The sequence below is a fragment of the Leuresthes tenuis genome, unplaced genomic scaffold, assembly GCF_036924035.1.
Source record: "Leuresthes tenuis unplaced genomic scaffold, fLeuTen1.0.hap1 SCAF_4, whole genome shotgun sequence".
NCBI lineage: Eukaryota > Metazoa > Chordata > Actinopteri > Atheriniformes > Atherinopsidae > Leuresthes > Leuresthes tenuis.
In genome coordinates, this window is record NW_027325358.1 from 26,063,735 (window position 1) to 26,207,913 (window position 144,179).

The 144,179-nt window shown below is 39.3% G+C and overlaps 3 protein-coding genes across 7 annotated transcripts in view; all 3 read right to left on the reverse strand.

Moving 5' to 3' along the window:
- Positions 1-17,852: 17,852 nt before the first annotated feature.
- Positions 17,853-83,559, reverse strand: septin9b (septin 9b). 5 transcript variants are annotated; one of them, XM_072383445.1, is made up of 11 exons: positions 83,470-83,559; positions 61,400-62,083; positions 34,512-34,697; positions 29,632-29,760; positions 29,389-29,470; positions 28,881-29,018; positions 26,207-26,324; positions 23,076-23,171; positions 22,650-22,746; positions 20,036-20,087; positions 17,853-19,671 (listed from the first exon to the last, which is right to left on the reverse strand). In XM_072383445.1, exons 1-11 carry the CDS (start codon positions 83,489-83,491, stop codon positions 19,455-19,457), a joined length of 1,821 nt encoding a protein of 606 aa, XP_072239546.1. In that variant the 5' UTR covers positions 83,492-83,559; the 3' UTR covers positions 17,853-19,454. The 5 variants fall into 5 exon arrangements, with proteins under 5 accessions (XP_072239546.1, XP_072239547.1, XP_072239548.1 ...); XM_072383446.1 differs by lacking the exon at positions 83,470-83,559 and adding an exon at positions 73,568-73,639; XM_072383447.1 differs by lacking the exons at positions 61,400-62,083; positions 83,470-83,559 and adding an exon at positions 48,871-49,025.
- A 44,804-nt stretch (positions 83,560-128,363) lies between these two features.
- On the reverse strand, positions 128,364-133,763 carry LOC140305159 (uncharacterized). The gene is made up of 7 exons (XM_072383917.1): positions 133,659-133,763; positions 133,215-133,556; positions 132,625-132,950; positions 131,744-131,891; positions 131,119-131,151; positions 130,406-130,453; positions 128,364-129,729 (listed from the first exon to the last, which is right to left on the reverse strand). Exons 1-7 carry the CDS (start codon positions 133,759-133,761, stop codon positions 129,713-129,715), a joined length of 1,017 nt encoding a protein of 338 aa, XP_072240018.1. The 5' UTR covers positions 133,762-133,763; the 3' UTR covers positions 128,364-129,712.
- A 3,832-nt stretch (positions 133,764-137,595) lies between these two features.
- jpt1a (Jupiter microtubule associated homolog 1a) overlaps positions 137,596-144,179 on the reverse strand; it is a 12,119-nt gene continuing 5,535 nt past the window's right edge. Inside the window, exons 3-5 of the mRNA XM_072383450.1 lie at positions 142,429-142,526; positions 140,984-141,011; positions 137,596-139,038 (exon numbers count right to left, since the gene is read on the reverse strand). Coding sequence (XP_072239551.1) covers positions 138,890-139,038; positions 140,984-141,011; positions 142,429-142,526 — 275 coding nt within the window. The 3' untranslated portion in view covers positions 137,596-138,889. The remainder of the gene's footprint in view (positions 139,039-140,983; positions 141,012-142,428; positions 142,527-144,179) is intronic.

Genomic DNA, 144,179 nt, shown 5'->3' on the forward strand with positions numbered 1-144,179 from the left:
GACAAGAATAAGACAGCAGTTCTTTCCTAAATGTCAAGCAACTGGTCGCATCGGTTCTCAGATCTTCATGAAAAGAGGAGGGGATGCTATACTATGGTGAATGGGGCCCTGTCCCAACTTTATTGAGATGTTTTCCTGCTATCAAATTTAATATGAGCTAATGTCTATTCATTCATTTTCTATACCCTTGCCATTCTACTCAGCATTGCAGGGGGTGGAGCATATCCTTGCTGCAATCAGCAGTTCCTTTTTGAATATCATGAGATTTGCTAATCATTGGGGTCGTTTTTTTTATCACAATTTAAACAGCGTCCCAACTCTTTTGAAATGGGATAAAAGGCATGGTGGATATACTTTTACAACAGCTATCAGTGACAGCGATAAACCCTCTCTGCACTGCTGTCAGATGGATGACTGGTGAGAAGACTGCAAATAAAATTAAAGAGAAAACAAACCTATATTTTCTGCACCTTGCCCTGTGAGGTCCCCATCTGGATAACCAGATAAATTCAGGAGGGCTGCCTGACACTCCCTCACCCTGCTGTCACTTACTCTTGCCATACTGCACAGAGTGAAGAAGTAATATCTTCCCGAGGCTACGTGACCCCCACATATGAATAGGGCTGCCCCTCAGAGCCAGGAGAGAGCGGCCAGAAGGAGATGGAATGAATAAGGTTGAGGTATAAAAAGGAAGGTGGGAGTGAAAGATTGAGAGAGGAAAAGCAGAAAATGATTATAAGGAAAGCATGGGGAAAAAAACCAGGGACCCAGCCATGTGTGAAAGACATAATTGAAAATGTCAAAAGAAGTAAGGAATGACAGCAATGAACTGGCTGAGCATGGCAGTGCAGTCTGTCAGTGAGCTACTACCTCCTTCCTGAATAGATCTAGCCTTTTTCTCGCCACATATATTCCATAGCACACGCAAACACACATGCATGAGCACACATTTAAATAATTTGCATTATTCTCCTTTATTCATTTGATTTCACCCATGAGCTTCTGTGTGACTTAATGTTTCTCAAGCAGTTTTCCTGGCAGAGCATGTGGGTTTGCAGCCACACTCGTGTAACTAAAGACTATAATGTGTGTATGCGAGCATATGCATATAGATAAGACTTGAAAGCGAAATGGGATGCCAGTTAAGCACTTGACCCCTAAAGTCAGCTTTATCGTTTATCCCCCTCCTCTCTACTCTTTCTTATGAGTTGCCCCCATCTTCTTTTTCATCTCTCAAGATGAAAACGAGATTCGTTGCCCACATTGGCCACAGATGATGAGCTGACTTCACGACTTGTAATTCTTCCGATCTGTCTGCTGTCAGGTGTTATTATCTCATAATAGTACAGACTGGGGGGAAGGTCGTTGCAGGCTTTGGATGTAGCTGACTGAAAAACTCTATTTAAGTATATAAGATTAATTACAAAATAATTGAAGTGTGTGCCAGAAAAAGCTCTCTTCATTTAGATACTATGTATATTTCAGTATGTGAGTCGCCACTGTAACATCTAATTACTACTGTAATATATATTATAGGAATGGACACTGGTGAAATGGCAGATTTCATCCTTATCAGCCCAGTCGCAAAAGAAAACGTGAAATGGGTGTGCTTGTCCACATGTCCAAACTAAAATATTTAAAATTCAGATTTGAAAATATGTGAGATGGCAACACATGTTTTGGCTGTTGCTTTGTGTAGGGACCATATATACAAGTAAATAGCGAGAAAATGTAAGCCCTAACCATATTTACTTTTCAAACCATGTTTCATGTAATATATAGCCAAGCACATTAACTCTAACTCTAAATGTGTTTTTTAAACGCTTAACCCAAACAATTTGGGACTGAAAGCAAACAGTGAGAGGATTGTGGAATGTTGTTCCGAATGGCTGTGGAGCCTGTGGTCTCTTGGATAGAAGAAGCTATCATCACCCTCATCTGTTCTCCTTCCTATAAGAGAGCAAATAAGCAGTGAGAAATATGCATACATTGTTAGGCAGTGATACGTAGAAGATGAACGTCATGAAGCATAACATTTTTGGAGATGTTTAATGTCTGCATCATCACACAGTATTAACAAATGAGTCTGGAAGTCTCATTTTATTTTGTGTAACTGAAACATTTTGGCAGTGGACTTAATATACGTTCTGCCATGAGAAAGAATTAAGACCATTTGATGGGAGATGTGTCTTTCCTTAAGTCATCAAGTTCAAACAATTTAAGAATTACCACTTACCATTAATATGCCCATCTCCTTGTGAGAGAAAACAGTCTCTAAGCACCATTAATTAAAAAGAAAGAGGGGGCTGTATGAATGTTTAGAGATGTGAGGATGTAATTTGCATAGCTTGATGACATGGCTGGAAATCATGATGATACATACAGGCTTTCTGCACATACAGGCTTTCATGAATATTCATTTATTCCATATCCCTCCAACACAGCACATTAAAAATAGACACGAAGGATGGAAAACGATCTTATCAGAAAATCAGTGGGTGATGCAGTCCTCCACCATGGAGAATTTTCTTGGTGATTTTAAGTTCACCGAGTTCAGAGTGTTGATGTAAGCCAAACAGAGCTCAACAGAAATGTCATCCAAGTCCTATGAGAGAGATAGAAAGACCCCCTGCTGTAGAAATCATGAAACTTTGAGTGACTTACTGCAGAATATACTCTTACTCTCCCATTGAGTGATGAAGGAAATGCCAGCATGGCTCTATGAGATAATAACAGACCATATCCTGCAGCGATGTTGAAGGTGAACAAGGTAACTCATCCTTTAACTCTAATAAGCGTTTCCTTTTGTTGCCTACGGAAATAGGAAATGTGCCACACTTACAATGTAATGCTGCCCTCTACAAAAGGGAGAGAGGGAGAAGGAGAATGGGGAAAGGAGGGAGGGATGTAGTGAGGGAGCAAGAGAAGGATGGAGAAGAGGAAATGGAGGCAGAAATGACTGCAGGGTCATGGGAGATTATTTAAGACTCAAATTAAACATCCAGAGCAAAGGCGCCAACTAGAATTAAACCCTAAACCTTCACAAGAAATGTTGGCCTCCTTACACGGAGTGAGGAAGATGTGATGCATGCTTGCATGTGTACATGTATGCATAAGTGTGTATGCTAAGAGAATATCTTTCCACTTGACACACAAATGAACATTACTTACTCCATGAGTACCAAATAAAAAACTATTATAATTAAACATTTACATAACCCAACATGGTAGAATAAGCATAGATTATACAGTACAAACACTTTGAAATAATTTTTTATTCTAAAGATGAATTGGAAATTGCTCATTATAAAGTTCAGTGTACTTCTGTTGATATCCTTATTTTATCATATTATTATAATGCCAACTATATCTATCAACATGTCTTAAGTGGAATGCACTAAAGAATGTTGCACAGTTTAGGTGTATTTCTGTGCAGATTGTGCGCTGGCATGTGCTTCTCAACATGTGACCGCGTGCCCGGTTGTGTCCAGTTGTGCTGTATCCAAACAACCTGTGAACAACCTGACAAGCGACACAATCGGAAATGAGCTGGCAGCAAGAAAGAGTGCAGACACAGCAAACAATGCTGTGACCAGCGACAGCCAGTAATAGGATAAGTGGCGGGTTGCAAATGTGTCAACTGGAGTGTGAACGCCATGTTAGCCATGCAAATGAGGAGGAGGACCTATTGGCTTGGTATGCATGGCCCATCTATTCCACAGCACCCTGCTATAGTGATATTTATCAGAGACATGCTGTGGCTTTCAGCAGTTTACACTGTAAATGATAGTCTATGAGTAATTAATTCCAACCTAGGGAAACAGATTTAGCGTCTCTCAGTGTTAGCCCTCTTTTTAAATTACTGCTTCACAACTAATACAAGGAGATTTTTACCAAGTTTTGCTGAATTAACATGGGTAAAATGAAGGGAGGCAATCCAGCTGCTAGTTTGAGCTCATTTGCAGGGGAAAGATCTGCACCATAAACAGCTTCTATCTTCACACTTCCAGCACTTAATTCTTGTACCCATATCAATCACTTTGTGCCTTGAACTGACTTAGAGGATACTTCATCCCTGTTCAGATCAAATAGATCAAATTCAGTCTTTTTAAACAGCAACAATTGAAATCATTTAAAGCAGGAAAATTAAGTAAGACAGTAATGTTTGGGTATTCGTCAAACCTATGTGCACAATGAACGCTATATATGGAGAAGAGCTGTCACAGTATCTGATTTATCATTCATAGTAACAATATCATTGTGATATTATTTGAAATATTGGAAAAATAACAACAATAGAGAAATTCAGCCTTATGTTTTAGTTATCACTATATCCCAACTCCCCCTAATATGGAAATGTTGAAGCTACTGTACAGTTTGTCTCTCTGACTGCTCTAAAGTGTGTTTTGTGTGATCAAATCACAAATCAATGTTTTCTGTGTTGCCACCCCTGTTTTCAGAGCTGCCCACTCATTAAAACACCTGTCCTTTGGATTACATCTCAGCACGAGATGAATAATAAGTAGGTCTTTAGTATGACCTTGTGGATTACAGGAAAAAATTCTCACTTTTTAATATTGGCACACAATGTTTTAGGTTGTGTGAAGCCAATTTGCCACTTGAGACCCATAGACTCAGGCTATCCATTACAAAAATGTTTCTCTCCTCTACCCCATCGCCTGTATCCCAACCCCAGCCCAAGTCTTCCAGTTCCAGAAGCCTTATTCATCTTACAAGCAGAATGTTTATTTTTCCTCTTTGAACATAAAAGATGAAGTAGGGGTGGCATTGACGGGAAGTGTGCAGAGACAGGGCAGTGTTTGTCATTAATGCAAAAGCAATAACAAAAATACAAGACAGTGACCTACAGCAGAACCCAAACAGCACACCAGCGTGCCTTCAGAAAAACCTGATTTCTGTTCCTCTGCATATTTCTTTGTCCCTCCAGCCCTCCCTCCCTTCCTCAACACCCCCCTCCCCCCTTTTTTTCTAATTTTCCTGAGGACGGAGGTGCCTGCCAGCCTGGCACATGACATTGATTTCCATCAGCGCTTGGAAATAACCTCAGAGCTGTTACCAGGGCAACCCGCATCTACCTTTTCACAATTTTGCATATTGCCACTGAGTCCCCCCCAGTCTGTCTTTTTTCATTGCGTCGACCGAGGCTCACATAGCGACGGGAAGACAAATGCTCTCAGGTAAAGGGGTGATAGGAGGGTACTGGGTTGCGGGGTGGGGAGTGGAGAAAGAGAGTGCAGTGGTTAGGTTGGGTGAGGAGAAGGAGCTGGAGTGCATGGAGAGATGGATAGCCATGCCAGGCAAGAACAGGCAGGGCTGTAGAAACTCTGGCGTGAAGTGTGTGTATCTGTATGGCGTGGGGGAGGGTTAATGATGTCTCCACATTGGGATCCGGGCCGGGGGGTAAAAGGGAGGAACAATAAAACACAAGAGCACTGACACCAATGGACTCTGTCTTCTAATTAACTACATAAAAAACAAGCACAGACACTGAATGCAGAAGAAAGGAAAGATGCATGTTTAAAGATAAAAGGACAGACTTGGAAGACTGAAAAAAAGACCACACTTGTCATGAGTCTACAGATTCAGGTGTTTGTCCTTCTGTGTCACTTGCCCTTTTCCCTTATGTGTGGTGTTTGTATTGTCTTCCCTCCTTGTGTGGGTGTCGGTGTGGGCGTGGCTGCCAGGTTCCCCTGATGCAGCTGTCTCCCATCAGTTCATCAGCCCTGCAGTACATCTACCCTGGCCTTACCTCCACTCAGCGCCAGATTGCTGGCGATTTATCACCTGCTGAGCCACACATGCACCTCCAGCCTTGTGACAACATTGCATTCAGTGTGTCACAGGACCTGCAAGATACCTCCTTCTAACATAAGCCAAAGTAAACCTATAAGGGACGTCAAGGTTCTTCATTGACTGTGTTTGAGTGACTTTTTTTCTTATTTACAGTTCAGTGGTGTGGAGAGGGTTGTGTAGATTAGCTATTGTGTGGCTTTCTGCAAAATTTGTATGTGCACAGGAGCATAGGGTGTGTGAATGGGTGTGTGGGAGGTGCCATCAAATCACAAGAGTGTGTCATGAAAAATGGTGATGCACATGGAAGGAAAGAGAGAAGGGAAGGAGAGGCCAGGCTAACTAGACCAACACTTGCCTCTTGATTTCTTTTACCCTTCTCTGTATCAACACCCCAGCCAAAGTGCAGCCAGGGAGAAAATTAATTTCTTATTGCCTGATTATATTATTGGGTTTCACTTGGAGTGTCAGTTGAATATTCCACATCAGCATTTCATCAAGCTGGGTACAGCAAGGTATTGAGAAGTGTATGGCAAAGCAGGGCTACAAGCTGAGTGGGGCAGGCCAGCAGTATGAGCCTGAATTTGGAGGCTGTAATCACAGGAGACGCGTCTCCTTGTCCTGAAGAATAAAGACTGGCCCTGGCAATATACTGGCAAAAAAAAGCAATTTTCTCGAGTGCTCTTCGCTACTTTGGACACACATGCGCTCTTGTGTGTGCACACACATCAAAGAGGTGCAATGCATGGCCATTCATTTTGCAACGAGTTCAGGAGTTTCACTCAGGTAGAGCAGTCATCTTCATACACTTTTTCTGTGTGTCACAGGCACACACACACACACACACACACACACACACACATAAACAAATCATGTTTTTTTCCATTCTTTTTTTCTTATGTCCAGCCAGCACTAGATTTGCCTTTCATTCCCCCTCTGCTCCCTCTGTACAGAGGACGACGTGACCAATCACTGAGTGCACGCTGCCACCACCTCCCCCCACGTCTCACAAAAACACCAACTGATGGTGGAATTTAGAGTCTATCAGATGAAGAAAATGAGGGATGTTATTCCGAACTCACAGGGGCAGCAACCAAGGGTATATGCAGTTAAAAAAGGAAAGAAAGATGGACATTTTGAGTCTACATCAATCTCATGTTATATATCCCCACAGCTCAAATATCTCGATAAGTCATGGGGAAGGTACGGTAAACAAGATTGATAATTACAAAATTCATGAGGTCCAGAAATCCGAACTTGGGTGTCTTTCTTCCTGGAGGGCAATGTTATTATTTTTCCCTTCCTGTCGTAACAAATCTACACACTCAGTGGCTCCAAGACTCAAGAAAAGGGCAAATTTGCATACTTTCCATAAGAGAGAAAATCTGATCATATAAATGTAAATAAGGTGTGCTTAACTTATATTTTCCTTGAGAAAACCATGAACTGATAACACGAGTGAGGCGAGGGCAGAGGAGGCGAGATGGGTAGAGAGGAAAGGGCAGCAAGATGTTTGTGGATCAGTATATCCATTATTGTCAGGGACTGACAGTGATACAGGGTTTTTCCCCCTGACTTTGGCTTGAATGCTATACCACTGGACAAACAGCAGGAGGCAGTGCTATAATATCAGCAGCACAAATGCAATCACATGCTGCTTTTGCAAAGTACTACACTTAATTTACAAAATGAGAATTTATTAATGAGAATGTATTTTCTTTGCATTATGGTTTCATATAGAACCTATTTTTGCACCTGACAGTTCTGCTATGCAGGGTGCTATACGTTCTACCTGGAGACAGAAAGGAGAACATTTGATGACAGAGATGAGTGGAGATATTCGCGTTCTCATAATAGAGAGAAATGCTGCTGGCCAAAACACTCTCTTTGTTGCCTTTTGTTATTATGATATTTTTTTGTGAGCTTGAATAATTTGTCACATGTCCTTTTGTGGTTAATATGCTTCAATTGTTGTAATCGTTGAAATGTCGAATGGCTGTTGGAAGAACAAAACTCAAGAGGAAAGTAGGCTTCAGACAGAATGCATTGTGATGAGCAGGGTGCGATTTGACCATCTATTTATCAGGCTTGATACCGATTTGTTACATTGCTGAAGTCAATCAGTATATGTCCTCAAAGAAACACATTTTGTCCAATCAGCTTTCAAGTATTAATGTCAATGTCCTGCCTCTTATACAAACATTGTCCACGTTGGCCCTGGAAAGGCTAACATAACGTTCCAGTTCACAAATCAAAGTGTGACAAATCTGAAGGTTCATTTAGATAAAGTCTGCGTTTTGAATCCAGCATTGTTTTTGTTTTCCATGAATTAATGAGTGTAAACAAATAGAAAACCCTATACTTTCTTCAGGGAAGCTCATGTGATGGAATATCAATGAAAATCCTGTTTAAGATCAACATGAGCTAATTGGCTTGAATCTTAGCTAATAGACTGTGTTTGGCTTCAAGGCACATGCTTCCAGACTGAATGCAATTGAGATGAAGAAAAGTTCATGGCTGAGAAGATACAAGACAAGCATTCTATTAGCCTGCTTGGGGACACGGCGTTCTACCTACGGGAAAATGAAAGGACTATCTCTTGGGCTGTATGCACACTGCAGGCTCAAATGTGATTTTCCTATTGTGAACCTGAATTTGATCTTCTCATTTCAGTCCAAACAAACACTAAATCTGATTTCCCCTGGTTTTGACAAACAATGAAAACATCAGATGGAATCCACAAACTGTAAGAGGAGAAAAAAAACTAGCTTAGGGGTATGGTTTCATTCTTCCTCGAAGCAGTACAAGGCACGGAGGAATGAAATGTAATCTATATTATCATGACCTCGAAGGGGGGTTTCATCTCAGTATGACTATGAGGATGCCAACTTGGTCAATGGTGCATGAAACTGCCTCCTTTTATTGGCATGGCATTCAATCAGTTCCTCTTGGGTATATGTCCTTGGCTTTGCAGTAGGGGCCACTGATTACAGTGTTCCCTGCACCTGCCAACATCTTACAACCAATCCCTTTTAATCCCCCCACCCCCTTATTTCCATCCTTGCATAAATACAATCACCCCTGTCAAGAAAACAGGAATGCCAGCTATCTTCTTCTTTTCTCTGATTTATTATGCAGAGCAGCCCTCGCTTTATCCTTCCAGACTTGCAGCTTCTTGAATTTCTCTGGGGTTGGCTCAGTGCCAGCACATCCTCCCCCATTCTTCTAACTCCTGCCCTTTTTACCTTCTTGCATGTCTACCCACCAACACTTCATACTCGTCTGGTCATCGCCAACCAATAGAATAAAATCAGGAGGCAAAGGGATAGATCATCTTTAGCAGTTTATGAATTGGTAGTGTTATGATATGATTAATTCACTTGTTCATGCAAAACCCCCATGACTGTGTCTGCTTCCAGATTACCCAAATTTAACAAATTAGTAAACACAAGAGGAGCAAATCTTGAAAATCTAAAAAAGAAATGAAGATAGAAAATTAAACTGAATAAAAACAGAAAACTCTTAAATGTGGGTTTGCTGAATATTAGATATCTCCTGTCGAAGTCTCTGTTAATAAATTACTTGAGTGGTGATCATGAAATTGGTATGTTTTGCCTTACAGAAACCTGGCTGGTCTGCACGGTGGTGTGGTGGTTAGCACCATCGCCTCAGGTTCCAGGTTCCAGGTTCAACTCCCGACTGGGGCCTTTCTGTGTGGAGTTTGCATGTTCTCCCTGTGTATGTGTGGGTTCTCTCTGGGTACCTTGGTTTCCTCCCACCATCCAAAAACATGCATGTTAGGTTAATTGGTGTGTCTAAAATTGTCCCTAGGAGTGAGTGTGAGCACATGTGGCTGTTTGTCTCTGCGTGGTCCTGTGATGGACTGGTGACCTGCCCAGGGTGTACCCCGCCTTTCACCCCATGACTCCTGGGAAAGGCTCCAGGCCCCCCGCGACCTGACCGATGGACTAAGTGGGTATAGAAAATGGATGGATGGGTGGAAATCTGGCTGCAGCAGGAGGACCATACTCACATTAAAGAATCAACTCCTTCAAGGCATTCAATGTTTCATATTCCTTGAACAACATGCAAATGAGAAGAAGTGGCAGCTACCTTCAAATCAGGGTTGCTAATCAGTCATAGGCCCAAGATTAATTTTAGCTCCTTTGAATCTCTGACACTCAGTTTTTCTCACCCAAAGTGGAAATCTCAAAAAAACCTCTTCTATTTGTTGCTGTGTATCGTCCACCTAGTCCTTATTCTGAGATTCTGTCTGAATTCTCACACTTATTTGTCACAGTGCTGAGAACAGGTAAAGTCATTGTAGTGGGTAACTTTAACATCCACGTCGATGTTGAAAATGACAGCCTAAACATAAACTTTATTTCTATATTAGATTCAACTGAATTTTCTCACAGTGTACACAGACCTGCTCACTCTCTTAATCATATCCTAGATCTTGTGCTGATTTATGACATTGAGACTGAGGAATTGACTGTATATCCTCATCACCCTATCTTATCTGACCTTTTTTTTTTTTTTAAAGCTGAGTTTACATTACTATACTAGAATTTATTTGTAGTAAGTGTCTATGAGGGAATGGTGTAAATAAATGTATTGAGTCAATTCAATTATAATGTTCTTCACTGCCATGAGCAATTACAGCACAGGGCAGCTACTTAAACTTTACTCCAACACAAATTGATTCTCTTGTTGACAGACACACAAGTGCACAATGCGCACAATATTGAACAATGTTAACCCATCTGAAAAAGAAGTTAGCCTCAGAAGAGGCTAGCTCCTTGGTATAATTCACAGCTGCATGCATTAAAGCAGAAGTTGGAAAGAAAGGGTTAATTTTGTAATTTAGAAGAATCTCAATTAGTCTGGAAAGATAACATGTAAGAAAACCCTTCGTAACAGCTGCTTACTATTCTTTATTGATAGAAGAGAATAAGAATAATTCCAGGTTTCTTTTCAGCACTGTAGCCAGGCTGACTAAGAGTCTGAGCTCTTTTGAGTCTCAGTAGTAATAACTGCACAAGCTTCATAACCAATAAAATTGTTTCCATCAGGGAGAAAATTATTGAAATTCTTCACAGTATTGTCACTGATGAATCATCAAGTATAGCAGCTTTAAAAGTGTCCTTAGAACCTGATTTGTATTCAGACTGTTTTAGTCCAGTCAAGCTCCTCGACCTAACAACAATAGCTTCATTTACACCATCAACTTGTATTTTAGACCAAATTCCAACCAAGCTGTTCAAGGAGGTTTCCCACTTAATCAACACTTCGATGATAGATTTGATCAATCTATTTTTGTTGACAGGCTATGTAACACAGACTTTTAAAGTTGCTGTAATTAAACCTTTATGTATAAAAACTACTATTGATCCAGTACTGTTAGTTAATTATCGAACTATATCCAATCTCCCTTTTATGCCAAAGATTCTTGAAAAATTGTTGCTGCTCAACTATGTGATCATTTACACAGAAATAATCTATTTATAGACTGTCAGACATGTTTAAGATCTCATCATAGCACAGAAACAGCACTGGTGAAAGTTACCAATGATTTCCTCTTGGCCTCTTATGGTGGACTTGTGTCTGTGCTTGTCCTGTCGGATCTCAGTGCTGCATTTGATACGATCGATCATAACATTCTATTACAGAGGCTTACAGAGGAACTGCATTAGGCCGGTTTAAGTCATATTTACCCGACAGATTCCAGTCTGTTTATGTAAACGAAGAATCTTCCTCGCACACAGGAGTTAAGTCATGGAGCTCCACAGGGTTCTGTGCTTGGACTGATTTTTTTCACCTTGTACATACTTCCAATAGGCAATATTATCAGACAGTATGGCATACATTTCCGTTGCTATGCTGATGATACTCAGCTTTACTTATCGATGAAATCAGATTAAACCAATCAGTTGGTCAGACTCCAAACATGTCTCCAAGACATAAAGACCTGGATGACTGAATTTTCTGCTTCTAAACTCATACAAAACAGAAGTTGTTCTCTTTGGACCTGAGCGCTTCAAAAATAAACTATCCCACTATTGTCACTAATTCCTTGGCTTCTCGTGCTACAATGAGGAACCTTGGAGTCACTTTCAACTTTCTTGGACTGGCTTCTTTCACCTTTCGTAATATTGCCAAAATTAGGAACATTCTGTCTCAGAGTGATGCAAAAAAACTAATCCATGCATTTGTTATTTCAAGATTGGAGAACTGTAATGCTTTATTACTGGGCTGTTCTAAAACTTCACAGAAAAGTCTCCAGCTGATTTAAAATGCTGCAGCCAGAGTTCCGATGAGAACAAGCAGGGAATATCAGTTTTAGCTTATCTTCATTGGCTCCCTGTTGAATTCAGAATAGAATTTAAAATTCTACTCCTCATATATAAAGCTCCTAATGACCGAGATCATAGTGCAATATTTTCCCAACAGAGCAATTCGTTCTCAGTCTGCAGGTTTACTTGTGGTTCCCAAGTAGAATAGGAGGCATAACCTTCAGTTATTAATCCCTCTCTTGTGTAATTAGCTGCCAGTTTGGGTTCAGGAAGCAGACACCACCTCTACCTTTAGGATTAGGCTTAAAACTTGGCTCAAGTGACCCTGAGACATTCCATAGTTATGCTGCTATAAGCCTAGACTGCTGGGGGACCTTCCATTATGCACCTTTCAGGGTTTCACTTTACTCTCCATGTACATATAACATTATTGTTGTACTTAATTTGTGTTTCTCTTTCTCGGCAGATATCGCTTGCCTAGCGTTATGGTGCTTGTTTTACCCCTCTTTCCTTTCCTCTCAACCCCCAGCTGGTCTTGACAGATGGCTTTCCTTCCTGAGTCTGATTCTGCCAGAGGTTCCTTCTCGTTAAAAGGGAGTTTTTTTCTTTCCACTGTCCCCACCTGCATGTTCAGAATGGGAGACTGGATTCAAGAGAATGTTCAATCTGTTGGTTTCTTAGCTAACAACTAATTTCTCTGATTTCTCAGAGAACATGGGAAGGTATTTTTCATGTTTTACCTAACAGTAAATAAGATAATTGCCACCTGAGTAGTGGTGGTTAGAAATACAACTATCTTGACATGCCAAAGTACCTTGAAGGTGATAGTCTACATTTCATTGTCAGTTGCTCCAGTTATCATGCCGCTCACATTCACCACCTACCTGGATAAGTATGAGCTTTAACGCATGAGCCAATCACTCAGCCCCATTAAGCCCCAAATCAGTCCCTAGGTAGCCCTTACATCTTCTCTGTTTGTTCTCCTCAGCAACACTAAACAGCAGCTTCCACAATATTCACCATGGCTAAATAACCTTCACGTGCCTTTTCCTCTGCAAAACCTCCACTGCTGACTTTACCAAAATCTGAGGCTGTATTTTAATCAAAACAAGTATAATTTGCATACAGACAAGATGGGGTGGTATACGCACCCGCCCTCACCGCAAACGTAAGCGCCCTGATATTGGAGAGGGTGGGAGACAGATAACAGGCGGAGAAAGGAGGTGTGGATGGGGTCAAGGGGAGTAATGTTCGTGGTGGCGGAAGGGCAGGAACATGGCTAGAAACAAGCAAAATTCAAACAAACATGTCTGCCTTTGCATGCCTAAACAACAAGCATGAGTGCCGTGCTTCATGTTCAGCAGCACTCAAGGGTAAATAAGGCACAGAATTAAAGATTAGTTGAGTTAATACGTCGGTTGTTTTAAATGTTCTGATTAGTAGAAAGTGAACAGGAGGACATAAAAGACAATTACCAATATGCTCTGTCTTCATAAATGTAAACCTGTTAATGAACATCTATTAACAACCAATAAATTACCTGGCGTGGATTCCTTTGTGCTGAGTAGCAACGCAGAATGTGTGAGCTCAGCAATGGGAAACAGCCTCATGTTTTGGGTTATTTTTGCAGGTGAGAAAAGGTTATTGATATCTAAGTCGCTCCAAAAGAGAAGAAGGCTGACAAAAGATGCGCTTGTGTGAAGTCGTGAGTGTGTGAATGTTCATGACTGAGAGGTAAAAAACAAGTACAAGTAGCAATTAGTGCAGACAGGTGTTGGCTTGCTCACTGATAGGCTCATCAGCCAGATGGTAAACTAGCACACTGCAAATATGTTAGGTTGGCTAGATGACTGACTCATTGCAAGAACTAGAATTCATGATGGGATAAAATTTTTTTAAAAAGCTATGTGTTTCGAGATTGTTTCTTTTTGCTCTCTCATTTCTTAAGATCTGGCTCGATATAAAACACTGTCATACAACAGTGGTAGAAAAGGCTGAATAGGTGTAGGTTACGTTCATGCATGAGTTTGCTTCGAACCACTTGCTGCCAGACCCTGCTGTCATAAACAAATAAGGTGTTAGTTGAAGTTCAGTGGTATACTGGGTGATTTGATCCAGCTGAGACCATAATGTAACTGCTGTTTGATCTGCCACAAATTCCTACATTTCTAAAGCACTTCTGGAGAGAGGGCCTGGCTGCCATTTGCTTCCTGAAAATAATTCAGTACGGAGTTACAGTTGAGTGTGTGGGATCAGCCTGCCGTATCCCCTCCTTATTCTATCGCCCTAATTTTTTGCATTGAGAAATGATTGATTTTTAAGTTGAAACCATTCTTCTCACTACAAGTGAAATATTAAGTGTTCCACTGGCTATAAGAAAAGCTGCTACCAGGATCATTGCACCCCTGTACCCAATAAATGGAGAGGCAGTAAAACTTTAAATAAAACAATAAAAAACTCTTTTCTCATTTTTCTCCATGCTGTACTTTTCCAAACTGCAGCAAATTCAGCTGATTTCATCTGTGCTTCAGGGTAGATTAGGTGTTCATTTTCAAACATCTGAATCAGAATTTTGTAAAGAAGACGCAGTATTTTCTTCCATTCGGGTCATATTTATGCACATGTGGCTGTATTGTAGAATGGTGTACCACCATTTAGTCTGCTAAATCAAAGGAAACTCTAAACATTTCTTAATTTTCTTGATTTGCAATTCTACGAGTCATTTTCTCTGAAAAGTTTCTTCGTCTTTCACCTAAACTTGACCTCCACAGTTCTGGTTAATTGGCATTTCTTAATTACGTTATGGGCTGAGGAAATGACTATCTAAAACACTTCTGTCTCCCTATAGCATTCCTTTGCTTTAGAGGCATCTGTTCTTTCAATCTTCAGAGTGTTAGGCAGCTTCTTAGACGAGCCTGTAGCTGCTCGTTATGAAGAAAAGATTAAAAGATTTAGTTATCTTATAGCTTTGAAATTTAAACAATACATTAATGATTTTTTAATGATGAATGTGAAGAATTATCCTAACTAGTTAACGTCTAAGAGAAATTTCCCAACAGGATGTGTCTTTCCCTTTTTCACACTGTGATTGGAGATTACAGCAGTAATACACTGATCGTATTAAAAAAATAATTAAAAGACTACTCAGTATTTAAATGAATGCATCTTCTACTCCATCAGCTCTTTACAAGTACAAGACAACAAGAAAAAATATATGTTATTACCTTGTCAGTCATCAACTGCTATTCTTTGTGTCCTGCCAACACATCACTGAGCACCAAACCCAGGTATCTACAGACAAGCTAGATGAAGTCAGTTTATGTATACTGCTAATTGTACAAACTTGTCAGAAACTGTCAAGCTCAAGCTAGTCTTATTTAATAGTTGATTAATTTAGTCTTCCCTCAGGTTCATGTTGGCTTATTGTCTGAGCTGAGCATGTTGTCTGCGAGAGCAAAGTGTAGCTCAACACATGCTGTATCTGCTAACTTTAATGCCCCTTTAGCTAATGTTACTGGAAAACGAGGACTTTGATGATTTCTAATAATGACAAGTCAAAATGCTTAGTTTGTCAGAGTTTTACAGGCTGACGAACTGGCAAATTGTCATTATTTGTACATTGTAACAACGAAACCAGGCTTCTTAGGCTGGGGGAATTTCCTATTATATACACATTGTGGTTTCCAGGAACTCAAAATGGCTAACATAGTTCATAAAAGCCTGTGAATCCTACTTTTTCTGATCATTTTAACCATAGCAACCAACTCTTTGTTAGCCTTAAGCTTTACAATTAAAGCTTCCTTGTGCTATAAAATAAATACAGATTGAAAACTTTGGAACTTTTCTGAATTCTTCACTTGAATTGAATTAAGCAAGTATAGGAAATGGATGAATGGAACGATGTCTTCATTAGCATTGGTATCATTACCAATCATTACTTGGTATCATTAGCATTTGACAATGTTTTTATCTGCACCTTTAACGTCGCTAAAGATGCTGCAATTTTGCAGACTAATCAACACAACCAAACATTTTTGTCTACATTAGCTAGTAAGGTACCTAATTTGCTAGTAGCAGAGATTAGCTGGTGGCACATGGCAGCTAGTAACATATATTAGCCAATAACAAAGATTAAATACAGTACCCCCAAAAGAATGCTAGCATTAGAGTGCAGGTGTCATCAAAAGCTGTCGAGCTTTCACACACTTTAATAATAAAACTAATGAAGGTCGTGTGCTGAAATACACTGGCTCAATAAAGAGCAGATGCTTTTGGTAAAGCACTTGCTAAGTTATCCATAAAATGCATATGTTTGGATTTGACAGTTTCTGCCTTTGCACATGGTAATTTCTCAAATAAATCAGTTCTGGTTTCATGCATTGTAAAATTCAGTCTAGACTCTTACAGTAGACTAAATGCAGCTCTCTAACGTGTTTAATTTTCAGCATTAAAATCTTTTAAATGTAAATATAAGAATTTAAACTCAGACCCTATCCACCTCTGTCATAGTGGTTCCAGCAATGTCATTATCACTCACTGTCATGCTTTTGTGTTGCTGCTTGAGAAACTGTTTTTGTAAAGGTGGAAGTGTCAGGGTGTGCGCTTAGGTAGATACACTGATATTTCTGCATGTGTCTTGTCTCTCACCCTCATGTTTGTTATTTGTCACCATGGCAGTGTCGTCCTCAGCACAGAGAATGAATCCAATGCAAAGACAGCAGCAAAAGCCACAGCAGTGGGTCTGCTGTGTGAAAGGATGACAGTGACCTTCGATAAGCAACACTGTCAGCGCATTATGGTCAGCAGGGTTGTTGAGAAAGAGTGTGACAGGTGTAAATGAGAGGCCCCGTTAAAGCATTGTGAAATGGGCATGGTGAGATGCTTTCCTCCTAAAAAGGAAGGCTATTATGGAATTTGCTCAAACAAAAAATACCTGTGCATAATACTGATAGTTTCTCTTGAAATTCATGGCTGCCAATTAATACATACAACTATATTTCTATGCACCTATTAGCCATATTAATGCTGCCCCGGTAAAGGAACCCATTGAGATTGATGGCCAGCATTAACTGCTTCTCTGAGATGATGGCTGATGTCTTTCCTCCTGAATGCTCCAGATCAGCAAACTGCCAAAACTTCTGCTTTCATAGAGGTGTACACACCTGTTAATGATTATTTTATCAAGTGCATTTCATTAGCAGAACCTGGCTGTCACTTGCCTTTTAAGAAGGCATAGAATATACTTGCTTTAAAGGTGACATATTATGGAAAAATAACTTTTTTGTTCTTAGGCATATTAGGCTGTTGGGAGTCACCAGCAAGAAACAGCAAGTACAAAACTACCCCCCCAAAAAACAACCCAAGCATTTTTTTTAGTGCCCATTTGGTTGAAAATTCTTCATTTTCTGAGCCATTCTGATTATCATTTAAAAATGGAAATCAATGTGAATAAGAGCGTATTCTTTGATTAATGTGATGATATCTAAATAAACATGACCATGAATATATAACGTTTTTGTGAAAAAGATTCAAGTTCATCAGATATGAGGTGTGAGCTGAAAAATTGTGGCGTTTTTAAATATACAAATGAAATTCAAGCTCAACTGATGAAACGCTGGTATGTTTCTATGAGTTTGAGATTATTCAAATTGGTCTGAATAGTTACACATAAAAGCATCAGAGAGTAACTTCACTTGTGCACTTTTTCTATACCTCTTTACACATTTCACATTGAAGACAACCAACTTCAAACAATAAAAATATCAATCTTTATTCTTTGAGTTAGCATATCAGAGATTAAAACCTTAATCCATTATAGCATGACAAATTACACAAGAACTATACAACAGTTAAAAGTTTAACCCAATAGCCTTTTCTGGATAAGAGAAAATAGTTATTTTGAATTTATTATCTCCGTTTGATGGAAAATAGTTGTCCTTTCACTTAAGACCATGCTGCCTTTCATTTAGAAATTAGAATGCTCTATTTAGATATATGCGTTAGAAAATATCCCTCAAGCTTGTTTGTGAAATCCAACATTTTTCCAAAAACATTTCTGCTAAAATGCTTTTACATGAGTTCATTTTATGGGAGTTACTTCATTTTTTCAGGCACAAATCCCTCCTCACAACTGAAGAAATTCTGCATCAGACAAAATGACAAAAATCAGCTTAGTAATGTAAATGTCATGTATTTGGTTCTACTCACCAGCACGTAAAGTCATTTTATTTCCTAGATACAGTGCAGTCTCGCATATAGGGTACAACATGCTGTAAGAAAAACAAAAAACAAAAACATAGTCTAAACCTAAACTTATCGCAGCTGTTAATAATGTACAACAAAATTCAGGAAGCCAACAGCTGGAATGAAAGTTGAATCAAATGGACTACATTAAACAAACATATAAATACATAGTCATAAATCAACTCTATACTGTGTGTGCTTCTTTTTAGAGCCAAAAAAATTTACTTTTATTTGGTTTACAGTCAGAAAAATGAACCAAAAAAAAAACAAACAAAAAAAACTGCATGAGACAACACGTGCACCCCCAAAGTATACAATAACATTAGAACATCAATATAAGCAATAAAATACGACAATAAATGAGCAATGTAAAACACATCATGGCTGTATTACACAACACTACTGGCATTATATAGAAAGGGACTGTATGGTTTGGCAAAAAGAGGTTTTAAAACACAACGGAAAAATGACAATGGGACTCCTTTTCCCGCGGCTACTCCGCACTGCTGACGCATTCTTTTCCATTTTACAGTGCGGAGGTGTCAATAATATCTTTAGTTTCTCCATAAACACTTTAAACCTAATCTAAGCATCCCTACATAACCCTAGTACTTGACAAATACTATACACCACAACACAAAGCAGACCAAGCAAGTGGCACTAAGTTATTTTTAGGTTAGAGCTCATCTATAATCATCTCATGTTGTACTTCAATTGAAATCATGCCTATTATGCTCATCTGGGCAGCCCTGGATGGATAAGATTTCTGTCAACTAAGATTTTGCAAAGGTAATTTGGGGCATTAAAAACCTTTTTCTTTCTTTTGAGGGATGTGGTGAGACATAATTCTACTCTCGTCTGTAATAATGGCAAGAACCGCCAAACAAAAAACAGAGAAGAGAACAGCCCATGGGAGGAAAATGTTCAGATCGAGTCTTCATTTTGTGTCTTGCAGCTGGAGATTCACAGCATGAGTGGGCGTGTGTTTACGTGTTGGGTGTTTTGTGTGCATGTGGGCTTGTTCATGTAAACAGAACATGTCTGAGTGTGTGTTTTGTGCCCGATTGTGTCCCGACATCATAAGCTGGCTCAGCACCAGACCTTCTACATCTCATGGGTCAAGGCTTCGTGCTGAGCAGCCACTCCGTTAGCCTGCAGGGCGCCGAGCTGCTCCTTGGGCTGACCGTTGGCCTTCGGCTCAACAGGGGGATGGTCAGATGGGTCAGAGTTGAGGTTGGCGTTTGATTCATTTAACCGACGGACACGATACGTCTCGTAGTGGATGCTGCCTGCGATGTCCTTGATGTTCTCCATGTGTGTCCTGCAAATATGAGGAAAGTATTTCAATGCCAGATCTTTGTTTCCGTTTCCATTGCAATAACTTGTGCTCTCCACTCAAACTTTTCTGCTTTATGTGCTTCCCATGAAAAGATTCACTGGAAAAGCTTGCAATGGTCGATGTAACAATATCTTAAAAAGTGCTCAAAATATTTTAAGGAATTTAATTTCTATTAATTTTTGTAGGGAAGTGAAATTTCATTGATTCATCCCTGCTTATAGTTCATTTTAATATACAATGAGTGATTTCCGATACGGCAGCTAGCTCTGTCCAAAACTCAATTTGGTATTCAAACTATACTGTGCTTTTTCTTATCTGATGAAATAAGGCCAAGATGGATTTTCACCTGATGAGGAGGTCTCGCAGGTAAGCAAACTCGCAATGTGCGATGTTTTCAACTGCAAACAAAGAAGAAACAGATAAATATCACAACTTGGAAGAGACCAAAACAATCCTGAATGCCTTTCCTTTTCATCCTCATAATGCCATACCCTAAAATGCCACAAGATGACAGTGTCGCTCTCAGATCTACTGAGGATAATCCTCTAACATGACATCTCCTGCAATTTTCTTAAACCAAGATAACACACGCCTCCTCTTTGGAGTAATTGAACACGACTCAGCTCTCTTCTATATGGGAGAAGTCTAAGTGAGATGTTTTAACAAACTCCCCATGACAAGTCACTGGTGCCTGTAGTGGAGTTTAACACATGTTTGAATTATAGATTATGCCAAGGGTTGAAAATTAAATAAAGGAGGGTGCCATTTATGGAACGCTTTAAAATCCAGGGCAGGAAATTAAATTCACTTTGAAAGAAGGAGAGGGGAATAACTGCTGGGTCTGTGAGTGCTGATTAGTGGCATCAAGGGAAAGAGCGATGCTAACTTGTAATGAGCTGGATTGCTGGTATCTGAACACTTGCGGTGGCATTGAGAAGTCCCTATATAGATTTAAATGCATGCATACTTTTCTAATTTTTACCCTCAATCCCTGAAAATAAATAGCTTCTCCTCCCCTTATGGTATATTGCGACTTCATTTCTGGTTTCTCCTCTTAAGCCAAATTTGTCACATCTGTGTCCCTCTGCCACTTAGTTTCACCACAATGGAGTTACTGTGCTGTCAGCCAGAAAAGACTGTATTTTTCCCAAAGTTCATGCACATTCAAAGAGTTTCTATGTATAACTGAGGAAGAGATAGTGTAAAGAAGTTAATCCTTTGTAAGCACTGTAATAAATGCAGTGGCAAACACGAAGGTATAATTTCTAATCTCCGAGAATAATTCACTGATCTAACAAGGGCCTTCTTCTAAAAGCAGCAAACAGAGTCTTGCATTCTAATATGGTGTTTTAATGACTCCTAAGAGCTGAATAATTCCTCTTCATGTAGATATCCATTTCACACGTTTCCCTCAATAGCTTTAAAGGGGACAAAGAAAATCCTTAATTCAGAGAGCCGCTGAGATTTGCAGAGAATTTCTGTCACGATCCGTGCTCAGAGTAGAAATATCCAACATCTGCAACTTTATCACATACAGTAAAAATAGTACGCTTTGAACTTGAGGGTAGTATATGGAAAGTTTAAACTCTTGCTTTGTTATCAGCACATTCAAATGTATATAGTTCATTTAAGAAAGAAAGAAGCTAATAAGGATAACAATGCTCTTTGTCAAATTTTTCAGATCCCCTTTAGGTAATCTGTCTTCTAATCTGAAGTTCTGATTTCCTATTAGTCATTAAATACAACATCAGTAACTCCATCATTACCTAAAATAAACTTGTTAACATTTGAGAAAAGTAGTGTATAAAAGGTAGCAGTTCTTAATGTCAGCCTCAGGGTTTTTGATTTGTGCAGAGGAATTACTACACGAGTTTATACATCCAGTACGTCAGTTACATTCTCTGGTGGCTTTAATACAACCTTTGGTTGGGTGTAGTGGAGTTAGTGAGCCACGCCATGTTGTAAAAAAATAGATAAATTCATATTGAAAAAGGAACTGTTGCACTGTCTCTCTGTGGCATTTTGACCAGAACATGTCACAGACATTAATAAATGAGTAGATAGAGGTTAATAAATCATAGGTCAAATGTACTTTTATTCATTAGTCTGAAGAATTAAGATGTTTTTTCTTCTTCTTAAATGGAACAAAATGCGTCAGAATGCATTTATAGGACAGGTAATAATCTTGAGCGCAGCTGTAGAGCAGTGCTGAGGGTGTCCTGTGAAGGACGTAGTGTTTGTTAAGCACTAACAGTCCTCTGTCCAGGTCTCCTTCAGCTGTCTTTCACAGAAGCCTTTTTATTGCCGGCCCAGTAAGACATCCTGCCTTTCTCTCTGTTCTCACATGCATACACTCGTGGGTGACGTGAGGACATGCACTCGCTAAGAACTTCTTTGGCAGTGTGAGCGTGCAGCGCGGGCCAACAAAAGTAAACTGCATCAAAGTTGTTTTGTGCAAGTGCGTCTGTGAGGCGGTATGTGTGTGTTTTATATTTCTGCCTGTTATACCGAAGGACACAAAGTGTCTATAAATCTTCCCCCCCTGTCTCATACATCTCCCTGGTTACAGATGCAGAGGAACTTATGTAAATAGGAACATGGCAGCCGCTTAAACCAGCCAGCCACATGTTTGAAATACACCAAAAATGAGGAGACCATGTTAATTTTTCATGTTGCAGTAACTGATCTCGTAGAATGTATGTGACTGCTTTATTTGTTTGAATAAAATGGCCTTGGTGCTGTTGTTTGGACAGGCTAGTTATGAGTGTTGGAAATAAGCCTATTTGGAGTTTTTAACCAAACCATCAAGGTACTTACTACAAAATCTATCACTGGGTCAGTCCGTACTGATATATACACATTTTTAATTGAGTTCTGCTTTAATCGACGCTGGTAGTGGCAGCTATATGTGAACATGCTGTTCCATTTCATGTGTTCGTTTGATGATTTATGTGCATTACCCTCTATGGTGCCCCATTTAGTTTTCCTTCCCAGAATCCGCTTCCCGTTCACCTGGTACTCCTGGTCACTGCCCACCACAGCAAAGGGAATCATCTCCTGATGGGAGCCAGAACAATATGCTGTGAAGCCTTTCAGATCTTTTATATGAGAGTTGAAACATCTTCAAGAACTAAGAAAAAGAAGCCCAACTGCCTTTACTAAAGCTCTTAGAATGACCGTGACCTGGATTACTGAGAAACTACATTAATGTGATGCATCAAGGGTTTTGAGATTTCCCAAAGAAAACCAGAAAGGGAGACAAAATGACATCTAACAGAGTCTTACATTAAAAGCAAAATTAACTTTGTCACGAAACTGCGAGGTGCCGCCCTCTACTGCCTCTGCTCCCACAATCGAAGTGACTGAACTCACCAGCGTGAACTTACCCTGATTTTGTCATTGATCATTCTGTCCTCTGCATCCTCATCAAACTCTTTCTGGGGGTAAACGTCAATCCCATTGGAACGCAGCTCTTCCCTAATCTGCACACCGCCATGCAAAATGAGACAAAAACACAGAGTTATAATTTGCCAAAAATATGTTGTGAAATCACATACATCAGAGATGTCCGTGTCTGACATCAGGAAGGCTGCACAAAGGGGAATCAGACGGGCAAATACGACAAAGATATGCAGAATAAAATGGTCATGCTGATCTTTCCAATGAATGCAGCTCAGGTATGAATGCAGAGAAATATGAAATATTCTTAATGAATGACTGTTTGCTCCAAAAATTACTGCTCTGACAACATTTTGTTGTTTATTCTGAAAGGTTTCTCAGGGTGACATTATAAGACGCAGACCAGAAACTCTGGTTCTTTTATTTTAAAAAACGAAAATAAATTCTATTTCCATGGTAAGTTGTTACAGGGCAAATTGGAGGAACGGAACAAAAAACAGCATTTGGCACAAGAAGCTTTTAGTCAATAATCTTCAGGGTCATATTGAACATGTGTGGCCAACCAAAACAATCCAGCTACAAGCCCCGTAGCTTTTGTCCTCTGTCAGGGCCAGGGCACACCACTGTTTTGTTCTTGTTGGATGGTGCGACGAGCATTCGAGGAAAAAGAAACAGCAGCCAAAACACCCACTGTGTTGCTTCCACCTATCTAAAATGAGAAGAGTCTTTTCTTAAAAGGAGGGATGGAGAGATATAGAGAATGGCAGGTGACTGACCGCCTCCTGTGGACTGAGAATTATCCAACAGAAACTTACAAAGCGGGGGATTTAGCAGACCGTTTAAGACTCAAGCCAAGAGGAGCAAGAATCTGTTGTAGTATGGAAAGCCAAGATAAGAAGGTGAGAGCTGTGAGGGTGCACTATCAGAATGAGAAGTTTCAGTTCTCGTTTGATGAGAAGGCAGTTATATATATATACACCAAGTAAAAGCCTAATATACCCTCAAAAGGAACAAAATGTTCCAGTGAGGTAAAAAGAAGAAGAAGTCTATGATTAATTTAGTTTACTGCAGCAGTTAAGGATAAAAGAATAGGGATTACAGCCTTGGCAACTTTGCTAGCATGTGCTTATAGCAGAGACCATTAGCAAAAGCTAAAGATTGTATTAGGATGGAAATATCCAAAGTAAAACCACAGCAATGTACATGTCCCTGTAAATTTTGACTCAACATAATATTTTAACCTAAGCAGAGGTGGAAGTACTGCTCGGAGTGCTTACTTAAGAAAAAAAAACAAAAACACGGCGTTACGAAGATACTCGTCTCGTCAGGTGGAATTTTGCTTTCAAAGGTGGATGGAATCAAATTTAACAGACTCAAATCAGCTTCATGAAATTGAGATTCTTTTCCTTAAGTTTTCAATTGAAAGAGTCTAATATCATCTTTAGCAAGAGGGACATGTCTCATGTGTCCCACTGTCACTGTTGTGCATGAAAGCATTAAAATTAGTGAGCTTTTATGAATTTTGAATGAGGAAGTTTTTAAATTGACGAGTTGCGCCTGCAAGCACCCCGTAGGTGTGTGGTCCAGGGAAAGCCACAGACTTTGGAACGATTTCGCCACCAGTCACAGGTGTAGAGTATATGCAGTCAACACAACTTCCTTAAAACAGCTACTGACATGTATTTGTCATAGAAAAGCTTCCAAAAGTCTAGTTATAGCTGTGTAAAACTACGCAGCATTGTTCCAACAACAGACGTCATGACAGAAACTGGGAAACGTAAGGTTTCAGAGGAGAGCTTCCTGTATAACAGAGTGAATAAATTGGTGAGGATTAGATGACTTCGCACAGCAGAAAGTCAAAGGAGAGCACATGTTTTGTAGCTTGAACTTTTGTTTTGGCCTTGACGCAGACAGGCGCGCTTTGCACTCTCACCTGTGTCATGTGCTGTCACCAAGTATGATTTTATGAGCTGCCGTGCTCCCACAACAGATTTGGTCTTGCAGCTGCCTGTCTGTTTTCTTATTTTCTTTTAGTTGAATGACATGTTGTTGTTACTGGTTCTTTTTGAAACTGCATTTTTATTTTCACCTGTTGCTGAGGTCACTGCTGATGATCAAATAAAGTAGGCCCATACACTCCACAAAAAGTAAAGTTCAGTATTAACAGGCTTACTTAAGTAAAAGCATGTCATAGTAGTAATAAAAGTAGTCATTGCGCATTTAAGTTGCGCATCAGTATTTTTGGATTTGTATCACTGCTGCATTAATATGCAGGTTTCATTTTAGTGTTCTGTGAACATTCTTTTAAATAACATTCAACATAACATTGTAGAAGATTTAATCCGAAACAACTTGCAAGTGAAGAAAACAACTAATTCTTAATATATCATTAGTTATTGAATAATGCAATAATGCATTATGTTTTATGAGATCAGCTTAAAATTTTAGCATCGCTGTCCTGCAAAAACCATGCATCTCTAGAATGCATGTATTTCCATTTCTGGACTGAAGTAATAAAAAGGGATTCAAAATTGAGCAGAATGTTATGATGAAAAACTCTAACAGAGTTTTGTTTGTCACTGATATAAAAGATAACTGACTGGTAAAACATATTTCCACCACAAAATGGGGTGACCGTACAGTCATGAAGGCTCTGTCTGCTCAGCTGGCGGATGAGAAAAGGTTTCATATCTAAAAGAAGAACTAGACTTAAAAATTGAAGGCTGGAGCTCAGAAAATAAATGCTTCAAATAAATAGTACTTAAATGCCTCCATGTGGAATGAGCCTGACTTTCAAAGAGTCACAGTTATGGAGATAATGGAGTATTTCCAAGGGTGGTTACAATGTGGGTTTGACCAGATGTCTTTTGTTTGTGGGACCTGGCAGCTCTTCATATATTACCAACCAGCAGGTACTGATGTACATACAACTGGGCTTGTGATTTTAAAATGCCAAATGATCTAAATAAAAAGATATATATGTATCTGCATTCAAACATAGTTTAAAGAACATTTACGCAAGTGAGATGGCAGGAAGGAAAATGTAATGTGTTTTTTTTGTCAAAATACCACAAGTCATCCAAACATCCATGAATAAACTCAAACACACTCCTCTTACCGTCTGTTTGAAGTAATCCCTCTCTTCAAGGGTGAGTGTGTCAGCCTTGGCAATGACGGGTACGATGTTGACCACTTTGCTGAGACGCCTCATGAACTCCAAATCCAGAGGCCTAAGGCTGCAATACAAAGAGACATCATGTTTTTCTCATACATACGTGTATATATCTATAAAACTGTAGTTGCCACTTTTATTTTTCACACATACTCCAAGATGTAAATCCTTTTTTCTGTACTGTGAGGTGCCACAGTACTGAAAAAGACCAGAGAAAGAGCATTCCCACTGCAGGATACAGCTGTAATGGAACAGAATAACCACTAGAGGGCAATCTTGGTCTTTTCTTCTGCTGTCAGTGCTTCTCAATTAAAGATGTTGGCAGTGTCCTGCTAAAAATCTCCTCAATACTCATGAAATCATTTTACAGTAGCTCTCTCCTCAGTGTAATGAAAAAAAAAAAATCACTCTTCTCTTCTAACAGTTTATGAATATGCTGGGGTAGCAAGTATTAGGGCATTTCTATTCTACACTGTCATTTTTTTCAGTTTTCTTTATTCATTTATTTATTTTTTGTCTCCGTGCTGTGTCCAAGTTGTTCCCCCACAGGCTGCTCTGCCCTCCAATTAGCCTCAGCCAAGCCAAGCCAAGCCAAGCCTCTGAGGTCCGCTGGAGGAGAGCACCAGCTAGTTCCCCACAGAAAATGTCCAGCATAACACCACAAAAATAGGATGTAACACTTGTGAGCACGTGTTATAGAAAGCATAGAAGGGGAGGGGGGCAACATAGATGTAAATAGAGATGAGTGACACAGAGAAAGTAGGACATCAAATGCTCAGGGGACAAATGTCATGTGGAATATAAGTGCACAGAGGACCGCCATAAGCAAATAAGACCATAGGTTGGTGAGTAACAATCTTCCAGGGTCAGTGATTACTGAATCGAAAAGTGGAACAGCATGAATTGAATTGAACATGTGCAGAGACACGAATGCACAAACAGACATGTGTGCTGCATGATGTGCATGACTGAGCATTCGTGTTGACTTCCAATTGTACATTGTCTCTCTTAAAATAGACATATCCTGCATACACATTAATATGCATGCATGCATACTCTCAGAGATGTACACTTTTAGGTTTACATGCTTGTACAAATTCTGCTGTTTGAGTGCTTGGAAAAGAATGACAGTCTCTTGTTTTAAGCTCAGTGTACAAATGAAATGTGGAGGAAACAACCTCAGAGTAAATCACAGTCTGTTCCCTTTTTTCTCAGTAATGATCAGAAGCAAGTTCTGAGCTGGTGAAAGGCTGAGGTGCAGCTTTCTGTTTTCTCAGGAAGACATGTTAAATGAGGTAACGGCAAGACTGCCTGCAGGGACGACAGTGTGGCTGCTGATGCCAAGACTGCGCTCTGCTTATGAGCCCACGGACGCAACTTCACTGCAAATTACTTGCAAACTATACCCGAGTGTCAACAAAGGCAAAGTGTTGTTTAAGATGCTTCAAACAAAATCATGCAAAACAAAGTGAATATCTCCAGTGATATGGGAGACCACCCTGTCTTCATTTTCATCTCCGTCATTCTTGATCACATGACAGAAGCATCCAGAAGCTTCTGGCATCGTTTCTGCCTAATTGCTAACAGGCTTCAATTTAAAACCTCAGCTAACTTTATTGTGTGAATTGTGAGAAAGAAATTCAGGAAGAAAGAATAACACCATCTATCACGGCGACTGAATGCTGATACTCAGTGTTATTTTTTCTGAAACAAAACTGCAACGTCTCCCACTCAGAATATGTAAACTTATATGGATGAATACCACTTCAAAATAAAAATAAAAATGCGTCATGTCAGGTCGAAACAGCAGCCCGACAGATGTTTGCTTTATTCTCCTAACCACAACTCTCAGGGTCGGTGCGAGAAAGGCATTTGCATCTCTGATTTAAAAATAATAACAACTAATAAGAACACATATTCACAAAGAGTGGTTCAAGGGCTGAACTGGCTGAACTCTGCAGCTGCATGCAATGTGATACATAGATGCACTAACAGGGCACCCACATAAGTGTAGTTGTACAAGTGTCAGCATGCCAACTGCCCTCTCCAGTCCACTACCTGCACCCGGCTTTGCAGGAAAAAGTACACACACACACACACATTCTCTGAAGCAGCGCAGCAGCTGTGGCACCATGAGCAGATGATGGAGGGGGGGGGCACACACAGACACACGACATGTCAACAGCTGCTGAGTTACTGCTGCACAGAGATATGAAGCAGCAGTGGATGGAGCTGCCATTGAGTGGGTGCATGTTTGCAGTTGGTGCACAAGTGTTTTTATCTACATATGCACAAATGAGTTTGGTGTTCTGCTGGCACATACGTTGGATTTTATTAGAACAGAGTCTGTAAAATCCTTTGTCTTCCGTCTCACCTTTTAATCAGAGAGATGATCAAGATAGAGAGAGAGATCCACGAGGGAAAGCATTGAGGTGAGAATTAGTTCAACGTGTGGTCGTTAGTGAGGAAGGAAATACTGGAAAAGGGCAAGTCAAACAGCTGAGGACAAACGGTGTGCCAGAGCACATTCCCAAAGGGCTTGATACATTTCACAGACTGTGGGAGGAAAAATGGGGCACTTGGTCAAAAGGACACATCTCTTTTTAATATGGGAACTTACCAGTGGCCAGTGGGAGGAATGAAGTATATGCAGCAGTGCACCCTGGAGTCTGGGATCCTCTTCTTTCTGTTGATGTTGATTTCCTCCTGCAAGTAGGCTTCATACTGGTCATTGATGAACCTCATAATGGGTTGCCAGCTGAGAAAGGAAAGTTTAGGAATATTACTCCATCTATGGCAGTAAGTGAAGAATTGTTGTAATAAACTACTATGATGATAAGCTCTCATCTCTATGTTGTATACATTCTCACAAAAGGGTGATGAAACATGGGCCAGTTAAGCACTTTTGCCATTTTGCCAATGTAGTGATTCAATTTTCCATCTACTGCAGTCTCGTTCATCCAAATGATTACATGTTTCATTGCATGCTTTATCCAAACACGTAATCACTACCAAGCCTATAGAAATCATTTTATCACAGTCATCAGTATCACACTTTTCTTTTTTTTCCTTTGCTAAATTACACATGCTTTAATAAACACATGAGATCAGTACAACAATTTATTCACCAATTTTCATTATTGATTTGATCCCCGAAGCCAGGAGTGTCGATGACTGTCAGCTTCATCCTCACTCCTTTCTCCTCAATATCTACATTAAGTATTAAAAAAAGAACAACAAAAACAGGAAATATATACTGGGAAAAAAAATCCTTATAATAGAGAAACAAGAAAACACATATGCTGCATTATTAATAGCAGCATGTGTACAGTGTATAGGCTGCAGGCTACTGAACATGAATATAGGCCAACCGTGACTGATGGACTTGATCTCGATGGTCTTGGGGATCCTCTCCTCTGGGTCAGGCTGCACCGACTTACGGCTCACCTTGGATTTAAACAGTGTGTTCATCAGAGTGGACTTCCCCAGGCCGCTTTGCCCTGATTAGGACAAAACAAACAAAAACACACACAAGCGACATTTAGAGAGAGCGGGGACACATCTATGTGCGTTTTAAACTGCTGACAATTAAACGTGTAAACTCTCTGAAGACATCGACCAAAATTCAACTTTTGACTGAGGAAGACTTAAGCCATATGCGCATCGCATTAGCTGTATGGGATTTATAATGAGTACATATGTGCATATTTGAGGCCACAAGGATGGCAGGGAATCCAGCCTGGGGGGGCTAAGGAACAGATGTACTGCCTAGACCTAGACCCCACACACACACACACACACACACACACACACACACACACACACACACACACACACACACACACACACACACACACACACACACACACACACACACACACACACACACACACACACGGACTTACATGTAAGAAGCATCATCCAATTCCCTGTGTCTACAGTGATATATAATGTGATATATAATTCTTCTGAACATGGTTGTCTTTGTGATATATTGTAAAACAAACATGGTGGAGGGGAGCAGTAAGGTATCTCAGAATGATTTATTACATTACTATAGTTCCACTTTTTCTTACTGAATTTAAAACTGTCCACTGTTGTTAAAATGATTTCATTTTAATTTACTGCACATGTAAAACCAAATGACAACATGGGCGCTACTATCATATGTTCTTTAATAGATCAATATGATACTGACTGTACTACAACACAAAGTAAAAAAAAAATCTGGGTGTCATAAACCAATATTTCATTCATAGAGAGCGTAAAATGTAGAAAGTGTTACATTTCCCATTTCATGCAAATATTAGTAAGTCTTGAATTTGATGGCAGCAACGTGTCTCAAAAAGGTTGGAACTGGGGCAGCTAAAGGCTGGTAAAAGTAAGTAGCACTAAAAAAATAATTAAATAAATCAGCTGAAGGAACATGTTGCAACTAATTAGGTCAATTGGCTACAGTCAGTAACATGACTGGGTATAAAAAGAGCACCTTAAGGATGCAGAGTCTCTCAGAGGTCAGCAGTCTGCATTTCAAAATAATGTTCCATCGTCTACAGCACATGACATCATCAGAAGATGGAAAAAATAACTCTCTGTGAACTCAGTTCAACATCTACAAAGTCAGGCTGAAGCTCTATCTTGCAAAGAAGAAGCCATATGTGAACATGATTCAGACACGCCGCCGTCTTTCTCCGGACCAAACAAATAGTCTTCCACAGTGCTCACGTACTGGCAGACTAAGATCCACAGCAATGTGTTTTTAGAAGAGCAAGCTAACAAGTCCACAAAAAAGTGGCTTTGATTTTATAGTGTTACTGTGTACACCGATTGCATCTTTTGTTCACTTAGTCCATGAAAAAAACTCATCCTCTGGTTAACAACAAGCATACAGGGTCCTGTAAAGTCATCAAGAACAATATCACTTGGAACTTGTCATTTCAAGCATGCTTTTGAATTTTAATTAACTTTTACACCATCACTGCACCTATTTTCCATATTTCCCACTCTCTGTTTGCAGGCCCTGTGGGTGTCCACTGTGTGGAGCAGAGCATCGCCAAGCCCTGTCACACCAGGGGACACACTTGCTCTTTCACACAAAATTCACATGCGGTCTTGTTCATTGTATTTACCCATGAGCACCCGCTCACATTTTCTTTACCTCAGCCACTGACTCACACAGACTCACACTCAAAAACCTAAGCTGAGGACAGCCAGCGTTCGGGAGACATTAGGAAAAGGATTTGTCTGAATGCTACAAGACCGAGACCACAGCAGGTCTTACCTTTCACGCCCCGACTCTGACTCCAGAAGTCTACAAAAACTTCAGGAGAACTACACAAAAAACAATATTCATTTATTCATATCCTCACATTTCTCTCTATTCTTTGTTTGTAAGAAGCTGGAATTAGAGCAATGAAATATCAAGCATCTACATGTAAAGATTAAAAAAGATTAAGTAATGATCTCAGAATTTGATAAGAGCAAGTCAATACAAGCCTTAGAGTGAGAAAGTGGACCCAACAACAATCACTTCTGTCAGGTTTTAACTCATCTCAGTTCTTTTCTATCATCAACTTCAGCAGTGTTGCATGAACTTTCATTACACAACACAAGTTTAAATTTTCTACAAGGTGTCGCAGCCCTGCAAGTGGGCACATGTCAGATTTAAGTAGAAATGTGCAGTTGGCCTGCAACATAACTGAAAACTGAGATCTGTGACAGATTATAAACTGTTTGGATCACACGTTTGACTTTGTTTAGCACGAATAGTAAACATTTGCAATTTTCTCAGTTAAAAATCAGTTTTACTCCTTAACTTCACTCTTTTGCATTGAGAAATCAATATGCCCCCTTTGGATTAGCACTCATCTATGCAGCAAGTCCTTGTTTTTCCATGTCTTGCAGGGCATCAGTATCAAAATAATGAAACGCTACAGACAAATCCAATGTGAACAAAATAAATATATAAAAAGTAAAAAAAAAGGATGTAGGTGTCACAGTGTGCTACCCACACCATTACATCCCTTCCTATAACTGTGCATAGTCATGTGAAAAACAAAGTATCTTCATTCAGTTCTAAGGTTTTAAGTATCAAAGCGTTATAGAAAAATCACCTGGTCCTTACCAGATCTCAAAATAAAGTATGCACAACCGCAGATAAACAATAACACACGACATATAATACCATGTCATTATCTATTAAACAAAGCCTAAGTACACCCTGCTTTTATAGGAGAGAGGGAGGGTAAGTAGCAGCCAGCTGCTGCTTATCCAATGCATTTGTTTAATTTGTAATCAGCAGGTGTGAGCGCCTCTAAAGAAAGTGGGAGTTTTGTCACTTTGCTGGTCTGGAGCATTCAGGTGTGGGTTAACACAATGCGGAGGAGGAAAGACATAAACAGTGATTTTAGAGACGCAATTGTTGCTGCCCATCATTCTGGGAAGGGTTATAAGGTCATCTCCAAACAGTTTGGTGTCCATCACTCTGCAGTCGTCCAAGCAAGTTCAAGCCAACATCAGACAATGCTCAGAGAAACTGCAAAAGTCCAAAAGCTACATCTCAGACTCTACAGGCCACAGTTAGTCTGTGAAATGTTAAAGTTCATGACAGTAGAATTAGAAAAAGATTGAACAAGTATGTTTTTCTTTGAGTTTCCAGGAGAAAGCTTCTTCTCTCTCAAAAAAACATGGCAGCACAGCTTTGCAAAGCTGCATCTGTACAAACCTCTGTAACAATGTCCTTTGCACAGATAAGACAGTTCAGATATAAGTCATAATGCACGGCATTGCATTTGGAGAAAAAAAAACAAACATCATACCAGCATAAACACTTCATACCAACAGGGAAGCACGGTGGTGGAAGGCTGATGATTTGGTCTTGTTTTGCAGGCACAGGACCTGGGCACTTCTCTGTATACTAAAGTATTCTAGAGTCAGATGTGGGGCTAAAGCTTGGCTGAATCAGAGTCATGTAACCGGACATGGATCCCAAACACAGCAGCAAATCTATAACAGAATAGCTGATAAAGTAAAGAATTAAAGTGTAGCAACAGCTCAAAGTCTAGACTTCAACCTGATTAAAATGCTGCGAACGTGAAGGACCTGAAGAGAGCTCTGAATAAACAAAGGCTTGTAAACCTCAATTAATTCCTCCACAACGACGCAAGAGACTGTAGATATTACGCGGAAACAGTTCAGTTCAGGACATTGTTGCTAAAAGCTGCAGAATGCTTATCTCTGCAGTTTGTTTTTCTGCATCCGTGCAATAGAGTGGAAATACCGTTGTCTGATGACTTACAGCCTCCAGGGGCAACAGCCAGTGTTTCTTACCTAGATAACAGATATCTGGTCAAATACCGCTCATGAATACAGGGGAATAAAAAATATACTAAAAGAGATAATTCAGTATCAGATGGTGGCTGACGGTTCTGAGACTGTATTTGGGCGAATGTGATCCACCGTTTTATCTCACATCATGAAATGTTAGTCTGCGAGCCTGCGAAATAACCTAAGCCTGATTCATATGCAGATTTTTGTTAGTCAATATTAACACGAGAACACTCAGATTATTGTGCATGCTTTTAACTGTATGCAGTCCTAATGGAGGGGCTCAATTGGTGGTGTGTCACTGCTGTCAAAAGAAGTGTGAAAGTTCTCACGGATGTGTGTGCTTCAGCTTGTCAGAGCAATCGCCATCATTATGCCACTCTCTCAGCCTGACAGCCTCCTTTCCCCCACTAAAGTGGGTGTGTTTGTGTGTTAGTTAATGGACGCACACACACAAAACGAAGAACGACACTTAGCAGCTTCAAAGAACAGCTGATAAGAATTATTTTTCAAGTCGAGAATGTGCAAACTAAGCATGCTGTGAGTTTCACATGACACTGAAGATCGGTGGTGGTGCGTGTGAGTGCAGTCATGGTGTATGGCGTACATTCAGCAAAAGTTTTGACTCAGTCCAGAGATGATGTAAACACAACACATTTAGGAGTGAGAACAGGTGCAAGCTTACTTGTATACATCTGTGTCAGTTTAGATTTTAGGATGAATTTACCCAAATCCAACACGAGCGCATAAGCGCTCTCAGTATCCAGCTTAACAGGAAGCAAAACCATGAGCGTCATCACTCTACAAGATCTGCACCCACCACCTTCGCATTAACTTAGCATTATCCCTGATGTTTATCTAAATTCTGAGATACAGTGTTTGCACAATCACTGGCGTTTATCAAATGATTATTTGTAAAACTCACCCACAACCATAATGTTGAGCTCAAAACCTTGCTTCATGGCCTTCCTCCTCATCTGCTCCAGGATGGCATCGATGCCCACATAGCTGAAGTCGACTTCATTGCCCTTCTCCCCTTTGCCTGGAGGGTTGGGGTGGTGGGGCTTGGCGGACTCAGACATGGTGCTATGGCTCAGACTGACCTCTGACCCTGAGGGATGCCAAGAAAGAAGAAAATATATATTAAAATATTTACTTATGGACTAGGTAAGATATCTGAGCAATCAGGTTAAACTGGAAATGAGCCAAAGAGTTGACACCAACTGAAGTGAACAGCAAGTATGAAATATGAAGTATGAAGACCATAGAGGGTACCGATCTGATCAGTTCATTTCCTGTGCGAAAACAGGATATGAGACTTGAAATTGCATAAATGTGCACCTGCCTTCTATAGAAGTTAACATGACAATAATCTGAACTGTCGAAATCCCAGAGGGGATGGGACTAAATGTGCCCCATAATGCTGCATAAAACTGCCAACTGCAAAACACAGCTTACCTCACTTTAAGGAGGATCAGTTGTAAGAAAAACAAAGGCTGCGTGCCAAGGTAACCCTGCAACAAGGAAACTAAAACGTGGCTCAGCTCTGCCAAATGTGCTAGTGTGTGCTTGCAGCAGGCAAGTCACGCCTCTCGGTGGAGGAGGAGACGGCGTTTCCTGTGCTGTGACAGAAACTAACAGTCGTGTCTGTGCGAGGTTAGACAGTCACAGACACGACAAACCACAGACACTTCCCTGAAGCTAAATGAAGAGAGGCTGCATGGATGCAACCAAGTGGTTCAGGTTCTATTCTAATATGTTGCTTAAAACACAAATACAGTCTTTTGTAACAAGAGATGAGAAATCCTCCTTTATCAACATGTATTTTTCTTGGGATAAGTCAATGATAAACTCTATGTGCAGCTTCTGGTACTGTGGGTGTTTTTCTGATGGTTCCAACTGAAAACTGATGGCACATTTCAAAGGATTAAGCTCAACTACTTTGTAGTCAGAGTGCACAAAACTGCAGCTGTTCCTAAATCAGACTTCTCTACCTCACACATTACATCAATATGCATTGACATCACAATCCCAAACTCCTCCACACTTTCACGTCCCAAAAAATCCAAAGCTGAATGCCTGTGAACTCAACACCCTTTTTCTTCGAATCCAAACAAGACAAAAGAGCTCCACATTTGGACCATAAAGAATTGTACCACACCTTCAGCAGTCTCAGCAGTATCCATCAGTCCTTCTACATTTCAGTTCTCTGACAGACTAATGGTTAATTGATTAACTGCGCTGTGGTACCACATGTGGCTCACCTAAAACAGACCAAATTCCCTGTCATCAATCAGAAAATGATCACTATAAAAGGTTTATTTTTCATACAATATTTTCTTGAAGTCAAGATGCAATTTTCCTTGTAGGACATTCATTTTGTCAGAGAAAAAAAAAGCCAACATGACATTTCAGGAGTTGCGTTCGGCTTGTGCTGTAATGTAAACCTTCTGTTAGCACTGCATTATGGTGAGCACAAGTTGATTTAATGCGGCACCGCTGTCCTCAAAGAAACCCAACACAAGACTGCTGTGTCTTGGATGAGACACAATAATCCTAAGGTATTTGGTTGGATCAATTCATCTTCATCTAGCGTGTGTTTGCAAATGTTTCCAATGTCATGGGGTATCATTTGGCTAAACCTGCACATGAACTGCATAACCCTGAATCCAAAAGGTAATGATAAGCTCTAGTGACATTCTACAGGTCTGCAGCCTAGATGAACTGTGCCAACCCTAAACATCATCCCCATAAAGCTTCTCTCTTTCAGATGCAAACACACAGGCGTGGTGACACCTACCCTTCTGCTTTAATCTTCACTTCTCCTCACATGGTCAAACTAAGGTGCTCTCAGTTCCAGTAGCACAGTTTCCTGAAGATGGCAACCCAAAGCATTTTCTTTCCTCCCTTCCCTTATTTTTTCTAAAAAAAATTATTAATGAGCTTTACGAGAGACAGTTCTGACAGATGTGCTTTGAGCACAACCTTTGTCACAGCAAACTAGATTTTACAGAGAACCTCAAAATAAATCAACTGAAAACATGAGTCATATGGCGACTTAGCAGCCTCGACAGTCGAATTGGAACTCTTCTCGACTGAGAATGATTCAACAGATGCACCAAGACGAAGCAATGTATCAGACATGTGAAACTCCAAGATGCATGGGAAACTGACCTGGCTACAGGATCAAACGGGTGCATCAGTGGACGTATGCTGCCCCGAAAGCCTTTAATCTTCCTGCCATGACTCTCTTAAAAAGCACAGTTTCATAAAATGCAAACAGGTGTTATTAATGAAGGTTTTTCTTCTCTTTGCCTCGTCATGCTCAAAAGTATGTTTAATGAATGAACGAATGGACATGAGGTTAGACGTTTTCTTTGCATGAATGAACTGATCCCTTCAAAGAGTTTACGTAAGTCACAAGTCGTGCATTTTCAAACGAGGGCAGTTTCGAGGAGTTTTACCCCTGATATTTACACGCGTGACCACATATTTTCCAAGACGCCATCTTGTTGTTTGTACATGGTCTGCACAGTTTTCCCCCCAAATTTATTTTACTGCTGTTTTGTGGTGACAAGAGTTTTCATTTAAAGTGAATTGCATGAGGAACATATAAGAATGAGTTTAAGCTAGTTGTATCTGGTAGATGCATGGTTTCCTGTTTGTCACAGAGGGTTTCACAGCAACAAACCACAGCATTCACATCTGCACTAAAACAGTTTTCATAACTTAAAGGCATACGTTGCCTAATCTACACTTTAGGATCAAGTTATTCTCTGCATAAAGCACTACTTATGGCATAAGATGCATAACGTTTTTTTTCAGAGAAAAGACCCTGATGATATCACGGTCATGTCATATTTGTTAGTTCTATTTGAAGCTTAAAAGAGACATATTATGTTAAAAAAAAAGCTTATTTGGAGCTTATATTGGGGTGTCTGGAGTCACCAGCAAGAGACAGAAAGTATAAAACTCCCCCCCAAAAAACAACCCTAGTATTTTTTTTGTGCCCCTTTGGTTGAAAGTTGTACTGAGGAGCATGCATCTTACAACGACCTCCAGCCTCAGAGGATATAAGAGTCTACTATATAACTATATTTTAGAGAACTGTTCCAGCAAGAGCTAGCTAAAGACTGTATGTGCTGCAACTACTTTGCACTGTTTCTCAGAGAGGTGTTAAAATAGGTGTCAGAGAGGGACCACTGTGCTTGATATGACTTCTGGCAGCAGCTAAAATCAAAGATTGGTCAGACCAGGCCAGAATTTGCCTTCGTTTTGGTGATGTTACCCAACCATTGGGATGTTAATTAGAAACAAAGGACTCATTCGGTGAAAGGAGTTGGAGTAGCAGGTGACACCAGTTCGAGACCCTGATAAGATCAGATTTTCTCAATTTCCTTTTCCAAATTAATTTATTCCATTCTTTCAACCTAACTTGTTGTTCACACTTCACAGTCACTGTGTTAGGGTTGGGTTACACGATTTCCTGGTGAGGTTTGAGCACTAAAAGCAATTACTTAGGTTTGGGAAGGCATACTATTTTGGGCTAAAACACTTTAGTTTTTTATTTATTTATTCTTTTTTTTTTTCCAATTTCTGGTTTTCCAGGGGAAGTGTCAATGTGAAAATCAATGATATGAATACTCCCATTCAGTTACACAGTTTCCACTGGCCCAGAACGTACCGTGTGGCAAAAATGTGCCCCAACAACACATGGGTTGGTACAACAACAACCAAATCGGCTTGGATCTGAGCTAAAAGCTGTCAAATTTGACCACATTCTGACTAATTATGGACCGTTTGTGGTGGCAAAATACCCACTTGGCCTAGTTTCAGAATCTGGACCTGAGCCAGTGTACTTGGGCCAACTCACGGGAATGACTCGTATTATATCTGGGCTGAATTATTTCTTCTGGCATGACTGATTTTGGTATGTATTGGGCCAAACCATTTTTGCTGCATGGGCTTAATTCATTTTTAGTAATTTTCTTAATGTTATTTTCATCACTGTCACGATTATACGAGTACACAGTAAAATAAAAAGAATAGATAAGCTAAATTAAGCTAGGCCAAGTTAAGCTAAGGTAAGGTAAACTAAATTAAGCTAAGAGAAGCCAAACAAAGTAAAGCCAAGCTAAGCTAAGCAAAATTAAGATAAGATGGGATAAAGATAAGAAAAGATTAATAATCAATGTGACAGTGGAGGACTTTGGAAAGACAATATCCTGTGAAAATAAATCATTTTAGGCTAAAGAAAAGTGACAGTGTACAAGATCCAACTTCTACAGTGTTGCCTCAACCATCATAGGTCATGCCAAGATTACAGAAAGATTTCAGACTATTTAGCTGACAGACATTAACTGCTATTCTGAAGCATTAAACCAACTACCATTCAAAGACCTGTAATCTAACCCCTCTGCACAGCTGACATACAGGTCTCTCCTCCGATCAGATATAATTGTCTGTTTTCTGTTATATAGAATCCCCTTCCCATTCCACATTCACACACAACTCAACACTCCCCTCTCAAGTCCTTCATTAAAGTCCCATCAGGCACATCACGTCTGACCCTGCATTTAATAATAACAGAGTGAAACCTGACCGTGCCACCGCCAGAAACAAAGCCAGGATTGTTTTCCTGAGAAGGGTCGTGAAACCAAAGACACTCGGTTTTCATTGATCCACGAAAACCACGTCACCACTTTTCAGCTCTGCTTTAAATTATATAAGAACTTTTTTATGTGTTATTGTTAAACTCCAGCCAGACCCCGATGACGTCAGTACAGGAAGGGAAAGAAGACAGACGAAGGACAAGAAGATCGACGCAAAGACAGAAGTAAAAGGAAATTAATGATGTGACATAGGGAACTGCTTAATGTAGTAGGATTCTATATTCGACCATAATCAGTTTTCAGCTCCATATTCAGAAATGACCCAAATTTCCCCACCATAAAAGTCCCCCATTAACGTGCATTAGTCTCAAGATTAATTGTTTGGAAAAGCCTGTTTTTGTCATGAGGATACTGCAAATAAATGAGAGCTCAACAATAAACCATATGCTTCCATTTCCTGCGGAAGGGTTCACAGAGTAGAACTTTGTTGCACGGAGGTACATCAGAATGCCCAAGTCTAACAAATTAACAAATCATAACTTGATTTCTGGGGAACTCTATAAAACCTCACCAAACGTCCAGGTCTTGCCCACTAAATGGATCGACGAGGACAACACTTTCCTGGATATTTTCAGTCACAAAGCTCATTGGCTGGGTCGTTCCGATTTCAAGCAATTAGAGTTTTTCATTGTGAAGTCAGTTTGTTTGTTTTTTATGTTATTACTCAAATAATATGTTCTCGTCGATTGAGGTCTGGTGTTTGTAGACAAGGCTCATGGGTTGTTTTTTTCTCGTTGTGTTAAAGGGTTGAGCTTTGGGAAAAGAAGACGTCTGTTTTTTCACTCGTACAGTGTTACTAGCAGTTCTTGAACATTTTCTGCTATTTGACTGCTTTGTTATTCTTTTAAAATGATGGTGTCCATGAGTTGAAGCAAATTCATTTTCCTCTCCTTTCCACTCCTTTCCCTCTTCACTAAACTGGAGATGGCATTTCAACCGGCCGTTTGGTGGCTCTCTCTGAAGAGGAAGAGCTCATTAAGTTTTATGTCTGGTGCTGTCTGGATGGTTGGTCCAGCAAGAGGAAAGCAGCACAGGAGCTGACTGACAGTCATAAGCGTGTCACATGAATAAAGGATGAATACTTACGATTTAGTATCCTCTTTTATTTTATGGAATAGTTTTATGAGCAATGTCAGTAAGGAATTAAAGGAGAAGCAGTCTCATCCTGCTACACATGTGCATGTGAAACAGAACACCATTCATCCGAGTGATTTATTCAATACCAACTGCATTCCTATGTTAGCTGTTTTTCCCACCTGGCAATAACAAATGACCCCAAAACTGTCTAGTTTGGGAAGCACGGTATAGTATACTGTACATAGGCAACATTTGCAAGAATGTCAACCACAATAGATTTAGACCGATAAGATAGATGTGACTAAACTAATTGGAATGAAGCCTAATATTGCTTTAAAATATGATCGTATGATAGGATTTATTATCCTAGCTTTGCAGATCTGATTCCATTAAAAGCCTTTTGCCATGTGGTTTGGCTACACTATCTCACAGTTTTCGCATAATGACTTCACTGTAAGGGCCTTTGCATGCTTTTAGGAGAATGTGTATGTTAAATTTGATGGAGATAACATGATGCAAAGGCTCAAGTAGGCAGTGACAAAGAACAGTTGAAATCCCTTTCATTGAATCCCCCATTCAAATCAATTCTAAAACCAAAGGAATAATATCATCAATAATCCCTTTGCGTTTTTTGTAACAGCTCCTTGTAAGACGATCAGCCTGTGTGAAGTCAGTGCTGGCACAAACAGAAAGTGGCACTTGGGGAAAAAGTCTGAAGAATGCAACTGGCCAACTTCATCTTTCAGTGTTGTCTCTTGTGACGGCCCCTTGAGAATGCAACCCCTGGCCTAATGTAGAGCAAAGCAGATGGTGCTGCTCAGTGTCGAAGTGCAGCTCTCCACTTAAAAACTTCTGGCAGAGTAAATAATGACCAGTCTTAAAAACACCTCTGAAAGACAGAGAAGAGACAAAGAGGGGGAGCTCCATGTGGAGGGTCATTGAGGTTAAGGGCACTGCAAGAGAGCAGTGTTAAAATGAAGAGAGACGAGCTGAAAAACTCAACAAGACTGAGCACGGTTTGGAATAATATTTGTAAGTAGACACTGAGAAAATGAAACGCCGAAGCTCAAATCAGCGTGGAAGATACTGTGGTGCTGAGTACCATTGTGAGAGCCAGCTGACCACACTCGTAACTCAAAACTTAAACCGTTCTGAGAAACATGGAAGGGAAACTAGGAGGGTCCCGCCGCAGGACCAGCGAACAGCTGCAGCAGGGGGAACTGGTATAGGGTAGAGGACAAACACAGCCCATGGTGCAGTAAATCAAGAAACCCCCACTTATGAAGTGGGAAAGCAGGCGACTTTTTCAAATACTTTAATTCTGAATGGTCCACAGTGACGTATCAGTGAGGCATCGCACTGTTCAGACATGACCTCTGTAGCCTACTTTGGGATAGTACTTTTTCTCCACACCATACACTCCACATCATAGCCTTAAGATGCCCGAGAGAGGGTGAAAATAAAACATTTACCTTTTTGGTTTACATTTCAATATAATTCTAATGAAGGTGGTCACTGTTCAGCAAAACGTTTCTTTACTAGTTCGCCCATTCTTAAGCAAGTCTGTCACTTTGATTGCAGGCATAAACTCAGAAAGTGACACACAAGGGTGAGAGAACTATCATTTAGCGTGTGTTGCACTCAAATGGTCGTTTTACAAATGCCAGTATGTGTATCATCATTGCAATAAGGGTTAGAACATATTCAGGTTCATTACTGGTTGAGTAACTAACGCTACCTCTCAGGGGACAAGCCTGTAACCACAACAACACGAGGAGATGATATCACACTGTATCCTATAGGCTGTTTCGTTGGATCACAGTTTCTTACAATGCCGACTTTCTGAAATGAACTGGTCTGGTTCATTCATTTTTGCAGACGTCAGCCACACACAGCAGGACACAGAATGAGCTGCCACATGTCTGGCATTCAGGTAGGAATAATGATCTTGTCTCTTTTGATGCTCGACTCTGTGTGATGTTACAGTTAAAGTAAAAGTGAGTAATTCCCACATTACAGCACGCTGATTAAAATTTTGTACACTCACCCAAATGTTGTGTTCCCATCAGTGCTGAAACCAGAAAAGCCTGATGTGGAATTGAATGCTGAATAAACACGTTTTTGACCAGTGTAAAAAGGGTTAAAGATGCCCATAACTAAACTTATTTATAGCTATGTGAGTATTTGTTTGATAAAGTAACCGCTGGCATTTAAAACTGCTTAGTTTGTAACATTTTTTCAAAAGTACAACAGGAAAACCAATCCTGATTTAAATAACCACAAAGCATTTGTCTACATGCCAAAGAGCAGATGCTGTTATTTCCAGTCACAGAATCAAAAACTGACAGATGACCCATAATTAGTTAATTATACTGTCAGAGTGCAGTAGAAGAGACCACCACAAAGTGGCATGTTCTGCCTCGTCCCCTCTGGTGTTGGCAAGCCAACGAGCTGTCACCTCTGAAAGGACGAGACTTGTCGGACTTCCTCCCAGCTTTGACATACATGTAAAGCAGTAGAAGATTTGTCAACAGAAATGTGTCCTCTGACTACAAAAACTGCACGTAAACCAACAGAAGAGAAAGGAAAAGAAACTACAAGTCTACTGAGAACTTTAAACAAACTTAGCTAAAGGTCTACAAACACTGACTGTAATATAGGAAAGAACATTCTCGGTCAGTCAAGTTGTTACTGTAAAACATGTTCACGCCTCTCCTTTGCCTGCAGGCAAATTCTTTGGTCAGTAACACCTAAATTGATTAATGTCCAACATGACGGCTACAGGACGTTAAGCATATACTCAGCTGAATTTCCCTTTAAAGACTCAAGTTTGAAATGAATGTCTGTACCAGCAATAATAGGTTTAAATTATTAGACTTCTGATTTCAGGGGGCAAAAAAAAAAAAAAAAAAAAATCAGTATTCATTTAATGCTGCTGGCCCTGAACAATCATCATGAAGTGTTTATCAGTGGTGATTAAAATAGTTAATTAATCAAGAAGCTAATTGAATTAATCTAATCTAATTGCAAAAGCACACATGTGAATACATTTTCTTACAAAATATGCTCTGTTAATGTTGTGCCACTGCTAATGTGACTTAAGGGCAGCATGCAGTTTAGTTTTGCACATGTGAGGTTAAAAGCACCTCTGGAATATGATTTGCTTTTAAAGGAAGAGAAAGATTGTAGCTAAGGCTTGACTGGGGGTTCTTAGTGTAGCATCCAACAGCACAACTTAAAAAAAAATCCAAACTGGATAAAAAGTAGACCGTGTGATGCACTGAACACATGGGAGATTTCAAAAGTCAGGTTGGCCTCCAGGGCTTGAATCTAAGTGATTGACCACAACCTAATTTTCCTCCCATCAGATACAACTGACAGGAATTAGAAGAAGATAGGTGATCTTTCTGCGGGGGAGCAACTCTAAAATTCAAAATATCACCTGATCCACTCTTTAACTCCCTTTTTACTAAGCAACAAACCTTTCACAGAACAGACACAATGGATTTTGAAAATTAAATCACATCAAAACAGCTTGGGTCCGCTGGTGTGTGGCTAATCCAGCGTAGAGCCTGAAACTCTGGCTGTTGTGATGAGAGGTGAAGCTAAAGAAGAGAACCGTACTGCAGACAACCATGGAGAGAAAAAATTTAAAGAGTACGAGGGGCTATTGTGATTGGTCAACACTCTGCCTCATTTTGGGAGATTGACTATCCACGCATGCTTCAGAGCTGAGGGCACAATGGGTGGGAAAGGAAGAAAGAAAAGGAGAGGGGAGGAGGATACTGAGGTAGGGGGTGCTTCTCCACCCCCCCCCCCCCCCCCAACGATCCTCAGTGGTTGAACAATAAGATAGAAAAGGAGCAGATATTTTAGTAAGTATAAAGCTGTCAAACTAAATGGGGGACTCTCTACAGATCTGCCAAAACATGCTAAATCTCCACTTCTCAGGCGAAAAAACTTCGAGACACCTGGCAAACTAACTCTGACAAGTAAAAGCCTCAACACAGCAATTCCAGTACTCCTCAGCATTTCTCTTTCTTCCTTTTCAAACCTTACTTTTCCTCCTTTCTTTAAAATTTTCGCAACTCTTACTACAAGACAGAAAGTACACAGCAAACATAAGAATTGACAACTCACCCAACCCTTTCCTCTCCTTCTCTTTCTTCCTCTCTCACTCTTTTCCTCTCTCAATTACAGCTCCAGCTGGTGAGGCTGGGCCAAGCTGCTGCTGCTTCTCTGGCCACACCCACATGTAGTCATGTGACTGCCATCCCAAGTGGCTTGGAAGACATTCTGCAGTCACACCCCTCATTCAGAGAAAGTGAATGGAGAACATTGTGGATATGACCCACACCACGTGTGCTTAAGTAACCCCACTTGAGAAAAAGCTGTGTGTGTGTTTATGGTCACATAGAAAATACAAACAAAATACAATATGAGTGTGTGTTTGTGTGTTTGTACAAGACAAGATGGTAATATCCTTCTTCCTTGCTCTCGAATGTGTCCATCTGTTCCCTCCCTCTCACTGCTTTGTTTCACAGAGGAGGGCTTTAAATCATATGTTTGTGAGTGTATGTCTGCACAAACTACAAAGATTTGTTTGTCTTTCTCCTTCAGTCCTCAACAGTCGCTTACTCTTTCTGTCTAAGACACACAAAAGCACACGTCACCATCCCTCAAGTTGTGCCTGACACATGATCAAACTCATGACTCAACACGAATCATTTCTAAATAGAGAAGTAACGCAACATAAAAGAATAATTTCTAAATGCACTTATCTGTTGTCAATGCTACTAAACATGTTGGACTAAAATGGGGTGTATTTATATAGCACTTTTCTAGTCTATCTGAGCTGTCAAAGCTCTTCTACACTACAAGCCACATTCACTTATTTACATATACACTCATATAGCACTTCTTAGTCTACACAGTGCTTTTTCTCTATCCCTCAATCACTTCTATTCACACACTGATGTACCCCTTGGAAGTGGCTGTAGCTCAGGAAGATTGGAACGTTGATGGTTGACTAAACCCAGACCACATGTCAAAGTGTCCGTGGGCAGAACACTGAACCCCACGTTGTCTACCGATGGGTCCATCAGTGAGTGAATGTGTGTGATAGAGAAAAAAAAAGCACTATATAGCCTGTAACACCGTATAAAAAGGCCTGCAGTATGAGTATTGGTGGCTGGGTTAATGTGGCTTGTACTGTAAAAGTGCTTTGAGTGGTCAACTTGACTAGAAAAACGCAATATAAGTACAGTCCATTTACCATTTATCAGAGACAATGTAGGGATCTGTGAAGCCAAGAATCGCCCCATGGACCTTCCAGTTGGCAGACAACCACAATCTTGTCTGCACAATTAATGTGCAAGTAAGCCGACTTGATAATTCAATTTCTTTCCTCACTAGTATGCACCATATTCTTGAGAATTAAACTCATCGATAAAATCTAATTGAAATATGAAGCTGGTTTAATATTGAGCCTGTGACTTTGTATAAATGATTACATAAAATTGGAACGTGAAACCAATGCATAAGTTGTAGTCTCAGTTGCTACCTTTATCTCTTCAGCACTATAAAAAAAATCGATTGTGTAATTTATTTACAGGATATGAGATATTATGGCAAACAATGCTTTAGGCTATGATACTTTGTGATTATCGAGTCACTACTGTCATGGCTTGGATGAAGTCCATGGATTCTCTGTTTGAATCAGATCGAGATTCAAAAACCAAGAGGACAAAAACGCAAAACTTCTAAATTAAAGTTCACAAACTGAATACAGTACATTAGTCACTTGCATATTTTGGAAGCTATTTACCAGGAGCATCAAGTCAATTAATTTACATTTTAGTGTAGCCAAAAATAGCTTCCAGCTTTTATGCTAACTAAGCTAACTAGTCTCAGCTTACACTTAAGGGACAAGCACAACAGTGGTATCAATCAAGAGTGGCTTTCAATCTAACTCTCAAGAAGCTACTATTCCTTTAAGAGAGGAGTTCCTAAAAGCCTAACATAGCCAACTTGATTTAGTAAAGCTGCACTAAATTCAATATTGGCAGCAACACAAATTAAATTGTTTCCAAATCCCAAATGTTCCTTGGAAATCTGCATCACTCCTGCTTCCCGTCCCCCAGCTATCCACACAGAATGGGACTCAAATCCAAATACAAGATACAACAGTCGACATGTGAAGAGATATCTTCTAGTAATAAATTTTATGATCAAAGAACAAGAAAAGATTTTGATTCACAAAGGATTTGAGTGACAGGAAGAAGTGAGTGATTTATTTGTTCCTGTGCTGATACTGCTTAACGTTTTTTTTCCATCAGTGCACAAGCCTAAGGTCTGAGAGAGGTTTTCATAGCATTCAGCAGAAACGCTTCCTTCCTCTCATTACTAGAACTGAATCATTTCACTTGGCTGTGGTTTTGTTATGAGAGTGTCTGTATAAAAGTCGGTGTGCAGCAGGTAATCTGTGCTTCACACTATTTGAACATTGCTGTTAAAAGTTTCCATTTCCATCAACTGTTTCTTCCTTTTTTCTTTGTCTGTTTTTTCCAATGATATCCTTGTTAAGGCATCCCAAGTAAATGTTACCATGAACTTTATGTAACCCAAATTTGCATTAAACTGATCGGGAATTCATTGTTTGAGAGTATCAAACAAAGTAAAAGCCAGCTGAGCAGACAACCTTTAATATAAACTTCTGGACTGTGTCTGAGTAGAAACTCATAATTTGCACCCTGATGGTTTCCCCTGTAATTTGTCAGTGTTTCATCAGTGAATGGGGTCTTTCTCTCAAAATGAGTTTTTCTTTAAATAAGCATGTTAAATTTCTCAAATTTTCCAAGCCCAACTCTAAATGTGGATACATGACAACGTTAAATGGTTTCACTGTCACACAAGCATGAAATATACTCTTTTTGGAGTGGTAACTTTTGACAAATTTCTGTCATATGTCTCAGTACATCAAAGAAAAACGATTTCCATAAAGTTGTCACACAACAAGAAGCAATGTTCTCAGAACCTTATGACACAACAGTGTCTGAAGCTGCTCTTTCTGGTGGGAACAGAAGATCAAATAAGAAATCTGCCGTATGTTAAGATAGGCCTGCAAAAAACTTAAAAGGCATGTTTGAGCAGAGGGTGTGCAAAATACATTTGAATACAATGTAGGTGATCTTAATCTAAATCTTGAAATACTGAAATATATGTGCATGTTCTTATATTTTGGGCACAAACACTGAAACCATTTCAGGGAGAATGTTCAAATTAAGGAATTTTAGTTTCTTTTGTTTGTTTTTTTTCCAATTAGACATAGTAGCTAATTTAGTTCACATCATCAAATCCTGTCAGCTAAAGACGAAACCCCAGACTACTATGTGGTGATAAAAGGCATACTATAAGGCCAATAGGCAGAATCCGTAATTGGCCCAAAGGTCAGGGCTGATTGCTGTGGGCCACACAATCAGTGCCGAGCTCATATGGAGCTGATTAAAAGAGTCACCTCCGTGACTCAGCAGCTCAAGTGACTCAGGGACACATTTTCGCTGAGAGTGGGAGAGAACACGGGGGAAGGCAGTGAGCAGAGAGAAGGAAGGATGTAGAGGAAAGAGGAGACAGGAAGAAAGAGATAAAACAGGAGGCGGAGACAAGGATGGGGGTGGCTGGAAAAGAGAGGCACAAGAGGGAGAAGCGGGAAAGAGGAAGAACATCTGGCTTGGCCTGGATATCTGCAGAGAAGATAGCTGGGTCTCTTAGAGACTTCCTGTTGTGTTTTTCTGCTGCGGTTTCTCTGCTCCCTGTGGTGCAAATGGAGACAGCATGTGTGGTGAGTGAGGACACCCCGTAGTGGCCCCCAAGACTCAGCTTCATCCTCTTTGGCTGAAATCACTCACACGTATATCCGGAGCTACTTCACTCTGCAGTAAAATACTTCACTCCTCCCGGTTTATTCTTGAAGTACCTTTTTGAAAATTTTATCACAATGTTTCAACAACTTTGGCCTGTGTTTGCTTTTTCCATCAGCTTTTTGCTGTTTTTATATGATGACCCCAGAGAAGATAGATAAGCTGAGCAGATTTGGTGGTCTGAGTATTTATTTATGGGGAAGAGTCTGGCTTTGGTGTAAGCCACCAACGTTTTCTCAGCTGGACTACCTTGTACTAAGAGCTAGTATCAAGGACTTAGAAAGACCTGCAGCCTTTACCTTTCACTTTCAGCTGTCATAAGTTTAAAAAAAGTTCTCTTTACAACTCAATCACAGAGACTGTGCGGTGAAAACCTGTTTCTATGGTACAAGTCACCAAAACAAGAATGTTAAGATGATGTGCAGAACAGTGTCTCAAGAGCAGGTTTAATACTAAAATATGTTTAAATAGAGATTTTAAAAAAGTGTAATATACATCTGTCAGTGAATTTATTATTACTCATATCTGCTTTGATTTGTTCCGCCTCATTGGGAACAGTTGTCCTCTGTTTTCCTACTCTACCTCAACAAACAAGAACGACCAAACAGATACTCACAAAGGATGTCAGTCCCGTGGTTGCTGTATATCTCACTGCAAGTAGAAGTCATCTCTCTTCTTAGTCCCTTTCTGTTACGTCTCTCTTGCTTAAAAATCCAGCTTTACTGTTTTTTTCACTGCAGCAGCTGCTAGTAAATTCTCCACAGATCTAGTTGAACAAGAGCTATTCGAACTAACTACCCTTTCCAGTGCATGCACACACACACACTCACGCACACACGCTCAAGGATGTTTCTCATGATGTTTTGGAGTCAATGCCTTCCCCACTGAACAATAAACAGTGACTCCATGGGATCAGTCTTCTGGGGAATCCCTGGCCACCTCGCTGGATCTGCGGGGGCTGAGGATGACTCAAGTCCCAAAAAAAGAAGAGAAAACTGAAGCAGCTCTGTGATTAAACTATCTGTGCAGTTGCTGCATGTCTTCCAGAAACATTTAACCAAGTTTTGGCGCTAATTATCTCTGATACAAACCCCAAAAATACAGAGAGCAGGAGGCGGATAATAACAGAGGAAGAACTTAGGCTTTTACAGATCATCAACCATGATTTTTTAACTGAGATTTTGTCAGGGTGAACAACAACCACATCACCCAGTAGTGAATTTAATTTTGTGTATCAAGACATCAGACACAAGTTACCCCTGCCCCATCCAGTTGTGAATTCTTCATCCATTCATCTGCCTCCCCTTTTCCCAGGTGATGTTGATATGGGCAGTCTGCTGTGCAAGATCACCAAACTGTTTCACGCCATCCAGGCAAGAGGGGAGGGGTTCACCAGGAGTTCCTCCAAACTCCACTGACAGGTCTTTTGTCAAAGAGATGATGGCATTTCTCTTTACATAAAGATCATTGCTGGATTACTACAAAGCTGCTGGCAAATGATCTAAATCCCTAAATTGCGGATGCAAACATAAGATTGAGATAAGATAAGATGAATTAATGGCAATGACTTTAATGCAGGGAAATGTATTTGACTAAAATCAAGCCAGCTGCAGTATCTAAACAAACTAGTTAGTTAACCTTGATCTTTGTTATTGGTGCATCAACATTCTTGTCACACAAACCTGTTCTGTTGCACTGGTCTGTTTGACCACAGAGACAGGCAAAGTTTATACAATTCTAATGAGCTTGAAAGTCAGTATTTGGTATGAGCACCTTCATTCTTCAACACAGCCTGAACTCACTTAGACAAGCTTTGTGTCATTTCTTTAAATAGCCCTCAGGAATAGTTCTCCAGGTTCCTTGAAGCTTCTCTTTGGATGTTGCCTCCCTTTTGCTCTGTTCTCTGTTAAGATGATGCTTATTGAAGACTGCTTCAATAATGCTGCGATCTGGGCTCTGGGGAGGATTCATGATTCAAGACCTGTTGCCACTGATTTTCAGTCCAGTTCTTGAGACATTTGGCATGTATCAGCCTCCCTGTTTCCCTTCCCAAAGAAGACAGTCACCCTTCCATGACCAGACTATTTCTGATGAGGCTTCAGTGAATAGAAGATCAACTGAAATTGAATTGGATTGAATGTTTGCCCTTTCTGAAGAACATCACATTCAGAAGCTGTTCACCTGCTGTAGATAGTTTTTTAGACCTGCTCCTTCTTTTGTCCTCCAGTTGTCCAGTTTCTTCAAATATCTTGAAAATACGCAACATACAATGCAAGGCTATGCCAAGCTGTCAGCTAATAGCTAAAAACTGCCTTGGTTAAACAAAAAAGAAAAAACTCTATGCCTCTTAAACTGTGTCATCTTTGGCATTTTGCATGGATGTGGCTAACAAATTGGGAACACAATTTGTCAGTAACTTGCCTGTAATAAATTGTCAAAAGATACAAGTTGCCTGTGATGGGTAGACACGACACTGGTTCATCCTTTAAGTTTAGATGCCTTTTCCTTGAATCATTCATAGATCAATGTTTATGTGGCTTAATAATTGTATTGTATAAGGCGGCTGTAACTCAGGAGGAAGAGCAGTCGCCCACCAATCGGAAGGTCGGTGGTTTGACTCTGGCTTCCCCAGGATACTTGTCGAAGCGTCCTTGGGCAAGACACTGAACCCCACGTTGCCCCCCTAGTGTATCATTGGGGGTATGAATGTGTGTGAATGATTAGAAAGCACGTAGTTATGTGTATCTTAAGACGTGCTGTATGAGTGGGGTGAATGTGGCATGTAATGAAGTGCTTTGAGTGGTCAGTTAGACTAGAAAAGCGCTATACAAGTACAAGTCCATTTACCAAGTCCAATAAACAAAAACACATTCCTCTGAAAAGGGTCAGCTGGGACTGGACTGAGAACAAATGAAAAAGCAGCCATTGTCCAAAGAAAAACTTTTAAAATCCCTCACAACCTGGACAATTGTTGATCATGACCACTTTAAAGGATTAAAAGAAAGTCTTTGGAAGCAAAATACAAAGACATGAGGGATGACTAAATACTTTTGCTCGGTACTATATCTGGTGCAATGTAAAGTTCAAGCCTGCACCCTTTTATTTCTTTCATTTTTAGACAGACATACACCCTCACATAAGTCCCTCTCCTCCCTCGTCTACTGGTTTCTGCAGATGGCAGAAATGTGACACAGAAGACCATATGTCTGTCTGCACAAATACTCACACACACACACGCACGCACACACACACACACACACACTGGTACAACACAATTCTAGTATATTTTTCTGCCAGCCAGTGGGGGCAAATCCATCAGCTGAGAACACTAAGAAAAAAATGACTTCATATGTATTTTTCTTGATGGAAACTTCCCGAGATGTAAATCTCCACTCATCTAAATCTTCAATCAGTTCAAATGTCCTAATATGTTCAAACTTGGTGATCACTAAGGAGTCAAGATGTTTGTTTTTTTTTTCAACTCATTTTCACAGTGACAATAAGAAACATAATTCCCCGCCTGTTTCTTGGACAAGGAAAACAGCACAGTCTCATATCTGGATAAACAACAAAGATCACATGGAGATAAATTACGTTAATGACCAAAATTATCTTGCTTTGCCCCATCAGGCACAGATGGCCCTCGTCCTACTGTCTGTCTTTCATCTCAAGATGAGATTGACGGTTGTGTGTTGTGTGAATGTGCATTCATGCATGGGTTCATGTCAAAGTTAAGGTCTTATCTAAAATCTGCTAAAGGAGGAGAAGGTGTGAAAATGTTGTCAAAAGTCAGGAAAATTTGTGTGCGCTTGAATGTGCACAAATTTTTTCAAATACTTTTAAAAGGTGAAATTTGTGTGTTGAGGACCACTTTATGCTCGAAAAACTGAATGAAGGGGTGTCTGCCATAGTTATGGGATTTGGCAGAATGACTGAAAGGGACAAAGGTCTTTCTGCAGTGGTGGGAAACTTCTTTAACCCTTGACTTCCCCCAGATGCTCAAAGTAAACTCAAACTTCCGAAAGCCTTATCTGGGACAAAGTGGAACTCTGTATGTGTATACGTGTCTATTTATCTGGGTTAGAAGGGCTGTCCCTTTCCCATTAGTGAGTTCCACCCCCGTCCTTCAGAGTAAGATATTCATTGCAAACAAGAAAAGCATTTCATCCTAAGTCTTGGTAGTGTCTGCAGACTTCAAAGAGCTGCAAAGCAGTGTCTTAAATATATCTGTCCTACTGATATAGAGGAGTGTTAAAAACTTTCATCGGATATATACAGAAAAAAAGCGATTTCCGTTCCAATGCTTTTCTTCTCTGACTACACTTCTGTGGTCCAAGTTTCTGTTCCTGGAGCTGTTTTCTTCATCAGGCTCCAGCCATGAAGGAAAATACTGCGATACTGAGGGTAACATGTTTAATTTTCACTGTGTATGAAGTTGAATATAAAAAGGAAGAAATGCAGCTTTATTTTGCTTGACAACCACACAGTCAAATAAAACAGCTTTTCTCTGTCATACACTGCCTCCTGGTGGCTTGTGAGGGAAGTACAGGAACAGTGGAAATCCTAATCAATACAATCAATACAGTGAGAAGTGACTTTCACTTTTATCACTGCAGGGCATTTTTTAACTGAAATAACAGATGTTACAAACTGGAGGCTCACTGACTTCAAGTGACCGCTAAGTCAAAAATACAGGGTCTTTTTTTTTGCTTAAGATGGTGTGTAACTGTGTGAAATGATCCAGATGTATCTAAGGAGCAACCATGATAAAAGCTGATCAAATTCTCTAAATAATAAGGAGAGGAGCTTCAGTGTTTTCTGTGTTATGTCTTGGAATCATTGGACCATCCTTTATGAAGGATGGGAGACAATTCGTTCCATCGTGAATAAAGGAGGGTGAGTGTAAGCAGCCTGTGAAATGCTTTCTTTTTTCCACTTTTCTTTCCTATTTTAAACATTGATAATAGATATTCTGTATATCTTCATACAATTTTGATATATATGATATAGCTTCTGTATAACAAAGTAATAACATTAAAACAAAGTATCTAAAGAACTTTTTGTGAAATATCTATTGAACATCCATAATTTCAGTGTAGACCCACACCACATCTTAAAGTAAGTGTGGTCAGATTATTGCAGTGAGGCTGCCTTTTCCTAAATCCTAATGAATTTCTCCTATCATCTTTCCTTAACCACAAGATGTTTTCCAGTGAGGTCGAGGAAAGAGCTTCATAAAAGTTGATAGGAGGTCGTTTTATTTGAGAATCTGTGCTTCAGTAAAAGGCCATCATCTGAGGAGATTTTTTATTATTTTTCTTAGCGTCCAATTGATATTCAATAGTACTACTTCATCCCCTGTGACTTCTTCAAATGCTGAGCAGGATGAGAAGGAGTTGGCACAAGTTAGGTGTATGTGAAAGAGATTTACAGTGATATACAGTTGTTTTTATTTAAAGCCAAAGCAGTGCTTAATCTCTATGAGACACACGCTGAACACATCATGGACAATGCAGGGTTCAGCCTTTTGCCAAAGGACATTTCAACATGTGGACTGCAGAAGCCAGGGATCGAACCACCAACCCCCCCAACTATCAGCCATTCTAACCTCTAAGCTACAGCTGCCCAGTGGCTACTCCCATCGGGACTATATGGCCAAACCGTTGACCCGACCTCCAAATCCTAATTTTACTGAGCCTCAAACAAGTCTGAGCTGAAGAGGCAACATCGCATAACATTCAAGATTCACGGGATCTGCTGCCAATATGTTGCTGAAATATATCACAAGACATCCCAGAGGACCAGGTAAGAGCTGTTTTGCTAACAACCTATGCAAAATTACACTGGTGGTTTTGATTTAGCAGTTATCTATGATCATTCAGCATCATCACTCCTGTGTCATTTTTTAGTGAATCACCAAAATCATCATAAAAGTGTTAATTAAGATCCAAAATCCCAGAAAACTACAAACTCCACATTGGATTCTTAACTGTGATGTTATCCTCAGTTAGCAGCAGCACCTCCTCACAAGCACATAGGAAAAAACCTCTCCTTCCTTTTCTTGTCTCCCAGGTTTTGTTTTTTTTTGTTTCCGGGGTAATTAGCCGACAGGTCACACTGAGTAATGATCTGGGATCAGTCCACAGTAATTACACTGGGAGAGGATTGACCTCGGATATGCCTCTGCCTGAGGGTGCATGTGTGTGTGTGTGTGTCTGTGAGAGAGTTTTTAGAGACAACTAAAAATAAGACAAAAAAAGGTCTGAGATAAAGAAAGTGTGTTTGTGTGTGCTCTTTTTTGACCTATGGACAGGCAGAGACAAATCACCCTCCACCCTCTGCAGGCCCCTCCTCCCCACTCTCAGAAGGTCAATCTAAATTAAAGACAAATGGCCTTACTTGCTCTTGCTATAAGAATGGCTACACCTCAGTTACAAAAACAAACGTAGCTCAAGACAGTCGGTTTATTTAGGAAATTCAAAGACATATTCCAGTACTGCATAAAGCATCTGCTGGACTGAAAAGACGACATCTCTTTGTTCTTCACCATAACAACAGGAAGAAAAGACACAATGGCACTACATGAAGTGTCTCCTCAGAAACACCCCTTAAATACACATTTCTTCTCAAAAAGCAGCTCTAGACATAACATTGATTTCCTTTCCATTTTCATTACTGCTATGAAAGTACCATTAGTAATGAAACAGATGATAAAGAGGCAAATCCATTTCAGGTGGGTTAGACATTTTTCTCCCTTATCACAACAAAACACTAAAGGAGCTCCAAAATGAGGTTACTGGATGTGATTCTATTGATAACCTACCAGTCCCATCGTCCCACCGATAAGGACACAATTTATGGTCAGCCGCTCTGTCTACTGACCTTACCGCTGTCTTGTTGCTGTAAAATGGAGGAAGTTCGTCTTCAGAGTTAACATGAAAGCAACTCTCTGTTTCCAAACCCCAATCTGTCAGTGTCAAAATGGACTCCAGCTCAACTATCTTGCTTCTTATTTTGTTTAGAAATACTTATGCTAGGTTTCTACATGGAAGGGAGCTGAAAATATCTTAAATTTGAAATGGGTGTCTGAAAAGTGACAAGCAGTGTTCTATTTCTGATTGCATGTGGCCAAGCCTTTCTGTTTATAGACACTTGATAGTGCTCTCTTTTCAGTGTTTGATGAGGTGATGAACAGCAGGCCTGCTTATCAGGATAAGGCTCCCTATCTTGTTCTAGTGAGCACATAGGGTTGGACCAGATGCGAGCCAAAATAATTCCAGTGTCTCCAGGCTTAAGTGATGATCAGGTTATATTTTTATTTATAAATTTTTCTTAAGTTAAAGCAATTTTACATGATTTACATCCTAGGTTTGAAGCCATAACATACAGAACATGTTTGTCTGTGTTTTCCTACACTTACTCACCAATATTAGTACTATTGGTAATCTACTCAGTTTTGTGTTGCCACCAAAATATCTCTGCCTTGTTAGGTCATGGACAATGATGTCCGATGGTGTCTGCAGGACATGGGCAGCGGATCCTTTGGATGCTGTAGGTTGTAGAGTGGAGTGTGCATGGACAGAGCTGTACATATACTACACTGTATCCACTTACAATAGCATTAACTTCACCTGAAACAATATAATGATCTTCAATAGACTAATAATGAATTTATATTACCCACCAAAAGCAATTAGATATGTTAGAACAAAACAAGTGTTGCTAAATTACTGTTTTTAGAGCCTTGGTGACACACTATTGTGGCTGGCATGCATATATCTAAAAATCAAGCAACAAGTTTACTGTTGAAACTGAATTCAACTTTCACATTCTGTTTCTGGAGATATTTTACGATTACCTCCTAAACCCTGTGGGTCAGGCAGAAAAAGAGACTTGTAACTTCAGAGTAGAGGGTATTATGCTCAACAGGCAATCTCAACTGGTCAGAGAATCCCAATAAAGAGCTGCCAATGCTAGCTGTAGCTAATGATAGCTAGATGTAGCTTTTGGTAGCAACCAGCAGCACCATCAGCTTCACATGAGCTGGCTCCAGGCAACAATGCATGGTCCCATGTCAACAGATGTAGTGTATAGCATCTGTACACTATTTTTTGCCCTCATGTAATGAATTTGAAACAAAAGGGAATGAGAAATGGGAATGATGGGAAATTGTTTAAGAATGCATGTGCGTTTTTACAAACTGTCATGGTAGGAAGCTGCCCATCCTGATTCTTGTTCCCGCTTGAGGTCCTGTAAAATTTGCAGGGCCTGGTAGAAGAAGGACACTTCGATCAAAGATAATTCAGTGGTTGGCTTTGTTTTGTCCTCCTGTAAAGTGACGTGTGGCATTTGTGCCAAGGGTGAATTGTACAGGGAGAATTATTCGTGATACAGCCCACCCTGTTCTATAAAATCATATGGACGCTCTCCAATCGGATTTAAATGACTGACCTAATGGTACTGCTAGTGCTAACAAAGGTATCTGAAATAGTGCCTCAATACTATAAACACAAAACAACATAAGCTAAACAATTCCAAAAGCCGGCCAAACAAAAAAATACAGTAGACCTGTTTAACTCGTAGTCATGTGTTCAAGTTGTGAGCAACCTACTTATCAGAAGACACGGGGTTACCCTATGACAGGCCCTTGCTGTTAAATGTTTTCATCCTGACCTGTCTCAAGTACGTTGTCACAGGGGAACTGTTGGATCCCTCTCTATATAAGAATGCAATTATCTTGTGATGTAAAATTCCTGAGCTGGCATATGCTATGTTTCTCTGAATTGAACTGTGTGACCTCTGATGACTTGAATCCCCCCCTCAAATGACGCATATTCTCAGCAGTGCTCTACTAACAACTGCAGTTCAGACAATGTGGATGTGTGCATACGATTCTTTTCATGCTGACCGTTTACATAAACATCCTGGTGTATCTCATTCTCTGTAAAGTTCAGATCAAAGTAGAGAGAAGCAAAGGCTAGGAAGCTGACTGACTTATATCACATGACCCCCAGCGAGAGGAAGTGCCCTGCAGTGAGGTCACGCTGCAGGGGAAACAATCACAGTTGACAGAACACGGAAGGAAGCACAGCTTACTCCAAGTGCATTTGTGTGTGAGCGCTTGAGCACAAATGATATGTGATGTCATTTCCTTCTGGAAAAACTCAATGGGCAGGAAAGCAGCTTAAGTAGCAAACACAGTTGTTTGTCATATGGAAAAATAACAAAACAGTCATAAAAAAATCTTCTAAATGTCTTCTAAGAATATCATTTTCAAAGGTAGAAAACTAGAGCAACAGGGCAGCTAATCCTCTACCAGTAGAACAGTGTGCGTCTATCTCTTGGATATAACTTGGACTTACATGCTGGTACATTACAATGATTTCAAGTCTGGGACTGCAGTGATGCTTATTTTTGTCGGTGTTAGAGTTTTCCTGATCATGAGTTTAAGCAGCGCAGGGTGAGTCTGGAACTTCCAGGCAGGTCGCCCCTCATTTAGGCCCCTATTAGGGTCTCTCCCTCTGGACAAATAAGCTGATGCAACCCCCATAATCTTGAGGTGAACCATGTAACATTTTTAGCAGAGACACAGGCGAGAGATTTATAGTTATATGCAGTAAAAACACAATAGGTACAACATGACATACTGCAGCAGAGGCACACAGGGACAGGCGCAGACACTAAGGTATTGTTCAGAGTCTGACAACAAAACATCTGCCAATGATAAAGTGAAGAGTTTTGTCTTATAACATTAATAATAGTGCAAAACAGCAGGACCATAAATTACCATATTATGGCTTGAAATCAACAGAAGATTATATTAGAGAATAATTTGAAAATTTCTGAGGATTTAATAGCTTTGTACTGATTTGGCCAATACAACATAGTTTTCTTCCTTTTTATTGTAGTTTTGTATGTTGCTAGCTAGCAGCTATTTACTTTACTCATGCAACAATAGATAATCATAAATATTCTCTACATAAAAAAACAAAAGTCATAAAACATCAGTTACAGGTTTGTAACTGGTGACTGTTTGTAACTTTGTAACCAAGTATTATTTGGAATTTCTGCATCCGGGTCCTCTCTTCACCACCACGACACACTTCAACCCACCATTATGACAAAAATGAACAAAAATAGTTTGGGGTCATTAAAAGTCTTGAGCTATCAATGTGAAAACTGGAGAGAAAAATACTCTCTTAGGTATAGTATTGCAGTTATATTAATTGTACTGTTACAAGCATATGTTTTCAAGTTACTTGAATGGTGATCTTGTTGATGACACAGCAGTTACAAAGTCAGGATTTTATTAGAGCAGAGCGACAGTCTAGAAATGCTTTAAGTATCAGGGTTCATGTTTTTTTTCCATGTTCTCTTCTTGTGTGTGTAGGTCCTTTTCCCAGGGGCCGTGACAGCTGGTGGTGCCTTGATCACTCATCATCCTCACCTGTGGCCGATCCTGTGTCTACTGCTCAAAAGCTTCAGTCATTTCTCCTCTCATCACCAGTTGTTTGTTCTTCTAAGTGGTACAGCACCGGCCAAGTTTTCATGTCACTCAAGTTTATGTCAAATTTTTGTGGATCTTGTCACAACCTCTTTTCACTTACCTTTCAGGCTTCACCAAGCAACTAACAGAAGGAAAGTCACTCTGCACCGCCACTGCCATTACCAATACAAGTCTGTTTCACCACTGGGAAGTTACGCCAAGTCTAAATCAACAACTTACTAGTCAATACAAACCTTTTGGCACTTGCATTCTCTACCGAAAACCCTTAACCAACATCTCCTCTCCCAGAGACCCAAGCTATCCTTCTGGAGAGATATCAACCAATGTCTTCTTGATCTCGCTACCTGTTTATGATCCACAGAATTCCAGAAATCTGTATACAAGACTAAAATGCAAAAAGATGGCTTTTGAGCATGTGTGCAGGCATCGACCCATTTGAATCTAAATGATTCAAATATATCTGCAGGAGCGATTCAAACCCTAAATGCATCAACCGTGTGTGTTATTCCAGTTTTGATAAGCTATATCTTATGAGAACCGTAAGGAAAAAGTCTCTGCCCATTATCATCATTCAAAATAATCAATTCTGACCTAATTCTTATTCTACTCCAGAATCAGGTCATTATATAGAATCACACAATACTAATGTAATCCTGTGGGAAAGCAAATCCTCATTCACTGTTGAATATAGTTTCAGTGCTATCATAACTAATTACTACTGGACTGCCATACTGATCTGGCGCTGCAAGGTTAGGCTTTCATCACATCATGAAAACCACCCCGGTTCCATTACGGTATTAACAGGAGACACCAAGTACCACAGCTACAGACAGTCAGTCTGCTTTTTCTACAGACAGACCAGCCTCCAAGGACACGGTTACTTGTTTTTACTGGCAGACGTCAGATTAATCAAACAAGCAGCTCATGTTGCTGGCTTGTTTCTTGATTCAGTCTGCCATAGTGGTGTGAGTGGAGAAGGGACAGGAGGATATGAAAATCAAGAGATCCAATTCAATGTATTCCAGAAAAAAATGGGGCATTGTGTACCCCATTGAGTTGGCTGTTCCCTGTTGAGTTTTATGTGACTTGAATACAGTCACTTAAACTGACTTTAATCCTTTTTCCACGGCTGACATTGCCACACCACAATGGTTAGTCAATGCTAAAGCAGTTACAGAAGGTGGTGAACAAAAGCACAGCACCAAAGCGCCACTTTGCTTTAAGAGTTAGTATGTATGTATAAAGCAAAGATAGAATTGAAGGCTGTCGACAAATTTGAGCAATTTGTCAAAGAGCACTCCAGAATTACCAGCTACTGTATTATCAACAACAATCAACTTCAGAGAACATCCATGCATACTAGAACTAATGTTCTAAAATGTTACAAAAAGGTCAGTTTGGGAATTCATACTGTTGTCTGATGACTAGGGCAGTTGTAAATGTTTCAGATAGATATCAGGACCAGACATTAATATTAATTAAGATTAAGATGTTTACCTGAATGCAATTAAAGCCTGCTCAGACAAGATTGTCCAGCGCTATTCAAACTACGATCAGAGAGGTTCAGGTACCAAAAATCTTTGTCCCTTGCCTACACATACTGCATATCAAAGTGATATTTCATTTTGATCTTGGGGTAGTGTGAAGTACATGTGATTAGTCAGCAAGCATGTTTCCATGACACAAGAAAAAAAAAATCGTACTAGTCCGACTAAAACCAGACTTTTAAAATACATTTAATGATGTTAGTTTGACCGCATTCATACAAAATGGAGCTTCTCCAAACCGGACTAACACTGATGTTTAATGTTTGCATTTTTTTTTTGTGAAAACAATAAATTGTAATTGACCGAAAGTGAAAATGAAGCAGCTCTCGTTCACATATTTGTCACAGTTTGTTTTGTCTGACAGTTTCAGGCATAAAAAAGATTGTGAATGAAACTCAGCCCATTATGCCAAAATGTCAACTTACTGTTGCTTAACGCCTTTCCAGAAAATCCCTCTGTTCCAATAAAATCCTGATATTAGAACCACATGATGATATGACAAATGTGCAATTGTATTGAATGTCTTATCCACAGCAGAGAGCAGTCAGAGAGCTCTGAGTTTGGAAAATCAGGGGGAAACAGGGCCACAGAAAAGCAACGTCAAATCAACTCATGCCTGAAAGAGGTCGTAGCTATTCGAGTGTAGTCAATTTAAACTGAGTCACTTTTACACCCGGCAGTTGTTTACATTGTCACTATTTTCTCAACCAAAGTACATCTGTGTTGCTCTGCATCATCCCAGTCAAGTGTAATCCCTAAATACCAACTAGAGACAGTAAACTGAGTCACGAGCCTGAAAAAGCACAAGCACTGGCCATCAAATAAATTTTGGCATAATGCCTCATGCCTTGTTTTCATAGTTTAGCACATATTAGCCTTAAGAAGGTAATAATTACATGTTTTTGTTCACGATATGTCAGTTTTCACACAGAGTTGGGTTTGTAGGTTTTTTGCTGTTTTCTTTTTTTTTTAAGAGATTGTATTGTTGCATTCTACCTCCTTATTAAGATAATATTCTGGAATTGTTGACAGTTTGAGGATTTGACTGGAAAAAAACATATTGGACTGAAGTACAGTTAAAACAGACTTACTGTCAGGGTTGGGTGACTTGCGTCCTGCATGGTTGGGCGATGAGCAGCGGAAGGTGGTGACGATGGTGTTGTGGTGAGGGTTTGGGTGGTGTGGGTGGTGCACTGCCTGGTGGTGACCATTGTTCTCTGGAGGAGCTCGTGTGATACTGATATCAGGCTTGCGACCATCCGCGAAACTGGGGGTCTCAAACCTGCGAGTATGATTTTGCTCAGTGGCTCGAGTGATGCCATTGTTATTATTGTTGCCTTCACTGCGGCGGATCACTGGGGAGTCAGTCAGGCTCTTGGCAAAAGTTACCTCCCTCTTGTGGCTCATCTCAGGGGTCTTGGAGTGTCCCAGGACTTCAGGGCGTTTCAGGGCACTGTTGCTCACAAAGCGTGTGGAAGAAGGGCTGGTGATGTTATCCACCTGCTTGCTGGAAGAAGAGATGTCAATGGAGAGTTCAGAGCGGCGCGACACAGGCTCAGGAGTCTTAGAGCCTCCTCCTCCCAAGATGGAGCGTGGTTGGTTATAGTTGAGGTTGTTGTTGTTGTTGCCAGCCGGGGCAGCAGTGCCGAGTTCACGGTAGTAGATGCTGGTTGGAGACATGGCGTTACGGTGAGGGAAGTTTGTTGTTCGACGAGAGCCGGGGGAAGAATGGGATGAGGTGTCAACATCCTCCACCTCAAACGACCTCTTTAGCGCTGTATGAGGGGGACAAAGAAGACATTTTAGTCAATATTTTTACATAATTGATGATCATGATAATGTTTCAAACAACTGTGCTTTCAGGTCAGTATCAGGAGAATGTATGATAGGTAGACTCTATACGTCCAAAGCATAGTAGTACCACAGTGAAGGTGAAAAAATTGTGACATGGCAACATGATGCTAACCTTTAACTATGTATTTATTAATACTCAAGCCTAACCATGTTATTTTATCCCTTACCATAAACATTTGTTAATATCTAACCCTCACTGTGTATTTTTTAGATCTAACCCCAACCATTTGTACATGAAAAAATGAAAGTCCTTGGACAATAATCGGTGGATGGGGCTCGAAATTGCTTGACTGGCCATGCAAAACGTGACACTGACATGTTGTACTCTAGTCGACAGTAGTGGACAAGTGGACAGTGGAAAGTATTAGTTATAGCTTAGAGAGTGTAACTGATTCATCATTATAGATAACACAACTGAGGTATAAAGCTCCCCACCAACAGGTATTAATCTAATGAGAACTCATCTATGTTTCTCAAAAATAGATATTATTGCCAAGAGAAATCCTCTCAAGTCATACCCAAAAATGGATGAATATGCTAATGTCCCTTCACACACATCTCTGCCCTGTCATGAAATAAGAAGGTACCACAATCACCACAGCTGCTGGGTCCGGGTGACCAGAGGCTAACAGAAAGTGCCTGTGTAGCACTAGCCTCAAGCTAACTTTTCCTTTAATTTCTCCTAACCTCTTCTTATATCAGTTCCCCATAGTGCATGTAAAATAGCTATACGGTCCTATCTAGCACAGCTGATTCCTGTAATTCTCTACTTTGATCAAACAAGCTGTCTGACCTTGCTTTTCTGAATGTGAAGGTGATGTCCGCAAAATTTTCCATGGCTGTAATTTGCTAATATGTGTTGTAACACATACAAACCATCTTATGGACATGCTACCAAGGTTAAAAACTAATAGTCAGAAAGTCTTTTTTTGTAGAATTACTCAATTGATAAGTGAGCTAATACTTAAATGTGCTCAGTACATTTCCACTAATCCACAAAAATGGGCTAAATCTACTGGAAACCAAATCCACTTTAACGTCTTTCCCTTGTTAATAATTTATGGGTCAAGATTGTTGTTTATAGAAAGAAGAAAAAATATCATAAAATATTCATCAAATGGTCATACCAATTAAGTGAGCAGTATAAACACTTAATTGTTTTTCTGAAAACATTGTGAATAGTATCAAAGCATTAAAGTGGGTGAGGTTTCATGGGTGGAGGAGATGTAGAGCAAATGGCGCACAAGAGAAACAGCATGCACTACCAATTACCATTCTCATTCACTTGCACTGTTTTTCACTGTTTTCCAGAGTGAATAATGTCCTGACTTGGATAATGTGTGTGTGGTACACTAGAATATAAACATGAAGCATTTTACACAGAGCCCTGTTTTTTCATAGCATCAGCATAGAGATAGAAGCAAATGTTTGTCCAGCTTAGTTTATGTGCAAAAACTTTCCAAGATGAAGATACTGAGGGATGGAATCACCCCCTGGGAAGAATGTACTTGCATGAAGGTCAACTAGAATTTGTGTGTTGAGAAATTGTGGAACAAAGCCAGTGGCCAGGAGCTGGCACTGTAATTACACACAAGTTAGACTAGTGCACTCCCACACACCCTTAAGAATGTTTCCTTCAAGTCAGAACACAGTGCCAATTAATACATCTGTTTGTGGCTTCCAGTGTGCCTACAGTATGCATGCCTTTATTTTTATCCAGTTATTTGTAGTTTTGTTCAAAATGCTTGTAAAACTACTGAGTATGTGTTACGGGAATATCTTTATTTTTAAGCATCTAAAGTCACAGGGAGGACACCATGCCTCACTGCTTTCCTCATAAAGCCAAAACTCTGTTTGGCGGTTGTGGAGCTTGACACAACAACATCAAAGCTGTCTTCCCACATACATGAGTAAGCATAACAAATCAGATTTTCAGCTATAAAATGTTTGTTTTTATTCAGCATTATTGACATTTCAGAAATTTTACTCAAATGTATAAATTAAACTGCTACATGCAACACTTTCTGACATCCTGTAATGTTTGAAATAACCAAAAATAACCTTTACCAAGGTCTTATTATCAGGCTTGCTTACAGTCATGATTACAGAAAAGGACCAAGAAGTCCTCGAATTGATAGAATCATATAGGTCGTTTGTTCATACTCTCAAGTACGGCCCATAAAAGTGAAAAGTAAAGTTCCACCCCTACAAGAATCAAGAGGAAAATACAACTCATATGAGCGTTTCCACATCAGAACAGACATCATTCTCATGTTTTCCTTTAAAAAGACACAAAATCCTCATAAAGGGAAGGAGAGGAGGATGGGGAGGTGGGTGGACGGTATAGTAACATGCAGTCATTTATGTGTACACGACCTGAGTTCAAAACCAACATATGACAATAGGTTTCTCCTATCTGATTACATTAAATTATATATATATATATATATCAATTATAATTACTTTACTAAAACACTTTAGGGTACTCTTCCTGCTTGAGTTTACGCAATGATATTATGTGGTTGGAGTTAGAAAAAGATAATAGTTAGAGCTTAAATAAATTCTATTTTGTACAACGCAACCATCACTTTCATGGACACCAATTTGCTGGTGCCTTGTTTACATCTAAACAAAACACATTACATCAAAACTTCTTGGTTGGGTTTAGTCACACTTGGGTTGAAAATCAAAACCACTTGGTTAGGGTTTAAGAAAAGGATCATGGTTCAGGTTGAAAGTGCCATCATGGTTAGGACTAAAATACATTAGTTTTACAACATAACTGTAACCTTCATGGATGCCATCTTTACTATGTACAATGCAGTTGCTCTCATGATCACCAGAGATTGCATATTCCAGGAACACAATTATAGTCTGTTTTGACCAGCATGAACAAACATCACACGTGGGTGGAGGTCGAGTTGAGATATGGACTTGTTTTCATGATGACCAAAATTTCAAGCCAAAGAAAATCATTGTTCTCTTTTGGTATCGGGACTAAAACACATTCTAAAATATAGTCTGTTTTTCAACGTGACTTTTTTCATTAATTCTGCCTCAGTTAGGAAATGAAAGTAAAAAAAAAAAAAATCCTGGTCCAATTGCAAAGTCATGTGGACAGTTAAAATACTTGACAACTGGAGCAAAAAGGGTGCGCCTCTCCAACTGTTAAGCATGGTCACAGATCGATCATCCTTATGCCCGTAGCACAAGGAGCATTGCTCTACTAGAGCGATGAATGGAATTAATTAGACCAAAAGATCACGCATTGAAAAAGGGAAAACTAGGAAAAAGGCTATACTTTCTGCAACAACAGGGTGCAGGACTACACTGTCTTCTTTTTCACCTTTTCAAATATATAGATCTGATCTGACATGTTGAAGTTCATACAGAACTAGTAATCTCAACCTTGCACCCCTACCTGTTCACCCGTCACCATCAAAAGAACAGTTACGTAAAGTGTGGGAAACAAGAAATGTCCTTTAACAAGCACACAAAAGGTGCTGATGTTAAAATACACAAAATAATTCATCTTAAACACTTTAACTGTAATTTTCTCACACTCCAATTTCTTATTTTCTTGGTTCTTTATCCAGAAAGAGAACATAAAACAACTTTACAATCAACCCTTTAATGGGTACAAAAAAATCTTACACACACTATTAAATCTGCATTTTGTGAGAGTTATTCAAACCTCCACTGCCACTGGACTGTGTCCTTCATACCCCTGCTTTCCTGTCTGGTGTTTTATGATTGCGAAGAGGGAGTCGAAGGCTGTGGCTACTTTCAACCCCAGCCAGACCATAAGCTGCTCTGCCAAAATGGGTCTACAGATTTTATAAGCAGCTGAGAGGCCATGCTTTAGTCAAAACCTAAAGAATCTGCACACACTCTAATTTCTTCTGACACTTGCAGAAGACTTTTAGTGAACTTTGCATCAGCTGTAAATGTGAGAATGAAAGCCAAAAGATGTCGAGATCCACATTCCTAAGTTTTTCCTAAATAAAGGATCATACTGAGATGTTCTTCCGGTGACTTATTAAGTGTTCGTAGAACAGAATTTCTGCTCTGTTCAGCTGTACAGCCAAGTGTCTATGATATAGTGGTGCAAGTGAATTTGAATCTTACTGTGTTTTAATTTTGTCTGGGAATACAAAGAATGGAGAAAAATCAATCAAGAGTTTTCTAGATCAGTCGATCAGTCACCTTATTTGTCTTTGGTATGACTACTCATATGGTCGATAATAGTTCATTCTCTCTACTTTAGTTAAAGCAAAACAGGGGAAAGGGGATATCAGTATCAGTTGGATGAATATCATTTGTATAGGATCACAAGGATACATATGTGCATGTGTGTGGGACTGATGAATGGATGGAGTATAATTCCCGGTGAAGTAGAATTCCCAGACTATGAGCAACAAATAAGAGTTCTTGTCTACCTCAGAAGAACTGCAACAACAGCATCTTATAATCTCAGCTCCCCCCGTCCCTCCAACACCTGTCACTGCCCAGCTTGCTGTATCTCACAGTGTCTCCTGTGGGACGATAATGTACCTCACATAATCCAGAGCAGGATAACAGGCACAAGTAAACAAAGATGGAGGAAGCTGTTCACAGTCACTTTTCCTAATGCAGCCCAGGTGTTGGGACATGCAGCCTCTTTATCATCAGTGTCATCACTTTGCTCTCAAGGACACCCCAAACCAACAGACACAAACGTTCAGTATCATCTCAACACAGATGTATGGACACAGGGGTGCGGTGGGAGGAAAACAAACAGTGAGAGGTAGGAGGGAAAGGAAGAAAAAGACAAGTTGGAGATAGGGAGGCAGAAAAGTTGTACAGGGAGGAATGGAGAGGAGAGGGTGAAGTTCAAGTTTAGAATATATCCAGGCAAATAAAAGTTTGACTAAATGCCTTGATATTAACTTAATAATATATAGATTATGGAAAATTGGGTGAAAGCTATTAATCTTTCATCTCACACAGCTTGGATAGCCAGGTAAGAGCACAAAAAACATTCCACTAAGATGCAGCACAACAATTATTAAAAATGTATTTTTTGCTTTATTCTTAAGTGAAAATGACAGTAAATCTGAATATAGTTAAGGCCTTATAAATCAATACCAAGAGCTTATAACAATATCATAACAAAAAAGTATAAATAATGTTCATGAGACTACAGAAATGTATCATAAACTTCAGACATACTTTTGACAGCTCTTTTAGTGTCTTACAATTTCTAAGACTATTACAGTAATGCAAACACACAAAGCTTAACTAACATAGCTTTTAAGTGATTGTTAAAACTTTGTTATGCCTTTTTTGTTTCTGTTGTAAGACATTCTATATTTTATTTTGCCTGTATTATTGAATAAATAGGCACTTGGTATAAAGCCTTCATATGATGTGAAAACACTGCCTTGTTCAGGTTGATATAGAATACTATTTGACGCTAACCCATCTATATCCGGCACTGTCTGTTGTCAAGGTTGATAAGATGTGAATGAAAAATTTGATATAAATAAAATGTCTTTGCAGCAAAGTACAAAAAAACACTCTTAATTTAAATCTAAATGGCAGCCTAATGTTATCCCGATGTCCCTGAAGGTTTACAGAACCATCTGGGAGTTTCTCATAGAAGACTGTTTCCAATAGACTGGCACCTTCAAAAAAATACTTGGCAGGTGACTGGATGAACCATCTGGTTGTCACTACCTATGCACAGAAAAACGTCTTTTCCACTGAGTAAAGTCATCAGTCTCTTACTTTGTTCTTTTATCATCAAAGGGAATCTCTCTGGTTCTGAAATGTGCACCTCGCTGCCAGTTGTGTACAGATTGGTCTGAACGTCTGTGTTTTTAGCAATAAATAGAGATTTGAGCCTGAAAAGGTAGATTATTTCATGGTCACCTACAGGTAGGTTAAATTCTTAGGACCTGAACATAGAGCATTATCAATGTGAATTGCAATGAGTGCAAATCATCGCATTAAAGCATTAACAGCACTAGAAGCTAACTCACACAAATGGGACAACCCACCAGAAATTCTGTAATTGTAATTCTGCCAAAAATGTAGTAATTCAACAATGCTTGGCTGTAAATTGTGAGATGGTACTGTGTCCCTTGGCTATATTATAAAGTGTAAGCTGTTACCATGTAGGTTTTTGTGACTGTCATAGTGTTTTTTTTTTAACATGTTGACCTAATCTTGCAGATTAATTTTTGAGACCTAGTTCTGACTATTCGTGGGCGAGAGCTCAGTAAAAAAGTAAGGACTGGTGAGGGTAGGGAAGCAGAGAAGTACTCGTGCACAAAGTCAGTGGATTCAAGCAAAGCTTGTGGATTTTGCTACACCCTCCAACCTCCTTAAAAGTGTTAGTGGTCAAGTAAACACTAACAGTACAAAGTGAACATCATCACATGTAGGTGCTGACAAATCTAAACTTTGTATCTATAAATGAGATAGTGTAAGGAAAATGCTGAAGCTGCACATTTTTTGAGCCTTCATTCAATGTTTTGCAATGTGAACAAGTATCCATGAAATAAAGTTGAATCAGAATAGATTAGGAAAGCAATGTTACTTATCAAAAATGTCATAAACGGGAAAGATTTTAAACAAATCTGATTTTCAAAGAAAAGTTCTATTTTGCTCATAAGTTGAAGAAAAGAAACCTTTGAACATTTCTTGGTTTGATACCTATAAACTCTGTTTTTGTAAATGAACAATACAGACTATGTAATAGCATATTCAATGAACAGTGCTAATAAAATTTTCAAGAAAAACACTGTGCCAGTAGATTATTTAATCAAGGATGTAAGAATAAAGAGCAGAGAATGGATGGATATACTTTACTGTACATAACCTTGAATTCACTAGGTCTTGCAATTACCGCTCCATGAAATAATTCAAGTAATCAAGCTACTTACTCTGCATCAAATATCAGTTATATAAAACCATTTCACACACAGGGAGGTTTATCTGCTGTCAGTGGCCACAGAATAGAAGTCAGTGTGGTCAGACAAGGAAAAACATGACCAACGCTCTCAGCTGACAGGACAAGGCCAAACAATAAATGAGGAAATTCAAAACGATGGTATTTTGCATGGTAAAACAAAACCTTAATGCTATACTGTCAAACACACATTTCCTTCAACTGCCCACTGATGGTGTTGTTAATGCTGCCCAGCACCGGTACAGCTCACCATGTCAGATTTACTGCATGGTTTCCAACTGGTTTGGCTGAAATCCACAGCAAAATAAAGTGGTGGGAGAGCTATCATTGTTTGGTGAAGCAGAACGACATAAATGAGAAGTAAGCCCAGAGCTTGGATGAAAATTCCAAATTTCTTAATTTTTCATGTTGAGGAACCTGATGTTTAAACGGGTAAGAACCAAGAGGCACTTTCACCCCTGGGTGAAGATTTTAGAAGTGCACACAAACACACACAGACATCCTCTTGCAAAATCGTTTAGGTAGCTGCTGTATAGCTGTTGTGATTCTTGGCCTCAGGCTTTCTTTCCTTCAATCTCTGACAGGTAAAGCTGCATTCTCCTTCTACAATTAGCTGTTGGTTAACTGCTGTCCACATTAATAGACCAGTCTAAATCTTTTACTGGTATGGGCATAGGGAGAGTGCTTGCATTCCAGTTTCAACACACTGTTTTTGGACAGTGACTAAAGGCCTGATAGGAAGGGAGTGTGTGGAGGAGAGAGTGGTGAGCAACATGGGCTTGTGTGATTAATTGAAGCTCAGAGACCTCAAAGCAGAAATGAAAATATTTAGACAAAGCTCATTTTGCAGAATGAATCACACACCTTTACTTTTTCCCCCCATTTTTTGTTACTAGTTAAGAGACAAAATAAAACTATCAGTTTTGTCTGTATTCCATCACTTTTTACCTGTACAACATATGTCATTGTGTGTGTGATTTTGTTACCAACAGCATAGAAAAGCTATTGAAAGGATCAGTCAAATGGCGTAACCTTTTTCCTTCCATAGACTGATTCATGCAGAAATGTAATTATAAGTCACAATGTTACATCCACAAGTTCAATGCATGTGCATTATAAAGGAAATTGGCAGCTTCATGACAGAAAGATTAGGAGCTATAGAGCTTCACACCAAGGAAAAATATAAAGAGAAAAGAATGTCCTATGCCTGATGTTTTTTGTTTCACTGGCTTATCGGCAGTCAGCGCACAAAACATTTCAGTAAGGCTGGTGCTAGACTGAATGAGCTCTGCTGGTGGACTTAACCTACCCTAACTACCAGTCGCAACACACTGTGTTTCCAACTAGTCCAATCGGCCCCTCCTGGGATGTTTTTGTTGGAATGTGTTTGAAAAAAGGAAGGACATTCAAATATTCCTTGAGACTTGAAGAAAACGTATGCCCAAGTTGTATCCCAAGTATACTTCAGTCAATCAGATAAAAACGAACCATGGCAAACATCTGTAGAGAAGCTGATGAAATCAAACTCTTCCAAAAAACAAGTCAGAAGAAGAGAGAAACCATTTTCTACAGAGTAAAGACTTCAGTGTAGTTCTTGTTATTTTTTCACAGAGGAAATACACTCTTGTTCTAATGAAACCGATGCTATAGCAGCAGCTATGCTAACCTCCTTGGAGCCCATGCTCTCACTATGGTATTCATCTGCGTTGCACTCCCACAGACAGATATATTTTCAACACAGACATATGTCCAGTCATCCAAAAAGCCAATGCTGACTTTGGAGATAAAGTATTGACTACATGTTGATTGGTTGAAAACCTACTTGAACAGAGAGGGGCTGACAACAACCAATGTTATAACAAGGACGACAAAGCAGCAGAAATGATATATAGCAAAGTACTGGAGAAAATCATAAACAACAGAGGCACTGGAAAACCTTTTTATCTAACACTTAGTTTCATGTCACCAAAAAAAGGAACTCTTTGTCCACTTTAAATTCAGTCTTTTCCACAACAAAGCAAAGCTAAAAGATCACCTACACAAGCAAGAGCATCCCACTGCTCAGAATGTCCCACATATTTCTGATACTGTCCCCAAGAGGCAGCTAAGCACTATAATATGCCGAGGTGCATTTGCCAAGCCCCAACAAAGAGAGCCCACAGCACTATATCCAAAGCATTAAGAAGCTACCACTGTTAGCTGTCATCACACCTAAAAACATGTTGTGGCTACGAATACGCAACTTGCCAGATGGATTATGTCATGTCTGCATTTCTTGAATCTTCTTCGAATCCAGCTGCCTTGCATAGTAATAAATGACCTCTCGGCCAGAAACACTTAAAAATAAATTTTTCATCTAACTGATTAGACAAGGCATAATATTAATTACTCAAATCAGAACAGAAAGCACCACAGAGAACTGATAAGTATGTGTTGTATTTACATACATCATATACTCTCCATGTGTCTGGCTGGAGAAGCAACATGACACCTTTAAAAACACAATTTGTATGTATAACTTGGCTCATTTTAGGTTGGCAAAAACAAAAAAAAGCCCATGTCAATGAAGCCTGGAAAGCTTCTGTAAATATACTAATAAGGGCTAATTTTGGGCTTATTCTCTGGTGAGTCATAAACACAGTTCAGCAGGGAGACAATTTCTACCTTTTAGAAAAGCATAATATTATTTCAGCGTGTAGTTTCCATGGTAGTCTCTATCACCAGTTTTCTCCATCATGGGGCATCATTATGGTGTGTTCACCATTTAAACAGCCTTTTCCTTCCTGTGTCCAACTTCATCCATAGTGTGTGATACAATGTAGTGGAAAATATAATGATCTGGGATTAAATGAGGATTTACTTAGTCAAGTGTTTACCATGTACCTGTCTTTGCAATTGTTTTCACCCTGGTTGGCAAATTGTTCATATAATCACATATAATCAACAATTGGTGTATGAATCCTCACTAAGACTTATCTGAACTATCAGATACAGTTGGTGCTTTATGTGTGTAGACCCTGGTAACTATGTACATCGTGATATCTGAATGCGGACAGATCAATAGGTTACATACTGGATAGGCAATAACCTGACATTGATTTCACTCATACCTCGTTTTAAAGCCTTCAAGTCACATTTGTGAAACCAATTATTGCCTCTAAAATGCATGTAATATAGAACATATTCCCTCTTTCATTTCTAATTTTTTACATGTCAAGACATATAAGAAAAAACTAAGCCAAAATGTAGAAACAAAGTGTGTAAAACTAACAACATCTCATATAAAAATCTCAATAACTTGTAGAATTACTTTAGGATATGTTATTATTTTCCGTAAAACATTATCAGTCTCTGGCCCAATGTTCTTTACAACATTGCTTCAGTTCATTGCGGTTTGCATGCATTTGTTTTCAGGTTCTGCTACACTATTTCAATCAGATTGCTGCACTTTGACTGGACCATTACAACACCTTGACTCTTTTCTTTTTCAGTTATTCAATTGGAGACTGGCTGCTGTGCTTAAAGTGACTGTCCTATTGTAATACTCAGTTTCAGCCAAGCTTTAGCTGTCAAACAGATGAGCCTCACATTGGACTCTAGAATACTTTGGTATATAGATGAGTTTGTGGTGGACTCCCTGACTGCAAGGTGCCAAGGTCCTGTAGCCGTAAAACAAACCCAAATCATCAACCCTCCATCACCGTGTTTGCTGTGTTTGGTTTTCTCTGAACATGGTATTTTGCACTATCACCACATATATCAACTTTTGTCTTGTTTGTCCATTGTTCCAAATGAACCTTGGTAAACCAATTTTACTTTGCTGCCATCTTCTTTTTCCTGGAAACCCTTTCAAACAAGCCTTATATATATTTATATATATAGACATATATAGATATATATAGCCTTATATCCTTCTTTGTGGCTTCCGCTCTCAGCACAATCCATGACGTATAACAGTGACCATCAGTCCAAATAACAGCTGGAGGAACTGACAGGAGGAGGAACAGGAAAGCAAGAATAGAGGAAGGATGAAAGAAAGAATAGAGGAGGAAGAGGAGGACAAAGAGAACTGATGCAAGATCCACACATACTTGAAAAACAAATTGATGAAGTTATGAGTTTAGTGTAAAGGATTTGACAGATATTATCTCTTATTGCTGACGTTTTCTTCTTCATCTTTTTGTCTGGCGGAATAGTGTTATTGACATTATTCTGGTATAATCAATAACAGATGAGAGGCTACAGGGACTTGGCTAGCATATGCCCCCCCCCCCTGTTTTTGACATTAAAAAAGCAGACATACACAGCACTTTCACACCATGTGAAGATACTTGAGATAGATATTTACATTATTCAGTAACAGAGCATTTCTGACAGATGTTAGTGCTCACTGTAAACTACCAGTATAGACATAGTAAATTGAAAGATATACAGATCATAAATGACAAACCTTCAAAATCAGAAATTATTCCCTCCAAGTGTGGGTTGACTCCAGAATCAGACATCTTTTTCTGGCCCAAAATTTAACAGAACTTCTCTTTCTTTGAAATGGTTCCCGGTTAATTCTCAAAAAACTCCAAAAACAGGCTCAATAATAAACAAGTTTGAGCCCTCAAAACTCTCTGTCTATAAGAGCAACTTATTTTTTCTGACTTCTCACTAACTCTTTATATTGCAGCATTCAGGCTTCACAGTGAGGGAAAAGGCGAGCCTCCTCCCTTCTTCTCCTCCCTGTAGTTAGAAACACACACACCCCTCCTCTAATGTCCTGTGGATGTGTGTGTCCCCTGCCCCCCACACACTCGTACGTGCACGCAAAGGCATTTGTGTGGACAACAGCCACTGTCATAAGGCGAGACTCTTTTCAACTAAAGTGCCTCTCAGGTCTGATTCACTCATTCTGCCTCAGAGTAGTTTAGACTGTAAACATGTCAAGCGGCCACTTTAACTGAGTTAATGTGCAAGATCCCATGTCACAAATGTTATTAAGAATACTTTCATTCTATCAAAGATGAAGAAGAGCTTTTGCTTTTACAGCCCGTAACATGAAAATCTAAGAGACTTTCTGGAGGAAGTTGACATTGTACAAATATACAACCCCAGTTCCAAAACAGTTGTGATGCTGTGTAAGATGTACAAACAATCAGAATGACAAGAAACTTCTATATCTTCTATATTTAGAATATAGAAGACTTTAAGAAGAATTAAATGTTGAAAGTGAGACATTTTACTATCTTATGAAAAGTATTAGCTCATGTCAAGATGAATTAATGCTCCAGATTTTCATTAAGATCATGACGGCAGCGACACATCACAAAAAAGTTGGGACAGGGCCATGTTTGCCACTGTGCAATTTCCTCTCTTGTTTTAACAACAGCCTGTAAACATCTACGAACAGAGAAGACCGGTTGCTGGACCTTTGGGAGAGGACTGTTGTCCCGTTCTTGTCTGATATATGATTCAAGCAGCTCAACAGTCCTGGGTTTTCTTTGATGTATTTTGTGTTACATGATATGTCAAATGTTTTCAGTTGGCGAAAGGCCTGGACTGTCGGCAGGTCAGTCCAGCACCCAGACTCTTCTATGAAAAAGCTATGCTATTGTAATACATGTTATATGCAGTTTAGCATTGTCTTGCTGACATTTACAAGGCCTTCCCTGAAAAACGTGTAATCTGTAAGGGAGCATATACCTTTCAGCATTGCTGTGGCTTTTCACATGTGCAAGTAGCCAGTTCAACGGGCACTAACGCACTTCCACACCATCAGAGATGCAGGCTTTTGAACTGAGTGCTGATAACAAGCTGGATGGCTCCTTTCCTCTTTGGTCTGGAAGAAGTGGCATTCAGGATTTCCATAAGGAATTTCAAGTTTTGATTCGTCTGACCAAAGAACAGTTCTCCACTTTGCTTCAGTCCATTTTAAATAAGCTTTGGCCCCGAGAAGACAGCAGCATTTCTGGATCCTGTTCACATATGGCTTCTTCTTTGCATGATAGAGCTTTAACCTGTATTTTTGGATGGCACGGTGAACAATGATCTCTGGAAGAGTTCCTGGACCCGTGCACTGTTTTCATATTCTTAGAATCTTTTGATAATACTACTGGTGATCTTTGAATATAAAAAGTCTTTTAAGAACATTATTTTTAAATTGCTCCATAATTTGTTGCCACAGATTTTGCTGATTGCTGAACCTCTTTAAGGTGCTCTTTTTATACCCTATCATATAACTCACCTGTTTGAGAGTAACCTAATTAGATGCAACATCTTTCACCTGCTGTATCACTTTTCCAGCCTTTTGTTGTCCCTATCACAACCTTTTTGTGACGTGTTGCTGCCACTAAATTTAAAAAACTCTCACTTTCAGCATTTGATATGTGTCCAATGTTGTATTGTGACTTAAATGTCAGTTTGTGAAATTTGTAAATCGTTGCAGTTTTTTTGTTTACATTTTACACAGCACCCCTCTAATAGAACCTCTAGACAATGAGTATCAGTAAGTGACTCATGGCCCAACGTGTCCATTGTGTCTCTGTTATCATGACAAACATGTATTATGCTAGGTGAACACATCTGACTCAGTAATCCAGCGCTGCTGCACTTTTTTGGCAGACACTGATGAAAAGCTTCCTTTTGATGTGGTAGGTATGGTTACATTAGTCGTCCTTGAAGCTGCTGTGGCCAGTTTAATAACGGATGTTTCCAGTGACAGAGAAACATTGTTCAAAAGGTGTTGATAAAATAATCCTAAGTGATGACATTTCAAAGTTCAACTACATTCCATCTACCCTGTGGGATGTGGTGCAGAATTCTTTATCCATGAATCTGAAGCAGGAATACTGAAGTAGTGATACTATCACTGTAACTGCTGATTGCTCATGAGTGAGTAGTTTTTAACATCTTCCTGTTTGGAGCCAGACATGAATGCTAATGACATCTATGACAAAAAAAACCAAACCTGATCCAGGGTTAGTTTTACCATTTCCAAACTAATAGTAAAGGACAAGTGAATAAATGTAACAGCAGATCCCCAGTCAGCGCATAAAGGAAACGTTAAACTAAAGCAAGCACCATAGGGAGCTGATATTTCCATTTCCACATAGTCAAGGGATGCTGTAACACATCAGATTCAATAAATCAAGTCCCGTGTAGTTTTTCAGCCTAAGTGTAGGCAAAAAAGTACAAAATAGTGTCTGGCAAATTCATAAGCTGAAAGTGGAATCCCATCTGAATGAAAAGTTCCATTATAAAGGGCACTAATAAGATGCCAAGCACACCCAGTGGCCCCTAACCCTAACACCTGAAAGGTCACTAGTAACACAGAACAACATTGTGCGTTCTAGTGCACTCAGGCCACCTAATACATCTGCTGAGAAGGTGTCTTTCGACAGAGAACAGAGCACAGCACACACAGTGTGCATGTATCCTAAATCCAGAAAACAAGAATTTTTACTGAGATGAATATCTGAACTCTGAGACCAGTGGCAGCTGGGGCTTGAAACAGGGTATGAGCTAGGAGGTCCAAGTTCCCTGACTAAATCAATTTTCGACTTAGAAAAAAACAGATAAATTGATACTTAAAATCACGAGGTTGACCTTACTGACTGGCACTGTAGAGCTGAAGAAAGATAGCTTTCAATACAGCAGTAGACATTGAAAGTAGACTTTCATGCATCATAGAACACTACAATTTTTCAGATCATGGAAGCTGGGCTGTAAAATCTGGGACTAATAACAATTGAGTTTTGAGATCCAGGAATGAAGACCACACCTCACATAACCAGCTTTCAATGGATACCTACCTGCACGCGTCCAACTCTTCTAGCCTCATTTCCTCTTAGTTCTCAAAAAATCCCTCACTCACAACCCCATGCACACAGGTGACAGTCCGACAAACCAAATAGACATATCTGATGGGGTGTTTTTAGGTACCATATTTTGCACACAATGCCAGGGATCAAATGGTCAAAATGAGGGGAAAAACACTAGGAGCAGAAAGAATGACAGAAGATTAAAAAAAATGCATTTGACCTCAAGTGGAGATTCTTTAAATATCTGCAGATAATGCAGCATGTTCAATACAACATGACAGACTAAAAAAAGCATCAGAAATGCAGCATTTTTCTCCTCAACAAGGCTTATTGCATTCACAGTGTCAGAGAAAAACAGGAAAAGACAGAATGGAGCTGAACCCTCAAGGAATAATTACAACATGTTCAATACAATGTTTTTCTGTCATGTTGACTCACTTTGAATTGCCCAAATATTTCAGATTTTATTGGATCAAGTCAAAGCAAACTTATCCATTGCAAGAAACTTGTACATAAATGTATGGTTTGGGTCTACAAACATGCATGCCAGTCTAATGTTATTTAAACAAAGTCTGACATTTTTCAGTTCAAAACATTTTTTCAGTTTTCAGTTTCAGTAAAAATTATGAACACACAGCACGTAATGCTTCCCTTACACTGAATGTATGCTGTCAAATTGATGGCATAATTTGCATTTAGGCAAATCGAAATATACGAGTTAAGGAAAACTTATGCCACTTTCTTCTTTAACTCCACTATATTTTGGGGGGCAAAACAGTTATTTCTGGTTATTTTGCAGATTTATATTGTTAGATCAAATATAAACGTTTATGTTATTATATATCTAACAACTGTACAGGATGTAAAGAGATATAAATGAGTTGCTGATGCTACATAATAATTCAGGCAAAGTGATGTATTTATTGATGAATCACTAATTATATTCCAATGAAATTAACTGGGCCATTCTTCTAAATGGATGTACTTGAAGTATATATTTTACCTTACTTTTGTAGACCTCCTTTTAATTAACAAAATGTTCTAAATACTTCAAATACCACTGAGCACTTCATGCCAAGAAGTCCAGGCCTTGTTAGCACTGGTACCCTGGGGTTCTTGAAGGAGTGGGCAGTTCATACTTGCAGCACCCTCTTAGTGGGTGGTAGGAAAATAAACTGTGGGTCCTGCAGTGACAACAGCTCTATTACTTAGGTAGTTTCATCTGAATTATCTGAATTAACAAATGAAGTTGAGAGGAAGGTTAGAGCAGGACTTAACAAACACAAAGCTAGATAAGCCTGCCAGAAAGACAAAGGATGGAACAAAAAATTCACTGATCTTTTTCACCGATCCAGTTTTGTGTTACACACTGTCTTCTTCTTCTTTTTTAATGGCAGCTGGCAAACAGCTTATACAGTAAGTGCATTAATGCCACCTTCAAGATTGAAGTGGAATACATTTTTTGAGACTTTATTACCATTGTTTCTCCTGAATATGTGACCTCATGTTCCAGAAGCAGGGCATAATGGCCAGACATCCAGTGGGAGTAGTATTAAGAATATAGTTCCATTTAGGGCTATTTCTCATCCAGTCATTCATTCTTCATTGTTTTTGGTAGTATACAAATGTATATATTTATTTTCATTGAGAGGTCTGCTTGTCCACATGGTGTCCACTTTTTTTGGGCTTCTCGCTATAGATTTGGTTGCTTGTTTCTGTCACAAGACCTGGCAACATTGGCAGCAACACGGGAAAATTTTAAGTTTTTCAGTTTTATAAAATGTTGTGCATCTGAGCTAAGTTTAAAAAATATACATTCATGGGCATGTCACCGTTAGTGCTCTTTAACTCTCACAATGCTATGCAGTGCTCTGTTCAATAAAACGTGGGACTGTTATCCACAAAACCCTATTCTATTCTGCTAAAGCACACGGTGTGTGAGGCAAAGCTGAGCAACGGAAACTGGGAAAACTCAAAGATCTGGAGAAGCATGAGTGTGTGTGTGTGTGTGTGTGTGTTTACACTGCAAGTAACGTTACTTTATTATGTGACTGTGTATACATATGCTTGTGTGGTTTCTTGACTATGACTACGGAAAAGGGTGTGTTTGTGTGTGTCAGTGCCCTTGAAATAGCACAGTAAAGACAGAGGCCTTTGCACACCGAGGAATACTTTTGTTTAACCACAGTCATTGAGCCACAAATCTCTTAAGTGCAGGGGGATTCTGAAACTATTTGTTTTGCACCTTCCACCTGTGTGTAAGTTGGCAATACAAAAGGAAATGCATGTTTCCTAAGTAATTTCAATACTTTTTACAATCTGCAAAGATGAATGAAGGCACGTTACTTTTTGGAGCCATGAGGCTGTAGTTATTATACAGTTTTTTTGAACACGTGAAACAGCCAAAATGAAGGTGGGTTACAGCAAATCTTTAAAACAATGAGGAAAACCATTGCAAACCTTTATCACCTTTATCAAAGGAATAAATGGAAAATAGAAACAACCGACAACTTGAAAATAAGCAGGACAGAGTCTTGGTGTGGTAGAGTCCACAGAGAGAAGGCATCCAAACATAAGGACTTGATTTAACTGAGTTCAATCTATGCCATGACTGGATAGTGTAGTGGTAAGATTGCTGCGCTTCATGTGGGTGACCAGAGTTTGAATCCTGACCTCACCCTGTATGAAAGGTACTACCTCCAGTTGGGATCCTTAGGCAAGACTCCCTTATGCTACCTGCCTATCTGGGATATGAGTGTAAGTCGCTTTGGATAAAAGTGTCTGCCAAAAGCATAAACATGACTCTCATATGCATGTTCTTTTGCATGCATGCATCATTTGATGCCAGATATTTTTTGCATGAGGTGCAAGTTCCCCACACAATGCATGAAAAGATTTTGATTTTTTTTTACACAAGCTCATTACTTCTTCACAACTACCTGCCTACAAGATTGTGCAAGCACTTGTAAGGAATCTCATTCCCAGATAAGTTTGGCTATGTAATGTCACTCCTGGACTGACCTGTGTTTCCATCATGTTCAATAACGTCCCCTGTCAGAACTCCTCCCTCAGGAGTACTGAAGGTGGGGCTTCCCAGTCAGCTTCCTTTAGTCCCTGTACTGGCTGTTTTCATAGCTCCCTCATTTGTCATTACTACATAATAATCTAAGAAACAATATGAGGTGAGATACAGGGAGGGCAGTGGGAGGAGAAGTGTGGGGCGTTCACTCATTGAGGATATCCTGTACACTTCTTTATGGAACACGGAGAGATTTCCCTGATTTCCTCTACTCTGGGTTCACATATATTTGTGGATGTGGGCTGGGTTACATGCACGTGTGCACGGAAGACAGGGTGGCTACAGCACATCAACGCCTTGGAGACACATAGCAATGCTTTCTGAGGAATATCTCAAGTTTTAAAATGGTCAGGTTAATACTAAACCGTTAATCTTCCCTACCGAGCCCTTGTGTTAACCTAAATCTAACTGAATAGAGAGCAAGAATGGAAGGGCCAAGCTTGTGCTTAGAAAAAAGCATGTGGTTCAAGGCATGTAAAATGATAATGGCAAAGCAAGGCAAGGCAATTTTATTTGTATAGCGCATTTCATACACAAGTGCAACTCAATGTGCTTTACACAGCATAATGTGAGAAATGTTGCATTGTATTCAAGGTTGTCTGGATATTGAAGATGCAACAATAATTTTCCAGTTAATCTCTGATTTTTCTTTTTTTTTTGAGAAGCCTGCCTGGCCAATTCCACTTGTCAACAATCACAATTTTCTGATTTAATAGACTTTTCCCATAGAACAGTACCAGGCTACAAAAAAAGGTGATGGATGGAGGTATTTGTTCAATAGTCAATAGAAAAGAACAGTCGGCCTACACATCTTTTTATGCACTCTTGACCCTAAAACTCTCTTTCTCTTTTTAACCCATCTTAAAACATTAAAGTGTACCAGAGAGGTGGTGCATTCATACTTTTGGAAATCAATAACGATGTATCAGGTAATAAAAAATGAGGAGTACAACAAGATACTTTCAGGTTATTGTCACCAAATATAAATTCAACGCAATGACCTAAATTTCAATGGCACATTTTTCGACAAGCATCTCTGCCTTGTCACCAGAAGCAATAGCCTGTTTTGTGCCTGCTATGAGAATGTCACGTTTACTGACCTTGTGGGGAGAACAAACCAAGAAGAAAGTCTATGTTTCATTGCTGAGAGAATAATGTGTTAGAAAAGAAAAGAAAACTGGCTGGTCACCAGTTGGAGCCACTCAAGCTGAACATCTGCCAATTACAGTAACTTGCTGATAAATCAGTGTGTCCCTCCTGGAAAGAAATAAGAGAAAATCTTCCTCTGGAAAACTGGGTTTGTCAAAATCTGTGATTGAAAAACAAGTGCATGTGACAGCTGTGAAGGTCTAATCTATGCCTTCAGTTCCTGAGTGAGTTAACTTTTTTCTATTCATGCATTTCTAAAGTGTTCAATGGGTATTAGATCAGGGCTGGTTATTCATTGACTTCTGTCAACATTACTGTATGTTGGTATGCACAGGATCAGTACCTGAAAGATCTATTTCTATCATGGTTTTTGTTTTAAACTAATCATGGAGCAGCTAAATCAAAAGGACACAAGTTGATTATTTGGGAGAAAAGCGTATACTACACATACTTAACGGTAATAATACGTATAATAATACGTATATACTAACAAAATCTCATATGTGGGCCCTGACTTTGACCCTTTCCAGTTAAGCAGGGTTGAATTATTTATTTTTTTCAAAAATGCTCAGATCCACTTTCAACATCTAATTCCAACTACTAAATCACTGTATCTATTATTGTCAAAATATCTGACATATACTGTAATTATTGCCAGCCAAAGACAGTGATTTCCTTCCTGTTTTATTGGAAGAACTTCAAGCAGCAAATCTACCTCTTCTTTGGTTCCTTTTTCCTTTGTTTTATTTAAAAGAATACATCATCAATTAGAATTGACAAAAAGACAATGTGGTAGCCATATGGGGCAGCTGTGTCAGATGGCATGTCGTATGGAGTACTACTGTAGTCCTGAACAGAGGAGCACTGTGCCAAATAAAGGGTTATAAAACACCATTTCCACACTGAAATTTCACTTTTCTCAAGCAACATATATCTAATATCTAATAAGATCAGAGGTGGGTGGGGCTGAGATTGTGGCTGTGGTTGCCAAGACAACAGGCCCAAACAGAACTGCACAAGTTGAAAACCAGGAAGTAGCCTTGCCCAAGCAAGGCTTCCTCAAATTAAAGGAGAAGGAGGTGAAATCATGCTTAAGTACTGTGTTTTCTTGATGGAAAAACAAGGCTTTGTAACATCACCTCTCTGCTACATTATCCTCAACCCTCATCTAGTAACAGCATGCTAAATTCCTCCTCATCTCATAAACAAAAATACCTCTGTCTGCAGAAAATATATCCACATGGAACATTTCACATAATGTAGCAGAAATGGTGGCTGCACTGAGGATAAAGTAACACTGCAACAGTGCCATCAAGTGGGAAAAAAAAACAGGATTGAAGAGTGTCTATATTGTATATATAACATGACTCATTGAGCTCAGCTTACTTATTAACAGTCAATTTAAAGTGTAAATTAAAGTGAGAGTTGCTCAGCTTTACAGAAGCTTTAATAAATCTAACTGGATTAGAATAATACAGCGCAATCCACTGCAGACTGAACACAAATTAGCCAGAACAGAGTTTACTAATTAAAGGAACCAAAGATCTCTGGCAGGAGAGTTCCACAACAGAAACTTCTAAGAGAAACAGTTTGCGGGACAGGGTTCAGGATAGCAGAGTGTGATACATCTGAACAATTTCTCAAAACTCTGATGTCTGGTAAAAAACACATCATATAAACAGAAACATGAACTTGATCATCTGAAACTTAAAATAAACCAGATGTGTTAGTCAGAATTAATCTGACAACTGGTCTTCTCAGCTCCCTCAGCTAAACGTCTAATCATGCGATGGTGGCGTGAAGATTTAATTCTGTAGCTCTATCGATGGATTGTAGTTGTGTATATGAATCATCTGTGAATCCATATCCAAGCCTGTCAGTTACAGTGCCACTTTGCTGTTGGAGATTATGCTTTGCCATTCAGGGAAGTCATTTCTGACAGCGCATCACATGAGGTTAACTCACTGTAGTTCTGCATATGGGAGCTATTGAGAAACATTCTGAGCACTTCACAATGAGCTTACTGTCGCTCTGGCTGCCCATTCTATTAAAAAGGGTGAGAAGAAAAGTCTTTCACTCAAGATTTGTAGCTACGACAACATAGATGTATAACTAATCAAAAGGGTTAAGGTAACCTGTAAGCCCACACGCACCCTAGCACACACACGGAGGTCTCTAAGAGGCTGTTTCCACACCAGACAAAGCCAACACAAGCAGGAGGACTTCTAGCAAAATGCTTTACACTGCTGAGGAGCTGATTTCTCTGTAGTCTAACAAATAGAAGAGCAAAGTAAGTTGGAAAGAGCTGCAACTTACCGGCTATTCTGTCTCGCTCCATAACTCAACAGCTACCTCATATAGCCACATGAAACCTCTCGCTTTTCTCTCCTCTCCTTCCCTCCCTTTCTTTTCTGCATGGAGACTTCCCCTTTCTCCTGACTTAGTCACCCTGTCCCCCTCTTTCAACCCTCCCTCTCTTCTCCCTCCTTTTCCTCCGTCTGTCTCCGTTCCTCTTACTTCCTCTAACTTTTAATGTCTTCAGTCTGTCAGAATAACAAGTGAGTAGAACAGACATCCACAGCCATGTGCAAGTCATATGGAGTCTCGCTCTCTGCTTTCTTTCTCATAAATGGACATTCTTGCAAATACCACCTATTCTCCCTTGTTGTTATTCTTCTCTTCTTTCCTCTTTATCTCCACATGCTCCTTTGGCACTGAAGTGGTACTACGTGAGAGCTATTTTGGCCAAAGAACAAAAAATGTCCACAAGGAGACGCCTCACTTTACTAACAAGACACACCAGGATGCACAAGCCCACACAAAGGCAACATTTCAAATGCAGTTGTTAAAGTGGACTGAGGACCACTCCCAGTCTTAAAACAGTAAAGTACCTGACACTTGTGCATCAAGTGCATTTCAACAAGCCCTCTTGACAACCTTTTACTACTCAGCCTTACAACATCTCTCCAAATAAGCTTGTTGACCTCGTCCACACATCTCTGAGTGCCTCACAGTTCAGTTTTATGGGATATAATTTGACAACAAGAATGCATTATTATGCTGTGAACAAAAAAAATGACACTCAGTGGCATAAATCTGCTATCACAGCATTAACACACAACCTAACACCCCGACACACTTAAACATCACGTCTGACCTTGTATTTGCTGGTCAGCAAAGTCAAGGACCACTTAGGGAGCTGCTGTGTTGATGAGAAAGTTGTGAATACACACACACACACTCATCTTGTTTTGTGCGAGGGAGAGAAGGACTGATACCATAGCCCGACATACAACACAACTACTGATTCATTTCCACTTCTTCTTTCTTACAAAGAATGACCTCCTCATAAGTGTGACCTCCACACTTACACAAAGCTAGAAAACTAGTTTAAGAAAACTCTCACACACATTTAAGTACAGCATCGACTCCACTGAACTTTAAAGTACTTGCTTTCATATTGTGAAGAAAAAAAATGTTTATTTAGATACAATTTGGTGAATGGTGAATTTGAATTGGTTCCTCAAACAATATGTAAAATAAATTAGACTTTGTTACACATTTTTACATGTGGGCTTAATTTCTAATTGGCCACTTGTGAATTACTTTTCTTCTCGAAACGCATCTATGGGTCGTAGGTTCATGCAATCAGAAATTCCTTATAGTTAACAGAATACGGGGCTCTCAAGGCCGTAAGAGTAACTGCACATCAAGTGTAAAGATACCAACTTTTAGTGGGACGGTTACATTGTTAAAATAATGTATTTAACTGTGCAATCCACTCTGTCTTCTTCCTCCTTATGTGGATTTTATGGCTTCTTAAACAAATTACTTGGGAATGGCGCCTGCTCTGATGTGGGAATGCTCATATGAGCTGTATTTCCCTGCTGCTGCTTGTAATAACCTTTCCTGTTATGGGTCGTATTTAAGACCACCACTAACAACCCTTTCTGCTCATTTTAGCTGGAAGACTTATTGCAGTGAAATGATGGAAGCTACCGCTAAAAAAGAGGTCGACTGCTTCCACTTCCTTTCTCCCAACCATGTGTTTTCCTGCATCAGAGAACTAGGAGTAAGGGGAAGATCTCCGGTATTTCAGTCAACAACTCAAAGCACACGTCCAACAGCACAACAAAAGAATGGTTGATAAGGAAAAGGCAGGTTGTTTGCTAAACTGTTCTGCAATGAATCCTGATCTATATCCCAATGAAAACCACTGAAACAGCCCAGTCTTACCACTGGTACATTTTCCTTTTGTCCAACAGGTATATGCATCATAAACCATGGTTGTGAGATGATAAAATGTGACATAGAACCATATCCCTAGGGCTGTTATTTTATGTAACATTAATTCTAACAAGAAACCTATACTTTTAATGTCTAACTCTAACAATTCATAGATGAGAACGCAGTAGGAATGTAAAGAGTTGCAAGTGGGAGGGAAGCACCTCACATGTAGAAACACTTCAATTTATCCTTCCGATTTATTAATAATTTATGTTACGGTAATGATTGATTATACATCAGCCTTACAAGTGAGTGTGAGTGTGTATGGTTTGTCTCTTTGTTGGCCCTGTGATTGACTGGCGACCTATCCACTATGTACCCTACTTCTCACCCAAAGGCAGCTGCGATATGCTCCAGATGACTCCCACTATCCTAAAGAGGATGAAGCAGGTATAGAACATGGATGGATGATGAGATTGTATTGGCCGAACTCAGTTAATACAAAAAGCACTCCTTTTAAATCTAATAGTCTTTAACACACAGCAATAGAAAAGTAGCAGAGAGGTGCAAGAGATGGCTCTAAGACGTATTCATATATATAAAGCTTCTGGAACCAAACATTTTTGAAAGACACCTATAGGTGATTGCAGGGTTTATGTATTCCTGTTTTACTAAAGGCCTTTATTTTGTTGTTGCTATTCAGCTACTTTGGATTCTTTTATTCAAACACTGTAATTATGTGTACAAAGATGGATTATTTGCATTGATCTCTGAAGGAAAGCTTTTCTTTATCTGACTTGGCCTGATACAGGAAACGTGCACTCCAAGTTCTACTTGACTTCAAGTGTCTTTCAGTTTGATCAGATCAGATTTTGGGATATTTATATTCATATTTACGAATGATTTTAGCACAAATAGCAAACTGCTTTATCATTCTGAGTGATAAAGGGATACATACTAAAAAATATACACATACTGTACAGTCAGACACACACAAACACAGAAATGCCCTGCAGTCCTGCAGCTTTTTCTGACATGTGCAATCGAAAACTGAGAAGAAGTAGAGCAGAGGAAGCAGATTAGGTACATTCACTGAGATTCTGAGTTGATGTGGGGGCCCTCTCTGTGAATAACACCTAGAATGAATGGCACATGATTGGTACAAACCTACTGAGTGTATTTTAACTGGTATAATCATTTTTATGTTTAAAGATTGAAACACAATACACTGCAAAGAGAAAAATCAAAGTAGTAGAAAAGTAATATTGAAATCTCCCACTGGTAAGAAAGAATAGGCAATTTACTAAACTGAATGTTCAGATTTAAAAACAGACAACTAAGATAACTAATCTGAAATCTTTCAGCAAGAGTTTAAGGAATGACTGTTTATTTGTGTGTAACTACTGATATTACAAGAAGTCCATAAGTCAAAACAACCAAATAGATCATGTCCTCATACCCTTTCATACCACCCATAGGAACATCATCTGAGCTATCATTCATGCAGGTTGCAGGAGGGGAATATAATTCATGTGAAAGTTTCTGCAACAGACTAAACGTCACTTCAAAGTGTTTCTTTTGGCAAGCCACAAAAATCCTCTTATGGTGTGGAGATGGAGATAGAGATGCTCTCACGGCCACTAGAGGCCGCATCGTTGTTAATGCCAGCATGAATTTACAGCTCATGGGGTCATTTATGAGTACGGTCTAAGATATAATGCCTTTTGAAAATGCAATAATTCTAACATGTCATTTCTGTCTTTTGTGTCCATTCACATTTATATTGCTAAGTTAATTTTTATTTAGGAAGTCTAAGGTACTTAAAACAGAATGTCTCAGATTGTATCATCTTATTCATTCATACGCCTGTAGTAAAATTCCATAATTTGAGTTTGTTTTATCATCGACTGCATTAAAAGATAATTATGTAATGTAATAGGGAAAACAACAACAAGGACTTACTAAATAAATCAAATACAAAGGTCCAAAGGTTATTTCATATTAGCATACAGCTCATAATGAAGGCTATTATAACAATCAGCAGTAAAAAAAAAAAAATCTTGGTGCAGAGTGATAAAAAGCATCCAAAAGCTTAGCAATAAAAGCTGAGGCATGTGTAAACGAAATGTTGCCTCACTGAGTAGTTTTCTACAATGCATAAGAGAAAAAAGTTTATTCCTGTAGAAGATACCAAATTTTCTCTTGGTAGTTAGCTTCTCAATGATCCACGAAAGCATTGTGTCTCTTTCAGTAACTGTGCCATCCGCAGTTGAGATGACAAGACTATAAACATCTTTTGGCTCTAGAGAATATCACGTATCACTTATGGTTGTATTTGCACTGGGAAGTCATTTCTTATTACAGAGTATAGTCCAACAATGCTGAAGAGATAAGGGCAGAATCAACAGTACTGGCAGTACACAACAGTATCATCCACAAAGAAGTGAGCATTACAGCCAGTTACAGAAGAAAATTTTCAGCTGAGACACAACTATATGTCTATGGGTTCATTCCAATACCAGTTCTAAGTGTTTTCACCACTTTAGAAAGGCTACCAGAAATAACAACAGAGACTGAAAATCCTTCCTGACGTGAACCAAACCAAATAGATTAAGAACATAATAAGAACTGAAAGTTGCAATAGTGTTTTGTTGGTGATTCCACATGGAAAGTAATATGTTGATGCTGTGACAGAAGTGCGCCTTTAAAAATAGACACATCTCTTTCTGCCACTGGCTCTTTCTTCCCTGTGATGATTTTCCAGACTTACAAAGCTAATCACAGGGTCCAGGGGAAAAAAACATGTAACACACAATGTGATTTAGAGGGCTTACACTCACTATGGAATACATGCTCAAGGAATGGTTCATTTATACATTAATTCATTATACATTTTACTGAACTAATTTCACAAAACCTACAATGGGAACTTATAGAATCTTTCGTTAAATAGCTTTAATTTTAATCAATTCAGTAAGTCAACCAGAAAAATTAAGAATGTGAATCTGAAATATTACACAGGAATGCTTTTAGTTTAGCTTTGAGGATTTTACATCCTGGGTTGAAAAGATAATTCCAAACATTTCCTGTAGCTTATAGTTTACATTATTTTAGATTTATCATAAAGATTATGATATATGATTCAGTAGAAGTGATAGCAGGAAGTGGGTCATTTGAGCCTATGGAACTCATAACTCAGAGAAACTAGATTCAGAGAACAGACTACAGGAGACTCCCTCACTCATACCTTTCACCACCTCCCCTCTCAATCACCTAAGCCTGTTGGCAAGATATAGCCTGACCTGCCTACAACACATGAACAAGCATTTTCAAACTTAAACACACACATGTGAACACTCAAACATCCAAACATGTACAAATGCACACAAAAAAATCCAAGGGTAGGCTTATCCTTGCATATCCCCTTTAGTGTCCCACAACATCCTAAAAACACATACACTCACACTCCCTTTTTCATTGATTTACAAACTCATATAAGAAAAACGTAGCCTATATTTGCACCCGACCAGGCAGATGGTCGTGAGATGGTTGTGAGGCTCGGATGAACACACACGCTTGTTCACTCATGCAAGACTAATTCAACCCCTGTGCCAGGCTATAAAGGAAATAAGAAAAGTGTATCACACATTGAGTAAGAGTGGATGGTGAGCCTTGGGGCTCACATTAATGTAAGCTGTCATTTCAGAGCACGACCTCAGGCCAAACACGTGACTCAGACAAGCTAAATTTAGTTATATAATGGTCGGGCAGAGAACTCACCAGCTTGCCAGCCGAGACTAAAGGGATGCCTGTGGGGCAGTGATGCACAATGATGGAGCAAGAGCAGTTTGAAGAGGATAAAAGATAAAAAGAGGAAGAACAAGCAGGGGAGGTGAAAAAGGTAAATGGAGGGGAAGAAGAAAGGAGCTGTGCGGGCTGGATGAAAGCTTCTAGTGTCTAAAGGGGTGAAAACACATCTGAGAGGGATCTACACACACTTTTAAGACAGAGTCACACTTCAATGCCATGATGTGCTGAAGAAACATGGAATTCACAGTTCAGTACACTGTGAAAAACGACAAATATATCTTGTAAAAACAAAAAAGAAGATACAGTTTTATGTGCTTTTTTGGTGTGCCGCTTTGAGTCATTGGATTGCCTCATTATTAAGTTACTGAACAAGTTCCAATCGTTCTTACTTATTATCAGTAGGCTACAAGTTTTGATGGCAAGAGTTGTTTTACATCACAGTTGCTGTGGAGACATCCATCAGCTTGTTATAGCTAGCATTCCCTCATCCTGCTTCCTGAGCTCCAGAGAAAGAGGTTCCCCCGCAGCCTGGGGAAGATGTGATATACATTAGGGAATATGGAAACAACTTTGAGAATCACATTGTACCTGGCAAAGATTAAAATGATGTGACTTACCAGCTGTTTATGGTCTGAACTAGCAAAGAATAAGCTCTTGTGATTTATTTCAATTTAGATTGCTTCCCAGATATAGAATCCAATATATTCTCAGAGATTAAAGTTATTCCTGAAGAAGAGCTCTCTCCATTTTCCTCTTGTAGATGTCCACCGCAGCAGTTTTTTCCTCTTTAAGATTTGTTTCTGGTTAGGGCATCTACTTCCTCTACTTCAACTTAGTCTATACTGTCACCTTCAAGTGACACTACACAGCCTAGTTTATTTACTTCAAAACAGTCAGTGGAAAACCAGTGACTGATTAAGAACTACAACACTGGCAGTGATCATGGTTACAAGTAAAAACTTTCCTAGAAACAAAGATTTAAGTCATTCTTTGACTTGTCTGGTGTAATCTTTAGGTAAAAAAACAAAGAAAAGAATCATCTCACCTGTACCCTCACAGTGTAGTCATATTTAAGATAAACTAGATGAAAAAGGTCTGCTGCTACACAATGACTCTCACAGGCAAGTGTAATTTGTCTTGAAATATGCAGACAAGCACCTATCAAAACACAGACACAAAAACTCACACGGCAGGGCAAACACATATATTTACATATGACACACAATGGCATGTCTAACTGAACACACACACACTCATACACACGCCATGCTTCCTCAAGTCTGTTGTCCAAACATAGCAGCAGAGATTCAAGAACCCTGTCAGCACGCAGGAGATGGTGGAGAGTGAAACGGTGTCATGGGGTGCTCCAGGCCACAGTCTAATGACCTCATCAGAGAGACATGCAGCACTCTCTTCCCCCTGTTTCATCTCAATCATGCACATACTGAGAGAGAAGGATGCTGTCCTCCTCATTTCAGTCCCCTGCTGCTGCTGCTGCTGTTCCAGCCAACACATACAACCTGTACATGGAAGACACAACTCTTCACATCACTCATCAATGGAAGCCAAATTTAGATTGCGACCCCACATTCTAACATAAACCTTAAGGATATACATTACTTGTTTAGGAATAGCACTTGCTCCATTGTTTTTTTACTTTTGTTTTATCAATGTTACTCACAATAAACCCAGGATTTATACAGACAATGAAATGGCAAGAAGTTTCAGTAGAGCAAACACACAAGTAAACACCCACAAATGAAAAACCCTCTCAAGCAATGATACCAACTATTGGTGTTAACTTCACTTAAGTCACAGCCTTTACCCAGCTACCAACATGCAAGGGATCAACATCTCAACCAACACTGAAGGTCACACACTAAAATGTTCTAAAAGATCTCACAAAAGTCCGAATTTATGTTAAAACCCAGGTCATTCTGGCTCTGAGTCCAGTGTGGATGCGGAGGGGCAATAGAGCCAAAATCATTAACCAAAGTATTGAAGGATTCAATCGTTTGACCCTTTTTTCATGCTAAAAAGTCAGGGGGATCCTGAAAGTCAACAGGCTTTGAAGACCATGAATGTGACTAATAATAAAGCAATCGATTCAGTTGTTAAAGACGGGCTAAACTACATGGACGGAATAATCAACAGATCAAAACGTCAATGGAAAATCCAAAAAGAAACACAGATCTTTGTAATTATTCACTTCAGTCACAAATTGTCAACCACAAGGGACGTTTCACAGTTCACAAAATCAGTCAAAACAGAGTCCAGAATTGATCTTAAGTCATCAGTTGGTACAAAGTAGCCGAGATGTCTTCAACCAATACTTTCTCAGAACAAAAAAAACAAAATAATAATAATAATTTTGTCAATAACTAATACATGACCCTTTTGACATAAATACACACAGTGCACACATATAAAGGGAAGAACACACCATTCAAATCCACCTCACAGAAAACCCATTCATTTAAGCAATAACTCACAAAGGCTTCACTCTTCCATTTCTCTAGCAATTTAAATCCCATTCTCGGGTCATTTGGGCTGTCAGAGGCTGTAAAAGTGCTAGTACTGCAGTCTGTGTGTCTGTCTTTTCCTGCATGACTGTGGTAACACTGCTGGCTATTTCCTCCTCACCATAAGGTAATCATTAGATGTGAGAGAGGATTGGCAGGAGTCTACATAAAATGGGATATCCTCAAAGTCCTAGATCAATTGCAGGAAATAAGAGGCCTGTTGTAGCAGTTTTATAAATATGGGGACATTGTGGATATTGCACAAAGAGTGGAAGCCACCATGAAACTCCTGGCATCATCCTCCCTTCAGGTTTTTTGTTAGAACTCATTTTGGGGTTTTGATTGACACCACAGGAAGAAAAAGAACATCCTTTAATATTACTGTGCAAATTCATATTAAATGTTTTAAGTGTTTGCTTAGGTAATATACCTGAAGCGGCCTTCTTATTTTATAGTTCACACCGTTTAACTTTGTATTAAGTAGGTAGGTGAAGGTAAGCTTAGACAGAGTATGGATGAGAGAAATAAAGCCGTGATTTGCTTGATTATCATAAGGCGCAGAATCCTGCCACATAAGCCTAAGGCCCGCTGCTTTCACCTCCAACTCTGTGAAGCAGCCTGATGTGATGGAGGGATAATGCTGGAAAGAGAAAGAAATAGAGAAAGAGAAGACAGTTCCTGTGGTTTTTTTGTGGCTTGAGAACTCTGTAATCAGCATGCCAAGCTCCTGATGTCTAAATCCACAACTCAAACCCAGACAGTGCACGCATACCCAACAGATATACACACAGGCACACACAGAACAAGCTGCTGATATATGATCTCTGCGGTGATCACTGTTCATGTGGAGTTTGGCAAAGAAGTGTGCCCTTAGTAAATACAAATGAGAGTGAAATACATAGTGTATTTATGTGGTGTTACAGAGGGCCATTATAAAATGGTTATATACTGTATAATTTCAGTACCATCTGAAATTTAATTAGATTAAAATGTCATAAAAACGTTTTGGAAGTGCCCCATTAATTTCATATTATTTTAAACTTCAGCTTCTTTATATTTCAAATAGAAATGTGATACTTTCTACTCCTCTAGTTGGCAGCTTTATTAAGTAGTTGATTTTAAGATGAAGCATCAATGCAAAAACCAAAACCAAAACTAGACCAATAACAGGTCAAAAACAAGTACAACCAAAAACACAAGGCAAAATCACTGTGTTTGTCTACTTAGACTAAAAGGACAGTCTGGAAGTAGACAAAGAAAACCAGGCACAAATACCAAGTGAGTAATGATTGCAGGTGAGGAGTAATTAACTGAGATCTGGAGAAAAACAAAATACATCTAGATGCTAGACACTAATTTGTCTTTACTGATATGATTTCAGAGGTTAGGCCTGCTCAAAATAATTCTCAGTGTTCAAAACTGTAAAAAATAAATTCTTAAAGAGAATGTGCAGTTGATGTTACACATCAGGTTTGACATCATATTGTATTTCCGCTTGCTCTAAAGCAGGGAGACACAAAAATCATCCCTTAACAGACTTAACAGAAATATGACCACTAGATGGCAGAAGGCCATGTAGTTATGTAACGTCTGAATAAAAAGAATTAGATCAAGATAGGAGGCTAAACAAAAATCAGTCGGCTTAATTAATGAGAGTGAGTTTGACACTACAGCAACCATGAGTGAGATGTAGAGAGACAATAAGTGTTATATATATATTGGTTGGACTACTTTCTGGTATAGCTGTCGGAGATCTTGGAGATTTTCACGGAAGCAAGCTTGATTGACAACAGTTAATGGGCTGCTCATGAACTTCACACAGCTATGGAGGGCAGTCTGCAGGCTGGTTCTCTTGAATTCATTGGGAAATCTCCCAGGCCTCCCGATGGCCACTCCGCCCCTGCTCCTCGGCCATTTTTAAGCACAAACCCTGAATTCTTATTTCAGGATAGTGTCTCTATATCCTTAAATATTTCTCTCTAAATATCAGTACAGTGACTAAAAGAAGCCCAATGCACATGACTCTAAAATGAACACATCACTGATTGTACAATATTTGAAGGTATTGAAATTTGCTTGCTTCGATAAATTTGCCAAAATGGGGGTCGGATTTAGCAGCAATACAGATATCAAAATGGATTTTTTCAAGGGAAGTTCCCTGAGTTCACTTCCACTGAGTAGGGAACAGGGGGTTGTGAGCAGCTTACTGTCCAAAGACAAACAAAGAGCAGCAGTAGCATACCTCTGCCTGGGTTCTCATCTTCGTGAAAGTGCAAACTGAGCCAGCTAAAACCACGTTAACAGTGGTAATCATTTCCAGGTAATCATTTCCAGGTCATATACAAAGTTCTGAATCGCATTTAGAAGCTGCAGACCGCCAATGCTTGTTTGTAATTGGTCACAAATCATCATACATACTCTCCTGAAACAAGTGAAGCTTTTAATTCAGCTCAAACTCACTGATATATCATGGAAACCGGTCTGCAAGCTTAAAGGTAAAAACTAAAACAAATTGTACAGATAAAAAGGTACAGATAAAAGCAATAACCTACAAGCCAAAACATTGTCATTATTGCTTTTTGTAATGGTATCTGCTCATAGTATCATGTGCTATTCTAAAAAAACATAGAGCCAAATTATTTACAAATGACTGGCTGCTCATTGTGATAAGCAGTAGTGACATAGCCCGTTTTCATGCTCATGTGCTAGCAGGGTCTTTGTTAAGCTGAAACGTCATCGACGACCGTCTCTATTTATAGCCAAACTCTGACACAGTAGCAGATGATGTCACAGTGCGTACATATACACACGAATACAGTGGTATATGAGACCACTCATCAGTGGGAGAGAGGTCTCCTTTGTATGAGCATGCATCATAGAGGCATGGATCAGCATTTCAGAGCCCAGGGCTAAACTTAATCAGATCGGAATTACAGCTGTGAACAGAGATAAACAGAGATAAAAACCTCAAGAGTCAGAATAAAATCCATATGTCATTTCTTCCGGTAATGGGAGGGAAAGCATTAGGCTATTAGCTCTGGAAAAGTTTATCTAAGGAGGACAAAGTTCAGAAGGAAAAACTTCAGTGGAAAATCTGGTGTCTTAGGCAGCTCTTGGGGCCTGAGGGAGTGAGGTTTTGTTCTTGGCACTTAAGAGTGATAAAAATAATACCCAAGCAGGGTTTTCGGTGTGATAAAGGTTGCATTATTCAGAGAACTAGGCAGCTCAACTCTGAGGTGGTGAATTAAATAGATGATGAATACTACGTTCTCAAAAGACATTTTTATTATCACAGGGAATCTAAATCGTGAGTGCAGTGGCAGTCCGGGCCAATGTATGACTCAGACTGAGGGGAATCTAGCTTAGTTGTCACTGAAGAGCCATTGTTAAGGAGAAATAAAGAGAGGCATTGACTCCCCTCATCTGCTCTTTCTCCGGGGGGACCTACTGGTGTGGTTTAGTGGTAGGATGGATGATGCGACTGATGCAGCAGTTTTTAGGGTTATGCCTTTTCTAGTAAACTGTTTAGGCTTATTGGTATTGTGGCATGCAGTCCTACAAAAAAAGTGACCTGGGTTACATGGCACTGTAAAGAATCAGATTAATGGCTAAATTACAATAAGACTGAGTTATTAAGTTTTTGTATACACCTTAGTTTGACTAAAAATTGGACCGGATGGGGTTACTCGCAGTCAGATTAAGACCCCTAGATAACTCGGTTGATAGTCACATTAAACGTGCTTGTAGACAGTGAAGCACGTGGTAAATTGGACTTTGCATTCTGCACATGCTCAAGATTTTTTCTCGGGGTCGTGAACTGGAAGTCAAAGGAGACGATAGTACTGTCGTTGTCGCCGCCGTCGGGAAGAAACAAACAACTCAATGGAGAATGCGCCATTGTGCATCACGTTTGTGCCATAACCAGCTCATCACAAACTAAATGTTGAGGGACATAGCTTCATCTTGCTCTTCGTTCGCCATCTTTCTCGAATGCCTGAGTTTGTTGTTGTTGGTGGTGGTGAAGAGATAATCAGAAGTTCTATTAGCAATAGTTGAAATGGGTACAGCGCCACCTATTGTACCGGGGTATGACATGCTTTGTGCCAGTGATTTGATTTATTCACCACCATATATGTTTGGATAATTGCCCTTGCTCAGATAAGGAGCATAACCCAACTATAGCTATAATCGAAATAATCTCATCATGTAGACCCACTGAATGTTATGCCATAATATAGTAATGGGACTTAAGAAATATAATATAATATTGATGAAAATGTTTCACCAAACAACTTAAAACAGAGGCAAATCATAGTCTAAAGATTCCCATTTTTGCTTTCAATAAACTCTGCAGCTATAAATCAAAATTTGAGGTGAAAAAAATAACTTTAGTTAATTAAAAGAAATCAATAAATAACTAGGAAAAACATCTCTTTGGAATTATATGATAATATCATCAAAATACTTGAAAATCACTTGATTTCAACAATCTACTTCTGTCTATTTGGAAGCAGAAAGGATCTGCTCTATAAACGGTAAATGGATAGCACTTGTATAGCACTTTCCTCGTCAATCAGATCACTCAAAGTGCTTTCACACGACATGTCACATTCACCCATTCACTCACACAACACGCTACATAGTTCTTTTTGTTCTCATTCGCATTCACATGCGACGCATCAGTTGGCAAGATGGGGCTCAGTGTCTTACTTCAACATGTGGCACGGAGAAGCCTGGAGTTGAACCACCAACTCACTGATTGGGCCCCTGAGCTACAGCCGCCGCACAGTTGCACATGAGGAACAGAGCACAGTATACCCAAACAAAATTAAGATAAATTTCTGCTGCAGTGTGAACGCCAAAGTCTGCACATGCCATCCACCACATGTAATTCAGTAAGCTAAAACTTGGCTGTCTTCCTCTGCAGTGTGCTGCACAGAACTGAGATGCTGTGTGCCATTTCAGAATAATATGAACAGAGGTGAAAATGTCTCCGAAACACAAAGCTAAATCAGTCAAAATGGAATATGTAATGTATATATGGTTAGAGTGAGTCGTCCAATAACCGGAAGGTTGGCGGTTTGATTCCTGATTTCCTGTATCTACATGACAATAAAAGCTAATAATGATCGTTAATTATTGAAAAAATAGGATAGAATAGAGTGGATGGAATCTATTTACATTAGGGACAAGACTATTTTTTCGAAATGACCCAGCCATGAGAATATATAAGACTGGGATCTCTCATGTGTAGGAAGGTAGAAAGTGGGGAAAAAAACCGGAGTGGTGGGGAAATAACACAGTACATTTACTCCTCTGGGTCTCCCTGCTGTTTCAGGGTCACATTACATGAAATTTCTTTACATGAACATGAGTACATCCACTTCACTAAGTCTCCAGGTTTTATTGGACCTTACGAAGTAGAATACAATATATCTTGATAAGTGATATAAGACAAAACAGTGATCCCACTTTGAGGGCAAAATCAAGAATACATAGAGAAATCAGGAGGTATTTCTGAGATTTTAAATTGTGTTTGGTCATATTAATTAAAGTTTAAAGATATTTACTATAAAGGGATTTTCACACCCATCCTCCTTCATCTTGACTTACCCTGATGATAGCTGCTCTGTTACATATCATTCCAACTTCAGACATCTGTATTTTCACAAAGACAGACATCCTAATAAAACCAGAGCTTTTGCAACACAGATGGGAAAAAATAACAAAAACAGAAAAGAAATACTGCTAATGGAGTTCCTTCTCAGTTCAGCCATAAAATTCTCCAGCGTGACAGATAATTTGACACCTTGAGGTCACAAGGCTTTGTCAAATAAGTTGAATCAAGTTCAAAAGAGGAGCATGTGGTCACCGGGTCTTGTGGTTTATCTTTCTCTTAGATGGAGACCAGACACTGTAATGATCAAAGACTATAAAGACCTCTGAGTTCAAGTACTTGCTGTATTCACTCAGAAGTGACACCAGTTCTCAGGGACAGTATATTTGAATCTGAATAATCTTCCCATGAAACTTGTGGAAAAAAAACACAAAAAAGTGTTATCATCCCACTCCAGATGTGACATGGCATTAATCCCGACCTACCCCCTTCAGCAGCCTAACCACCGACTGAGCTTGCGAACCACGAATGGCTGGAGACAACGCATACCCCATGAAAGTGTCTGTAGACTGACACACTGTCACAGTGAGGATATTCAGAAACGTGACTGTAGATTATTTCTATAATTATAGTATAATTATACACATGTGGGACTTAAAAGTTTGTGACATCATTAGAATGTCCAATATTTTTGGATGAATATCACCTAAAATAACAAAACTTTTACAAAGCAGCTAAATAAATTATTCTTGGACATCTACAGTATTCATAAGAGAAAACTATTAAGTATTACATACATAACTGTACATGAATCTTTGCTTTTAGTTTTGGGGAATTTTAGCATTTCCTCCGTACAAAACAGCTTAAATTCTGAGATGTTGATGGGTTATAACATTAACTGTACACTTTAGGGTCTTCCACAACATTCTGACTGGATTAAAGTCAGACCTCTGACTTGGATATTCAAAAACCGTTGCACTAATCTGTTACTATGCTTTAATAAAACAAATTGTGCAAGTTTTCCAGATGGAAAAAAAGTTTTTTATGCTTGAATGCAGCACAAGTTCTATTTTGGTCTTGTCCATCTATTAATTCATCCATTTTGTATCTTCATCCTGGGAACCTATCCCAGCTTCCCTCAGGCGAGAAGCGAGGTACCCCCTGGACAGGTTGTCAGTCCATCACAGGGCAACTGTCAAGGTCAGGCTTTGATAGATTCTTGTTCTTAGAACACAAGTTATCTACACACACCTGTCATCAAACTGTATGAAAACATCACACTTCATTTGCTTGTTCACACTATTGCAAATCCTATAGGTTCACATAGTTCAGCTTCCCAAAGTTATGCAATCATATTTCTTCTTAAGTAACCATAAAACAAAGGATTTGTTTAATCTCTTTCACTGGGTTCTCTAAATCTATTTTTGAGGAATTGAGTGAAAATCATATACTAAGAAATACAGAAAATTCCAAAGAATTTTTCTCCACAGCAACAGTGTACACTATGACAGCAAAATAGCATGAGGACAAAATGAGCACAATATGTACTTTAATAGCCTGACAATTTATAAACAGACTGACCTGAACTTGAGTCAAGCTTGACAGCTGGGAAACTCAATTTATTTGAGATTTGTTCTCTGCCTTTCTTCTCAAAATTATTGGTAAGGAATTTAATTTCTTTCATGTTCTGAATGACAAATAAACCGTGAACTTTGAAACGGACAACATTCAGAGATCACAGGGACTGGCACCTGACCACAGATTTGGTTAAAAAAGACTTTGATCTGCCTCTTAGGACTTTTGAAGCATGAATTAATTTGATGTATTTCTAAGAAACATACATTTGGTTAGCAGTCAGTTGTCCAAGTTGACCACAAACTTCTTGATTCTGGTGAGCAATCTCCCTCACAGTTGTAGAAATACTGATCTAAAAAGGCTCAAATCAAATTGAAGACTTAGCACTTCAATGTAGAACACCAGTTACTATTGATTTTCGGCTGTGCTCTTTGCGGACAGAGATGTCTTAAGATTCTCAAATTCTTTTGATATTATTTTGTATTCTAGGTGTAGGAGTATTAGGTTGCATGGGGGTGTTCTGCGTAGCACTTTCGCCTCACAGCAAGAAGGACTCTGCTTTGATCCTTGCTCAGGCCTTTTTGGGTGGAGTTTGTATGTTCTCCCATGCATGTGTGGGTAGTTTGACTTTCACCCACCGTCCAAAAAAATGCATGCAAGATTGATTGGTGATTCTCAACTGACCCTAGGAGTAAGCGTCTCTGATTCTTTGTCTTATTTGTCTCTGTGTGGCCCTGTGAAGGACTGGTGACCCGTCCAGGGTGTACACTGCCTCTCACCCAATGACAGCTGAGATAGACTTCAGCCCTCCGCGATCCTGAACTGGATTAAGCGGGTACAGAAAATGGATTTTTGAAGTTTTTGTAATTTTATGTCAAGAAACAGGCTACATGGTGGTGTGGTGGTTAGCACTGTCACCTCACAGCGAGAGGGTTCCAGGTTCCATTCCCACCTGGGGCCTTTCTGTGTGGAGTTTGCATGGAGTTTTCTCCCTGTGTATGCGTGGGTTCTCTCCAGGTACTCCAGCTTCTTCCCACCATCCAAAAACATGCATGTTAGGTTAATTGATGACTCTAAATTGTCCATAGGAGTGCATGTGTGGTTGTTTGTCTTGTTAGTCTCTATGTGGCCCTGTGATGGGGTGGTGACCTGTCCAGGGTGTACCCTGCCTTTCGCCCAATGACTGCTGGGACAGGCTCCAGCCCCCCTGCGACCCAATTAACAGTGTAGAAAATGGATGTCAAGGAACTTTTTTTTTAATTGTTCCAGAATTTGTAAAAGCAGCTTTAGACAGAGTGCTAGACATCTGTCCATCTTTACTGAGGTAATATTTTTCATGAAATATCATACTTAAACATACAGAAACATTTCATATGTTTCCTTTGTTCTGTAGTGAATAAAATGTTGGTTTATGAGATTTGCTAATCATTCCATTCTGTTATATTTTTGTATATTTCCCGCGAGGGATGTAACGGTTACCGGTACTAGAGTAAAGTGCAATGAAACGTGAGTTGATATTGACAGCGAGTTATGCTGTCTGTACTTAAAATAATAAAATAAAACGCTGTGTTAATTCAATTCACTGCTCACAGTGTTGGCCCAACACACACACATGCACACACACCAGAACATACACTCATTTTCTCACACAGGCACTCCTCTCACTCACACACACACACTTCTTATGTATGAACAAAATATGTAAACAAATTTTGTTTAAAAAATTACAAAATAAACTCTCTTTCTGTGCCCGCTGTTTTCCCCTTTAATGTGAAAATTTCATTTTGATAAGATTTTGGCTTCAAATGTTTTAGTATGATAAGAAAGATTTAATTTCAAGATTTAATGAAATTATTTCGATGTATGTGTTTTTAGGACATTTGTACAGAAATTAAGAATACTGCGATAATATCAATAATCGTGATAATTTGGTCACTATAATCGAGATATCAAATTTTCCGTATCGTTACATCCATATTTCCTCCACACCCCAACTTTTTTTGAACTGGGGTTGTTGCTACCATCTCAGGGCCTGAAAAAACAAACAAACAGCTGTGTAACCATCTAAATACTCACAATAAGGACGTTATATCCACTAGTTTTTTCAACACAAGCTTCAGCAGCATCAGCTTGTGCCACATTTCTATCTGTTTAATCTGAAGTGTTTTACTTTCCTCCCCAGAGTCCATACCGAGTTCCCAAATGCTGAGCGAGACAGAACCCACAGATGGGGCCTGAGCAAAGCCAGAGACGCACGGTGTTCCAAGCACACACACAAGTACACACTATGTGGTTCTCTTTCAATTCAAAAGCAAGAATGTACACAAAGAAAACATGATATTATGAGCTATTGAATATTAAAAAGGACAAAGAAGCCAAACGCGCATGCCCGTAATAGTATCTCCCTGCAGGGAGCGTAGCCTGAAGGAGGGAGTGCATCCAAACAGAAGGTCAGGTGATGATGCACATCAAACTGCAACTGCCAGGAGACCCTGAGGTGCTCCCATGAGTGCTGCACACTGAGCCGCAAAGCAACAGAGGTGGTGAAGCCTTAGTGAGTTTGACAAGTTGATGAGCCACAAAAAAAGGAACAAAACTAGAGAGATAAGCGTAAAATAATAAAATAACTCAATATGAGAAGTAGAAAAAAGGTTACGGAGAACATTCAGCATTTGAATGTTTGGTTTTATTTTCAAACAATATGAATATGTATGACATATGAAATATAAAAATGCTATATGCACTGATTTCAGAAAAAGAATATCCACTTAATTTATGCACAGGACGACCCACATTAGTTGTAAATACAAAACCATTTGAAAACTTTGTAAGTCATTGTCTTGTGCCAAAACTAAGTCCCATTCCCACATGCATGTTTAAAATTGTCATCACTTTTCCGCAGAGTCTACAGCCTTTATAAATGCAATATCATATCACCAAAAAAAACTTTTTTTTTTTTTAAATGCATACCGGTATTCGTGTTCTTCTTCATGTTGTGGGTCTGCTGCTCCACTTCAGTCCGCAGTTCGTTCGGCGCTATGGAAACCTGGAACTCTCCGTCTCAGCTTTGGGTTGAGGCTGGGTTCAACCGCGTGAGGCTGACTTTGCTGCTTCAGTTTCTTCGCGCTTGATCTCGTGCAGTTCTCCGTGCGTGATGACGCCGTGTGACTGCTGGCAGCAGCTGGGCTCGATGATGCGCACTTTAGTGGGAAGCTGACATGTGCAAGAAAGAATTGTGAGCGCGGGAAAGGGGCGGGTGGAGGGCTGCACTGACGCGCTTTTACGCATGGGTCGCAATTATGGGCAGCTTATCTGTTGGGCTGCTGAAAACTGTGTCCCTTCATTCACAACAATAACTAAGTGCTGCTCTACAAATGAAAGATGACATTGTGACCGACAACCAGGCAGCCTTGACATCCAGTCCACTTTCACATCACAGCTTTCTTTTCTCTTTAAATACACCCTCTTCATATGTTTGTATTGAATTGAACTGGATGCCTTAATGTAATCTAACTTTCTGGTAACATCTGCCCATTATGTATTCGTGAAAAACAAGCGAGCACCAGCTGAGCTTGCTTACATTTTATGCTGAAATACTTCTACCTTTTCGCAGATGGCCTGTAGTTTTTATTTTTGCATTTATTTCTGATTATGGTTGTTGGGCTCCTCGATACTCCTGAGCAGACTCTGCTTAGCAAGTAATTTGCTTAATAGGTTAAACATTTACATGACACTGCACATTGCAAAAGAACTGAACCCTTTGCTGGTCCTGCCAATTATTTACTTGTGACTGAATACAGTGACCATCACATAATCTGCAGCACATGGTCGAGGATCTCTGAGCTCTCTGTTTATTGAAATTTCCTACTGAACAAAGATTTTTTTCCCCTAGTGGCACAATAATTTATCATAAACCGAACTGTGTCCTAACTACAGCATGTCAAGGTTAAATATGAGTAATTTCTTGTTTTAGTGATTGCTTTGTTTTTTATGAAGGAATCATTACTCATTTTGGTTTTGTAAAACATACCCTGAACATTTCAAATAGAAATGTTGAAATTAATGGTATTTTTTTCCAGTTGAAGTTGGGGGGGGGGGGGGGGGGGGGGACACCTTGAAATTAGCATCTCTAAAACATACACCAGCACAAGTTTAAATATGCAAATGAGTCTGCAGTTAACAGAGAGATCTTGCGGAACAGTAGACTGTTGCACCTGGCTGATTGACAGAATGCAACGAGAGAGCTGTGAGTATAAACAATGGAAAGGATTATAAAACGCTATCAAAGAAGATAATTCAACTCATAGTGTGGCTAAAGATGTTGGTTGTTTCCAGTCAGCTGTGTCTAAAATTTGGAGCAAGTATACAAAATGGGCGGGTTGTGTAAAGGAAACATTCAGGTTGACCAAGGAACAAGTCAAACCGTCAGGACAGAAAACTCAAAGCAACATGCCTGAAAATAGAAAATGCACATCAGAGGCAATAAAAAACAAGCGGGTAGAAACACTGTTTTTTTGGCTGAAGCAAATGGGACTTTCATCCAGAAAAGCTAAGCATAAACCACTGAAAGAAATGGTCCGTGACAAGGCTCCATCCTGCAAAGCTGATCTGTCAACTGCTATAAAACAAAGTTGGAACCTGATCGATGAAGAATATTGTTTTTTCATTTAGTCGAGCCCGAAAAAGATTAAACCTGTCACAAAAGCCAGAAAAAGTACAACTAAGGCCTAACTACGATTTTTATTTTGCTTTTTTTTTACTTTATTTAAGAGGATTCGGGGGCTTGTGTTTTGATATATTCCTTTAACTAATCTGAAAAAAGAATTATTATATAATATACAATATTATAAGAAATATTATTTACAAGCCAGAATGTTTGTCTATGTATTTTTCCCTACCAGAAAAAGGAAATAAAAACACCTGAAAGAACATTCTCCATGAGTGGTGATTCCATGTTTTTGCCTGGGGTTATATAACTGAGTTGCAGTAGAATTGCTGTCAAATGCTGCTCTCTTCTGGTTGGTTTTATCTTTAGCTTTTACTTTGGGAGTCTATCCTCTAATTATGAGCTAAAGCTACCAAATAAATGGTGGGGTGTTGAACAGCAGGGCTAAATTCAGACATTTCCGGAGCCTTGACTATAACAGAAGAAAAATTTACAAGTGAAGAGGATTATAAAGCTTAACCCAGAAACAGGACAGAGCAGATATAAGTTACATTTTAAACTGTAATCTCTAAGGACCCAACTAATATATGAGCGGTAGTAGATAAGTTAGAGTTTAGTGTAGAGAATGCAATGCAATGCAAGGATAAGATACTGGAGATAAGCTGCTGGTCATAAAATGGAACAAACAGTGATTCTTAGATGAGCTTGAATGAGTTAAATGTCATGTAGACACCTCACCACCACCCACAATCATGTCACCAAAACTAGTTCAGTTCTCAAATTTCACCGGAAGTGAAACTCTTTGACACTCTTTGACAAACAAACAGTGCCTTATACACAAATGCTTCCTGTAGTATTAAAAAGATAATTACTGAAGTAGAACAGAAAGTTTCAGGCAAACAAAGATGTAAAGGTCCATTCCGACACATATTCACAGATCAGCAGTGCAGCAGCTAGTTAACTAACAACTACCAGTGGACTTGTGATATCTTAGTTATTTAGAATTATTCAGTTGTTACCATCTTTCCATATGGATTTCTCAAAAGACCCACATTCCCATCAGGTCAAAACATGAAAAAATGTAAACACCAAAGAATGGTTTTAGTTTTTATGCACTCCCCATTTTATTATATACACAAAACCAGGTGTTTTTGGCAATCTGGAGACAAGGTAAGGGTAACTGGAGACATCTGGGACAGGCTATAGGCAATAACAGTAAACCAGCATCCGAAGAAAAAACTCAAGCCTAAAAACAAAAGCTGCAGACTGCACAGAATATCCAAAGGATAAGATAAATACTACTTAAAGCACAGAACAGCAGCCAACAAAATTAAATGAACACAAGTTAACCACGGCTAGCTAGAAAATCTTAGCAAAACACAACATCAGAAACCATTAAAGAGCAGTCGTGTGTCATCTGCTGTTGAAGGTGTCAAGGCAGGTGCAGGTGGGAATGCCAGCTGCTGGAAGGAAGAGGCAGCCGGATCACATGGGCCAGCTTTATTACCTTCTATGCTCTGCATACTGAACTACATAACATGAACACACTTTAATGTCAGTGTTGGACTATTGCGTAATGTGTTTTTGCTATAAGTTGCATGTGCTTGTGGTTGGTTTTTGTTTTTTTCCTTCCTACACTTCCTACACTTCCTACACTCTCTCTCTCTCTCTATATATATATATATATAGAGAGAGAGAGATATAAAAAATAATCACAATAAATGGAAACATGTCATGCATTACATTTTTCATATCTTGAGTAAATTCTCATACTGATTACATTAGACTCATATTATCATATTATAGGAAAACTCTGCTGGCATTCATTGTCTTATTCATTAACCCACATGAGCTTTCTCACGTCCTTCCCACCCAGCCCACAACAGCATCTGTTTTAGTTTTTTTTCTTGTTTCCTGTGTGATTCTGGTTACATGGGGGCTTTTTTTTTTTTGTTTGTTTTTTGCTTTTGCCATGCGCAAACACCAAAAGCACACACTGATTATGTTTCATGGCAAATTCAAACCCTTGCGCTCTATTAATCCTGCTAACAGCTACTTCTAACACATTCCTTGTACATCATGATATGTTTAAGATTTAGTTAACGCTAAATTTAATTAGTGATCGTTTTAGAGCACAGACATCTGCAAGTGCACAAAAATACAGTAAAATCTCATGATATCTCAGAGTTTTAAGTTGATTTTGTATTATGGTGTTTTGATCCAACTCTTATATAGCAAAGAATGTTTTGGAAGACTTGAATGGATACTACACCAAACAAAGAAATTTTACAGTTCAAATAACAAACAACATTAACAATATCATTTCAGTAAGGTGACACTAGGATTCTACACATCATGACATTAGAAATAAAATGATCTGGTCCTTACGTCAATAACCTCAGGTGACAAACAACACATGTCACAATACACTGATTAATTTTAATTTTGACTAATTTTAATTGAATTGAATGAGCTCCAAAGCTTCTTTAATTATCTCCTTTTCCATCGGAAACAATTAAAATAGCTCTGTTTGTGTACAAGTCTCTTCATGGTCTAGCACCAAAGTACATCTCTGACATGTTAGAGCCATATGAACCAACTGGGACTCTGAGAACCTCAGGGAGGGGTCTCCTGCTGGAGTCAGGACTAAACAAGGCGAGGCTGCATTTCAATTCATGCTCCTAAAATCTGGAACAGTCTTCCAGAAGATGTGAGACAGGCCTCAACTCTGACAATGTTTAAATCCAGGCTGAAAACCGTTCTTTTTAGCCGTGCATATGACAACTGAAAGTATTTCATCTGCTCTCTTTGCTTTTAGTTTAATTAATTAATGATTATTTTTTATGTTTTGGAATGATTTTATTTGCCTTCTTGTGATTTTATGTAGCTGTGAAGCACTTTGAATTGCCTTGTGTATGAATTGTGCTCTACAAAAAATCTTGCCTTGCCTTGCCTTGCCTTACACCGGACCATCCTTTATGAGAAAAAGGAGATCATTCCACCCAGAGCTCCTTCTGGCCGCAACTTTTATAACAATACTGTTATTTTCATCCAGTCCACTAACTGTGGATAAATATGTGGACTGGAGGATTACAATGAACACAATTTTTCACTCTTTCTTTCCCTTTTCAGATATAAACTTTGATGATAATTAATATTCTGTATTACTTCCAATATGATGTATATGACATCATTTTCATGTGAAAATGTGATAATATTGCAGTAAACTAAGTATCTAAAGCCCTATTTGTTGAGTCTTCATTGAACCTTTGTAGTTTCAGTGCTACAGACCCATCACAGCTTAATGTCGGTGTGGTCGGATTCTTGATGTCACAAGGTTGTCTTCTCCAGAATCCTTAAGAATTTTTCCTGCCACTAAACCCAGGAGTTCAAGGAAAAGAGCTTCATAAAAAACAATGGAAGTTTTATTTTTTGGAATATATTCGACCAGACTTTGCAATGCACAGACACACTGCGAAAAACCCAACAGCGACTTCTCCAGACTCCACATGCCTCAGTTAGTATGTTTGATGACAGATTAATTAGAAAATGGCTGAACAGGTATGGCTTATTTTGAAGGTAAATAAAACATGGCAGCATGATTTAGATTTTTGAACAAACCAAACCACAAGACTTCTGAAACAATTACTTTTAAAGAAATGAGACCAAAGGAAAGGTTAGTTCAAATTCCCAGCACCACATCTGGAGAAAACCGAACACAGCATGTCAGTACTAACACCTCATACACCTCACAGAGCTGCGCGTAAACGAAAGCATGCAAAACTCAAGAAACTATAGCAACTTTGCACGAAAGAGAAAGAGACTTCTTCAAGTTACTGCTCTACAGTCCGCAGAATCATCGAATTTGCTTAGTTTTTCACACACTACTTCGACCGTTTGACATGTTTTCTTTCAGGATTACTCACGTGTAAGGTGTCACGTGTTGTTATTCATCTTAGGTTACATTTGCTTCATTTTTAAACCTGGTGTGAACCAAATGATTTTTCATGACCTAGATTCTAAGAGGCCACACTTTCTTTTTCAGCATGAGTTTACACTTGGAAACACTTCTGTGACTCAAAGCTCAACAAACATCATGAGAAAAGATCACTCTTGAGAGAAGAGGGCATTTAACTACATTTCAAGACCCTGTAAAAACAGATATTTCTTTATATACAGTACTTAGAATTGAAACATGTGTGTACTTTCTTTTTCACATGGACCACATGTTTCACATTTCACATCTACGTTGATTTCCATCATTTGAAAGGTTCTTCTGAAAACCCTTGAGGAGATTAAGGTGACCAAGTAAATAAATATCGACTGCATTTTTAACCCAAATCTAATCAGGACTGCTCTGGAGCTGCAACAAATTGGCGGTTATTCCTCATATCTTCATACACATATTCATTGGAAACTCTTGGGGTACTTCTTGTTCTGCTACCATGCCACTGCTTCACCTGTTGGTCGGAACAAATCACAATAAAGAATTTCTGAAAAGCATCAGGCATGTGTAGATTTCGGAAAAACTACACTTAGTAAATGAAAGTATATGTGGCTGAAGACTGAAAATGGAATTAGATGGTAATGACGTAATGAAACTGAGCTGTTGATTTAGTGTTGCTCACTGTTAGAAGTAAGGAGCAGCATGATGTGAAATCATCATTACTTTTGGTTAATCATTGGAATGTGACAGCAATGGGGACTAAATGAAAAGCTTGTGTGAGACGCCGCCTCCACGTCTGCATTGGTGTAGACAGAACGTTCCCTGGTTTGGATCTTAGCATGTGAAAGCCATAGTGTCAGTCATGTTTGACAGTAGTAGTGTGGCTTCATATCATGGTTTATCTTAGGCTGATAAATGTGGGACACTAATCACATCTGAAGATATTAAAGGTGATCTGCTGTTTTCAAGCAAGTGAACTCACCTTTGTGATGATCTTTAGAAAGATGAACATTACCACCACGGTGATTATGCAGGCCACAGCGATAAGCACCGCCATCGGTAGGCTCATCTCTGTGGTACAGGGAACTGTGTTTGATGGCGCACCATCTGTGTGAATTTAAGGCAAACATGGGTTACAAATCAAATGTGCTCCGTTCGTGCAATTGCTTTAGAAATGTGGCTTTGTGACAGAACTTGTGACATAGCTGTAACTATATTTGCTGACTCATTTATCTGCAGCATGATTGTGCATCCTACATAAACATCTCAAACGGGAATTATTAAACTAAAGGGTAGATATATAAACTGTTTATTATAAAAGAATAAAAGAATAGATTTGTAAGAAATAAATTAATAAATGGGGAAATATAATGAAAAACAAATTAATTTACTTATAAATGTGGGGTTATAAAGACATGAAAAAACAGTTCAATTAAAAAATGTTTTTAATATATTTGATTTTTATATGTGTATAGTCATATTTTGTGTGTGACAATTACTTAAGTTTTATTTGATAGATTAGATAGATAGATTGATAGATTTTCTTTATCTTACATTTTTCTTGTTCTTCTTCTTATTGCATTACAAACTTTCAATTTAGGCCTTGTAGATTTAGATTTGTGTGTTGGGTAACTGTAGTTTTTATTTCGCACCTACAATGTGTTCCTAAACTGATTGATGTACTGTTAAGATTAAACACGTGATAAACTAATTTAATTCCTCAAACATAAACAAAAAAGGGTTCTTAAAGCACGAAGTGAGCAACTCTTGGTGACACAGAGGGGAGGAGTTTGATTATGGCTCAAATCTGATTGGCTCACAGCAAAAGCCAGACGAATTGGAAATGACTATTGAATCTAATGATAGTGTAAGATGAAACAGAATAAGATTTTTTTTAAAAAGGATCAAAACTGACATCAAGAAACTGAAGTTTTTTTCTAAAAAAACAAACATTTTAAATATATTCTACTGTTCTTTTACTTTGTCATTTCTCTACACATCTCCACATTTATTTAATCTCTTTTTTTGTCTTTATATCCACATTTTTAATATTTATTTTGCATGCATTTCCTCATTTATCTTCATTTTCCCATTTACAGATTTATGCTTTCTTGTTGCACTTTTGTCATTCAACACTTTGTATGTGGGACATAGGACATGGACATTCATTTTCTTTTTCTTTTTTTTTTTACTAGAAATACTAATAACACTATGAAAAAAATACTATAATACTATAAGCTGAAGTTCTTGATTTGCATAGTCTATAGAGGTAAATGTACAAATGATACTAATATCGTGCCATCTTTAAGCTGCAACAGTCTCCTCAGTTCTCCAACACCTATCAAGTGTTATGAAAGAAGACAAGATTCAGCTCAGTGGTAACATGTATATCTCAAAAGGTTTTGCGGATATCAAAATAAAGTGGTCTTTTTTTATATTGAGATACAACCTAAATTCCAAATATGTGTGGATGCTGTGTAAAATCATGAAAAATATTAGCTTATCTCGAATTTAATGGCAGTGACACATCTCAAAAATCGTAGGGACAGGGCCGTGTCTTCTTTGTCATATTTGGCGTTTCATGATGTGCCAGATGTTTTCAGTTAGTGACAGGTCTGGACTGCAGGCAGGTCAGTCGAGCACCCAGACTATTCTACTACGAAGCCATGCTGTTGTATTAGATAAAGTACGTGATTTAACATTGTCCTGCTGAAATATGCAAGGCCTTCCCTGAAGAAGGCTTCATCGAGATGGGAGCATATGATGTTTAAAACTTGTATGTGTCTTTCAGCATTGATGGTGCCATTCCAGATGTGCAAGTTAACAGTTCTATAGGCACTAGTGCACCCTCATACCATCAGAGACACAGGCTTTACTGAGTGTTGATAACAAACTAGATGGTCCATCTTACTTTTCCTTTTTTTTCCCTTTGTTTTTGAGATATGTTGCTGCCAATTTAAGATTGTATGGTTATGTTTTTTCATTTTATTTCTTAAGGTAAGTAAGGTGATTTTCCTGTAATCTTAAAAAAAAATTACTCACTTTTAACATATAGGATGTTAAAAGTGAGTAATATTTTCTATATGATTTCTATGTTTTATTGTGAATGAAATATTTATTTATGAGATTCTGAAATCAGAACCTTCTGTTTTTATCAGCATTTTAGGCAACATTCTAAAGTTTTGGAAATTCAGGCTGTATAAACAAAATTTTACTTGCAGTAAAATTTTATTCATATTATTTTCAGTAAGACATGGGTAAGATTTGGGTGCCCCAGTATCTGACCTAGTGGAGAGTCCGTGCCTTTCTCAGAGGGTTTTAAGCTGGGGTTCTGTTGGCTTTTGGTTTTGAAGCACTGTGCCGTCTCATTACCTGCAAGTTTACATAAAATACATTTCTTTGTCTTTGCAATTTCAGAAAACAAATTGCAATGTCTGGAAATGGACAAAAATATAATAAGGTATAACTTGCTGAACCATTACACCAACTTTTGACTTCCTTTTTAATGAAGAAAACTTTTCATCTCTATTCCCCTTCAGCAGTTACTCACCCTTGCACTCTTATCTGTCTCCAGTATAAAAACTAATATACAAACTAAACATATTCTGTTAGCTGTAAAAGAAGCTCAGCTTTTCGGATTCCTCTTCACTTCTCAAAAAAACTGGCAGCAAACTTGCATGCGTACAGGATTATTTAAGCACTACGATGAGTTTCACTGAAAGCCCTGACTGTGCCTGCGTGAATCTACACCACAGTGTTAATCCTCACACAAGCAAAACAGAGAATTTTTTACAAGAAATAGAAGAAGCACACCTTCTATAGAAGCTGCGTAGACGGTGCATGTTTCACGTTGGCCAATTTTCTCGTAGACACAGCTGTAAACGCCAGAGTCATTGACGCTCAGGTTGCTGATGGTGATAATGAGGTCCTTGGGAGGTCCCTTTGTTTCAATCCTCCCTTCATATCTCTCTCGTGGGACGACTGTGTCAGGTGTTTGAAAATTGACAAATAACACTTCTTTCTTCTCAGGGAAATGATGATACATATACAGCCCACGATATTCAACATTGCTTTTTTGACATCCATTAGAGGAGCACTTCAAAGTCATGCTCTCATTAGACTTTTTGAAAATGATGGCATTCTCTGTAATGAAGAAACAAAAGTCTCAGGACACATCAAGATGACTCAAACACTGACAACGCATGTCTTTTAGGGGGAACGGCAAGAGTACAAATGTGACTTAAATGTCATATCATCAAAGAATCTGAATGCAGATCAAGAAACAGCAAGAATTGAAACAGTCATACCTGACCTGGCCGGATTGCAGAGCAACAACATGTAGAAACAGAGTAACATGATCCTGAGTAGTAACTGCAGCCGTTTGTCAAAAACTGTCTGTACAGCTCTGGGTGTCATGCCAGTGTGGTAAAGAACAGCATGCAGTGCTTCCTGTTTAACCTCTTTGATGTGAATCGATGATGTAAATCCTGTGCAAGTAAATACTTAGAAAGATATTCTTGAAAATATATTATTTTTCTTGCTGCTTGAAGCCATACAAAAGAAATATGTAAAGTAATTTAAGATGGTTAAGTAAGCATTTATATGTAGATCTATTATTTGAACAACTGTTGAAGGGGTTGTTTTCACAGTAGAACAGTATAACATGCCAAAACTGTTTTGAACAGTTTTTAATTTAATTTCTACAACTGTAAATGCTGAATGTGTTTCATTTACAATAAAAAGGATCAGACACATGTAAGGAGAAAAACAAATGGACATACGGGGCTCAAACTTCCGTGTGACATGGTTCAGTAAATCTAAATGTTTGAATTCAAGGTATTGTCAAAGTGAAATTTGAGTCCACTTCAGAGTGATTAGGACCATGTCTGTCCTTTAGCATAATTTCAAAGCATTTTGGCTGCTGCTCATTTTTACTTGGGGCGAGAGAGGGAAACCAAGCCCTTGCTTCCTCCATAAGTGCTTTAACCTCTGCAAAAATGGTATAGGTCTTCTGAGGAAAAACATCTGGTCGACCAATAACCTTTATCTGCCCGACCGATAATCTCTGTCTTGGACAGATAATCAGCTCGACCACCTCTTACTTCATGCTGCATGCAAGGTAGCATAAAGTGAGATCGCCCTCTGGTGGAGGCTATTAGAAATAACCACAGAAGTTTTAGAGCCGCTCCAACCAGTTTGAATATTAAGCAGCAATGCAAACGATGTGCACACATTTGAAAGATCTTGGTTGGACAAGTGTTGTGGATTACTTTGTGCCCATGATGTGCGTGTTTTTTCTTTCCACCGTCACCTCATGCATGCTCAGGATGAGGGATTGGACTGCAGAGTAGTTTAGTCCTTAGCCAGGCAACTTTTTTTAAATGGCTCTGTATGAATTGGACTTATTTGGAATTTCATGAATTGGATTTGACTGAATTAGAATGAACTGGATCTGGATTGGACTGTTTCTTTGAAGTGCCTTGAGATGTCATTTGTTGTGATTTGGCACTATATGAATCATTCTGAACTGAACTGCATTGAATATCTGATCTTTTAACTTGATCTTCTCGTTTGAAGTGTTTGCTGTAGAACCATGATTTAGGAAAACCCTAAATTCATGTCCAAGCACTAACTGTCAAAGATCTGTGTGACTGTGGGCAGAGAGGAGCACAATTCAAACCTTAATTCTGTCTCCACAAGGCGGAGCTCTTGTCCTGCACTTTGTGCCAGACGGTAGACTTCACACAGGTGGACAGACAATCTGTAGTCTTCCCTCTCGTTATAAATGTGGACACTTATCATCACTCAAAATGTTAAGAATTTCTCTGCCAATGGTCTCGTTTTCTGGCCTTAAAAGAGTCAAGCCAGATGATCTAAATTTGTTGGTGCTCTTTGCTCAACTTGAGTGTTTCCCTTGATGAAGCTGACCTTGAAATATGCCTTGGAAAACTTTGGGTTTGGGTGAATATTGTCAGACTAACAGAAAGCAGTGTTTGTTCTTAAAGATTATTCTTACAGCCTCAAGAGGGCGGGGCTTCCCTTGTAGGCCCTCTGCTTGAGTCAGACTCATGAAGCCCATCCCAGCTGCCATTAGGCAAGGCGGGTGAAACCCTGAACGGGTCACCAGTCCATGAAAAGGAAAACCAGAACTTCCAAAACCTATGAACCATCACAAATCCAGTACCATATTGGGGAATTTTAGATCATATCCCATTTTAAACACAGCTCTGTGCTGCATCTTTTAAACCTCTAGATGCATACTGTATTTACCATCTATCCTTTTGGTTGTTCAGTCATATTTTTCATGATCTAATGGAAGTTTGTGGTGTGTCAGACAAAGCCAAAAATTAGTCTGGATTCATTAAATAATTTCACAGCTGCATCAACAAAGTGGATTCTTCCGGGAGAACAAAGACCACGATTGTAAAAAAGACATATTTTGATATTAATAAATCGATTAATTCAATATGTGGCTTGAAATCTACGACGGTACCAGAGGTGCTTTCTATCTGCTCAAATGTGAAGTTTGATCAAAGTTACATTAGCTATATAAGATTAGCTATTCTCATAACAGCATCCAATTTGGCTTGTTGAATTGTGGTTTACAAAACATTCTTAAACAGGCTAAAACCCTTTTGAGGTTTTTGGTGGGGGTGGATGATAAGATGGGGGCTGAATTCCCAGTCTTTGAGATGTGGCTGTTATAGCTGCTTCCTGAAGTTAAATATTGTTGATTCCTTGTTGAAGACGGTGTACTTTCACTTTTGTCATGTCCTTATAGGCCACGTTGCGAACGAAATTGAGTTTGGTTGGGGGAAAAGGGAGAAATTTATATACATTTATATACATATATCAATATGAGTACAATACAACTTTTAGCTCATGACATACAGGTTCTCAACAGTAAAATGAAAATCTGCTGAATTAAAAACAGAAGTTATCAAGTAAAATTTCATGTACAAGAATAGCATGTAGATTTGTGTCTGACAAAAGCATTCTTAAGTGTACTTTGTTCACATTCATATTCATATTCATCCATTTTCTATACCCGCTTAATCCATCGGTCGGGTCAAGGGGGGGGCAGCAGCCTATCCCAGCAGTCATCGGGCGAGATGCGGGGTACAACCTGGACAGGTCGCCACGCCATCACAGGGCTGCACAGAGATGAACAAGACAAACAACCACACACATGTTCACACTCATTCCTAAGGACAACTTGGTAGAGAAACCAATTAAACTAACATGTATGTGTTTGGATGGTGGGAGGCAACACGCAGTGTCAGTGAGGGTCTTTAGCCTCATAATTCCAGCACTCAACCCGCAGTTAAACCTTGGACCTCGTCCAACAAAAACATCTGTCATGGCATGTTTTGGGCTTTTGTTTTTTGTCATGTCTTGTTTTCAGGTTTTAGGTTTTGCTATGTTTTTCCTTTTCGTATCATTAGGTTCACTCAAGTCGCCTGTCTTTGTTTCACAGCTGCACCCCATCTCCAATCACCTCATCACAGCATTTAGTTCCCAGGTTCTCCTCAGGTCTTTGCAAAATCCTCACCTTTCCTCACCTCACTTCATGCCGCGAGTTCATGTTCTTCAGGTTTTGTCCGGTCAGGTTTTTGCCTCTCTTTTTTACACAGCCATAGTCTTGCTTTATTTGCTCCAGAGTTTAGATGTATTGTTATTCGGCTCAGCCGCGCTTTTTGTTTATTTTGTTAAATAAATCAAGTTTTTCTTTAATATCTGCATCTGGGTCCTCCCTCCAACATGTCACGCACAACCCCCATCCACCGGTTGTGACAACATCTAATGCAGCTTAGGCTAATGCAGACTGACGCAGTCATGAACACATTAGATATTTTTGTTGGACGAGGTCCAGGGTTTAACTGCGGGACGTTGGGTTGAGTGCTGGAATTATGAGGCTAAAGGCCCTCACCGACACCATGTTTCTTGTGTGTTTTTTTTTTTTTTTTTGCCCATATTCTTTCTGAGAGAATTCCATCTGAGAGGCTGCTATTGATTTAAATTTCAACATTAATGTTGCATGTTAACAACATCAAAGTCATTTTTAAATCCGAGCACTCGTCACTACATATCCAGCTGTTCTGCTGAGGAAATTAGCACACCAGGTTTTTTTTTGTTTGCTTGTTTTTGTATGTCATTTCTATGCATTTTAATCTTTGTGTCCTCTTACATTATTAACACTATATGTAAAATGGTGAGTTTAGGGTCACAGAATAAGAGATGGTGCCATCCCTGAACAGGATGGCACATAATGACTCACACGGAACAACAGCTGCCGAGTTGTAATGCGTTATTTCACTTGTCGTGTCACAGCTATGCTGTCGTGTCACAGGCCAACAATTTGTGTGTAATTTCAAACGTCCCACATCATGTTCAGTGCAGATGTGTGGAGGTGAAATACTAAGAACAACGGGGAAAAAGGTTTCTTACATCTTTATCTTAGTCGACCCTCAACACGTAAATTAACTGATTGATCTCTGTTGTTGGTTCCTCCTGATAGCAAATTGATATTCTTTATTGGGATGTCGCTCTATGCCCAACTTCTGAAATGAATCTATCATCCCTTTGATTGTTGTTTTAGGCTGAATTTGGTGAAGCAGCTAATTTGTATCCAATCTAGTTTTTAAATTGATGAAAAGCAAAGTTTGTCTTTGGTTAGAAAATAATAATTATGATAATAAAAATTTTAAAAAGTAAGACAAGATTGAAACAGCACATTGCTGCCTTCATCTAGACTGGATGGAATTTTCCTGCTGGTTGGATGTACAATTTAGGATCCATTTTCTTGTCATGAAATGTTCTGTATCAATAGAATCGTTATTACCGTCGCATTATCTATCGTGCATGTGCTGAACTCTGCATGAGTAGTAAATCAAAGATGTGAAAATTAATCGTTAGATGCAGAATATTTAATACTGCATGGCTCATTTAGACCTTTTGCCCCCTTTTAGTTAAATGATAGAAAGTTTCTCTTTTTAATATCACCTTTACTGGACCTGCATGAGACACCTGAGCTACGTATATGGTTCTCACTGTCTGCAGACCGTTGATTCTACAGAGTGGCATGTGTTGCCTGTTGTCATTGTCCTCAACCATCATTCCGCCAAATCTATTTATTTATCTTCTTTTGTTCGTAGCTATTCCTGACAAGAACCAAATGTGTGCCGGTAAATACATAGCTGTCTTTAATAATCCAAGGAGGGAGATGAGGTTAAAGAATCTGAATGTAGTGAACTACAAATCACTAGCACATAAGAACAGGAAGGTTCAACATCTTTTACAAATCAAGCTTAAGAATAATGTCAGGATAAAGGTTACATTCAGGTAAAATCTAAGAGCATAAAGGAGTTTGGTGGGCATGTAGTGTACAATTTATAAGGTCTTTATGCAGAATAAAAGCATGGAGTTTTAATTTCAGCTTAATCAAATCTTTCGTGGCCCATAAACTATCAAAAAACAACACAAAACGGAGCTGAGGCAGTGACCAAGATGCCATAAACAGTTAGAAAGATTAGACTTTTATCATTTTTATTATATTTAATCTGAGTCCTCCGTATGTTTTCTTGGTGTGTTCACCTGTTCGTCCCACACTGTTTACTCATAAAATCGAACAATTGTTCATGTCTGTCTTACCACAAAGTCTGAACTACATGTTTGAGGTTTGAAGTTGAGGTTCTTGTGTTTTGATTTCAAATGAAGGATGGATTGAGCAGAGTCTGAAGTCTTTAAGGCTGAATAAACTTCTTTAGGAAACCCACTTCTTAAACTCAGGCCTTGTGTGCTGGTTAACAGCTTAACTACAATCAGGCACTGAGTCGGATTCAGGTCCAATATTTTGAAATGTTGCAATATTAACATTATTTTATCAGGAATGTGTGTGAACTGGCTTATTGAGACTTTGAAGAGCAGAGTCTAATGTTATCCACTTTCACCTTTGACTTATCACATTAACATGTTTACACAGTGCAGCATTATACTTGTAAAATGCTTTACACTGGCACTTCAGAGTAATTCATCAGAAAGTTGGCTTATTTTCTACAGGTCCTGGTTGGACGATTGCATTGCAGCCCTAAAAGGCTTTGTGGAAAGATAACTCTTTACTACATTTCAGTGTGCAGTCTTTTGCTGCTGAGAAAATGTACTCCACATTTCACCAGTAAGAGCAAATGCAGGATATGACTTGTACATCTAACTATCTGTTACACATAGCTAATGTAAATGTTTAACTAGAAATTAATGAGATCTCAGAATAAATAAATAAATAAATCAAACATTCGTAGTTCTCAGGGTGACAACCTCACCCTGCTGAAAAAGTGACTTACTATAATCTCTAAATAAGTTTTTCTAAGTCTGTAGTTGCCAAATCACTTGGGTGTGCCCCGTTCTCATGAGAACGTACATGACTAAACTGCTATTTCATGCAGGTGATGCTGATCCTTTTCCAGCTGTAGAAAAAAATATTTATTAAATGCTGACTTTAATTTAATCATCTTATCACAGAGAAATATCTGTCTCTTGACACTTCTTATCACTTTGTGGGTAACTCGTGTTCAGGTGTTGCATAAGTTTTGTTTGCTTTAGGAACATGTTGCACTGTTTGAAAGCTTTATTTAGACCATAGTTTATTCCTTTGCATGTTGTTAGGAGGTTTTTACATTTTCTGTACAGTCTGCAGTCCTGAAAACTTAGCTGCTTGTCTTTGGCTGTGTGTGATCACCTTGATTAATAATAAATTTCACTGAAGATCACATTGAATATAGCTGATTAAATGTTTAGTAAGTTATAAGGACGAGTAACAAGGTTCCTGAAACGTTCTTTACACTGGTCAACTGAAGGTGAGCAAATCTTTTAGCAGCAAAGTAACATAAAGTATGAGGGGCAACAAAAGCCAGCTTATTGAGTTATTCTTGCCCAGTGCAGATGCAGATATTCAGCTGGTGTGAGATTACATTAACAGCTCCCTGTGCATATGAACCTGATTCAGGGGTTTTCTTGAATAATCTTACTTAATCTTACTGAAAATTACTTTAATTTCTGTAACAAACAGGATGAAAAGATCCCATTGTTCTGTCAGATCAGAGAGTTTTTTTTTATTATGTTCCTTATCTCATATGAACTAATGTCTCATAATAAGCTGGATGGATCTCATAATAAAAAGAAAAAGAAAAAGAAAAGTAGGCGTACTCTCAGTGTTTTATTCAACTGAATGTTTCTATATTGTTTGGTATGTTTGCAAAAGACCTTTCCCTCTTGTGTTTGTCTTGTCTCTTAGACTGTGGGATGCCTGCAGTGTTTCACAACAGGGCAGCTGGAGGTGTGTACGCCACTAACACACACATGCACACACTGCTCTGTGATGTCGAGGCTGATAAATACACACGATGCAGAGAAAGGAAAGTTGAAGTGTAAAAACGGAATACTGTGACACTTACTGACAGCTTACCTTTACATCACTAATCAAATCTGTAAGAATCATTTCTTTTGTCAAAGGTTATTGAAATTTGAAGAAACAGTACTGTAGTCCTGTTTGTGGTAATACAAAACCTCCAACTCCTGTGTAACAGGCTCAGAAGAATAACAGTTTGAAATCTGTCCTGATGGAATATAAGTATATGTCAGTTTACCAGGGGGACTCAGGACACAGATGCAGGGTCGTATGGGTTCCAAGAGGGTTTTTATTATTTAAATGCAGCACACAGAGCACAGCAATGCAAGGCTATGAAAAACCTAAGCGCTCTCCTCAGTAACGGAGGAAGAGCACAGCTAAGAAAGTTATAAACACAAAACTCTCCAAACTGGGAAGAAAACAAAAAAGCTATGAACATTAAACAAAACAAAGACACGCTCTCCTAACAAAGCGGATTGAAACAAAGACGCACTCTTAACTAACAGAGGCACTATGAAACTTTAACGATAACTAAAAGCTCTCCTTTAACGGAGTGAATGGTAACAATGGTGACTGGTGACTGTGAATGGTAACAACGAAAAATCCCTCCTTGCAAACGGAGGAAAAAACAAGGCTATCAAACTTACCGTGTTAGAATAAATAAACTAAGGCTATGGACCAGAATAATCTATAAAATAGCACTGCAGGAGGATCGCTCACTGCAGGCTCGTGGAAACTAGACAAGGAACCCAAGGAACAAGACAAAGGGCTGGTAATGATGCTCATGTGTAGAGACAACATACTGGCACAAGACAAGGGAAACGCAGACTATTTGAACACATGAGGGACCAAGGGGAATAGGTGGAAACACTTGGGAATCAGGGAAGACAATCAGACGCTTAACATGGGAGGAAGGGCAAGATACCTGAAACGAGAGGAGACAGTTGGTGCTTTCAAAATAAAACAGGAAATGACGAGACAAGACATGGAACAGAACATAAACCGTGACAGTATACATACATATATGTTCATTATTAAGGCTGTTTACTTACTGCTGACGAGATCCAGAGATATAAATACTTTCTTTTTTAACACATGAACCTGTAATAAAGCATGATTGTTGTCATAACACCAAATGCAACATGAGTGAAAACTGAGAGGGAGCCCTTTTTATGTAATTTGTGCTTATCCCTATTTGCTACAAATAGCCATCCTCTGTTCACCCCCACAGTATGGTGCATTCTTGTGACCCCAGGCATTTCAGCCTCACGGTATGAGCTGCTCCGTCTGATATAGCCAGTTGAAAACCTTATGGGCATCCTGTCTCTTACAGAAACAGTAAGAAAGCATGATTGTTGAGACACCAGTGGTCATTATTAACTATCTGTTTCACCCCCCTATCCTCTCATTGGTTCTCAAAGTCCTGGGTCAAACAATACCTCCCACATCTAATTATTTTCTTTATTAACTTTACCTTACAGCGAATCGGTCTTTGAAGCTGTCAAAAAGGAGGACTTTCTAAAACTTAACCTTTCCTATTAACCCTAACCCTTTCTCTTATCTAAACATTCAACAAATATATTTCTCACAACCTCCTGACCTTAGCTGTAAACCTGCCTCCCTTAGATGTCACAGGCCACCTGTCCAGATGTGAGCAACCGGAAGCAGGTCAAAGGTCACATGTCAAATTACTTTGATCGAAGGGTGTCCATTTATTTTCTTGTGTAACCTTCCTATGTTATTGTGGATTGTTGTAACATTTTCTATCAATGTTTCTGTCTGATTTCTTGAGATCACAACAAATTCTTATGAAGATCAATAATTCATTCAACATGTAAAAATAGCTCCTTTATCGTAAAGAAATGTATAAATTTAAACCTGCACGATGTCCACTTGAGTGGACGGAAATAAATTTTTTCTTTTATCATAATAATGTTTTTTTTTTTGTCAAAGTTGCACATAGGTCACTAAAAAGCGTTAAAGCATCACACTTTCTGTTTCTGTTCCTCAGATGCACAATGGCCATTCCATGTGACATTTCAGTAACTCCTTAAATAATTACTGTAAAAAAATTTTATGCCTAAAGATAAATAAAAACACTTGGGAAAAAACCCTGACGGTAGCTTTCATAATTTGTGCATGAAAGGGTTAAAGGCTTTACAGCCCTTTACTGTAAACTAACAGGAAGAGCGTTATCGGTAAGTCTCTGTAAATCCTGTCTAACAGGTGCAAAGTCACAAACTTGTGCCAAATGTTTTCAAATCCTAGCCAGCTTTGGTTTGAAACATGCACTGAGGAGTGAGTTACATCTAAATTCAATTTGTGCAGAATTAAACCTGCAGCCATGGCTAACAGCAGGTGTCCACCATCAAGAGGGTCAGCAGTGTGACCTCAGTCCAGAGGAAAGACACTGAACCCCATATAACTTTATGTGTGTGTGTGTGGGTGTGATAAAAGATTATGAATGTTTAGAATAAGAGCCAATGTATGAATGTGTGTAAATGAGGGAATGATTAACACACTTGGTAGAACCTTCTCAAGGTTAAAACACTCAGTTTATCACTGTTAATTACCCAACTATTCGTTACCTTTACACCACAACCAAGCCTGAAAACTGAAGACTGTGAGGTTCAGGAGGTCCTTTGTCCCCACAGCCATACGGCTTTTTTAAATTTTTTATTTATATTTTATTAGTTTTTGGCACAGAACAGTAAAGAACACAGCACAGTGTCAGTGGGGTACATGCTCTTAGCAGTAATAGCCAAACATCTCTGACATCAATGAAAGGTGTAGCCAAATTACATATTGCCGGCACACAAGGCACCAATAGTATATATTTATAGCGAACACACGTAGCATGATGTGATAAGAAATAAGGATTTATCCGAAAGTTCTAACTATCTGTCAGGTCTCACAAATGCTCTTAGGTTTTTTGTACCTTGTCTTGTCACTTCCTGTTTTATTTTGAAGTATTAACAACTCCTCTCGTTTCATATAACTTGCTCTTCCTCCCGTGTCATGCGTCTGATTGTCTTCCCTGATTCCCAAGTTTTCCACCTGTTCCCCTTGGTCCCTCATGTGTATTTAGTCTGCGTCTTCCCTTGTCTCGTTGCCAGTGTGTTGAATTTGTCTCTCGAGCGTTCTTCCTCTAGCCTCCACAGTGACCACAGTATAAGATCAAAGATCTTGTTTATTGATAATTTCCTCTTTGAGAGTGATTTTCTGTTGTAAGTTTTTTGCCATAGTCATAGATTTAGCTCAAGTGAAGTTTTTGTTTACCTTTGTCGTTATCAGTAGTATCTCTACCGGTAGAGGAGTGTTTTTGGTTTATAACTTTAATGTTCATAGCTACTCCCTTAGAAGGAGTCTCTTTCTGTTTTTTTTTATTTATTAAATGTCTATATGTGGGAGGAACAGGAAGTCCAGAACTTAGAGCAGGCAAATTGGGTGGAGTTAATAAAAGTGTCCGGAAGGCTCATTTGGGCCTTTCTTCCTGCACTGACACACCTGGAAGCGGCTGAGCTGAGGCCTTTGTTTGAAGTTGAGTTGGTAGGCTCTACTTTTTAGATGTTTGAAAGCATGGTTTTAATATTACTTGATCACTAGAGAATAACCATTTGGCTGTTTATTTGTGGTATGAATTGTTTGTAGGCATTCTGTGTTGGGAGGGGACTGATCTATTGAATGATTGTTTAAAGACATCAGCCAAGAAGGAGGTACGCTTAAGCAGTGCTGAGATATTTTTAAATAGAATTTTTTCTTTCTACAACAAAATTAACATCATCTTTGAATGTTGCCCCCAGTCACCTGCATGCCCAACTGGAATGAAGGATTATGTTCCAGTGTGACAGGTTTTCAATGGAGATGTGTAAAAAAAAAAAAAAAACCACTGTTTTTCCTAGGTTTATTTTTTAATTTAAAGGCTTGGGTTAATTTATCATTTTAACAGCAAATTCTCTCGACACCCACCGCATACCGTCTGAAATGTAAGAACAGGGCAGATCTTACTGTTGGATCAGCTCCGAACCACAGGTCATCACCAGCGGGTCCCACTTGGGTCTCTCTCGGTTCCGCATCTTGCAGCCTTTGTTGTGGTTGACTTTCAGGGACTGGACCGGTCGCTTTCCTGCGCTGGAGCGCTTCTGGTAGCTCGGAAGACGAACGGGTGGTGTGTCGGAATTCACCGCAAATAATGACAAAATTGTCCAAGGGTGGAGTTGGTTTTGGTTGCTGACCAACTCTGATGAGGTGAACTTAAATTCACCAAAGATTGACAAAAAGGTTGACAAGCTGAACGCTGGCTCCTTTAGGTGATCAAAAACAGGTGAGGAGGCTGCAGCAGCAGAGTTTAAAACGCTCTATAGAGAGGAGACAGGATGACGGACGAACAAAAACGCAAAACGTATCTTTCTATTACATTCTTCCCTTTCTGTCTTTGTTGGGACCTTCTTCTTCCATCTCATCTTCCTCTCCTGCCATTTTCAAAGACTCTCCACCAGACTCTCGTTCCATCAATCTTAAAACTCTCTGTTTGTCATCTTCTCTACTGATCTGGACTCCTCTGGACCTTCCGGAGTTCGATTCGCGGAGGCGGGGCATGACGTAGGCCTACGCTACGCATTCAGTCAAAGGTATGCCTGAAACTGTTGTGACGTCTGCCTGGCCGTATTTTGTAAGGCGAACTGCAACGAGGGTGCCTCAAAACTATTCAGTACTACGAACCACTCGGGGGCAATGTGGCTCCATAAGCTGATTAGTCATTTTCCAAAATAATTACTTCTTTCGGATCCTTCCACGTACGATATGAAAAAGGTATTAAAATGCAGCTTATGATATCACTGAGAACATGAAAGAACCTGTACAACGATATAAAGCACATTTAATACAGTTTCAGGATTCAGCTAAAAAGTGATTCTGGGTGAGATCCTTTTGAGAGGTCCATGCTGCGACTGTCTCTGGCTTCAGTCAGAGTCAGGACAAACTGTCACCATTGTTTACTTTGACCCATATAGGGTCGGAAGGGTCCTGTTCTAGTTTTCTCCAATACTCTCCTGAGCGGTCCGTTGTATGTTCAGCTAAGTTAGCACTAAGCTATTAATGCATTTACCGAAATTTATGGCACAGGTCTGTGGAAAGAGGGGCTGATAAAACTCCCCCAAAATGCTTTCGTGGGCAAAGGTTGTTGTAAATTTCTCTTCTTTGATGTAGAGATCCCCCATCTGGTATTTCCACACTGACCATCCCACAAAAGAATGTTGCAGTCATTTAAAGTCTTAAGTTTGTATTAAATTCCACACTTCAGTTTGCTAGAAAGGTCTTTGGTGGTGTCTCTGCTTTGAGATTTGTATTCTGTCCATTTTTCTTATCGAATTTTGTTTGCCATAAGTAGTAGCTTTTTAACAGTGACTGCTGACATGTTCTCACATTTATTTTGTTTAATTTATTATTGTTATTATTATGCCAATATACAATCATTGTAATTATTTTACTTGAGCTACATGACAATTTGAATTTGCCCCATGGGGGATGAATACAGTATTTTTTCTATTTTCTATTCTATAATACATGACAGGATATGTAGTTGTTCCTTTACCTCGAACCTCTGCATTTCCGAACATTTCCCCCAAACACAATCAAACAGGATGAATACAGTATTTTCTTATTAAAAATTAATCTCTTCCTTTCGCAGGTCTGAGAATGACAGAGTGATCTTGTGCAGTCTGACACATAACTGTGTCTTTTTGAGCCGTTGGCGAGGCCCTTCCCTCTGATCTTGCTTTCTTTACTTCAGTGTTTTCTCTTTGTGTGTTCAAGGCGTTCCTTCATAGGAAAAAGGAGTTCAGTTTCATTATTACCCTTTTGTTTTCTCTGTTTATTGTTTGCATAGTCTTCATTGTCTTGTGTTAGACTGTCTTTTGTTTGATCGTTTTTACTTTTGTCCACCTTTGAAATTGATGGGGTTACGTGTGGGTCGGTGATGATCTGGCTTTTATGCAGTTGTTTGTTTTGTTTTTTATCTAATCAATTTATTAACTTTTTCAAATCAAAGTGTTAGCACAAAGAGAGATATGGTTAAAATCTTGTTATTACAATCACCATGATTGGAATGGAGTGTTGTGTTGACATAATGGTGTCACGCACAGTGTTTGCAGGCACAAAGGTCAACTTTTTTTATTTCAGAATCTCAAACAGTTCAACATCTTAAGTGCAGAGACGCTCAGTCACGTGTCCAGGAGTACATAATCTGTTGTTAAAAGGCACCGTAATCCTTCCTCCTTTACTTTCACCTTCAACACAGAATTCTGAAACATTGTTCTATGCTGGTTTGATGCTATGCTGCTGGAACGACTTCTGCTGATAACTCAGGCAATTTTTCACATCTGTTATGATGCATAACCATGGCGACAGAAAAGTTGTTATCCTGTTGGAGCAGCTACATGAGATTGCCAAAACCCAGGTAATGCCTGGAATAAGACCACAAGTCAAGATGAGATAAAGTGTCTCGGAAGCAGAGTAGTAGCAAAATGGAGAAAAAGCTCATGGCTCTCATCAGCTAAGTTGTTTCCAAGCTACAAAGACAACACCCCAACCCACTGATGCCAACCTCAGAAGATTTCTACTAAGCCTTCCTCTCTGCTACACCTAAACTTTCTACTTTTTTGTCAGGTGATTTGTATTCCATTTTGCTATCTATCTATCTATCAATAACCTATCTTTAATCACGGTTAAAGCTGCAGCAATATAATTTCTCTTTGGGGATTAATCAAGTATTTTTATTTGATTTGATCAAATAATGTAGATTTAACTAAAAGTGGCCGAAATACCTGCAGAAATAATTCCAGTAACGCAGCATCCAAACCATCATGAAAATACAAATCAGCATTTTCACAGAAAAATGCTAATTGATAAAAATTTAAGATGCATAAAAAAGACTCAATATGTCCAAAGCTACTGCAGCAGGCTGGCGCTTGCGTGGCGCCATCCATTCTAGAATCTATCTTTTGTTTACTTTTAAAAGAAGTCTAGACATTCTTCATCTCATTCAAGTGCACAGCTGCTTATCAAGCTTTGCTGATCTGGCTTTAGATGCGGGCTGCGACAACCAAAGGGGGATTTTGGAATATCTTCCATTAAATACCTGTGCTACCCACAAGAAATATTTACTGAACATTTTTAAACTAGTTACTGTGTCCACACTGGGTCACCGGAGATGTTTGTCAGGTATCTTTGATATCAACAATTTGAGCAGGTCCATGAGGGGAATCTTTTAGGCATCGCTTGGTGGTGATGGGATGGGAATACAACAAACCAGGCTGAGCGATGTTGGTTATTTTGTCGCATCTGGAACATTGTTCCATAATTTGGTCAATGTCACATGTTCATCTTGCGGTACCGCCTCCTGGCTAAAAGTTGAGTCTCCTACATTTAATTTGTTAAACCAACACGAAACCTGAAGGCCTGAAAACCCACACTCAAAGATTCTATGCATCCACATGATCTTATTATACCATACTACACAGAAATAGTAAGTAGTATATAATAGAATTGTATATGAGAACATATCTCCCCCAAAAATAAAACAATTATCAAGGTGTATTAGATCTATAAAAAAACAACTCATAAACAGATTCCTTCGTGACTGACTGCATTGTGTTTGTGTCTTGTCGTTATCTTATTGTTATTCAATGGTTCAAATAACCCTTATTGACGGTGATGTGTCTTTTGATGATGTTTCTTTTGATCGCATTTGCCTCGTTCAACCTTTGAGGTCAATCAGGTTCTGTGTGTTGTCACATGTTCAAGTGCATTCAACACAAGAAAGCCTTGAGCAAACATCCCACAAAACACCACAGATCACATCTATCCCCTTGCTTGTATAAGTAGTCTAAACATCCTTCCTTCTCATCCACCATCACAGGAGCTTTCTCAAGCTTGTTGCAAATTGATTGCAGATGTAGATCCCAGCAATAAGAAATGAAAATAAGGAGTGGGTGTGGAATGGCTTCCTTTGAATATATAAGTCCTGCCCCAGAGAGAGGTTACCAATAGATTATGAAACTTGATACTGTGTATACTGAAGACAGATTAGGAGAATTCAAACAGGTTTTATGAAGGTTGACAACACATGCTGTACCTGTGTAGGTAATAGTGTTGTTATATCTGCACATTTGAACTGTGAATCTTAAAGCAGCTGCAGAATTCATTTATGTTCAAGGACAAAAAAATCTCAGAGGGAAATAAACATAATTTTTCAGCCTTTTCTGGTCGAGCTTAAGTTTATCCCACCGAGACAACTCGAGACACTTGAGTGTGGTCCATTCTGTTGTTGAAGGATGTTTTGTTACTGTGGAGGAATCCAGAGAACTACATGTAACATCTGAGGAAAAAGACTAGTTTAAGAATTGATTGTTCTCACACAAGTCACAATAAACTTGCATCACTTGAGTCTATCAATTCTGTTTTGATTAAATTATCTAAATTTAAGATGGCTTACTCGACTTCATTTTAAAACTTAAATATACAAAATCGAACTTTAAAGAGAAAAAAACAAACTCAAACTGTATATAGTACAGCAACTGTTCCATATGGCCATGTCATGCGGCTATTTGTCCAGCAGATGGCAGAATTAAAATATTTGTAAAGATCTTTAATTCTATTAATTTTGAAACTACAGCAATGTTCACAAATCTTAATGGATATTATCTGTGGAATTTACTCTATTTCATTGGACATGAATTTAGTTTAGGTCAAATTTCAAAAAAGAAAAAAGCTTTGACACAGTTAATGAAAATTCTGAATTTATTATTTGGATACTGAAAAGTGTTCCTATGTGTGTTTTTAAGAAGATTTCAGGAAAGAGACAAAAAAACTAAGAAGAGAAAGCAAAAGAATGAAAATTCCAACACCAGGAAGAAGACGGTGGCCAACAGATTATGTCAGTAGAAGAAAACCAAAACAGAAAGGACAGAACATGGAAACCCAGTGATGTGTTTCTCAAAAACAGCACACTCTGAATCAATAAACAGAATCAAGACTAAATGCATTACATCTCTAACAGGTGGAAATGATTCATATTACTGTTGAACGTTTCCTGTGGCTGTTTGAAATAAAATGATGACAAAAGTGGAGACAACCAGAACTGCCAGGACTGAAATAAAATCTACACGAGTAAGCAGAAAAAAAGAAGAAATCTCTCTTTCACTGAACAAAAAAAGTGTTTCAATCAAAACCCCAAATTCAACTTCCACAGTGAACATTAATCACACGCCAAGCAACATTAGTGAAGCCAGGATGGTCTATTATTCAGTTTTTGGTTTGATTTCGACATGTGTGCACGGGGACAATATGCTACATTTATACATTATATACAAAATTAGGTTTCACAAGTATTATTCATATCTATGTGAGAATTAAAATAATAATACTTTAAATGTTTGCATTGGTCTATGCCACGTTAATGTTTAAAGGACAAGATTAATCCTCTGCTTATGCTTATAGTGAATATTTCCTGCACACTTCTCACTGAGCTTTACTGGTGTCACAACAGGTGACAGACCTGCTCCACTGCCTCCCAGATTCTAGAACAAATATTTCAAAAGCGCAGGTCAAGCAGGTTTTTTTCTAGGAGATTGTTATCAGATGAGTGACAGATGACTAGAGATACGAGTTAAACAGTAATGACAATGGAGCAGCACTCTGCCAAAAGTTACATAAAGAAAAAGTCTACTTTACGATAAAGAAGCAGGAACACAGAAATGCCCGTCCTATTAAACCTCACATACTACATTCCAAAAACCATGTGACCTTTCCCCAGAGGATGAGAAATATTGGCTAAATAAATCCTAGCTGATCAGTGTAGCACCAAAGTGAAAGGTATACAGACTATTAACAAAATAAACATGGCTTTAAGATCTATTAATCCATTCTATTAAGAATGGTTTTGCATCTGACAAAAAAAAAATTCTGATTCCCACACATCCCATAAACTATTCAGTGACAAGGCAATGCTATTGGCTCAGTTTTTTCTTTAAAAAAAACGCACAAACCCAGCCCCTCTGCTCATTTTCTCTGATCTTATTCAGTTTGATATCAGTAAAATGGTTTGGATAAACATCATTACGAGCTAAGCATATATGTATTTAGTGACAGTAAAGCAAATATCTGAACTCCATATCTTCCTTCTGACACAAGAAGAAAACGTGGGGCTGAGCAAAGATGTATTATCTTTAACCAACATTTCCTCAAACAACCAAGACATCTGATTGGAGCTCGTCAGTGATCTCACTTGGGGTCCTCAGCTGGATATATTTTGCATCTGATGGAGTTGTTTTAACATCCCTTGGCCTGAGGGCTATCCTCTGTCTTCTAGTTGCTCTCGACATGGTACAAAAACAGCATGCTCCTTATCATTTCATTTAGACTTGACTCAGTGTCTCTTAAACTGTTCAGTTGGCAAGCTTGTATAAATGTGTAGCTTACAGATTCTCTGTTAAATCACAGTGATACAAGTTAATCCTGGTTATACACAGTTGTTTGCAGTAGAAAAGGTATGACAGCGGGGATGTCAACATACGAGGAAGTGCTGATTTCAGAGCTTGCCATTAAGGTGGCATATTGGTGTGACATGCAGTGTCCCCTGCAGACAGAGTGTGAGAAAGAGAAAGCTTTTAGACACATGATAAAGTGTATTCTTAGTCTTTATATGACTGTTGATGCACACGTTCAGAAGAGAAAAATCACTCGCATAAACTTAATAATTACCTCGGGGCATGTTGTCTTAACATTTTTCCTTTCACTCTCTGGAATCCCCTGGAAACACAGTTAATATCAAAGCCTCAGTAAATGATTAGAAAAGCTGCTTTAAGTTAAAGCTGTGATAAGTTAAAGGTGATCTTTGAAATAAAAAACATTTGAAATTCAACTACAGACATCAACATAATGGCAAAAAAGATTATCTATGAAGTTATATTTTAAAAAAGCCTATGTTATAAGCAGCTGAGAAATACAACTCAGATCCTTTGGGGATGGACCATATTTTACTGTAACACCACTTTGCAACACCAGATACTAGCCCTAGCCGAGACAGTAATTACAAAACAGAAGCTCATGGTGAGCAAACCACATCTTTGTCTCCCAAAAAGAAACCCAGAAAAGGGCCTAAACAACTCTATATTGATTCTGCAGAACTTGCAGCTGTTCTTCTGGACTGATAAATGATAAGCTTGTACTGTTAACGCTGTGGATGCAGCCTATGTGGCAGCTCTAAGTTTGCTCTGCTGGTTCCAGTGTCAGCTTGCTGTGTATGTTATTGCGGTGCTGAGCCTCCTCTGTGTGAATCACCAAAGAGGCACAGGGAAGGGTTCAGGAGGACGTCTTTTTTTGCTGCCTAATTAGTCAGAACCCAGATGTGAAAAGACCAGCAGTGTTCATATGTGTGCACATTTAAACACAATCAGTCAAATCACTGTGGTGGTGGTATACACACCTTCCTCGACATCCATGTCACGTGTCTGAACTGCTTCATGTCGACCTGCTGGAAAATGTGAGAACTTTATGTTAGATTTATTGTTATAATGGGCGGATGTGAAACCATCACCACATGAAGGATGTTCAAGATAATCAAGCACAGACAGACCCCAAGTGAAAAATAAGTCAGGTTATAGTGACTGTGATATCTAGCGATACGGCGATATCACGGTACTAAAAAGGGTATCGTTCAACACAGAGTAAACCCTGTAGAGTCTGATACCCAGTTAGTCCAGGGACAGTAGAGATTCTTGGTCAGGGACAAGGATGTGACTCGGTGGGATTTGTAGGGAAACAACGCAGCTGAATACGCGCTGAAACAATGCTCAAAATGATGTCAGAGTCTTGTCTGTGGTGAGTGATTTTGAATCTGACTGCTGTGTTTCGTTGTAAAACAATGTGGAAAAGTCAGAAAGAAAGGGAAAATAACTCCAAAAGACTTCTAGTCAGTATTGAGCAGTTAAACCGGAAAAAAAAGAAGATTTAACACCGCTCAGTAATCTAAGAGGTGGTCTCTGTTTCTGACACATTTTAACACCTAGAAGAAGAGTTGACACAGAAATCAGTAGATTGAACTCGCATTCAAATCTTCACGTGAATGTTAGACACTTCATTCTGAGGAAGAAAAGAGTAGAAACAGCAGCTGACCAGTACGGCCGAGGATGAACATACCCATAAGGGGTGTGGTAGAGGGCCTCCGGGCCTCTGTTAGAAAACGATAAACGACAGAGCAGAAACAGTGAGCGCACATCCACTGTAAATATCTACCACTTTACAATATCTACGTTTTGGAGAACGCGTCTGATGATCGAAACCATTTTCCCTGTGGCTAGAAACTGCTTTATCTCGTGTTACAATGGAAGGTACTTTCCCATCCACATGGTCACTAACCAGGCATTCTGCAGGTGCGTCTGGTTTCCATGCAGCAACTTCCTCCTACGTCTTTGTTTACAGAGACTACGTAATAAATCTCCGCACAACAGTTGACAATGTCAGTACTCGGGCGTCACATTAAAAATCTATAGGAACTTTCTATTCAGATTAACGATATCATTGCAGGGTGCCTCGGAGTTTTCTGTTGAAATTTAAACACACCGAAGCTGCACTATAATAAATATAATAAAAAGCAATACAACCCAGCACTCTTCTACCATTTTAAAGCTGTGCATTTATTTTATAGCAGTGTCTCATACTTATTTTTCACTGAAATAATCAACAGAAATAACTACATTAAACCAGCAGTTTAAACACACCAGCGTGTGCGAGTGTGTGTGTGTGTGTGTGTGTGTGTACTCACGTCGAGATCGCCTTATACGAAACACCAACAAAAGCAGCAACCCCACAATAAGCGATCCGATGACCACGACAGGAGCAACGACTTTCGAAGTCAGAGGCACACCTTTTGGGATATGGCCGTCATACCCTAAATGAATCCAATTTAAAGGCTACGATTAGTGCTTCAATACTCAAAGGCCTGACACAGAAGAGAAGAGGATGTGATACTTCAAATGAGGTATACATACTTGTGCTATTTTAGGAACTTAGATGAAGTTGTAGGCCATTGGTACATTTTTTTTCTGAGAGAAACACTAACTGCGCAGCCAGAAATAAAAGTGAACAAGAAACACTGTTGCACCACTGTGTCAGGTATTTGAACTAATCTTTGTGCTTGGCTGACAGCTCAAATGGCTGTGAGTTAACCTGTTGATGAGTTTTTCCACCAAGGTGAAAACACAAAACAAAAAAACAGCTTGTCCACATCATGAGGAACATTGCCCTGGCTTATCTGCACTGCACTATCACACCATCGTCATGCTAATCATCCATCTTGATGACATGTCAGGTTAGGGTTCTGTTATAGCTTGTTTATTACTGTTTATTTGTGTCACAACAAGCCTGCAGCAGTTGAGCCTGCAGTTTTCTTTAATTATGCATAAACAAAACCATCAGGTTGCAATAAAGAGAAACCAAATCCTTTTCAGTGAAGCACAAATACCTGCTGTGTTTTTTTTTAAATATAGTTAAACATTGATACTCAGATTGTGAGTCCAACCTCCCACGATGGCAAGAAAAATATGTGCTCTTGGCTCTGGGTTGAGTAACCCTAAACCACACTGTACTTATGCACACAGGAGAAAATGACTGCACAGCACTTCTCTACGCGCTGGTGGACTGCGCCAGAATGTGATGAAAGTACTGCCAGTAAATAAGTGAACATGTACCTTCCGGTGATGAGTTTTGGAACGTGGTCTCATCCACTTTGACATTGCTGGAGTTGTACAATATGCAGGTATATGAGGGTAAGGTGGATCCTTCCAGCAAAGGCAGCTTGCTGATGAGCTCAATCAGACCATTTTCCCCCATTATCGCCTCCGGTGTGGAGCTCTTGGTCCAGTCCCCTTTGTACTCGTCAGCCCATTGGAGTCGGCCTTCTGGGTAGCCACCGTGAGACTTACAGATCAAGGTGTTCTCATTTTTCTCTACTGTGGGTGTGCTGTATTTAGCTTTAAAAGCAAAAAGGGAAACAAACATAATCAAAGTCCTGGACATTGCACCATGATGCTAATCACATGAAACCCATCAAATGTATGAATATGATCTGATTACTATTTAGCAGACCAAATTCTGGTCCCTGGTAAGGTCATTTTGTCGAAAAGCAACAGAAATTAAGTGACACGCAGTGAGACGGATGACATCATTTAAGAGGAAGAGGATTTTCTTTTTTTTTTTTTTTCCAAAAATTTTAAAAATCCATCCGTCAGCCTCACCTGAAACTTTGAGGCTTGTGGTCTGCTTGTTATCACCGATGTCAGTGATTACTGTGCAAGTGTACAGTCCCTCGTCTGCCACCTTGGTGTCGGCGATGAGCAGGGACACGTTCATGTTGTTCCTGTCCCAGGAGCCCACAGCAAAGCTGTGGCCTGGTGCCGCCTTCAAACTTTCCTGGTTAAAAAATAACAGGGAGTCGTTTGCTCCAGTCTTTTTCCAAATGACCGTATGGATTTCAAAATCAGATGTCTGCTGCTGGGAGGGTTTGACGACACATGACAGCATAGACTGATGGCCGTACTGCCCCATGTTTGTATGTTCACAGTGCACTTCCACAAAAGCTGTACAAAAAGAAAGGAATAAAAAATTAAAGGGAGGCCAAACGAGTATATCACGTGTGAAACTCTCAGATTATAAAAAATGTGTAGCTCAGCTGAACTCACATTGGGCAGATTTTCCAATGAACATGAGAAAAATGCAAATGGTGATGGTACCACTGGAGTCCATGTTTGCTTTTCTGAAACGACATTGAAATGAATGATTCATGTAAAAACAACCTCAGATGAGCAACAACGCATGACATATTACACTGTGCAATTACTGATACATTTCTTTTTTTAAAAACTAAACCAAAATGTGGAAAAGGTGTGTGAAAAACTAAGCACAACCTTACAGCTTCCATAGAAATTCAAAGGGTAACTCACAACCAGGTGCTGCTACTCTACTGATCATCAGCGGGGGTTAGCACATCTAGAAAAGAAGACATTTTTGTTAGTTTGCTGGTCTGGAGCATTCAGGTGTGTGTTAACACAACGCCAAGGAGGAAAGACATCAGCAGCAATGCATGTTAAATGCTAATGTTCATGACAGTGCAGCATCAACGGTCAAGCACAGTGGCGAAGGGGTCATGATCTGTCCGACAGCTAAAGTTTGGCTGAAGCTGAGTCACACAACAGGACAATGACATCAAACACAGCAGCAAATCTACAACAGAATAACTGAAAAAGAAAAGAATCTGTTCACTGTAACCAGGTTAGAGAAACTCATTCTCATTAAAAGAGGACAAATGGCTCTGATTTGTCGCTCAGCATCCAGCACGAGAACTTCTCTATCTTTGTCAACATGTGAAGCTTTCAGAACTGGTTCTCAGTTTGTCATCAGACTGGACAAATTCTGGCAGGGTAAAATGATCAGGGGAAAATCCCCTGGTAATGCATACCAAGCAAATACTTGGTAATCTAAAACTGTTCGCATTCATGTAATGTGGAAGCCATTGACAATGTGGAAGTGGTGGTGCATTAAGGGGATTTCTGTAAAGCACACGCGCGTAAACCCAAAACAGAAAGTAAAAGATAAGTGCTTCGAGCTCTGACCTCCCATTTACCTGCCTTTTCCCTTTTATAATGCAAAAAGAGAGCTTGCTTCAGCAATAGTGCTCTTTGTTTTACATGCTGTGAATGTCCACATGAACCCACACAGAAACCAGTCTGACCGGATGAATTCAAGGAATTCACACTGCTGGCAAGGTCATATCACTCCACATCACCCACTAAGGCAAACGAGTCATACTGAAAGAGAAAGTTGTTGTTTTTTCCAGTTGAAGTGATTTTTCTAGAGTGCAGTGTGAATATCAGTCTCAACATCTTATCTCACCACTTTCTTCCTCATTTTGACCCACTTCAGTTTTTGGTGAGACGGAAAACTGACCAAAACATGCATGTGCTCGTACCGTGGGAGAAAAGCTGAAGTGGGTGGAGAAAATTCCCCCAGCCGGGAGGAGAACAAGTAAACACCAAGCAGCTGTTTCAGGGCTAGGATTTTCTTTCTGTGAAGCACAGCAATGACCACTGCCACTGCAAGCGTGTAATCAAAACTGACCTCCCTTTTCTTTTGCTGTTTGAAAAGGCCGCTTTTACAAATAAAATTCCTGAAAGCAAGCTTCAGTTTGGGTTATCCGGCCAAATCAATAGATCCAGCACATCACGACTGTGTCCAGCTGCTGCAGCTGTGTCCAGAGGGACATCCCAGAATGGGTTTTCACAGCCCACTTGATCCTACAACAGGTCATCCAATTTCGAGGGACAAAATATCATGAGGGACAATCTGCAGAGCATGAAAGCTGTTTCTTTCCAGATGTGTTCAATCAAATGTAATCTTTTTTTTTTTCTTGGCCTGGTCTGTCTGCGCACTTCTTGTATGTTCCGTAGAAATATCCCTATTGAGACCTTGCAGATGTGTTTGCATTGTAATCACTGTGCGGGACTTTTTTTTTGGCTTCCTTAGACAGACTGAGTAAACATTGATATGGAATGTGTGGTAGGAGGTGAAATAAGTTCACATTCTCTGGCCAAAAATAAGGTCACGCACTGCTTTTAGCTCTGAGTCCAGCACACACTGGCCTTGTTTGGATGACTTTTGCAAAGTCACAACATTTCCATCTAGAGTTTCACTCTTTTTTATTTTTCATTTTTCCCCAAAGATGTCCTAAATGGGGACTGTGATGCTCAATTTGTGTGCAAAGACAGTATTTTACACTCTCTGAACCACTCTTTCACAATTTGAGACTAATGAATTTTGACAACGTAATCTCAGAATATACCATCAGGGAAGACAAAAATCTACTGGAAGCCGACCTGCTCATTCAGTATAGTCAGCTGAGCTATCAATACTTCAAAATCATAGTTAGTCAAAATGATGGTTAAAAAAAAAAACTTAAATCACTCTTACAACTTGATCTGAGATGTGCCCTGTGTAGAGCCCAGTGCCTTAAAAATTATTTCAACTGAAATACAATAAAAAAATGTGATCAACAGAGTAGGACGTGCACTTACACACACACAACGGTTTATCACAGGATTTTTTATGTTGCTTATAATCATGTTTACTCTGTTATTATACTGCCAAATTGTAAGAAAAATGTGAAACCAATTAAAGCAGCTGGCTGTTTGGGGTAGAGGCCACTAATTACCATGTGACTGTCACTATGGCTGGCTGCAGATAAAATGAAGATTAAGCTTTTTTTTTTGGGGGGGGGGGGGTATATTAGCAAAATATCCTGCACCTTTGTGCATAAAACTTCTTCCAAAAGCCTACAACTGCTGGGTTTACTAATCTATAACTCCAGACAGTGTTCAGCCTTCCTGCAGGTTCTTTGTTGCCATTTGCATGTTGAATCTGAGAGTAAAATTTGACTCATTTGAATGGAAGTCCAACCTCATAAAGAACTTTTTGCATGCAGTCATGAGCTCCAACAGCTAAAACATTGGAGCTTTTGTCAGCCGTGCTTAAAACAGGAAGCAAAGACAAAGAGTACACCACACCAGACGGATATTAAGGTTAAGGATTCATAGGGCCAAGTTCGCTAATACAGCTCGGCAACAATTCATCGTAAAATGTGTCTAATACACGAGAAAACTTTGGGGAAAAAACACTGAAAAATATTCAGGCTCTCACATCTACAATGTCACTGAGTTTTAAGTCACAAACCGAGAAAAAGACTCGAGGTACTGCAGGGTGATGATCAGCTAGATTTTTTTAAATTACAGATTATTTCTCTTCAAATTTAATGTAAGATTAATAAAAATACGTTTGATTTTTGCTTAACCCTGAATAATGACAAAGACAACCTGGGTCGAGACGTATGCTGTAGCGCGCCGTAACTCTCGCGAGTCTTTCCGGCTTCATAATGATTCTGGAAAACGGTGGAAAAATTTTTTGAACTCGTCTGAAAAGGCCACCTTAACAATGGACACAAATTCAATTTTGTTTAACTGTAGAATAGTTCAAACGCGTCATAAATAACACGTACTGATATTCACTAACATCTGGTCTAATCGCCGAAACACTTGTTCCCGACCGAGATGTCGCAACACGTCGCCTAAAGGAACGACGCAAACAGTCCGTTTGGGGTGAAACTTACCTGACAAGCTCCTCTCAACGGTCACCTCTGTGTTCCGCGGTTAGAAAACTGGAGTCTTGACTGCCAAACAATTACTCTGACTCTTATTTTACTTTCATTTTCGATATGACTAACCGAAGCGCGATAGGCTGTAGCAATGCCTGCCTTAAAACACGCAACCGTATCCTAAATCAAGGAGGAACAAGAGTTACAATATGAAATGGTGACATGACTATGCTTCGAATCGACTCATAGAGACATGTTTACCCTTTTTTTATTTGGACTTTTCCTCTCATAAAATGACTTTAATCGTCCAAATGGCATCAATACAAGTGATTAAGTCTATCAAAATGTTATCTAAAGTGAGGCAAAAGGGAGAAAACAGCGGTTATCTAATGAAACTGAGTCTTTGCAAGTCCTGAAACACAGAGATGTTCCAAACATTTCCAGATTCAGGCTTAAAGGACAAACTACGAAAGCAATCCATGATCAAAAGTGATTTTTAATGTTAATTTCCACTTGTGCCATTTCTTGTATTCAGATTTCTGCAGTGACTTACATCCAGCAACAGGAATTGGTATAGGATGCAAACAGACATGTCGCCATACAACACGTACTAGAAAAACAATACACCACAGACAAAACATCAGGTACCTGAAATGTAAATTTTCCTGTACGACAGCTGGTGGAGGCAGCGGTCTTCAACAGTACAGAAGCAGGAGGGTGTTTTGGTTTTGATAGTCACATGAAACATATAAAAGGATTCATCTAGATTTTTCTGTATGCACTAATAGTAAATGTCTTCGGGGAGTAGCAGTGAAAGGAAGGCTGGGCTGTAATAAGGTCACTTGTCAATCTAAGATGGGTTTACCAGAAACACTTAGAAGTCAGGACCAACAACAATCCATTGATTGCAAAAAAAAAAAAAAGTGTCTGTTAGATGCAATCTGGAAACCCAACCTTGTTTGATACTGGAGCCTAACACGCAGACATGTGCGCTTTAGTGTAAATTTACCTATAAAAACACGGGGTGGTGGGGCTACCGTAATGTAAGGTTAGTGACTACAATATAAAAAAAAGGCTTGCTCCAACTCTGTTGCCTGACATCTGATCATCTGAAGACTGTCTACAGCTTTCAGAGCCCGATTACAGAAATGTGTGCGGCTGCTATGTGGATGATAATACTAGAGTCAGTAAAAAGATTTCATTTTCATGCAATAACAGTACAACAATTATTCCACAAATAATAATAAGTTTAAAAAAAACAATGAAAAGGTTAAATTAATAACAAAACAAAAGAAAATCTTCACAGTTAAGTTTCTTCTCACATTCGTACAGACCAGACATGCATGCAAGATGGGAGGGGGGGGTCAACACAGTGCAAAAGCTTGTTTCTTTGCTTGTGTTCTACAAAATGCTTGTTTAATCACCTTCAGATTCTGCTGTTGCAATAAAGTCAGGGGACATTTATGATAGGCTTTTATGAGAAATGTGAGCCTTGTTCCTGGCAGGTCTAATTTCAGGGGCAAAGGCCAACTTTGAACCATACAATAAGAATACGTAAAGTGCTTCTGTCAAACTAAACAAACGATAAAAACAGTACAAAAACATCCTTTAAAAAAAAGAGGTATCAAAACAATGCACTTGGGGATATGAAGGAGACTGCTGGACATCGGATGATTCCTGTGGTACAGACAAATGAGCTGGGGGTTCTTGTTTGGGGGAAAAAAAAGCTCAGAGATGAGTGGAGGTAAGGGGGAGGAAGGTGTGTGGCATTCAACCTAGGATGAGGCTGGACTTGCCCCCTGGGGGATTTCGGCGGCCAGATGGTCCGCCTGCACCTGGTGCACCTGGTTCCTCAGCCTGAGGCGGCTCCTCCTGCTGCTGCTGCTCTGGAACAGCTTCCGGCTCTGCAGCGCAGTTTACTGAACACAAACATGGATGCATACGTCACATTTGCAAACACAAACAAAAGAATAATTATATTTCAGTCTAGAGAACAGACAAAAGACGGATAGTCTTTATTGCCCTGGAGGCATGCAGCCTGTGCAGTAGTTCTGGACATACTTGTGAATTTCCCCACCGTAGGACTGATAAAGGTTGATCTTTTCTGTGAAAACACAGATCTGTGAAAAGCTTTTTAATCCTGGTTTGGAAGCTGTGTTCCTGGAATGACTTCTGCTTTTCACATGTTATGATGCATAACCACTGCAACAGGGAAGTTATTGGCCTGTTGGAGCAGTTTACTGAGCTTTCCAAAGCCCAAGTAATGCCTGGAATGAGACCCTGAATCAAGATGAGACGTCTAGGGTGCAAACCAAGAATGGAATGGAGAAAAAGGTGAAAGGAGTCATTTCTTCTTTTGACCATCATGGGAAGTGTGAGATCACCGGCTGATAAAATGGACAAGCTTTGACCACAAGATGAGGACAGCTGGGATATCAGGAGGATTTGTTAACAGCTGGTGGGATCCTGCTAACTGAGAAGGAAAGTCTCTGCACCCCAGATGTTTAACTGTTGTCTACTGAGAGTTCAGCAGCACCTAAACCAGGGGTGTCAAACTCAAATACACAGTGGGCCAAAATGTTAAACTGAACAAAGCCGCGGGCCAAGGTTGAACTAATTAACCTTTTAATATGGAACCCAACAAGTTTTGATTTAACAATGAATACTGAACAAGCAAGGCTTATATAACTCGTGCAAAATTGAGTTGCTAATAATAATAATAATAATAATAAAAACATATCAATGGCATATTAAATCAAATTTAAATAAAAATTGAATGCCTCCTTTCTGTTTGCAGCCTTCTGAGGTAAATGTCAAAATTAGCTTCTTACACAGGCTAATAAAAGTGAAAATAAAATAACATAAACCTCTTTTCATCTCCTTTACTGTCTGGCTCCTTTGAGCTGTGTACAGGTCCTTATATTTGTCCTGGTGTTTTGTTTCATAGTGCCGTCTGATATTGTACTCCTTAGTTACTGAGGCGTTTGCTCCACAAACAGGACAAACAGGTTTGTCTTTTATATATGTAAACAGATATTCTGTCTCCCACCTGTCCAGAAAAGTTCTATTTTCTGCCTTTCTTTTGGCCATTTTTTGGTAGGGTAACAGTGACAGCTGTGGTTTGAGGTCGAGGTGTGGTCTGGGGGAGAGGCACCGCTAGCGTAGACGCCACTGACACAGAGGAGGGGGCGTATCTGCCTCTGTCCTAACTGACGCGCCAAAACAACAGCAGAGCATTATGGGATTTGAAGTATAAGCGGTGAATGCGGCGTTACAGCGCTGCCGCCGTATAATACTGGCGGGCCAGCTCTAATATTAATTTGAAATTGCCTCGCAGGCCAAATAGAGTTTGACACCTATGACCTAAACCCATTGATGGCGACCCCTGAACCTTTCTACCACACCTTCCTCTGCTACACATCACAAATTTGTCATCCGATTTAGAATTATTTTGTTATCTGTCTACAACAATGTATATTCTTTTAATTAATTCAAACTGCAGCAACATTATTTCCCTTTGTTATTTTTGGATGTGAGGCAGCTGAATTCAGAGCAAAATTCAGTTTAATTCGATTCAATCAGACTTTATTCATCTCCAAAGTGTGTTACTGTCCCGCTCGATTCTTCCATAAGTAATAACAAGGACTAGCTTAATGTTTCTCTACATCCTTACTGCTGCCAAAAACAAGTCAATATCTATTCAAGCATTCATGAAAAAGAACGTTTTGAAAACAATACATAATATCACAGCCCCATCTTTCGTTTTTTTCCCTCTTTTACAGGTTTTTAGGTTAAACCTGACTTTGCAGAAATCTGTCAGAGGAGATAAATCTGGACATCCGAGCATCAAAAGTGTATGCTTACCATTATCACGTACAGAGTCATCTCCATCCTAATAAAAGCAACAAGAGAAGCACAGGTCAGTATTCAACTTCCTCCAACATAAAAACAAAAAAACACCATCAGGCTGAAGAAATGTACACACGTGCCGAAGATATTTCTTTGCTCTGTATGGCGTGCAAATGCATCATCAGCAGGATACCTGCTCGCTGTAAGCAAACTGCAAGTGTAAAAGTCGAGGCAAAATTTTCTGGGTATAAGCATGCTTGTGCCTTCAGGGCAAATGTGACGGCCAGTGCAGTAGGAGAACTCTACAAAAGATCCGCTCCAAAATATGGAAAAATCACCTTTCTCCTGTGGTAAAGACAATATATTTAGGTGTTTGAAGTCACTACCATTTCAAAAATGGCGCCTGAAGTACAGCATTGGTAACTGCTTTTAAAAATAAAAAAATTAAACATATTGGCCGTGTAAGCAACAGTTCTTAATGTTAGCTGCTGAAAAACCTAAACAGAAATGGACAAACAGGGAGGTATAGAGTTTTTGGAGTGGATATGTGACGGTTGAATTACGACATGAGTTCTCAATGGCATAATTAACCTGCCGGCGATTTCAAGTGCGCAGTTCAAGCACTTGAACAAGTTCAATACACAACTTAGGCTGTGCCTGAAAGAGGAAACTGTGTCCTATCAGCTGTCTTTGGTCAAACTGCAGATGACGTGTTTCAAAGAGTTATTAAGTAGTACAGATCCCAAAGAGGCAGACACTAAAGCACCTTTGACCAAAACATGTCAGACGTGTCAAAAAGTGGCACAATATGTCTTCTTTAAAATGAACTGCACTGTTTGACTGTCACGGCACGCAAAGTCTGGAAATTAGATTAAAAAAAGACTAGTTGAGGCAAAACAAGCCTACAGAGAGTCATATCTCCTGCGTCTAGTGAGGCAAGATAAGATAAGTCATAACTGACTTCAAGGAAGTCTTCCTCAGACAGATCATCCAGTGACACAATCATCAACAGTTTTTTTCTCAATAGATTAAACTATTTTGCAAGAGTTATTGTGCAAGGGCTTTTGCAAGTTCTGGTTACTTTCACCCGTCTCATGTTGGCTCTGTTCTACTTCTTCAAAGCTAATGCAAATGCTGTACCTTTAAGAGACAGCAAAATGTAAAGACAGAGACTCTCGGCTGAGCTGATAGTAAACAGTGGTGCATAAAAAAAGAAGAATAACTTTAAATGATAGAGTTTTAGCTTCCAAGCAGCACCATGCAGAGCCCTCGCTGTGGTTGCTGTTGGCTTGGGGGCCCACCACTGCACTATATAATCAAATGTAAGTCGTTACATCCTCTGTCTACATTCCTTTGGTCATCAAGCAACACTTTGATCGAGAGAAAAACAGTGATACTTTAAATCATGTGGACACATGTTTGTTTGTGTGGCTTCAGGTTTCACTTCGTCATGATCTTACTGTGGGAGGAGCCTCTCCAGAGTGATTGACGGTGTGGTTTCCACCTCTCCTCAGGGGAGCTGACGGCTCACCACACAGCACACCTGTGGGCTTGCCTCCTGGAAGAGCAAGAAGACATAGTGGATCAGAGAGAGGAGGCGGTCACATAAACCCACAATAGAAAATACATGTAGAACCTTGTGAAGTTTTATCAAGGCATAATCAAAAAATAACCAGGTTTGAAAAGTCAAACATATACGTACATAAACATATCGCATCGTGTCATTTAGCGCAGAGGCAACATGTGAAAACCTGGGTATGTACCCTTAAGCAAAGCTCATACTCTCAGCCACTTTGGTGTCATTATGGTCGTGAACTTCCCGATCTTTGTAACCTGAAGCGTACTCTGCACGAGTGGCGCATTAGTAAAAACAGGAAGAGCTGCAGGTAAGAGAGTATGAGCGGGTCGGTCGCTACAGGCATCCCATCAAAACCATAAAAGGTACTGCTACTGTAAATGTTACAAAAACAACAAAAAAAACCCTTGTACGTAAAACACTGAAGTTGAAACATTGTAGTTATGTTCGTCTTTACATAATATGCTTCTTAAACTTCTTGTTTTGTCAGTGCCGTTGCAGCAGTGACGCTGATCTCGGTGGCGACGCCTGCTGTTCGGGATGAACTGGGGAGAGGCTGTGTTGACGTCACAATTAGCATACTCAGCACTTTACTGCCCACAGGAATTAAGAGGGTAGGCAGCAGCCAGGTTCTGCTAATCAGATGCACGCGATTATTTGATCATTGTCGAGTGTCTATAAAAGCACAAGTTTTGTCACTTTGCTGAATTGGAGCCATCAGGTGTGTGTTAACACAAGAGGAAAGACATCAGTAACGTTCTAAGGGAAGCAACAGTTGCTTTTTAACGGTTGGGAACGGCCATGGGGAGTACTTAGTTTTTAAAACACATTTTTTTAAAATATGGCTACTTTACTGTTTTTGTTAAAAAGAAATCTCTTCTCTGCTGTAATATAATACATATTACTTTATTTTTATTGTTCATCTGAGGTTGTATTTAGCACATTAGCACAAGAACCGGGCGTTTAAGCATGTTCTCAAACAGAAAACTTTCAAATTGGAAGAGGCTGAACACCATTTTTACCATGAGTGTGCATCATGTTTTCAGCTATTTCACACCGGATACAAATGATGGACAGAATGAGCAACAGTCCCAGGACAGCATCTAAAACACTCTTATATCACAACACAACAGTGTGTATGATTTGGAGCCTGAAACCTGCTCTAAGGCAAAAGGATTTCTCCTTATAGATTATTCCACTTGAACACAATGGAACAATATCCATCACCAAACAACAGACACAAGAAGGGGATCTAAATTAAATGTTAATAACACATAAAAAGTAATTATGTGTTATGATGTGTTCAAGACTACAATTGTATCAGAGATGACTACCAGCAAATATGAAAAACAATACTTAGATTGAAGATGAATCTTGGAGATGTTTCAGGCCATCAGATTATTACACAGAATAACAACTCTTACAAGTGACTATAAAGGTCATATCGAAGTATTTCAGCCATGAAAAAAGGCTCTTGTGTTTCAGTCCCTCAGCACATTAGAGCAAGGAGGCAACATGTGGGAAAGGGGACCAAACAAAGAGAACTACTCACTCTGAGAACTACAGTTGACTGATGAAGTGATCCGACATCATAAGTTTCATTGTCAAATAATCTTTCGATTTGCACTGTACTTT

Excerpts from the sequence above, each read along its gene's own strand:
- septin9b (XM_072383446.1), bottom strand. The coding sequence starts at position 73,622 with ATGTCTGATTCTGGAGTCAACCCACACTTGGAGGGAATAATTTCTGAT. Across the intron at positions 62,084-73,567 it reads AATAATTTCTGATTTTGAAG|CGCTAAAGAGGTCGTTTGAG; the intron begins GTTTGTCATTTA and ends CCCCTCATACAG. Across the intron at positions 26,325-28,880 it reads ATTCCTCCCACTGGCCACTG|CCTTAGGCCTCTGGATTTGG; the intron begins GTAAGTTCCCAT and ends TTTGTATTGCAG.
- LOC140305159 (XM_072383917.1), bottom strand. The coding sequence starts at position 133,761 with ATGAATCATTCATTTCAATGTCGTTTCAGAAAAGCAAACATGGACTCC. Across the intron at positions 131,892-132,624 it reads AGTACTTTCATCACATTCTG|CCTTTAAATTGGATTCATTT; the intron begins GCGCAGTCCACC and ends CACTAATCGTAG. Across the intron at positions 131,152-131,743 it reads TCGTATAAGGCGATCTCGAC|AGGCCCGGAGGCCCTCTACC; the intron begins GTGAGTACACAC and ends GTTTTCTAACAG.